Consider the following 129,808-nt stretch of genomic DNA (forward strand, 5'->3'; position numbering starts at 1 on the left):
ATGAAAAAAGTAAAAAAGAAAAAAATTAAAAAAGAAAAGAGAACTAAAAAACGAAAAACTAAAAAAAAGAAAAAACTGAAAAAAGGAAAAAATAAAAAGGAAAAAAGAAATAAACTAAGCACAATGGCAATAATGTAAAAAAAAACTAAAAAAGAGGTTTCAATTCTTTTTCATTTTCTTTACCACTCGATCTTAATCAAGTAGTCAATAATATTTTTTTCTGAATAATAAGTATTCAAAAAAATTGAGGCTCTTTCAATTTTATTAAATTGTTTAAAATGTTAAAAACTGGTAATTGCACAAATATTTTAATATATTTTGACAATGGATTAAAATAATTCGAAAACCTTAAAACAGATACCCAAAAGCTGAGGTTTATTAGAAATTGTTGAGCTTCAGAAAAAGCTAAAAACGAAAAAAGTATAAAGAAGAAAAAGACTAAAGTTTGCTAGGACTAAAAAAGTAAAGAACTAAAAGAAATTTTAGTTTTTCTTTTTTATTTTCTTTAGTTTCTTCTTTTTTTACTTTGTATTCTTTTTTAGTTTTTTCTTTTTTATTTTTTTTAGTTTCTTCTTTTTTAATTTGTATTCGTTTTTAGCTTTTTTTCTTTTCTTAGTTTTTGTCCTTTTTTCTTTTTATTTATTTTAGTTTCTTACCTTTTAAATTTTTTTCCTCTTTTTCAGTTTTCTTTTTCTTCTTTATTTTTAGTTTTTTCTACTTTCTTGGTTTTTCTTTTTTTATTTTCTTATTGTTTTAGTTTTCTTTTTTTAGTTTTTTCTTTTTTTCTTTTTTATGGCACTTGTTATTAAACGAGTGACATATAGCAATCGCAAATTCTGTCGGTCTGTCGGTCTGTCTGTCTGTCGGTCCCTGTTTTGCTACTTTAGGCACTTCCAAGTAAGCTAGGACGATGAAATGTGGCAAGCATATTTAGGACCGGGCCGAATTAAATTAGAAATATTCGTTTTCACGATTTGACTATCTGGGGGGGGGGGGAGTGGGGGGCCGGTTAATTCGAAAAAATAGAAAAATTAAAGTATTTTTAACTTATGAGCGGGTGATTGGGTCTTAATGAAATTCGATGTTTGGAATGATAATGTGTCTCTTATTTTTACTCCTGATCAGATCTGATGACATTGGGGGGAGTTGGAGGGGGTAAACCTAAAATCTTGGAAAACACTTAGAGTGGAGGGATCGGGATGAAACTTGGTGGGAAAAATAAGCACAAGTCCTAGATACATGGTTGACATGACCGGAACGGATCTGCTCTCTTTGGGGTAGTTAGGGGGGGGGGGGTTAATTTTGAAAAATTAGAAAAAATGAGGTATTTTTAACTTACGAAGAGGTGATCGGATTTCAATGAAATTTGATATTGAGAAGGATATCGTGTCTCAGAGCTCTTATTTGAAATCCCGACCGGATTTGGTGACATGGGGGGAGTTGGGAGGGGGAAACCTAAAACTTTGAAAACACTTAGAGTGGAGGGATCGGGATGAAACTTGGTGGGAAAAATAAGCAGAAGTCCTAGATACATGATTGATATAACTGGAACGGGTCCGCTCTCTCTAGGGTAGTTGGGGGGGGGGGGTGGTAGTTCTGAAAAATTAGAAAAAATGAGGTATTTTTAACTTTCGAACGGGTGATCGGATCTCAATGAAATTTGATATTTAGAAGGATATCGTGCCTCAAAGCTCATATTTTAAGTCCCGACCGGATCTGGTGACTTTGGGGGGAGTTCGGGGTGGAGGAACCTAAAATCATGGAAAACGCTTAGATTGTAGGGATCAGGATGAAACTTGGTGGGAAAAATAAGCAGAAGTGTTAGATACGTGATTTACATAATTGGAACGGATCTGCTCTATTGGAGGGGGGGGAGTTAACTCTGAAAAATTAGAAAAATGACGTATTTTTAACTTACGAAGGAGTGATCGGATCTTCATGAAACTTCATATTTAGAAGGACCTCATGACTCAGATCTCTTATTTTAAATCTCAACCGGATCCAGAGTAATTGGGAGGGGCAGTTGAGGGGAACCGGAAATCTTAGAAAATACTTAAAGCGGTGAGATCAGGATGAAGCTGGATGGAAAGAATAAAAACCTGTCTAAGACACGTGAATGACATAATCAGACCGGATCTGCTCTCTTTGGCGGAGTTGGGAGGGGGGTAATTTTGAAAATTGAGGTATTTGTAACTTACGAAAGGGTGACAAGATCTTAATGAAATTTGATATTTAGATAGGTCTTGCGCCTTAAAGCTCTTATTTTAAATTCCGACCAGATCCCGTGACATTGGGGTGAGTTGGAGAAGGGGAAACCGAAATTCTTGGAAAACGAGAAAATTGGGGTATTTTTACTTTACGAATAGGTGACCGTATCTTACGGTCATGAAATTTGTTATTTAGAAGAAATTCATGTCTCAGACCTCTTATTTCAAATCCCGACCAGATCTTTTGACATTGGGGGGAGTTCGAAGGGGAAATCTTGGGAAAAATCGGAGTGGAGGAATCAGGATGAAGCTTGGTGGATAGAATAAGCAAATGTCCTTGATACGTGATTGACGGAACCGTACTAGGTTCGCTCTCTTTGGGGGAGTTTGGGGGAGGGGTTCAGTGAAGTGGCGAATTTGGTGCTTCTGGACGTGCTAGGACGATGAAAATTGGTAGGCGTGTCAGGGAGCTATACAAATTGACTTCACAAAGTCGTTTTCCCAGATTCGACCATCTGGGGGGCTAAAGGGGGAGGAAAAATTGGAAAAATTAGGTATTTATATCATGCGAGTGGGTGATCGGATCTTAATGAATTTTGATATTTAAAGGACATCATGACTCAGAGCTCTTATTTTAAATCCTGACCGACATTAAGCCTCTTATTTTCCTTTTAAATCAATCTATTGATTCATAGAATTTTGCTAGAGCTCATACCATATGATCTCTTGGCTCTTAGCTCTAATTGCCTCGTCACAAGTTTCATAAGAGCTCTTAGCCCTTGTTATGGCACTTGGTATTAACCAAGTGACATATAGCAATCGCCAATTCTGTCGGTCTGTCTGTCGGTCTGTCTGTCTGTCGGTCTGTCTGTCGGTCCCGGTTTTGCTACTTTAGGCACTTCCAGGTAAGCTAGGACGATGAAATTTGGCAAGCGTATCAGGGACCGGACCAGATTAAATCAGAAATAGATTAAATCGTTTTCCCGATTTGACCATTTGGGGGGAGTAGGGGCCCGGTTAATTCGCAAGAAATAAAAAAAATGAAGTATTTTTAACTTATAAGCGGGTGATTGGATCTTAATGAAATTTGATGTTTGGAATGATATTGTGTATCAGAGCTATTATTTTAAATCCCGACAGGATCTGATGACATTGGGGGGAGTTGGAGGGGGAAAACCTAAAGTCCCAGTTTTGCTACTTTAGGCACTTCTAGGTAAGCTAGGACGATGAAATTTGGCAAGCGTATCAGGGACCGGACCTGATTAAATTAGAAATAGTCGTTTTCCCGATTTGACCATCTGGGGGGGGGGCGGTTAATTCGGAAAAAAATAGAAAAAATGAAGTATTTTTAACTTATGAGCGGGTGATTAGATCTTAATGAAATTTAATGTTTGGAATGATATTGTGTCTCAGAGCTCTTATTTAAAATCCCGACCGAGTCTGATGACAGTGGGGGGAGTTGGAGGGGGAAAACCTAAAATCTTGGGAAACACTTAGAGTGGAGGGATCGGGATGAAACTTGATGGGAAAAATAAGCGCAAGTCCCAGATACATGATTGACATAATCAGAACTGATTCATTCTCTTTGGGGTAGTTTTGGGGGGGGGGGAGTAATTCTTAAAAATTAGAAAAATGAGGTATTTTCAACTTACGAACGGGTGATCGGATCTCAATGAAATTTGATGTTTAGAAGGACATCGTGTCTTAGAGCTCTTATTTTAAATCCCGACCGGATCTGGTGATGGGGGAGGGGAGTTGGGAGGGGGAAACCTAAAACTTGGAAAACACTTAGAGTGGAGGGATCGGGATGAAATATGGTGGGAAAATTAAACACAAGTCCTAGATAGATGATTGACATAAACGGATCGGATCCGCTCTCTTTGGGGTAGTTGGGGGGGGGGAGTATTTCTGAAAAATTAAAAAAAAATGAGGTGTTTTTAACTAACGAACGGGTGATCGGATCTCAATGAAATTTGATATTTAGAAGGATATCGTGGCTCAGAGCTCTTATTTTAAAACCGACCGGATCTGGTGACATTGGGGGAGGGAGTTGGGAGGGGGAAACCTAAAACTTGGAAAACAATTAGAGTGGAGGGATCGGGATGAAACTTGGTGGGAAAAAAACACGATTCCTAGATACTTGATTGACATAACCAGAACGGATCCGCTCTCTTTGGGGTAGTTGGGGGAGGGGGTTAATTCTGAAAAATTAGAAAAAAGGAGGTATTTTTAACTTACGAACGGGTGATTGGATCTCCATGAAATTTGATATTAGAAGGATATCGTGTCTCAAAGCTCTTTTTTTAAATCCTGACCGGATCTGGTGACATTTGGGGAAGTTTGGGGTGGGGAAACCTAAAATGATGGAAAACGCTTAGATTGGAGGGATTGGGATGAAACTTGGTTGGAAAAATAAGCAGAAGTCTTCCATACGTGATTTACATAATTGGAACGGATTCGCTCAATTGCGGGGGGGGGGGGGGGTAATTCTGAAAAATAAGAAAAAATTACGTATTTTTAACTTACGAAGGAGTGATCGGATCTTCATGAAACTTCATATTTAGAAGGATCTCGTAACTCAGATCTCTTATTTTAAATCTCAACTTGATCCACGTAATTGGAAGGGGGGCAGTTGAGGGGAACCAGAAATCTTAGAAAATACTTAAGAGGTGAGATCAGGATGAAACTGGATGGGAAGAATCAAAACCTCTCTAAGATACGTGACTGACATAACTGGACCGGATCTGCTCTCTTTGGTGGAGTTGGGGGGGGGGTAATTTTGAAAATTGAGGCATTTGTAACTTACGAAAGGTTGACCAGATCTTAATCAAATTTGATATTTAGAAGGATCTTGCGCTTTAAAGCTCTAATTTTAAATACCGATCAGATCCTGTGACATTCGGGGGAGTTGGAGGGGGAAACCGGAATTCTTGGAAAACGTAAAAATTGGGGTATTCTTATTTTACGAGCAGGTGATCGGATCGTAATGAAATTTGATTTTCAGAAGGAATTCATGTCTCAGAGCTCATATTTCAAATCCCGACCAGATCTTTTGACATTGGGGGAGTTGGAGGGGGAAATCTTGGAAAAACACTTGGAGTGTAGGAATCGGGATGAAGCTTGGTGGATAGAATAGACAAATGTCCTTGATACGTGATTGACTGAACATTACTGGATACGCTTTTTTTGGGGGGGAGTTGAGGGGAGGGGTTCAGTGATTTGGCGAGTTTGGTGCTTCTGGACGTGCTAAAACGATGAAAATTGGTAGGCGTGTCAGGGAGCTTCACAATTTGACTTGATAAAGTCGTTTTCCCAGATTCGACCATCTGCGGGGCAAAAGGGAGAGGAAAAATTAGAAAAAATTAGGTATTTATAACTTACGAGTGGGTGATCGGATCTTAATGAATTTTGATATTTAGAAGGACTTTGTGACTCAGAGCTCTTATTTTAAATCTTGACCGGCATTAAGCCTCTTATTTTCCTTTTTAAATCAATCTATTGATTTATAGAATTTTGCTAGAGCTCATACCATATGATCTCTTGGCTCTTAGCTCTTCTTGCCTCGTCACAAGTGCCATATGAGCTCTTAGATCTTGTTTTTCTTTTGTAGTTATTTTTTCTTTTTTAGTCTTTCTTCTTTATACTTTTTTAGCAAAATAATTTTTTTTTTTTTTTCTTTTTAGTTTTTTATCTTCTTTTAGTTTTTTTTTAGTTTTTCTTTTTTTTTGTCTTTTTTTTCAGTTTTTTATTTTCTTTTTCTTTTTTAGTGTTTGCTTTTTTTTAGTTTTTTAGCTTTTTTAGTTTTTTTTTAGCTTTTATAGTTTATTTTAGCTTTTTTCTTTTTAGTTTTTTATCTTTTTATTATTTTTTTTAGTTTTTTTCCTTTTAGGTTTAAGAAGAAAAAGACTAAAGTTTGTTAAACTAAAAACATAAAAGTTTGATGTTTTCATGCAACAATGCAACTTGAGCTGCATTCTGGTAGGCATTGATGACCTTATCCAAGTCTATGTCCCAAACCCAATGATCATCGCTATCATTTTCAGTTTTGATACGTTTTGATTCTCGCTTCTCGTTTCAACCTGTCCAGGTTGATTTTCTTCTAACTGCACGGTCTTGCGTTGCTCCAGTGTTTCGTCCTGGTTTTAAATTTTTGGTAACATTTGACATTTGGTAACATTTGAAACTAATTGAAACTTGGACAAAATTTCTTTGTGTACCTGGCACTCTAAAGCTCAAGAATTTCTAATAAACCTCAAAGTTTTGGGTTTCTGTTTTAAGGTTTTCGAATTACTTTAATCCATTGTCAAAATTTATTGAAATATTTGTGCAATTACCAGTTTTTTTACATTTTAAACAATTTAATAAAATTAGAAGAGCCTCAATTTTTTTGAATACTTATTATTAAAAAAAAAGTATTATTGAATACTTGATTAAGACAGAGTGGTAGAGAAAATGAAAAAGAACTGAAACCTCTTTTTTTTGTTTCATCCGCATGTGTAGATCTAGGAATAACAGGTAATGTTTGCCTGAAATCTTCCGCAAGCAATATTATTGTGCTGCCAAAGGGATTGAAATTTCCTCGCAAATCTTGCAATGATCGGTCAAGAGCCTCGAGCGATTTTTTGTGTACTCGTCCCAAACAATAAGTTTGCATTGCTGCACTACTCTACCCATCCCAGATGATTTGGAAATGTTTCACGTGGGAGTTTCTGTAGATTGCAATCCAGAGGCAATTTCAAAGCGGAATGAGCAGTTTTCCCACCAGGCACCAACGTTGCGGCTATTCCGGACGATGCAAGGGCGAACGCTATGTCATTTTTGGATCGAATTGATGCCAGAATCAATCATATTAGAAAAGTTTTGCCAGTTCCTCCTGGCGCATCCAAGAAGAAAATTTCTCATTTTTGTTTGTTTTTATATATTTTTAGTCTTTTATTAGTTTTTTTTTGGATCATCACTATCACTTTCAATTTGCTGTTTTTTTAGTTTCTTTTTTTTAATTTGTATTCTTTTTAGTTTTTTTCCTCTTTTTTTAGTTTTTTAGTTTTTATCTTTTTTTTATTTTAGTTTTTTTAGTTTTTTTTAGTTTTAGTTTTTTAGATTTACCTTTTTAATTTTTTTTCCTCTTCTTTTTTAGTTTTTAGTTTTTACTTTTTTTAGTTTCTTATATTTTTAGTTCTGTTTTCTTTTTTAGTTTTTCTTTTTTCTTTTTTTTTCTTTTTAGTTATTTTTTCTTTTTTAGTTTTTTTCTTATTTACACTTTTTTCTTTTTTAGCTTTTTCGTTTTTTTTTGTTTTTTTCTTTGTTTCTTTTTAGTTTTTTACCTTTTTTTAGTTTTTTTTTCTTTTATAGCGGTAATAACGTATAACGGTGAAACGGTAAAGATAGTGTAACAGATGGACATACATACAACTTATTTACAAACAATATATGTTCGTAATATGTTATTACAAACAAAATGATATTACATTATGTTTGTAATATTTTACAAACTATATATTACAAACAATATATATTAAAAATAAATAAAAAAAAGAAAACACCAGAAAAACTGAAAAAAAACGAAAAAAAAAGATACTCCACATGTTGCTCATTTTTGGATGCTCAGTTTTGGTTGTAAACCTATTTTAGTTTAGAAACCTATTAGTTGACCCTATTTTAGCAGAATATGGATCTTCAGACAAATAGAAAAAATTATCATGGGCTATTTGCCCTGCACATATTCTTAAAATTTGTGCCACACAGGGTTATTTCAAAACACGAATTAAAATTTGCCTGGATAATTTTATGGTTTTCAAAGTTCGTAATGCTTATAACAATCCTTGCGACACGTGGGACCGAACCGCTCAATCTTTAATCAAGAGACGCAGCTTTACCCATTACGTTATCGCAAGGTACAACAAAAAATAATTCTTATATAACTTCATTAACTTACTTTGGTAGATGTACCTTGTTGTATTATTCACTGGCTTGCATGGCGTTTTCTAATGCTTCAAATATCGATCAATCTATCTATCTATCTATCTATCTATCTATCTATCTATCTATATATATATATATATATATAAACGCACTGTCTGTATGTTATCTGTTACAATATGACGTCAAAATACATATAAGAAAGCTTTCACTTTAGTAAACCTGACAATCTATTTATATGCACAGACAATGGGACAGCGAAGAATGTTGTATATCCGCAAGGTTTACACAGTTAAAAATTACCACCTTGCATACGTGTTTCTGGGGGTTGGGGTCGGGGGGGGGGGAGGGTATAGCTGACACTCCAACGCATTGCAGGAGTCACCTAGTATATATCTTATCTTCTTCTTCTTTTTTATCTATATCTATCTATATATAAATAAGTAGTTTGTCTGTGTGTCTGTCGACTGACGTCATGTTTGTCAACTGACGTCATTATAAGGATTGAGCTGTATGTCGTCATGAAGTTGTTTGTCGTCTGACGTCATGTTTGTCGACTGACGAAATTACAGACCGGGACACCGGGACACAAATGACGACCGGGACACAGGGAATATAAATGACGACCGGGACACATCATATACCAATTCAAAAAAAAAAACTAATAAAAAGAAACTAAAAAAACTAAAAACTGAAAAAGAAAAATAACTAAAAAAAGGAAAAAAACTGAAAAATAAAGGAGAAAAAGAAAACTAAAAACCGGGACAGAGGGAATATAAATGACGACCGAGACACTCAAAGAGAAATTACAGACTGGGACACTCAAAGATAAATTACAGACCGGGACACAAAGGACAATCGGGACACAGGGAATATAAATGACGACTGGGACGCTCAAAGAGAAATTACAGACTGGGAGACTGGGACACAAATGACAACCGGGATACTGGGAATATAAATGACGACCGGGACACACGGAAAGGGGGATGCCAGGGGCACAGGGGGATATATAAATGACGACGGGGACACAGGGAATGTTCGATTAGCAATCGCCATCAACAAAGCTCAAGGGCAATCATTAGAATAATCAGGTATAGATCTGAACACGGATTGTTTTTCCCATGGACAATTTTATGTTGCATGTTCAAGAGTCGGTAAACCTGACAATCTATTTATATACACAGACAATGGGACATCAAAGAATGTTGTATATTCGCAAGTTTTACGTAGTTAAAAACATATATATATATATATATATATATATATATATATATATATATATATATATATATATATATATATATATATATATATATATAACTTTCTATATTCACAGGTGGGACACAGGGACACAACTACAATGGCGCGTAACGACTTACGCGTACGGAGGGGGGGGCTTAGGGGGGGGGGGGCGAAGTGCCCCCCTGAATTACCTTTAGATGAATTACCTCTGAATTATCTTTAGATGAAAGGTAATTCATCTAAAATGAATTAGTTTTATTTTAAATATCAGTTCAAAATCTCTTAATTTATTATATGAAATTCAAATTTACTTACAGTGTTTTAGCAACAATTCTAATTTTGAATTTAAACATTTAACATACCTGCAAATTTTATAATAAATCTTAGTGTATTTTTGTTCTCTGTTAAGAATCTAAAATTATCATGTAAACTACAAAAATATTTCTGGTGTCTAAGCAAAAATTTTAATTTTTAAATTGAAAACGACATTTTAAGGAGAAATGATTTAATAAGAAAAATGTTTAAAACAACATATGTCAAAAAGAAAATTTTGTCAATTTTGTTTCAGTTCAGAAGCTGAAGAGAATTTGATTAGTCCTTGCAATTGCAGAGGAAGATATGCCCACAGAAGCTGCTGGATCAAGTGGTTGCAACTAAAGGAACAGGGGCAGTGTAATTTATGTCAGCCTAAAACTTTGACTGGCCCACATTCAAGGAGAGTAGCACTTGCTACAGTAAAAGATCGCACAGAGGTTAAATATACCTACAGTAAGTATTCTGAAACACTGACAAACGTTGCAAAAGCCTTTTTGAAGTTTGGATTAAAGCCTCTCCACAGTGTCTGTATTTTACCTCCAATTGTCCCGAATGGTGTTTTTTCGTATTTTAGTACAATTGAGGCAGGTCGAATAGCCGTATGAATCTACTCCAAATCCAAGCCCAAACTTATCTAACGGTCTGTGCAAAATTACAGGGCGAGTATTCTAGTCTTAGAAAATATGGAGCTGCTGAACAAAATCCTAAACATTAAGCACGAAGTACCAGAATTAGAAGCAATTATTCATTGTGACAGAGAACTACTCCCAAAAGATAGCAAAATTTATTCCTAGTAAAGGTTTTTAGAAACTGGTGAAGCTGAAAACCAGATAAATTTAATAGACGCGCAAAAAGGAATAAAGCCCGACGCATGTTGTTCGATTGTTTACACTGAGGGATCTGAAAATAATCCCCAAACTGTTATGCTAAGTCACTTTAATCTAGCTGTGAATGCTCAATCATTTTGGAAGGAAATACGTTTGAATTCAAAGAGCTAAACTTGGCATATTCTCAGTTTGATGCCACTCAGTCTTGTAAATGGTCTAATGATCGATATTTATGTCTCAATTATTAATGGTTCTACTGTTGATTTTAGCGATATAACTAACAATGAGTTTAAAGTCATTGACGCCTTGAAACAGGTCAGGCCTAAATGTCTTTTTGCTGCTCCATACATCTGGGAAAAAATTTGAGATGAGATTACTGGCATTAAGGCACGTTGCTCGTATTATACGGATATCTTTACTAAACGGTTCGACTTAGGTCTTGCTTCTATTGAAAGGAACGTTGCTTAGATTGAAAGGAACCTAAGACATATCGTTGGTTTGAATAAATGTTATTCTAGCGGGGAACCTATTTCTAATCCCGTTATTGCGAACTTAAGGAAGCTGGATCTTCACATCTGGAAAAACTATGGATCTAGTGAGACGAGTGGACCCTATTTGTTGGCCAACGAAAAAGGATGGTTTGCTTGTAACAAAAATCCTAAGGTTTCTGTTCTGCCAACAGGTGAACTTAAATTAAGCGGAAAAAACATTTTTATGGGATATCTTTGTGATGAAAAAAAAAAACCTCTGAAGCTATTGATAAGGATAGTTGTTTTCATTCTGGTGACTTTATATTGAAAGATGAAAATGGTTTTAGGTATGTAATGAGTAGCAAAACAGAGATAGTTTCTGCCGATGGTAAGCCTGTTTCGCCATTAGAAGTTGAAAAGGATATCAAATCTCTTTTATCGTTTGTACGATATGCCATGGTAGTTAAAGACAATGAAGGATTCTATTGCGCAATTCTCTTTTTGAGACAATAGAAGAGCAGATCAAATCTGGTATAAGAGCAAAGTTTAGGAATTTGTCTTTGCGAAATTTCGACAAAGAAAAAGCAGCTGAAGTAACAAGAGTTGACTTCAGTCTTTAGTAATTGTTTAAGAAAAATACCATCAAAACACATAGAATTGCTTACACCAACAGCTTATCATTGGTTCAAAACCTACGCTTCAGTGAAAGTTGATGAAGTTTCAGATGTAATAAGGCTTAATCAACCTTTACGCAGCATATTAAACAAAGTAGTCATGAAGCAAATTGACAAAATAGAAAAAAAAATTAAGATCAATTTAGGGAATTTTATATAATGCCTAAAAACCTTTCTATTGAGGAGCTGCGCCCTACTCTAAAACTAAAACGCTGTCAATTGCTCAAAAATTATAAAGAGAACATTTCGGATTTGGACAAGCTAAATCATAAATAAGAATCAACCTCTGTTAAAACCCATAATATTGACTCATACGCTGTATTAAGACAGGGCAGCCGCCAGGCAGCATTTGAAGCTATAAATAATAAATAAGAATCGACTCCTGGTAAGAACCCATAATATTGACTCATACGCTGTATTAAGACAGAGCAGCCGCCAGGCAGCATTTGAAGCCATAAATAATAAATAAGAATCGACTCCTGGTAAAAACCGATAATATTGACTCATACGCTGTGTTAAGACAGAGCAGCCGCCAGGCAGCATTTGAAGCTATAAATAATAAATAAGAATCGACTCCTGGTAAAAACCCATAATACTGACTCATACGCTGTATTAAGACAGGGCAGCCGCCAGGCAGCATTTGAAGCCATAAATAATAAATAAGAATCGACTCCTGGTAAAAACCCATAATATTGACTCATACGCTGTGTTAAGACAGAGCAGCCGCCAGGCAGCATTTGAAGCTATAAATAATAAATAAGAATCGACTCCTGGTAAAAACCCATAATACTGACTCATACGCTGTATTAAGACAGGGCAGCCGCCAGGCAGCATTTGAAGCTATAAATAATAAATAAGAATCGACTCCTGGTAAAAACCCATAATATTGACTCATACGCTGTGTTAAGACAGAGCAGCCGCCAGGCAGCATTTGAAGCTATAAATAATAAATAAGAATCGACTCCTGGTAAAAACCCATAATATTGACTCATACGCTGTGTTAAGACAGAGCAGCCGCCAGGCAGCATTTGAAGCTATAAATAATAAATAAGAATCGACTCCTGGTAAAAACCCATAATACTGACTCATACGCTGTATTAAGACAGGGCAGCCGCCAGGCAGCATTTGAAGCCATAAATAAGAATCGACTCCTGGTAAAAACCCATAGTATTGACTCATACGCTGTGTTAAGACAGAGCAGCCGCCAGGCAGCATTTGAAGCTATAAATAATAAATAAGAATCGACTCCTGGTAAAAAACCCATAATATTGACTCATACGCTGTGTTAAGACAGAGCAGCCGCCAGGCAGCATTTGAAGCTATAAATAAGAATCGACTCCTGGTAAAAACCCATAATACTGACTCATACGCTGTATTAAGACAGGGCAGCCGCCAGGCAGCATTTGAAGCCATAAATAATAAATAAGAATCGACTCCTGGTAAAAACCCATAATATTGACTCATACGCTGTGTTAAGACAGAGCAGCCGCCAGGCAGCATTTGAAGCTATAAATAAGAATCGACTCCTGGTAAAAACCCATAATACTGACTCATACGCTGTATTAAGACAGGGCAGCCGCCAGGCAGCATTTGAAGCCATAAATAATAAATAAGAATCGACTCCTGGTAAAAACCCATAATACTGACTCATACGCTGTATTAAGACAGGGCAGCCGCCAGGCAGCATTTGAAGCCATAAATAAGAATCGACTCCAGGTAAAAAACCCATAGTATTGACTCATACGCTGTGTTAAGACAGAGCAGCCGCCAGGCAGCATTTGAAGCTATAAATAATAAATAAGAATCGACTCCTGGTAAAAAACCCATAATATTGACTCATACGCTGTGTTAAGACAGAGCAGCCGCCAGGCAGCATTTGAAGCTATAAATAAGAATCGACTCCTGGTAAAAACCCATAATACTGACTCATACGCTGTATTAAGACAGGGCAGCCGCCAGGCAGCATTTGAAGCCATAAATAATAAATAAGAATCGACTCCTGGTAAAAACCCATAATATTGACTCATACGCTGTGTTAAGACAGAGCAGCCGCCAGGCAGCATTTGAAGCTATAAATAATAAATAAGAATCGACTCCTGGTAAAAACCCATAATACTGACTCATACGCTGTATTAAGACAGGGCAGCCGCCAGGCAGCATTTGAAGCTATAAATAATAAATAAGAATCGACTCCTGATAAAAACCCATAATATTGACTCATACGCTGTATTAAGACAGAGCAGCCAACATGCAGCATTTGAAGCAGTGATGCCAGATATAGCACGTTTGCAAAAATTTGGTTGCGCGTTGAATTCTCAAATTTACTCATTTTTTTTCAAACTGGACCGTCCAAGCATTTTCGATCTTAGCTGCATAATCGTATATGAGTTATCTGACAACACTGATTTATAGCTAAACCTAAAGACTTGTGACAAATGGAACGAAAATTATTTTGTATTAATCCCTCAGATAGTAACAACAGAGAGAAAACAAATACTGGGAACAATATACAATATCAAACAGTTCTCAGTTTGAATAGAAATCGGCTTGCCTAAAATGATCTAGATTAGAGTTCATCCAAAAAGGGCGTGGTCTTCAAGTTTCCGTAAGCACCCATTGACATTTTTCCGTTGACTACTTGACTCAGTGCCTAAAAAACGACAAGGGTTTAATCAACATAGAATAATAAGTCAAAACAGTCGGACAAAAAATTCTATTGAAAAATCTAAACTATATTTCCACTTCTACTTTTGTAGTGCATCAGCAGCTGGGACATACCATATTAGACTGAGATGAGATGGGCGAAGAATAATGCTATTTGAGGGTTTATTACGATACAGCCAAACCTGAAAATACGAAGGACAGTGAAAATAAAATCTGACTGTTTAGATTGGCTAAGTGAAAACTGGCACAACCATGCGTATTTTAGAAAAACAGAAAAAATTAGATATTTCCTGATAAAACCTCTATGTGCAGTTATGAAGTTTTTGGTAATAGCAGACTAAATGGGTAAAATCAGCAATAATGGGCTTAAATAATTTCCCAGACCACACTGGCTAATCAAACAGTTCGTGGTAACGAACTGTAGTAAGGAGCGACCCGGCTCAATAGTAACCAAAACTCTAAAAAATAGAATTTTGATGCCAATACATACATCAAAAGAATCGCATTTTAATGCTGATTTTAAATATATAAGTTTCATCAAGTTTAGTCTTACCCATCAAAAGTTACGAGCCTGAGAAAATTTGCGTTATTTTAGAAAATAGGGGGAAACGCCCCCTAGAAGTCATAGAATCACACCATCAGATTCACCGTATCAGAGAACCCTACTGTAGAAGTTTCAAGCTCCTATCTACAAAAATGTGGAATTTTGTATTTTTTGCCAGAAGGCAGATCACGGATGCGTGTTTATTTGTTTTTTTGTTTTTTTTTTTTTTTTTTTTCCCAGGGGTGATCGTATCGACCCAGGTGTCCTAGAATATTGCAAGAGGGCTCATTTTAACGGAAATGAAAAGTTCTAGTGCCCTTTTTAAGTGACCAAAAAAATTGGAGGGCACCTAGGCCCCCTCCCAAGCTAATTATTTTACCAAAGTCAACAAATCAAAATTCTGAGATAGCCATTTTATTCAGCGTAGTCGAAAAACCTTATAACTATGTCTTTGGGGACGACTTACTCCCCCACAGTCCCCGTGGGAGGGGCAACAAGTTACAAACTTTGACCAGTGCTTACATATAGTAATGGTTATTGGGAAGTGTACAGGCGTTTTCAGGAGGATTTTTCTGGTTGGGGGAGGGGTTGAGAAGAGGGGGATATGCTGGGGGAACTTTCCATCGATAGTTTGTCATGGCGGAAGAAAATCTCCATGAAGGGAGCGCAGGATTTACTAGCATTATTTAAAAAAAAATGAAAAAATAAATATGAAAAAGTTCTTTCAGCTGGAAGTAAGGAGCAGCATTAAAACTTAAAACAAACAGAAATTATTACCCATTTGAGGGGCTCACCTCCTCCTAATACCTCGCTCTTTACGCTAAAGTATTTTTAGTAATTTCAACTATTTATTCTACAGCTTTTGTGATTCTGGGGTCATTCTTAATGAATTGGGACAAAATTTAAGCTTTAATGTAAAGAGCGAGGATCTGACAAGGGGGGAACCCCCTCATATATGTAATAGAAATATGAGAATACAAAAGTTCTTTACTTAAGCTAATTTATAAGTTACGTAAATCTTTTACTAATAAAAATATTCGTAAAAAATAAAAAATTCTAGTTGCCTTTTTAATTAACCAAAAAACCAGAGGGCAACTAGGCTTCCTCCCCCGCTCTTTTTTTCTCAAAATCATTCGATCAAAATTATGAGAAAGCCATTTAGCCAAAAAAAAAAAATGCAAATTTTGTTTTAATTATTCCTCTGCGGAGAGCCAAAATCAAAACATGCATTGATTCAAAAACGTCCAGAAATTAAATAAAAAAAAAACATGTTTTTTTAACTGAAAGTAAGGAGCGACATTAAAACTTAAAACGACCAGAAATTACTTCGTATATGAAAGAGGCTGCTTCCTCATCAACGCCCCGCTCTTTGCGCTAAAGTTTTTTACTGTTTTAAAAAGAAGAATTGAGAGAAAGAGTCAAACTTTAGCGTAAAGAGCGAGGCGTTGATGAGGGAGCAGCCTCTTTCATATACGAAGTAATTTCTGGTCGTTTTAAGTTTTAATGTCGCTCCTTACTTTCAGTTAAAAAAACTTGTTTTTTTTATTTAATCATAAAAAAGAACGATAAAAACTGTAAAGAAGAGAGAAACGAGGAGCAAAACAGCCATTGAAAAAAAACACAGATTATAATTAAGATTTATTAAACACAGGTATTTCGGTCAAGATTTACAAGATTTGGTCAAGATTACAGTTTGCGCTGCAATCTGCGTTTTTTACTGGCTGTTTTTATCCTCGTTTTTCTCTTATTAACATTTTTTTTTATCATTTTGCCAAAAAATAGAGTAAAAACCTTTAGAACCAAACAGTTTCAGAAGAAGTATCAGTTTCTTTTGAAAGTGTAATTGTCTTTAGGAATCAATAGATTACTAATATTTAAATTTTTACGGAGAACCTGAAGTTCAACTAATGAAGTTCTGAAGTTCAACTAATTAGTTTTGCTCATTCATTTTACCGGTTTAACATGAAACACAGACAAAAAGGTGATACCAACCAAAAACTTCATAATTTTGAAACAAACACAAGAATAAAGGTAGAAAATCAAAAGAAAATAAGAGTAAAAAAAGAAATAATAAAATGATAAGGAAAAGAATAAAATGGTAGAATAATGGTATAACATTAAATTTTACTCGGTTTGAGTTGTACTTAGGTGTACTTGTAGTTTTAGGTGTAGTTTAGGTTTGAGTTTTCGGAGATAAATATTTTTCACAAAAAGGAACCATTTCCGTTAGTTTCATTATGGATTTGTTTTTCAAATAACGTAATTTTTCAAATACTTATGTGGGTATGAACCAAATGATTGTTAAAAAAATAATTTAATATTAGATTTACCTTGTTGACATCATCCGTGGTGACCGAGTCCAACATTTGGATGAAATCCTGTGAACTGAGGAAATTATTGCCTCTTATTACAGCCTGTTGAGCCAACTCTTCAATCAAACGAGCATCTGAAGGGGAAATATTAGAGGTATTGAAACCAACGGCATTTAACAGTTTAGACATACGAATTTTAAAGCCATACACAGAAAAATATACAACAGCAAAATTTTCCTTTTCTTTTTTTCCCTAACCTAAAGATTATTCCCAGTTTTATAAATACCGACTCGAAGAATTCCTTTGAAGAAAAAAATTCCACGACTTTAATTTCATTTTATTCGCTATAGAAAGTAAAACCACTGAGCCTGTGGTATTGGGAGCCTTATTAAGGGCATTGAGCCTGTGGTATTGTGAGCCTTATGAAGGATATTGAGCCTGTGGTGTTGTGAGCCTTATTAAGGGTATTGAGCCTGTGGTATTGTGAGCCTGATTAAGGGCATTGAGCTTGTGGTATTGTTAGCCTTATTAAGGGTATTGAGCCTGTGGTACTGTGAGCCTTATTAAGGGTGTTGAGCCAGTGGTATTGTGAGCCTTATTAAGGGTATTGGGCCTGTGGTATTATGAGCCTTATTAAGGGTATTGAGCCTGTGGTATTATGAGCCTGATTAAGGGCATTGAGCCTGTGGTATTGTGAGCCTTATTAAAGGTAAGAGCCTCTGGTATTGTGAGGCTTATTAAGGGTATTGAGCCTCTGGGTTTTCGTGACTTCATTCATCTCAAATGTATTATTCTATACATTTTTACTCATGCTAATAAGAATCTGTAAACAAAAAAGACCATCAGAATTCCACCCAACACATATATTCTTCCCACCTCTGTGTGACTGCTGGAACTCATACTTAGTGTTAATTTGTAATTAATAGTGTTAATTTCTTCTAATTCCAAGTTCGTGGGCGACTTGTGATCAACTAAGGTTTTAATTTGGCTTTATTCATTGGCTGAAAGAATTTGTCTAATTTTACAGAATATGTACTCCCTTTGTACAAAGCTTTTAGGTTACATAGATCATGATAAAATATTATATTTCTAAAAGGGATACATGGGTAAGACTCAATCTCACAGGTTTGCAGGCATCACTAATCAGAAAGTGTCAGTGGATACATATTCAGTGGATACAAGGGTGGCCAGCAATTACCCCCCCCCCCCTGGCAAATACCCACCGCAGAAAATACCCGTCGCGGAAAATACCCCCGTGGAAAATAAGGCTTTACGAATTTGATTTGAAACACTCAGAGGACACATTAGGATATTTTATAACTCCATGGGAAATCACTTTGGTATTATATATGCTCATCACTGAAGTATTTTGTTTATTATATTTTGACAGTTCCTAAGAATAATTTTGAGGGATACTTTGTTTGTTAATTCAGAGTAGTGTTATTAATGATGTCAGATCTGAAGTGTGTTAAATCTGATCAGGGGCAGAAAAGGTCAGTTTATAAGGGTTTATTTATGTGAAACAGTAAAACTTGGAGTAGTGAGCTATGAGTGTGTTAGGCGTCGCCTAGCGCAATGGATGTGACCAGGGCCATTGCAGAGCAAAAGTCAAAGTGCTTGATAAAAGTTGTATGACCCCACTCACCCCCAAAACCCAGCAGCTGAAGAAGTTCTTATTGCTCGTCAAAAAATTAAAAACGAGCAAAAGAAACTTCTGACCCTACCTCCCAAACTGTTCGAACTGTTATGGGAGACTTGACTGACCTTGCTGTCGCCACGCTTCCTGGGGTCAGGTCCCTTGGGTCTTAGGGCAGTTAGGCAATTCATTAGCGCTCAAACTGCCCTTCCAGGCCTTAGAGCCGATATCAACATTCCGAACCATCTTCTAAAACTTGATAACGGTGAGAATTTTCTGCTTTTTCACAGTGGTGTAGGAGATTCTCAGCGATTAGTCATTTTTTGGAACCCGAACAAACTTGGGAATCCTCCGCAGGTATGATAATTGGTCTGTATGTGGCACCTTTAAGATGACCCTCAGACTTCCCCAATCAGTCTGAGGCCACAGTCGTCTAAAAGGAATTTTGAGATAGTCATTTCTGACAACATAAATGAAAAGCCTAGTAACTATGCCTTTGGAGACACCATGACCCTCCACAGCCTCAGGAAAAAGAGCTGTAAGTTTTTAAATTTGCCCATTGTATGCATATTACAATTTATTGGGAAGTATACTAACATTTTTATGTGTGGGAGGGGTACTTTTCCATGGGGAGAACTTTCCGTTGGGTGGGAAGTTTCCGAGGGTGAGCTTTCCTTGGGAAATCTTGCGTAAGGGAAGTTTGGCAGAATTTCTATGCGAAACCTTTTTATTTGTCATGTCTCTCTATGCCGTTTCAATTTTGCATGTGGAGTTGTTCTTGGAAAATTTTTCGGGAGAAATTCTCAATTGAGTTTGCATTTTCTATGGGATTTTTTCACGGTGCGGAGGATTTCCACGAGAGAAATTTTTCATGGAATAATTTTCTAGGCAGAAATTATCCATGGAAGAACTTTTAACACGATCAGCTTCCCGCGGAAGGGGGAGGGGATTCTCGGGAAAATTTCCACGAAAAGAGATTTCCATTTTGTTTTGAAAAACGATTTGAAATTAATATCTTTTTCAAAGAAAAGTATGCTAAGGAGGACATTTCAGACGGATTCGTCCGCAAGAATTTTTATGGGGGAATTTTCAGAGAGAATATAAACATTTGGAGGGAATTTTTTGGCGGGGTGAGTATTTTGCATGGAAAAATATCTCAAATGAGGATTTTTTGTTTGGCGTGGAGTTTCATGGAGGGAGCCAGGTTTCCTGGCATTATTTTAAAAACCATTAGAAATTAAAAAAAAAATTATTTTCAGCTGAAAGTAAGGAGTAACTAGAACAAGGAGCTTTTTCAACAGTGCAAAAAACTTTACTTACTTTAACCTATGTCTTTCAGTGTAAAAGAGTTGTTTTTTCTATGCTTAATGATGTTTAAAAGATAAAAAAATTGACGCTAGTACTCAGGTACGTACGCAGGAATTTTTTTTTCGAGGGGGCCCAAAACCTTCTAAACAGGAGAAATAAAGTAGCGCTTTTTTATTTAGTAACTAGATAAATGCAAAAAGCACGTATATCGGAAAATACAGATTAACTTTAATTGTAGTATTGTAGCGGATGGGGGGGGGGGAGAAGACTGAAGCTTCAAAAGTAACTTTTCACTAGTCACAAATGTACATAGAAAGCTTTCTATGTACTATGTATTTTCTATGTATAGCTTTCTATTTCCCATTTTACATAAAAAGCTGTTGTACTATTTGCTTCGGTAGCATATTTCAAAACACATTCTCTATAATGTGTTGTTCTCTACAATATAACACGTTTCAATAATGTAACGGTACTGGCCATAAATAATTTCTATCAGTAGCCTGAATTTACATTAGAAGTTGGCCTCATTCTCACGAACTCACAGTTGTCGTTTACACAGCTATTCATTAGTCATAAATGCCACAAGAAAAAGGGAGAAAGGTTTGGGGGGCCCAAACCCTTCGAAACAGCAGATATAAGGTAGCAGTTTTTTATTTAGTAACTAAATAAATGCAAAAAGCCGTACATCGGAAAATACAGATTAGCTTTAATCTGTAGCATTGTGGCGGATGGGGGGGGGGAAGAAGACTGAAGCTTCAAAAGTACGTTTTAGCCTCAGGTTATGTTCATAGCGATTTAGAACTAGTGATTAATCTTTTATATCCCACTGAAAGGGAGATTTTAGGGTTAACAGTGCAATATGGGTGCCGTGGGGGGGTAGTTCTTCTATTGCGAAAACGTAGATTTTAATGAAAAATGATAGTTTCCAAAATTGATCCATTAAAAGCTGTAGTTTATCCTGAAAGGGGGGGGGGGACACACGCCCTAATATCAAGGATAGTTCTATTTTGCTGCGGAAAGCAAGCTCTCTTTACAAAAAAAAAATAACAGTACAATCGCTAATTACTTCAAAGGGGGTAAAAATTTAGACAGAAAATGGGTTAATAATTGGGCAGTGATTTGACCGGATAATTGCATGCTGTAAAATCCCCAAAAAAAGGCTTCACACATGTATCTAGATTCTTAATAAATGTCCTACTTTTGCCAGAAATCCCAAGAAACCATGGGGAAATTAAACATTTCACAAAATTTCGGGGGGGGGGGGGGGCATGGGTCCGAAACCCCCCCCCCCCCGGCGTACGTGCCAGCTAGTACTGTTATTACGCAGATATTACCTTCGTCTATTGCAAACAATTAGGCAGCAAAGCTTAAGGATCTTTCATTTTAAGCTTTGAAGGCTGGTTGTTTGAGCCTTCAAAGCTTCATTTTAAGCTTTGAAGGCTGGTTGTTTGAGCCTTCAAAGCTTCATTTTAAGCTTTGAAGGCTGGTTAATGTGAAGCTTTATAATGAAAATACAGGAAGAATGATATTAACTACTATTGACATTATTCCTAGGGAATCCAGGCCCTTCATTTTTATTTCTGAGGGGAATGCTAGGAAGCTTATAGCAATCTTAAAATGAAAATAAACTGAGAAGCAAGAAGACAGAACAAGGGCCAAGGCAACAAGATAGGGGAAGAAATCATTTTCTAAAGTTATCCGTTTAATAAGAAATCCCAAGAAAGGGGGAGAGGAGGGAGCAGAGAAAGATGGCCGAATTAGATCAAAGCCTTATAAACTAATCTCGGTTTTGCTCATTTGAGTAATGGAAAATAGCCCCTTCTGCTATAGCAGAGCTACCCAAAAATGACTAACTAATGAAGGGTTCTAGGTGTTTATTTCCCGGAAAATACCCCCCAGAAAATAGCTCCCCGCAAAAAACAGCCCCCCCCCCTGTGGAAAATGTTTTCCAAATTGGAAAATTTTATTTTTGTTTTTTTAGTTTCGTTGAAAAGTACTAAGGAACGGGAAAAAGAGGAATTTACATCCCAAAAGATTTTAAAACTTAGAGAAAAAAAAAACGCACATCCATTTTTATTGGAAAGGCTTTCGTATGAACTTCTTCCATTTTTGGCAGTAGTGGGCGCCAAAATTTCCACGGGGGGGGGGGTATTTTTCGCGGGGAGGGTATTTTCCTCAGAGGTTATTTTTCAGGGTGAAGTTTTCCACGGGGGTATTTTTCGGAGGGGGGGGGGATCAAAGGGGGGTAAACGCCTAGAACTCTTTAACAATGTATTTGAACTTTGGACAGACACATTATTTTCTGTTTATGTTAGAAAACAGCTTATATAAAAACAGAGTTGGCAAAAAAACTTACTAGAGTCTTCGATTTCAAGTAAATCAGCTTTCATCAGAGCTTTACCACGGGTCAATTCTGCTTGGTTTATTTTGCAGGATTTAAGCGTTTTCATTGATGTTCCAAGGACCTGAAAATCAAAAAATGCTTCGAATTAGAATCAAATCCATTAAATTTTACACGAGAATATCAGGTCATACGAATCATCTATTTCAATTAAATATAAATAAATCCACAAAAAAAGGTCAAAAGATTCTTATTTTAGAAAAAGTGGTGTAAGGATAGGGTAAAGGGTCAGCTGAAATTGATGGAAAACAATAAACAATGAAAAAAAATACTTCGCAAAAATAGTCTAAAAATTTCTAATGGAAATATCAATATAATATCATCAGATGTTTCTTGAATATTTAATAGTACGTACTAGACGTCGTAAACTGCGTTAAAAAGTGTACTAAGCTGGACATATATTTCCAGCCATCATCACTATGGACCCATAAGGGTTAATTATAAAAAAGAAGTAGATTGGTTGAAAATGACTGCACCAAGACATTGATGTGTAGATAAGTATGCATACGAATTGGATTTAAAAAGATTTATTCAGTGTAAAGAATGGCTTGCTTTGCATAAGCCAACATCACTGTACCACTGGAATATTTAGAGGAAAGAAATAGCTCTATTCTCCTTTTTAACACCACTCTGATGGCGAACACCCTGGCCGTAAAAAGGAAAATGTCCCACGTATGTCGCTAAAAAATAATATCGCACAAAGGCAAGATCCTAACTCTTAAATGTTAAGAAAGAAAAATCAAAAAATATATAGATCACTAGCGAAATGGAATTTCAGGTCTTAAAAAGTGTTTTTAAGCGGGGAACGTTGCCCTGAAAAATTCCTCGAGGATTTTGATGAAATTATTGTAGGCCTTCGAGGACATATTCGAACACTAATTAGCACCAGTTAGTAGTCTTCCAATAATGATGCTAATTAGTGCCAAAATTGGAGAACAACTTTTATCATCACCGAAATTATATATAAAACGCAGAAATCGCATTGACCAGCTTCCTATATCGTTAACTGCCTGGTCATTAGCTTTGTAATAAGTAATGACAAACGATAAAACACTTTAAAGAAAAGGGAATAAATAGAAGAACAAATCACGATTTTTCTATTTTTTAGTGCATTTATTGTGCCATGCTGGTATAATTTTTTAATATTCTACATTTACTCTTGCTTATTTACATCATTTTTTTTTCATAGCATAGATTTCTATATGACGTCATTTTTAAAAAGTTCCAGGCTCTTTTTCAAAAGCCTCAAAAATTTCTCCTCACAAATTTATGCTCAGTAGTTTCGATGAAAATTATTATTTTCTAAAGGGTGTTACATAGGAAATATTTATCATTAGACGGTTCCTTTAAAGATTAGAGATTTAAAATTCCGGCTGCCCATGGTTCTCCTTTTACTATATTGCAGTTACCGCCAAAGAGCATGGGAAACTATAAGAGTGGAAACTACTAGCGCCAGACGCAGCGTAGTGGCTGGCGAAATCACCAAAAAGGTCTTTAAATAAGTAGCTAACCAAAGAGTATTGGTAACTCACAGTTTCCCATGCTCTTTGGGCCTGATCTGTACATATATTAAATAAAAAAAACTAGTTTTTTTTAACTGAAAGTAAGGAGCGACATTAAAACTTAAAACGAACAGAAATTACTCCGTATATGAAATGGGTTGTCCCCTCCGCAGTCCCTCGCTCTTTACGCTAAAGTTTGACTCTTTGCCACAATTCTACTTTTTAAAACAATTAAAAACTTTAGCGTAAAGAGCGTGGGACTGCGGAGGGGACAACCCATTTCATATACGGAGTAATTTCTGTTCGTTTTAAGTTTTAATGTCGCTCCTTACTTTCAGTTAAAAAAAACTAGTTTTTTTTATTTAATTTCTGAACGTTTTTGAATTAATGCATGTTTGATTTTGGCTCTCCGCACATAAATTATTGAAATGAAATTAGTATATTAATTTTTTTTGGCTAAATGGCTTTCTCTTAGTTTTGATCAGACGATTTTGAGAAATAAGGGGTGGGGAAGGAGGCCTAGCTGCCCTCCAATTTTTCGGTTACTTTAAAAGGCTACTAGAACTTTTAATATTCAACGAACGTTTTTATTAGTAAAAAATATACGTAACTTAAGAATTAACTTACGTAACAAACTTTTATATTCTTATATTTTTATTATGTGTACGAGGGGGTTTGTACCCTCGTTAATACCTCGCTCTTTACACTAAATCGTAAGTTTTGTCCCAATTCTTTAAGAATGACCCCTGAATCAAAAAGGCCGTAGAATAAATAGTTGAAATCACTAAAAATATTTTAGCATAAAGAGCGAGGTATTTATCTCCTCCTAAATACCTCGCTCTTTATGCTAAAGTATTTTTAGAACCCCTCATATGCGTAATAATCTCTGTTCGTTTTAAATTTCAATGCTATTCCTTACTTTCATTTGAAAAAACGTTTTCATGTTTATTTTTTCATTGTTTTTTTTTATAGTAATGCTAGAAAATCCTGCGCCCTTTTCATTGAATTTTTCTTCCCCCGTGACATATTCCTCAAAGGAAAGATCCTCCCACAAAGCCCTCTCCCATCAACCCCACCCCCAAACCAAAAAATCCCCATGAAAACGTCTGTACACTTCCCAATAACCATTACTATATGTAAACACTGGTCAAAGTTTGTAACTTGCAGCCCCTCCCTCAGGGATTGTGGGGGAGTAAGTCATTCCCAAAGACATGGTTATTATGGTTTTCGACTATGTTGAACAAAATGGCTATCTTAAAATTTTAATCTGTTGACTTTTGGAAAAAAATGAGCATGGGAGGGGGCCTATTTGCCCTCCAATTTTTTGGTCACTTAGAAAGGGCACTAGAACTTCTCATTTCCGTTAGAATGAGCCCTCTCGCGACATCCTAGGACCACTTGGTCGATAAGATGACCCCTGGGAAAAAAAAAAAAAAAAAAAAAACAAATAAATAAACACGCACCCGTGATTTGTCTTCTGGCAAAAAATACAAAATTCCACATTTTTTAGATAGGAGCTTGAAATTTTTGCTATAGAGTTCTCTGATATACCGAATGCGATAGTGTGATTTTCGTTAAGATTCTGTGACTTTTAATGGATGTTTCCCCCTTTTTTCCAAAATAGGGCAAATTTTCTCAGGCTCGTAACTTTTGATGACAAAGACTAAATTAATTGAAACTTAATATTTAGAATCAGCGTAAAAATTTGAATCTTTTGATGTATCTTTTAGCATCAAAATTCCGTTTTTTAGAGTTTCGTTTACTATTGAGCCGGGTCGCCCCTTACTACAGTTCCTTACCACGAAGTGTTTGAAAAGAAAATAATTCGGTATTTCGGGGCTTCTGACATTATTACTCCTTTGCGGAAGTTAGGCTCAAAATTGAAAAAGGATTATATTTTTTCTCTGGGCCCCTTCCACCTCTTAGTTCGTTTATTTTCCCGTTAGTTTTCACCTGTTTTCGCTTTATAGTTGTGTTATCTCTTAGCAGTTCTTTCGTTAGTTGAGTTATGGTTGTGGTATACATGTTTTATCGCTCGTATAGTTGTGTTATTTTCAAATTATACTCCATAATAGAGAGGCTCCGAACAACCAGCATTGTATATTAAGCTCTTAATTTGACATTTTTTTCTAACGTGACCAGATTCGTCCTGCGCCCTTTTCATTGAATTTTTTTTTCCCATGGCATATTTCTCCAAGGAAAGATCCTCCCACATAGCCCCCTCCCTCAACCCTACCCCCAAAACCAAAAAAATCCCCCTGAAAACGTCTGTACACTTTCCAATAACCATTATTATATGTAAACACTGGTTGAAGCTTGTAACTTGTAACCCCTCCCCCAGGGGCTGTGGGGGAGCAAGTCATCCCCAAAAATCATAGTTATTATGATTTTCGACTATGCTAAACAAAATGGCTATCTCAAAATTTTGATCCGTTGACTTTGGGAAAAAATGAGCGTGGGAGGGGGCCTAGATGCCCTCCAATTTTTTTGGTCACTTAAAAAGGGCACTAGAACTTTTCATTTCCGTTAGAATGAGCCCTCTTGCGACATTCTAGGACCACTTGGTCGATCCGATGACCCCTGGAAAAAAAAGAAAAAAAAGAAAAAAAAAAAAAAAAAAAAAAAAAAAAAAACAAATAAACACGCACCCGTGATTTGTCTTCGGGCAAAAAATGCAAAATTCCACATTTTTGTAGATAGGAGCTTGAAACTTCTATAGTAGGGTTCTCTGATACGCTGAATCTGATGGTGTCATTTTCGTTAAGATCCTTCGACTTTTAGGGGGTGTTTCCCCCTATTTTCCTAAATGAGGCAAATTTTCTCAGGCTCGTAACTTTTGATGGCAAAGACTAAACTTGATGAAACTTATATATTTAAAATCAGCATTAAAATGCGATTCTTTTGATGTAGCTATTGATATCAAAATTCAATTTTTTAGAGTTTTGGTTACTATTGAGCCGGATCGCTCCTTACTACAGTTCGTTACCACGAACTGTTTGATATCACTTACAGGTGAGGTCTTTGTGTGAGTATTAAATAAACCGTACTGATTTCTTTCAAGAGCTATTTTGGCTCAGTAGGCCTACGTTTAATGGCTGATTAGCTAATATTAAATATTGAGCTAAGTAACTTTAAACAGATATGTCAACTAGTTAAATATTTTTGGGCTCTTAACCCTCACCTGCGTCTTAAGCTGCCTTAAAAGGCAAGTAATTGGCTGTTCAGGGTAGGCTAATCTACTGTTTAAAAGATATATACAAGGCCTAGCCTATTTGCCTATGACGGCAAAGGGTTAAGCCTAATTGCCTTGTTGGCATAATTAGGCCTAGTACATAGTAATAGGCCTAATTAAGTAGGCATACCTAATTAGTAGTAGGCCTAGGTTCGATGAGGGCTGGTCATGGCGAATTAATCAGGCTAAGTAGCTTTAAACTGATAGCCCAACTAGTTATACAGTTTTGGGCTCTTTACCCTCACCTGCATCTCAAGCTTCCTAAAAAAGCAAGCATTTGGCTGTTCAGGGGAGGCTAATCTACTGTTTGCAAAACATACTAGGTCTAGCGTATTTGTCTATCACGGCAAAGTGTTACTTTTAATTGCCTTGTTGATATAATTTCTTTGATTCTTTTAAAAGTAGGGCTAAGGCTCAGTTCAAGATGACAGGCTTTTTGCTAACTTGAAAATATGTTTGAGGGCAGCCTAACCTATGTAATTTTCTAAGCCTTATAAATAGGGAAGGGGTAGAGAAGCAGCTTAAAAACGCCTTTCTAGGGATGAACTTGTGCTCCATAATCATTCCTGACGGTTTTATTATCCTAACACAGCTGCTTTTCTTGATAACAAAGAGGTTATAGGTCTACATAAGATACCCAGTAGTTGGGCTGCTAATCACCACTTCAACAGTTAAACCACTGTATGCGCTTTAATGTGATAGGCCTTGCTAGAAATTGGATTTTAGCACCATTGAATTTGTCTAAATCTTGCCTGTAGACTAAGTGTGTGATCAGCTTGAATATTTCAGCCTTATACAATGATGAATATTTTAAAAATACTGATAGGCAATGATGGACCCTAGTCATTGATACATATTTTAAGCTTGAATTGGATCTAATTTCTGACAATTTTATTTGCCTAATTCAACTACTTTCCAAGGTAGTCAAAATCCCTTCATCTAGAATTCTACCCAATCTTGGACGCTGTATCAAGGTGTATAAAACATAGAGGGAGTCAATCTAGCACAGATTTAATATATGTATAATATATGTATATGTAATATTTAATAATATATAATATATAATGTATATATAATATATAATATATGTTTAATATATGTATTAATATATGTATATATGTAATAATATATAAGATTGTGAAGCAGAATTGTTGTTAAATAACTGACAGGCAATAACAGGCCCTAATCATGGATAAACATTTAAAATTTAAGCTTTATCTAATTTCTGAAAGATTTATTTGTCAAATTCAACTACTTTCCAAGATAGTCAAAATCTACTACCTACAATTCTACCAAACCTTGCATAATGTATCAAAGTTAAAACAAAGCATCTAAAACATAGACAGACTCAATATTGCACAGATTTAATATAAGACAAGTGTTGTGAAGCAAAATCATTGCTAAATAGACTAGGCTAACGTTAAAGGCTGAAAAAAAAGTTTTACAGGAAACAGTTATGAGATAGGCCAGAAAGTGTTTTTTCTTGTTTGTTTGTTTATGGACCTGAACTTTACCATAAATGAAGTTGAAGAAGATGGCTCCAAGCATGTCTTGACATCTTTTGGTTGTGTTTTTCCATTAGTTTAACTTAAAAATTACCTTAAATCACACTTGCCAGTGATAAGGACAAGTCCTGTGAATACCAGTCACTGATTATGATATTTCAGCTCATTAGGTGCATCCCATACTGTGAGCCAAGGTTTCTTGCACCAGTCCTTGTCACCTTCGGACTTGAAGGCTTAAACACTGGCAACGTAATTGCATTCTAGCAAAGGGAGTTCCATAAGCTGACTATCCAGTTGGAATAGAACTTGTTTTGCAGCCTGGTGTAAGCACGTTTTCAAAAAAGCTTCAAGGGGTGGGCTCTAGTACTTGGTGAACTGACTATCTAGAACAGGTTGGGGATCACACTCCAGCCATGTAATAACTTCCATGTCATTATTACATCTCCTTGCCTCCGTCTAAATGTGAGAGATGGTAGATGGTGAACTGACTATCTGGGACAGGTTGGGGATCACACTCCAGCCATGTAATAACTTCCATGTCATTATTACATCTCCTTGCCTCCGTCTAAATGTGAGAGATGGTAGATGGTGAACTGACTATCTGGGACAGGTTGGGGATCACACTCCAGCCATGTAATAACTTCCATGTCATTATTACATCTCCTTGCCTCCGTCTAAATGTGAGAGATGGTAGTTGGAGCTTACGGAATTGGGTAGGATGTGTAAGATGTTGAAATCCTATGCATTTAGTTGCAGGTTGCTGCACTGATTCTAGAATTGATAAATTACTCTTATTTACTGGATTAGCAAAAAACATCCCAAATTCCAATTTCAGTCTAATTAGGCCCTTTATAAGCTTGGGGATCATAGCTGGAAATCTACTGCAGAATATTGTTTTCATTAAACCAAAGTGTTTGGTTAGCACTGGCTACTATACACTGTGCAAGAAAATTAAACTTGAGCTTATAGTCAACCAAGACTCCCAGATTTTTTTTCACCATGACTACATATGACTGGCTGTTTTGAACCATTAGTGGATTCCATAAAATACTGGCACAAAGGGTTATTTACTCGAAAATGAATGACTCTACATTTCTGGATATTAAATTCTAGCTGCCAAGATTTTGCCCACTTTGATAATGCATCAGGATCAGCCTGAATGGCTATGGCACTTTGAGGGTCATGAACAGGACTTTTTGAATCATCTGCATACAATAAGATGTTACCTCTATGATTGAAGGTGCACCGTTAGTGGAAATATTCAATAAAGTTGAACCCAACACCGTTCCTTGGGGTACTCCAATTTTTACATCTGCTGATTTTAAGAAGAAGATTGATCCATTGTCTCCAAATACCCGTACCACCTGCTTTCTACTGGTAAGAAATTGCATCACCCAGTTGATAACGTCATCATGGATGCCCATTGCATAGTTTAGAGTTTAGTCTCCTGTTGCAGACTTCGTCAAATGCTTTGGCTAGATCGAGCAAGAGCATCTCAACAGGAGACTCCACATCCATAAGTTTTGAGACATGCTTGTATGTGTTGATGGGGTTAGTGTCAACTGATCGATTAGGAGGAAAGCCATATTGATTAAATGATAGTAGATTATTAGCATTTAAATGAACCATAATGACTGAATTGACTATACCTTCAAGGAGTTTTCCAATTGCTGAGGTAAGACTCATGGGCTGATAATTGTTAGCTTCATTTGCTATATGAAGACTATTAATAAACTTTGAGTTGGATTTTAAAATTAGATATTTCAGAAGGTATCTTGCAAAATGGATCCAAGTTGTAACCCTCCCTTGTATTGAGGTATTTTGAAACATACACTGCTAGTGCTACTGAATTACTGCTCTAAAACATTTGAGCACTAGCAGCATCGCTGAGGACAGCTGCTACTAGTGCATTTGCTTGAAGGCTAAAGCCTTGAATGATAGGGGTGCTGCTGGCTACTAGCAGCACTACAAGCAAATCTTGAATACTGCTATGAAAAACACTTACATGGTCCCCCAATATGTGTTGAAATTATCGGGTTTTCTTGCAAATAAGTTTTGGTTCCATAACTCCCAAAAAACCTTACTAAAATCATTATTTCCCCCCCCCCATCAACATATTCTGAAAAATCAAGTTTGTGTCTCTCTTAAAAGAAAAACATGAAGTAGGCTACTGTTGTGTTGCACGGTCTAAAAATTCTTAGGAAAAATCTGGCCTCTCATCACAGATTTGATTAAAAAAAAAACTTAAGTACCTTATATTGAGTTACTTGCAATACAATTCAATGTATTTTTTGGATATGACCTAGAGCAATATTAAACCTATGCACTTGATTCACTGAAAATCTTCCTTAAGAAAGTACCAAGTTTCGAAAAATATGTTAATATTTGTGCGGCTAATCAGCGTATTTGCTTTGAAAATTCCTGTTGTCTTTGAAGCATTTATGAGAGTGACTAAACCACACATGGGTATAACGGTGTTGCAAATCATTTTGCTCAATTTAGCTGGTAAAAATGTTTTCCACCAGTTTTCAAGAGTTGGTTATAAATTATACCTTGCTCATGGGCCCTGATAAAACAAATAGAAAATAGAAAATTTAGTTTGGATATTTTTCTGGGACTAGATATTGGAAAGCTAAGTATTCAAATTGCTTGTTTGTTGCTTTTATGCAAATACAAATCCTGCTGGAGCTTTCCTGATGCCTCTCACAATTAATATGTGTAAATAAGATGGTTTGTTTGTGGTACAGTAGAGACAAAACATGACTTAGATTCTATAAAAGTTTGAGAGCAACAGGGAAAAATTTTACAAGTCCTCCCTCCCCCAAACCAAAATATTTTTTTTTTACATATTAACATTTTTACATGTACATTGCATTCTACATTGTAACATGTACATATTAAGATGTTGAGAAATGGGTGGTCAACCTTATATACAGAATAATTTCTGTTTCATTGTGTTGCGAGAGCAACACTTTGGTTTTGTCCCGGTTTTTTTTTTTTTTTTTTATGCCGCCGATCTCAGCTTATTCCTGGAAACTGGTAAGGGTCTAACTTGTGCGGTTTTTACTGAAAGTGTGGACCTCAGGCCGGATTGATGAATATGACATTACATTTTGGAAAGCTCCGTAGAACTCTTGCCTGGGGCCAAAAAGGATGGTTTTTGCTTGTCCTCAAGCCAGAGCCTATGGTGTGCGAAGTGAAGTGGAGTTATATAGCCTATGTCAGAGAGGAGTATCTGAAGTTGTGCAGCCAAGCTTTCGTTTCATCAAACCATGTTTCTGCTTTCGAGTGGAAAGCTCCGTTCTAGCAGGCAAGCAGGCAGGCACCAGTTTCAAATTGAAGATGGACTAAAATCTATAAGTGTTAAATATATGCGGTAGTTCCCCGGCCTCACAGCCAATATATCTTCTTTGAGTGATAAATAGAAAAATTTACAGAGACAAAAAAGTGCGATTTTCCCACGGGTCCGAAAGTGCTGCCATCTATTGTTTCTAGCCATTTCTGTTCGTGATTTCAGCTGACTTTACCATTGTTTTTTTTCTACTTGGGATTGCAATAGAGAAATGGTATCAGATATACCTCTTAAACTTTAAAAGTTCTCTCATTGCTAAAGAAATTAGAGCTTATCCTTTGCTCCTTTCTAAGTGGTGGTGTTAGAAAGTTGGCCTCCGGCAAAAAAGTCAACTTTTGAACTAAGACAGATAGAATTTTTTTTTCAATGACAATCGATAGACCTTGATGAGCTGATCAAAGTATATGTCATCCATTTTTTGTTACAAAAATTCCTTCATGACATACACCAGTTTGAAAGTTTCAAGGGGTTGACAACTTCAGTGGTAAGGTACACACTTGAACCAAAAATAGGCCGATACCAATTGTGAGATATGTAGGGGACTTCCAAGCAACAGTCGATTATTAGCTTATAATCATCTTTGGCAATGAGGGGTTTGCAACTTTTGCTGATTGGTGTATCTATTATCTGTTTCTGGTGTAATTGATGGTAAGAACAACTTGGTTCCCGATTGTAAGACATGTAGGGGAGTTGTAAGTAATAATCGGCTGTTAGGCTACAATGACTTCAGCGACAAGGGGTTTGGAACTTTTGCTAGTTGGTGTACCCATTATTTGTTTCCGGTGAACTTGGATGTATATCCCGGGAGAGGGACTTGTAAGTAAGAATCGGTTGCTAGAGGAGGCTCACGAGGGGCTACAAATTTGTGCAAATTGGTACACATCTATGGAATCAGGGACCCATAAATTTCCTGTAATGACTCGCCATCCAATAATAAGCGATCCTGGATGGCGAGTCATTACAGGAAATTTATGGGTCCCTGATGGTATTTTGATCCTGAAAAGTTACAGATAGCTTTATAATACCAACTAGATTACATAAGATAATGTTCCAAGTTTCCATCCGTCACGATGTCTACGATTGAAAAGGATAAAGTTCAACCGGCTGCAAAGTGACATTTAGGGGCCTAGTAAGTAATAATCGGCTGTTAGTGTGGACCTCGGGCCGGATTGATGAATATGACATTATATTTTGGAAAGCTCCGTACGACACTTGCCTGGGGCCAAAAAGGATGGTTTTTGCTTGTCCTCGAGCCAGAGCCTATGGTGTGCAAAGGATAAAGTTCAACTGGCTGCAAAGTCAATTTAGTCCCTTCTTGCAATATTTTTTTTTTTTTTTTCAACCCTGAGGAATAGCCTTTGATCATCTGATTACTGATTGTGTTATTCTTTGTCTCTCACGGAAGAGGGACTTGTAAGCAAGAATGGGTTGCTAGAGGAGGTTCATGAGGGGCTACAAATTTGTGCAAATTGGTGCACATCTATGGTATTTGATCCTGAAAAGTTACGGATAGCTTTATAATACAAACTAGATTATATAAGATAATGTTCCAAGTTTCCATCCGTCACGATGTCTACGATTGAAAAGGATAAAGTTCAACTGGCTGCAAACTCAATTTAGTCCCTTTTTCCGATATTCTTTTGCTGTTGTTTTTTCAACGCTGAAGAATTTGATCATGTGATTACTGATTGTGTTCTTCTTTGAATATGCCGTTTTGAAAGCTTTGCTAGTTTTGACAACTTCAGCATTTGACCGATAGCGAAGAAACAAAACCAAAGTGTTGCTCTCGCAACACTTTAATCGGCAAAGCCGGACAAAGGTTGCCGCAACACTTCACGTTGCCCAGGCAACGTAGGTCTAGTTTAATGCCAAACAAAGCCACCCCCACCATCTCTAGCAAATTTCCCTCCACCCCCTGTAGAAAAATTTCCTCCACACCAATAAAAGATCTCTCCATGTATATCTCCTAAACGTAGATAACCCTTTCCCCAAAAAATTCTCCATATTTCTATTTGAAAAAGGCCTAGTTTTATTTAATTTTTTATTCTTTCTCAAGTCATACCAGAATCATGACCCCCTCCGAAAAAAAAATAATATTCGGATATCTCCCTTCCCCTGTAATAGAAAGTTCCAATACGGAGAATTTTTCCCGTTAAAAATTCTCCAAACAATTCAGACCAAGACTATTTCCAGGGGGTTTTAGGGGATTAGACCCCCCCCCCTAATGTTCGCCTGACTCATAAAAACGTAACAAAAACGAATATAAAAAAAATTTGGTGTTTTTTTTTTGTAAAAACAAGACCCATATATTGAGCTGTATCTTGCTGTTCTAGGACCAGTGGTTTAATCACCAGGATTGAATTATCTAGAAAATCTTTCTGTTGAATGGCAGCCGGAATTCCCAGCAATATTTAAAAACTGATTCGAAATTCAATTAAATTTTTTTTTCTAATGAAAGTAAGCAGCATTAACATTTAAACAAATAGAAACTATTACGTATATGAGAGGATTTGCTTCCATCGTAATGCCTCGCTCTTTACACTAAAGTTACATTTTAGCAGGATGTTGAGGAATGGGTGGTCAACCTCATATACAGAATAATTTCATAAGATTCCCAATACTCTTTGGTTACCGCCACAACTATGGTAACAATTAGAAATGGTTAAACATACATACCTTATCCATAGCGTCAGATTTAGCAACAACAAACAGCCCAAAAAGACCGGCGTCACTATAGCTCGCATTTAAAGCAAATACTGAGGCAAGTTCATTCGTTTCAGCAATAGTCCTGAAATAAATGATGATTTGGTTTTAACTTGCACAAAATTATGATATGAAACACAAACACTAAATTAAAACTCACTGACATCTATGCCCTTGTAGCATCGTTGCTGTCCCGCCAAAGAGCATAACTAATATTTTTAAACTTCTGAAATAATTGCAAATACCGTTGTTAAGCTGTTCTCAGAAGAAGAATTAGCCGCAACAATGTTCAATCACTTTTTTATTACTTCTGATCTACGTTATCCTGCTGATACCCCCTTTAAGCACGGCTTAGCAAACTGTTTTGGCAAATATTTCAGAATTTTTTAAAAATGAGGTACGATAGGTTTGACATCGATGATACAATAGCAACTATGAGATATGGAAGTCATCCATCATGTAAAACAAATTACCACGATTCGGTCAGCAAAGCCAGCTAGTTTAGACACCACTCCTAGCGCTCACGGATACACTACCGATTTACAGAGCATGCCAACACTGATAACAGAGGAAAACTCAAATATCGTCTCAAATAAAATTCATATCGTGAGAAATAAAAACAATAGACGCCATCTAGCGTTATCCCACAAAATTAATACCTTAACATAAGTCTGGGCTAAAAAAAAATAAGTAATCTATGTACTTTTTCTCCCTTTTTATCTTTGCTTTTTTTTATAGGATTGAAGATGAAAGAGCCACTTTTGCTCAAAGGGGCAGGTATATTTTTGTACATTCTGTTTACACGTCTATGTTCTACAGGATAAAATACCGCTAATTATACCGCGATAATAAAACCTCTAATTGATCTGAACAAGTCTAAAAAACAAATCGATCTACACATTCTTTAAAGAATATCAGGTTTGATAGAAAGAAACTTGGGCTTGTAATTGGAACCCGAGATTTTACAAAATAAAACTAAATTTATTTTAAACTTATATCGTTTTGCCATGTAACAATTCGATGTCCGTTGAGCTAATATTTCTTAATTTTTATTTCTATAAGAATATAATATTATTATCTTCTAAGAAATACATTAAATCTTACATTATAAGAATATAAGAATAAAGAATATTATAAATCTATTCTTATAAGAATATATTCATAATTCTTATCAAGGAAAATACCAACAACTGTTTAACTGGAAAAGATCCAAACGATCAGAATTCATTTTGCTATATTCCATACTCTAAGCAACAAATACGCGATGCAGACTTATATTTGGTTTGTGCCTGTTTAATGGCTAATTGATTAGATAGGCACTACTTACTTACTTAAATACTATCCTCGTGGGGTGTCTTGGATTAACTCTTTTACATGATATGACTGACCGCTCCATATGGTGACCTGTCATGCAGAAATCATGGTGGTTGAAACAATGTGCTACCAGTCGAATTTTTTAACCCATCTATTATGTGGTCTTTCTTGTGGTTGGAATCCAATGCTGATTTCTTACATAGGAGGATCACATGATCACGTATGTGATCCTCACATACACTACAGTATGTAAGAAGGAGAATCACGGTCCATCCTTCCTTCATACTCGAGTAACTGTAACTGTAGTTTTTTCATATTGAGCATTGTACTTGACAAATTCAACCAACTTCACATCATGTCCTCGGTCACGTGTTCTATGCATTCAATCCTTGCAATGGGACAGATACACCTGATTCCGGAAGCAGTATCTCTATACTCGTTTTCAGTCTCTGGGGTCCAAGTTTCCAACTCATAAAGAGTAATTGGCACAATCAAGCTGTTACATAAGTGGTTCAAAAGTTCACACTTCACACAAATGGGTGCAAATTTCACATATTATCAATTCTAATGAAATAGAAAAAAAGAACACAGTAATAGTTTCTAGCCAGTGTTGTCTCAAGGTTTATTTATTAGCGAGTCTCTAAAAGTATGAGTTGACAAAACCTATGTGGCACTGAATGTAGAAGGTACGGCTATTGTCAGTAGTGAGAAAACCATCAGGGGGTAAAACTGGAAGATGTGTCGACCACCTGGCCATCAAGGGTTATAGAGGAAAGGGTGGCTTTATCTTGACAAGATGCTACCCTAGCTTAGGTTTTATTGACGTTAATTTGTGTGCTAAACGGTTTCAGTGATTAGCCGAGGCAAATCAGTCTATCTTTGTAATTTACAACTTTTGACAGATGGTCGGTCAATGTCGTCGGTATAGGCAAGCTTATTGTTTAGAACTCCATCAGAACCAGCTCATTTTAGCAACAGTATGGCATTAACGAATTACTTGAAAAACCACAAGATCCACCCAATCTGTGGTCCAGCTTTTAAACGGGCTGTAAAAGTTCTCTATGGTTGTGAGTTTTTCTTCAAGAATACCGTAGTGTCTGGATACATAAAATAACTAAAGGCACTGCAAATTTTGTAAAAAATTTTACATTTAGGGTGTATACCTAAGGTTTCCAATACTAACACTCACTCTCTCAACCTCTGTGTGGGCCTCGGATTTCCCTTATTTCATGAGAAAACACTCATCTCTTCCCCAAAAAGCAAGATATTTTTATGAATGAAGTAAAGAGCAACGCTTGGTCTTTGTCCTGTGGTTTTAATATATTTACTCTCCCCCTCCCATCCACACAAACTACTGATTTCTATCGTTGCAGTACTGTATCATTCTTCGTGATTATACAATCTAACACTAATAGAATAACTGAGTTCTCCTCGTTTTTTAACTTTTATTTCTGTAGGTTTTCACCAAAATTTATTAATTATACAGGGCGCCATTCAATTTTCAGAGTTATCAGTTCAGTAATTAGTCTCAAAACCTCTTATTTGATTCCCTAGTATACAAGCAATAAACAGACTACATCAACTTGCCAATCAACATCGTTATTTATCAATTGCAAGAAATAAATTTGATTGTTTGATTGTTACGATCCTTATTTCAAATAACTTTTTTATTTCTTCTTCTTTTTCTAAGAAGTGCGCATTTTTATGTATAAGATAGAAGACACATCGCTCTTTGTCTACCTTTGCTAAAAAGTTGATGTTCAATGTACTTTATTTATTCGAGAAAGTTCGAGTTCAATCAAACAGCTACTGAAGCAATTCATTTCTCAGAAACTAATTGAGTCCCAAGTGACAACCCTGGAACCCATTTATCAATGCAATATAATGACAATAATAAACAAACCTTGTTAAGATGCCACACCCTATTCCTCTTTTTGTCGAAGGTCCGCTTCCCAAGATATGCTGCAACACACCGTAAACTAGAGCGGATTTCGGATCAGCCAAGCTAAAATAAAACACAGATTATGCAAATAGGAGTAAGTCACAATACAAGGGAGAGACAAATTAAAGTAAGTTCTCATCATTTCATTTGTTGTACATATTTCCAAGGCTCTATTTCAGAGACTCTCATATATTGTCCATCTTCATTTTATTTTTGGAGAAGCTTGAAATTCATATTAGTTTAATGGAAAACTATGAAATATAAACATTAAATGAATAACACATCATTATTACTTCTGCAAGAGCTAAATTTTATAATGCCAATTAATTAGTATTAAACGTTCCACGTGTATGGACATATCTATCCTTTAGCCAGATTATTCTAATGTTTACCACATTTTTATTTAAGCGCGATAACAGAGTTCGAGACTCAACTGGGCTAAAACAATTCAAAGACATTATGGTACAAGGCGTTATTTTGGACAAGGACGTTATTTTGGAGAAGGGCTTAAAAACCATTAAAACACCTTCAGATTATATGACTGTTGATACATAATGACTTTTTTTTACACGGCAAAATTCTTTCAGAATAAATCTTGCTCTTGAGAAGCCAAACAAAAATCTCAATGAACGAAGTGGTTCGATTCAACTCGGCATATGTGTGATGAAAAACCAGCTTAGGTGGCTTAGGATGTCCTTTAGATTGATGAAGATCGTATATACAGAATAACATTACTAAACATCCTGTATGATGGCACAACATAGGCTAGATATCCTCAGATTAAGCGAGAAAAAAATTTAAATTAAACTGAATATAGTTTAAGGATCCTTTCTGGGGGGGGGGGGGGGTCAGCAAAGACGCTGGGACGAATGAATCAGGTGGGACAGAGGAATATCGGTCAATGTGTGTTGGTCGTAAGACTGCCAAGAGCTTGTTGCAGTTACAGTTTATTTCAGGCTTTCATTACACGGAAAAACTTACAAAATGTTGACGTTGAAAACTTCTATTTTCACCTAACAAGAACAAGACAGGAACCTTTCGGAACTCCAGAGACAATTATGTACCTCGAAGACCAGACAGAGATACTAAGATTTATCTACAAGCAAGAAAAGTCTCCGAGATTCCTAACAACATTTGTGTGTCTAAAAGATCAAACAGAAATAATAGAACCTATCTACGGAGAAATTTATCCATCAAATCTACAAGTTATGTAGAAAACAAAAAAAATGATACGAGCTCTTTTTAGGATTCCATTAGCACTTAGCTGGAAAACTAAAAAAATATTTTTATTCTTTGGTACTTTAAATACGGTATTGAAAAATCCGAATTGAGCAAATCAGTTTTCTATAATCTAATTTGGAAAGATATTGACAATAAATGTAACTGGAAATTTAAGAAAAGACAGTGGGTGATTTTTGTTGTCGGATATATTTGAGGATTTTCTTGTTTTTTATCTTAACCTAATTAGTGCAAAATCTACTAGATTTCTACAATTTGGCCAAACGAGGGAGGCGGGAGTAGAAGTTAAAGATTTTCAAAGGAGTAAAAACAATGTTTGGTTTACATGCACAGCATTCCTATTACATTTTCCTTGGAGGACGAAAGAATTACCCAATCATTTTTTTAGCGAAAGCTTTTAAAAATAAAAACTTTTTAAGATAAACTTAATAGGAACTCGGTACGTCTGAAACAATGTAATGATTAGAAGCATGTGCGAACAGGGTTTCCAATCGCTTCCTGTCAAATTTAATGTTGTATGACATTTTTTGTCGAAAAATGACATTTTCCCAAAAAACTAAAATTGTTCAGTAACATTTGCTTTTGAGAACATATAAACGATAATTCAGACAAACTCAAGCATATTTTTCTCTCTCATTGAAGAAAACTAGACCATAAATCATTCCAGAATACGACCAGGAATATGCCTCGCCAGTCCTGAATAATGACGTTAGTCTCCAAAAAAATAAATACGAACTTTTATTGCAAAATAGGCAAAATTTTCACTACATTCTCAATCGTACGTCATGGTCATGAAATACTCATCTGAATATATCTAAAATTATACAGGGTAAGTTGGATGATTTTTTGGTACTTCCGTATTATACCGACTACACTCAAGAAGTGAAGTTCGGTTAGTCATAATGAAATATACCAAAATATGATTAAAATAAAAGACTTTAGTAGAAAAAATCATGGAAGCTACAAAAGAGAATTATGGAAAGCAGTCCGCCCAGGACACATTATATTAAATTCCTAACCTAATCAACTTTATATATTAAATATTAAACCAAGATATACGCGTATAGTAGTTTATCTCACTCAGTCTAAGCTGATTATTTCCGAGCGCAGACAGAGAAACCAGTTTTAAACAGATCAAGAATAAATATGTGGTCGGTATAATAAACAAGTGCCAATTTTTCAAAGAGCACGGGTCTAATACTTACAAGACGGGTCTTTTCTTCAAAATATCAAAATTCTTTCCATTTTAAAACATTGAAAAATAGTAATGAGTGCTTTGAAGGTTCTTAAGAGAAAATGTCTTTTCTGTAATTGCAAAGAAACCCGTTTTCTTAGGTTTTATTCAGAACATATCTCACCTTGCACCTCTGCCTGCGATAGCAACATAAGCAAGTCCTCCTTTGGTATCGACACGTCGTTCACCAGAACAGAATTTGCTGGCAGAGCCATCAGTACTTCCAGTTGGCAGATTAAAAGAGTTGGCGAAGTCAACTAACAGGGTATGATTGACTCCAATACCAATTACAGCAGCTCTTCCAGATACATAGTTATCAGCAACAAAATCGCGGAGCTGAAATAAGAGGCAAGTAATAGTTAAAATATGAATAGCACAAGTATAAATTTTCGTGATCCTATTAAAAGCAAATTACCATTATATTGCCGTCTTTTCATTTATTGTAAAGGCATTCCCCATTCTCAAAGACAAGGAAAAGCCAGATATGAACACAAAAGAAATACTTCTTCCAGCAAATTCGTAGCTCTAGTGGAGTTTTGATCACAAAAACTTCCGCTCAACCTCGCCGTCTTTTCATTATTGTTAAGGTATTCCCCATCCTCAAAGACAAGGAAAAGCCAGATATGAACACAAAAGAAATACTTCTACCAGCAAATTCGTAGCTCTAGTGGAGTTTTGATCACAAAAACTTCCACTCAACCTCAGACCAAGCATATATATAAAGCGAAGGGGAGGGGGTCAAAACCGGATCTAAAACAGTTTCGTTACAGTACTTAAACAACTATTGCAATTGCAGCTGCAAACAACTGATCACAATAAGAAACAGCCTGAGACCAACACAGCTCTTGATGCTATTTCGTCATGGTAAACTACCCGAAACTTCACTCTTTACTCCCTTCCACGTAGTTCCTGCACATTTCAAGTGATTTTTGCTTATTTCTTCCAACTCCATTCGAGGGCGTCCTACTTTTCATTCCTAGCCAAATTAAAAAAAAATTCTTTTTTTGGCAGCTAATCCCTCTGCATCCTCGAAATTTCACCTAACAGCCTTAGCCTTTCGTCCAGTACACCTAGACAAAAGATTTGAACCAAATTTGCATATAATTTATTGTTTGATACACAAATCACACAAAAGAGTTGAAAACCTCTCGTGTATCCTTCTCAAATTTTGAAAGCACCCGCGTGTCAGGGCCATACTTGACACTTCCCATTATCAGAGCTTTTAGTATCCTCATCTTAGTTAAAAGAAAACTAACAAAAGAAAAACTAGAATATAAAACTAAAATAATATAAACAAAACATAAATAAAACTAAGAACAGATTAACTAAAAATATATAGTATACAATTATTCATATATACAAATGCCTTCATGAAACCAGAAAAGTAATTGATTAGAAGTTTATGTTTATATTATTTTACTTTTAGATTCTTGTTGTTTTTTTGGATTTTTTCTTCTCTACGCTGAAGACGCCTTGTTTTATATGGGGGAAATATTTGCTGGATTTTTTGTTCTTTTCGTTTTCTTTTACTGGCCATAGACTGTTTTGTCATTTTCATATACATTTCTTTGTTTTGTCATGGCTGGCCAGTTTGCTTTAGATCTTTTAGCAATAGCTCTATCAGAACATATTTTGAAATATAACCGAAAAATCAGTTTCATCCATAGTATCCCTTCTTATGCGACGATGTTAAAAGTTGTATGTATGTAACAGTTGTTCATAGTTTTATAAATATGAATTTTTATAAATTTTATTAATAATAATATGAATTAAATTTTATTTTTAATATAAATTTATTTATTTCATATATTTATTTAAATATAAATTTGTAATAATTGTTCTGATAAATCTTGCGATATCTTTCTCTTTTTCTTGTTCCCTTTTTTTGTTTTCTCTATTTATGTGCTCCGTCTCTGTGTACATTTTTTGTATTTTCTGACGAGTTACAGACAAATAAATAATAGGAAATGTGAATAGAAGAGTCCAGCATTAAAGTGGACAAAAGTAACTTCCAAACATTAGGCTTACAAAGCTCTCTCTCTCTCTCTCAAGAACATGTGACTCACAAAATCACTTAGTGTTCTCGCTTGCTAAAACTATGTCCCTTATTTTCAGTTATTGTTATACAATACCAGTAACCAATTTAGAATCAGTTTTAAATGAGAAGCATGATAAGTTATTGGTAAAAACCGAGGAAAATAGACCTAAGCAAAACCAATGAATCTGGCATGATTTGCTATGAATTTAAACCGTATATTTTAAATTTGGCAACTTTATGCTACTGAAATGTTCAGAATTATGCAGGATTAGAGCTTAACTCATGACTGTACAAAAAAAATATTATATTTCAGCAATCTGAAACATTGGTATTTCAAAATGTTTTGTGTCAGTTCCATTTAATAATCACCCCTCCCCCAATTCTTCTTTGGTACTTATGTATTCTTTCAATAGAACTAATACACCAATGCTCACAATAATCTAAAAAGGGTACAAAATTGGTCAAATAGAAAACCATTGTTTTAAGATATTTTTCCCTTTTAGTACTTACATTTTTTTCACTGATTCTGCCAACCATTTCGGGGGGACAGATGACAGAGTTACCAAGACCTGCACGAAACGCCACTTGATGAAGAAGATCCAAAGTTTTGGCCTAAATCATAGAAAGAAAGTCAAGATTGAAGAAAGAAAACATATAAATTTTAGCTATTATGGCATGTGCAATTTATATTTGAATCACCATAGAACAATAAATTGAAATACATAAAATCGTGTTGGAGCAATTTCGAAAAATGAGGACTTTTTCAAAGGTAAACAAATATATACAAATAGTGATTCGGCTTTATAGCCGATATCCTTCAAAAGCAAAACCACAATAATAACTCACATTCTAAAACCTCTCAAAAAACATCAAGTTTCAACTTTAATTTAGTATTAAGGTTTAAATTCTCTGTCCAAGTCTTTGGTATGTCTTTCTCTAAAGTACTACGGCTTTCATAGTTCAACATAAGACAATAGTTTTTTTTTTTTAGTTATTTATTGAAAAGGTTTCAGAAACAGGCAAAAAGGCAGAAAATTTCCTATTAGTAAAGCAAGTTTTGATCGTTCTCTAGGGGAGAATCTACATAACAACATAAGTCTGGCTCGGTGACTGAATAGACCTAAAAAGACGAACTAATAAAAAAACTAAAATAAAAGATGAATACAAACGTGACAAAAAACAAACCAATAAAATCCAATAAAAAAAACTAAATTAAAAACAAAAATCCGAAAACTTTTGAACCACTCTCAAAAGATACTGGTAAATGACTACCGCCAAACACTTATGACACTTATGTCATTTACTAGTATCCTTCAAGAGCGGTTCAAACGTTTTTGGAGTTTTTGCTAATCGTAGGTATTGGTGAGTGACTCGCCTCTGGTTGTTAGGTATTTGGTTTTAATTCTTCAAATTTTGGCTTTTATTGAATTTTATTCATCTTGTAATTGTTTTTTTTATTGGTTTGGGTTGACTCTCCGCTTAGTTTGGTTTTCTTCGTCTTTTCCCCTTTTTTTGGCGTTTTCCTTGAAAATTTTTTGTTCATGCTGAAGAAGAGAGGTGGTTGTCCTCCTGAAATATTCACTTTGTTTTTTCGTATTTTCCTTTGCCTTAAAGACTCCATTTTTGATCATTTTTTTATATATTATGGCAGGCCAATGTGGTTTAACAGGTTATCTTTCAAGTTTTACAGGATTAGTCAAGTTTTTCAATGCAGTGCGTTTGAAGGATTAGCTATTAACTTGAATCCTAAGCACGTTCTCTCTCGCATGCACTGAAAAATTTCAGTAAAAACAATATCGCGCTTTCCGCAAGAATGGTGGTTAAAAAAATCGTCTTCAATCCACAAAATTGCCGCTGATTTCCGTGAACGTAAAATGTGGGAACTAAGTGTGACTCTGATCTGACACAACTGTCACCTGTCTATACACGGCCTAAAAAAAATGAGCCCATACAATGGAGGATGCAATGCTTTTGGTTGGGCTCTGACTCACTGGATTACCAAAAAGTAGCTTTTGCCAAACCATCATCCTTCATAAAGAAAATTTGATATAACCATCCACATCTTTCTTTCATTACAGCCCTAGCCGACCATATCTATACCTCAAATAAAAGGAGCCCTACAATTATAGAGTTACCACAAGCAGTCCTATAAATGTTGCCTGTGTGCCAGAGGGTGAACCAGCATATTCTAGTATTTAGCTAAGCGTTATAGGCCAAAACATCCAGGTGTTATTACGTTTCCCAAAATTTACAGGAATTAAGGACCTTTATTTTAATACAAAGGGGAAGTCCTTGTCCTGTTTACAGATATATCGGTATCGATGTAGTAAAACCTCAACAAACTTACTTCAGGAGTCGCTCGGGCAATTTCCAGCTTCAAGCGGGATAGACAATCGTCGACTTCCCAAGGCTTAAATGCAGGGCGCAAAGAAACTTCAGCGAGCAAAGGAAGTAGTTCGGTGCTACAAAAACATATACACATCAAAGAGATTATCGGGAAAACAATAGAGGAGTTCATTTAGAAAGCAGAATGAAAGAATTAGAAGGCGAAATAGGAAATTTTTGAAAATATTCTTGAAAATCTTTGCATTATTTTTTAATGCGTCCTCACCTTTTCTCGAATAGGCGTGCTGTTAATAACTCTTTAAGATTATGCAATGACAATTTGCTTTCAGAGATCTGGCTTGATCGTACCTTCATTAATTAATTAGCCCTGTATTTTAAGATTTAGAAGAGCTCTGAGCCTTATATTCATAACTTGAATATGAAATTTTCTATTTTTTTCTGCAGCAGATTCATTTGAGGTATTAGCCATGGTTTTATTTATTCTCAAAACTACAACATTGTTACAAGATTAAATATGGTTTTCTCAAGGTTTTTTTTTGTCTTTTATTGGAATTAAAATTTATTCATAAACAATTTTGGCTTTTCTAAAAAAAAAAAATGGTATATAAAATTAGTTACCGGTCGTAGGGGGTTGTAGAAGAACAATTGGGCTTTTTGTTGCTTTCGCTCCATGACGGTGATTTTGCAATCTTTATTACTAGTTCTTTTTACTGTAGATTGTTGTCACAAATTTTAAACTAAAGGCTCCACAAGGTTACAAAAACAACCAAGTCTTAATAAATGGTGGTAATGGTTATGAGGAGTTTCAGAAAGGTATATGCAATTGTCAAGGCATGTGAACAATCCATCAATTGTTGCCTAAAAATAAAATGACTTGCCTCTGTGCAAGGAGTTAACCCAAGGTTAGGAGCCATAAATCTAGAAGGATTTCCCTAAAATTGCTAATAACTCATTGCAATGTTGAGCCACCTGACATACACATAGCTGTATAAGGTTCCTTTCCTCCTAAGTTTTCTCAGAACTCCCCTTTTTGCTCACTGCCACGAACTTTCCATTTCTTTAAATTTGATCATATGACCTCCGCCTACTTAATTTGAAAATGTCCTACTTTGAGTTTAACCCAAGCTGAATTCCCAGATTTTGACAACTTACTATCCTTCAAACCTTCTGACCTCAAATGATGTTATGTTGAGCTTGTAGGATCAAATCCAACAAAACGGGAATTTCATGGGAATGAGGAAAAAGTGAAGCTCAGATCCTTAATCTGAACCTATAACCTCAACCAACTTCATTTGAAAACGTGCTGCCCTGCGCTTAGCCCTAGATGTCCACCCTATTTTTAGCAGATTATCATCCTTCAAACCTTCTGACAGTGCAGTGGATAAAACTGCACCTGAAACTCTGGTAATACGGTTTAAACCTCCCAGTCACAAGGCGTTCAAGGAGTGGCGACCCTTAAGGTAAATATAGCGAAGAAACTAAAAAAGCTTTGCATTCATTTGTTGGCCTCGGGTATCTTTGTACTGTCACGAGTAATTTCTATTATCATCCATAAAACGTTGCACAATTAGTGTATACTTTCTTTTATTATAGCCAAGATAGTTGGGCTGAATCACGTCTTTCGTGCAGCTTATTTTTTTAGCGCGATACATAAATCTATCAATTATTTAAAGAATTATCTTGAGTTAACTTTTTTCATACGCAGTTTAACGTGCTTATTTCACAGATGTTCAAAGACCAATGGTAATTTTCATTATGACTCTTGAGCGGTGTTATGACAAATGCTCAGGAGCCTAATTGTCAGGATTGTCAGGAGCCTAATGCTCCTATTTATAAAAATGTGGAATATTACATATAAAACCCAGAAGAAATATTACAGTCAATTGTTAATTAGTTTTCTCCAGGGATGGTTGTTTTGAACCAATGGTCTTAGAAGATTGGGAGAGGTTTTATCTGGACGGAAATTAAAAGTCCTTATGCCCTCTTCAAGTGACAGAAAAAATTGTGCAAAAGGGGAGTGGCATTTTCTTCTATTTTCCGAAATTAATAGTAATTTTTTTAATGACACTTAAGTGGTGTCTTGACAAATAGTTTGTGCTTTTTGAAAGATTGTCTTGTTTTAATAAGTACAGGTTTCTATCATACAATGTAAAATCCAAAGCCATGTGGATACCCGCAGCCCATTGCTGCTTAGATTGAGGAGTTCCATATCCAAGGACAATATTATCCCATTGGTAAGACCTTTCAGAAGATTTTAGACTATCGTAAACGATAGAAATGAAGTAAAACCAGAGATAACGCAACTTCACCTAAACAAAGAAACAATCTATTATTCAGACCATTCAAAAACTCACAGAAAATAGGGTTTTGGAATAGCGATATAGGAAAATGTCCCTAGTGGGAAAGAAGAGATAAAAAGCTATCACCAAGAAGATTTTCCTATGGTCTTCTAAATTGAAATGTTGGGAATGAAACAGGTAACAAAGAGACTGACGCAAATATAAATTACAGGATGGGATATATGTATCTTAATGATAACCAGCGATGCTTCAAGGCTCTTTAGAATTTTAAGAGCAGGCAAAAATGTGAGTTGAAAAGCCATGAAGCATTAATTGGACTAGCATCGAATAGAAATCGAAGTACCCAAGGTCAAGGTCACTCTGTGTGGACTCAAGGTCACTCTGGTGTAACGAATTGGCGCCTGAAGCGGCCAAGGCTGGGGCATTACTGATATGTTATAGACCAGAAACTTTCACTTCCAACTCTCAAAGCTGCTGAAGAGCGCCAATACGAGACAGAGCACAGAAAGACATTTGCAAAGAGATGTTGGATGTAAAAAAACAAAAGAAGGGATTCCAAAGCTTATCCCCAGGCTTTCTAAACATCTTTTAAAACTTAATAGGTATGAAAAAACGAATGTTAGTTAGGTCATTGTAGGTTTTAGAATTTTCAGTCATCTCACCCAAACACGAAGAGCTGATTCCCCAGCTTGTCAAAAATGAGAGTTGACTGTGGGATCAAGAAGGCATCTCATTAAAGAATGTCTGGTCAGGATTAGATGCCAGTTGGAAAAATATCATAAACTGTATGTTAAGTTGGAAGATATATTTAGGGAAAGTGATGTCGAAAAGCAGGGAAAGTATACAGTAAGGATAAACAAATCTAACACTAGTCCGCATCACTAATTAGTTCTTTTTGGGGTTAAAGCAATGGGCATTTGTGGCCTGAGTTTAGGCTCAATTTGGTGAGCCCACTTATCAGTGTAATAACAATTATAATAAAACCATCATGTTAATTTATCTTTGCTTTCCAGGTGCAAATTTTTATTCTGAAATACAAATGTAATCAAAATTTATTAATTGCCACAACATACGCTTCGATTACCCCATAGGTCCTTGTAACTTTGCAAGGATGTTCACACACAATCAAAACCGTATTCAAGGGAGAAAGGTACAGAGTTTCACCAACCCCCCTGAATTTTGTCTGACTCGTAAAAACATTACAAAAATGCCTATAAACGAAAATTAGATGCGTTTTTAGCGTTTTTATACCCCTAAGTCCCCCCAACCATTCCCAACCCCGCAACCCAAAAATCCTGGATACGGCCTTACACACAATACTTACATATTTGGCTGAAGACAATCAAGGACATAGACAGTCGATTCTCTGCCTCCTATGCAATTCAAAGAAGATCCCGATTGATTGAGACGCCTTGTTATTCCAAAAGCCGAGAAGTTCTCAGTTGCTGTACCAACGAGGGTTCTCATCATATGCGAAATACCACGGTTATCGTAGGTCTCATCTCGTGATCCAACCCTTAAAATTACCATCTTATCAATTTACTAGACCAACGAAAAAATATATACATACCTCAAAACTAAATCAGCAGCGTTCCTACAATTAGATTGTCACCATCTCAAACTGAGATTTTAAATTATAATCTGTACAAATTTTTTATTTTGAATGCATTCCAGACACTTAGGGACAGAAAGCAATATCGTTGGACAACATAGTTCCGAAAGTTTGAGATAACATTCTAAAGATTTTAACTGTTGAATGAATCAAAAGTTTTGTTCAAAATTCCACTCTCATTCAGCCAAAAATGTCGTTTACAGGCACCAATGGGAGAAAGTGACTTCAGACTCGTTTAGGGATTTTTTTTCTTCTTCTTCTTTTTTTTTTTTTTTTTTTAACCGACTTTGTTTTCAAAGAACGGACATATTTTATACAAAACTTCAACAATCGAAATTGAATTACAATTTAAAATTTTGAATCTTTACTGAAATAAATTTTTTTTAAACTTTAACAAAAAAAAAATTATCAAGGCTATGTAGAGCTACAGAGCAACATCCTCGTAGGGATTTTATTGCACACTTTCATTTCTTATTTCAGCTTATAGTAATGTATGGTACGTATAATATTTTTTTATTCCTGGAAAAATTACTGGAGACTGGGAAAATTAGGCAAAGTTGGGTGAACTATCAAGCTCATCTTAAAGAACTTTTGAATCTATCCCTAGTTAAAACTTAAATAAGAATACTTAAAGGGAGGCGTGGAGGGAGGTAGAATTTACGGGTATGGCTTGTTTTTACTAAATTGACAAAAGAAAAATTCGTTACAATACAACTACTAAAGACAAAATTAAAATATAGCCAAAAATCCCATCATAACTTCCATAACCCTTTTTAGCACAATATTTTTTGCCAAAAATATTACTCAAGCACGTTTTCATTTAATGTTCAAATCTATAAAGACAAGTTTACTTCACAGCTTTGCAGAGGAGACCTCTCAAAGCTAAGACAAACAACAGCACGTGTAGCTCATATATTACTTGACATAACTTTATATTGGCCTGCATCACATCTTTATGAAGCTTGCATTATTCAGGCCACGCACAATATTTTACTTATTTTTTACATACTTGAATCTTCAAAATAAACTCTTCCTACAAAGAGACTAAAAATCTATTGTTCCTCTCCTCGACCTTATTTTCTACAAAAGTAGAAAATGGAAGTAACAAGAAATTGGTAGGCAAATCTTGTATTAGCACTCCATGAATCGCTAATGCCATCAAATACTTCTTATTTTAACAATTTTTGTCTTACAGAGAGGACAACTGCAGTCCTAGGTTAGCACCTGTTCTAATTCTAAAAAAAAATCCGCCTAAAATCCTTACTTAGAATGGTAAACAATAAATTCTATATTCGTAAGGTGAACACTGCTCAATGTGATAAATTATGAACAGGACATATAAGTGGTACTGTCGTCTTGCTCAATTCGGATTATATCCGCAAGTGTGACTATAATGTAACCTTGGCATTAATGCTACTAAGCAGAATATTGAGTTGAATTTTTAGCTCACAAAGAGCGTACTTAAAACAATCTGCAGGCAATTTCTGTGAAAAACACCTAGCAAATCTTCCTCCACTTTTTAGAGCGCCCATACTTCAGAATCATATTTGACCACTGTCATCACCGTAGCTTCCAACATTCTAATCCTAGTTTGCAGACGTATCTTCCTATTCTTCCAAAAAAATTTTAAATGTGAAAAAAATACCTTGGGCCTTCCCTATTCTACTTTTAACATCTTCACTGAACACGCCATCTATACTAATGATACTACCAAGGTAAATGAAGCAGTTCACTTGATTGATCTTTCCATTACCAAACATCACATTTTCACCCTCACTTATTCCTAGCCTTAGCAACCTAGTTTTCTTAAAATTGATTTTCAAACCTATTCCAGCACCCTAAACTTGCAGAATCTCTAAATTTCATTGATTTGGCTCACATATTCATCTAGGATGCTTAAATCATCAGGACAATAAAGGTCCAGGAAAGTTTTCTTTTCCATTTGATTCACCGTTTTTTCATTGCCTTTCCTGTGCTTCTTAAGACAAAGTTCATCAAAACGATCCATATAAATGGCGATAAACACTACCCTGCTTCACTCCTATTCGGCCAGCCGCCCTGGCCGAATGGGTTGGTGCACTGGATTCGGGATCCCTTGTCTGAGAGGATGCGGGTTCGAATCCCAGCGTACCCAATTCTTCAGTTTGGGATGGGGGTCAGTGGCGTGACTCTGTAAGCTTAGCCAGAGTCGACCCAGCTCTAAATGGGTACCTGGAGAAATCTGGGGAAGGTAAACAGGAAGGGTGTGCGAAATCACAGGATGGCTGGCCCCCATCCCCCCATTGCACTTCCTAGCTGAAGGGCCAAGAAACGGAGATCAACACCGCCGGTACGGACTGTAAAGTCTAATGCCGTATCCTTTACCTTTTTTTCTGCTTCACTCCTAATTTAATATAAAACCAGCAACTAACCTCATTTCCTACCTTAACCACAGTAGCGTTTTTCTTGTATATAGCACTAATCACTTTAATGTATTTGTCTGGTATATGATATCAAGATAAGAAATTCACTAAAGCTCTTCTATCAGCTGAATCGAATGCTTGCCCATAATCTATGAACAAGCATCAAATATGGTTTTTTGTGATTCAGGCACTTCTCAATTATTAACCTAACAGAGAAATTTTGGTCAACATATCCTCTACTCTTCTTAAAACTGCATGGTTCTCCTCTTATAACTTTGTCTACAGCATTTCTAAATCTAAAAGCATCATCATACCAAGTAATTTGCTACCTACAGAATCTAGGCTAATGTCTCTATAATTACCACACTCACTCTTATCACCTTTCTTATACAGGGGTTTAATTAGGGTTTTCCTAAAATCACTAGGTACTTCCCCTTTTTCAAAATCATATTCATGATTCAACGTCATAACCGCTTGAACGTAAAACTCTTGAACATTGAATGATGCAAATGTAAACAATAGCAGATTGACAATGACAGCAATAATTTTGTTAAAAAAAATCAAATAATGAAAAAAAAAGACAAGGCAGGGAGAAAAGAATAAAAGCATACTACGTTCAGAATATATTCAGTGCGGAACATTTTAAATTACTCGAGACATTATATTACACAAGTTTTGAATAGAATTTAAAGATATAGGTACTTTAAATTTTTATTTTTAAAATGGAAAAGGAATTTTAACACACAAATAAGCATAATCTTGGTAAAAAAAAAAAAAAAAAAGAAGAATATTAGAGCAAAAATCGCAATTCAGAACACCAAATTTAGGAAAAGCAAAAATGGCCAAAAATTTATATAAAGAAAAGAGAAATCACCAATGCAGCAGCACAAACACATTAAGAAAAAAAAGGAAGACAGAAGGAGAAAAGAAAGACTGTTTTCCAAAATTAGCGATTAATAAAGACCAGCACTTGAATGAGGCCTTAACCCTACTCATCCATACAATCACATAGGTCAAACAGCATAGCCATACTCAATCAACCATAAAGAATAATTAATAACAGTTGCAAAAAAGAGTAGTTTTTTCTGTAGGGTAACTAATAATGACAAATATTTGTTGTAACAAAAAATTTTCATGTCAAGTTAATAGATTTGAAAAAACACAATAGCGGAACAAATACCTCAATGCCAGAGCTACTCTGGATACTGGAACTTCAGAGGGAACAGTGGCCACAACAATTCCATTTGGTAATGTAGTTGTCTTAAACCCTTCAAAAGCTGCTGGGGCTGCTTTCTGAGCTGCTTGTGCAGCAAAACTTCTCTGAAATGACAATTTTGATAACTAGATTTACTTGTTGTAAATTTGATAATTTGTTGACTTGAAGCATGACAAAGGGACTTCAAATTCATTGATTTAAGGGGCGAAAGCTGCCCAAGTCATTTGGCTATCTCTTCAATGTTAAAAAAATTTGTTTATTTAGAAAAACAGGTACATTAGATAACTTAAGTTGTGGTTCAGCTGATTCGGGATACTAATGGCTATCATTTAGTAAAATTTACTGGTTTTTTTTCTGTGCTCCCTTTATTCTTTAAATATTTTCTTATGCAAAAATTCTGTCGGCTTTGTTCAAGAAAAATATAGTAACAAGTTAAAAAAAAAATATGACCTTGTAAATGTTTTTAAGCTGAGCTATTTGTTTAAACAGCTTATGTTGATTTTATTCAATTAACAAGAGCTAAGAGCTCATATGACATTTGTGACGAGGCAAGAAGAGCTAAGAGCCAACAGATCATATGGTATGAGCTCTAACAAAATTCTATGAATCAATAGATTGATTTAAAAGGAAAATCAGAGGCTTAATGCCGGTCAGGATTTAAAATAAGAGCTCTGAGTCACGATGTCCTTCTAAATATCAAAATTCATTAAGATTCGATCACCCACTTGTAAATTACAAATACCTAATTTTTTCTAATTTTTCCTCTCCCTTTAGCCCCCCAGAAGGTCGAATCTGGGAAAACGACTTTATCAAGTCAATTTGTACAGCTCCATGACACGCCTACCAATTTTCATCGTCCTAGCACGTTCAGAAGCACCAAACTAGCCAAATCACTGAACCCCTCCCCCCAACTCCCCCACAGAGAGTGAATCCAGTACGGTTCCGTCAATCACGTATCAAGGACATTTGCTTATTCTATCCACCAAGCTTCATCCCGATTCCTCCACTCCAAGTGTTTTCCAAGATTTCCCCCTCCAACTCCCCCCAATGTTAAAAGATCTGGTCGGGATTTGAAATAAGAGCTCTGAGACATGAATTCCTTCCAAATATCAAATTTCATCAAGATCCGATCACTTATTCGTAAGATAATAACACCCCAATTTTCACGTTTTCCAAGAATTCCGGTTTCCCCCTCCAACTCTCCCCAATGTCAAATGATCTGGTCGGAATTTAAAATTAGAGCTTTAAAGCACAAGATCCTTCTAAATATCAAATTTCATTAAGATCTGGTCACCCTTTCGTAAGTTACAAATACCTCAATTTTCAAAATTACCCCCCCCCCCCCCGAACTCCACCAAAGAGAGCAGATCCGGTCCGGTTATGTCAGTCACCTATCTTAGACAGGTTTTTATTCTTCCCATCCAGTTTCATCCTGATCTCACCGCTTTAAGTATTTTTTAAGATTTCCAGCCCCCCCCCCCCAATTACGCTGGAGCCGGTTGAGATTTAAAATAAGAACTGATTTACGAGGTCCTTCTAAACATGAAGTTTCATGAAGATCCGATCACTCCTTCGTAAGTTAAAAATACGTCACTTTTTCTAATTTTTCAGAATTACCCCCCCCCCCCATAGAGTGGATCCGTTCCAATTATATAAATCACGTATCTAATACATCTGCTTATTTTTCCCACCAAGTTTCATCCCGATCCCTCCAATCTAAGCGTTTTCCATGATTTTGGGTTCCCCCACCCCAAACTCCCCCCAATATCACCAGATCCGGTCGGGATTTAAAATAAGAGCTTTGAGACACGATATCATTCTAAAAAACATATTTCATTGAGATCCGATCACCCGTTCTTATGTTAAAAATACCTCATTTTTTCTCATTTTACAGAATTAACACCACCCCCCCCCCCCCCAACTACCCCAAAGAGAGCAGATTCGTTCCGGTTATGTCCATAATGTATCTAGGACTTGTGCTTGTTTTTCCCACCAAGTTTCATCCCGATCCCTCCACTCTAAGCGTTTTCCAAGATTTCAGGTTCCCCCCTCCCAACTCCCCTCCCCCAATGTCACCAGATCCGGTCGGGATTTAAAATAAGAGCTCTGAGACACGATATCCTTCTAAATATCAAATTTCATTGAGATCCGATCACCCGTTGGTAAGTTAAAAATACCTCATTTTTTCTAATTTTTCAGAATTAACCCCCCCCCCCAACTACTCCAAAGAGAGATGATCCGTTCCAGTTATGTCAATCATGTATCTAGGACTTGTGCTTATTTTTCCCACAAAGTTTCATCCCGATCCCTCCACATTAAGTTTTTTCCAAGATTTTAGGTTTCCCCCTCCCAACTCCCCCCCCAATGTCACCAGATCCGGTCGCGATTTAAAATAACAGCTCTGAGACACGATATCCTTCCAAACATCAAATTTTATTAAGATCTAATCAACCGTTCGTAAGTTAAAAATACTTCAATTTATCTCTTTTTTTCCAAATTACCCCCCCCCCCCCACTCTCCCCCAGATGATCAAATCGGAAAACGACTATTTCTAAGTTAATCTAGTCCGGTCCCTGATACGCCTGGCACATTTCATCGTCCTAGCTTACCTGGAAGTCCCTTAAGTAGCAAAACCGGGACCGACAGACCGACAGAATTTGCGATTGCTATATGTCACTTGGTTAATGCCAAGTGCCATAAAAACCTTTTTTATCCTTTGTTTTTATTGCCGCAATCGATTTGGAGTTATGGAAACCTCAAGTTGAACATGAGCTATTTATTTTTTGGGTCAGTGTTTCAATTAACAATATATACAAATATAAAATAGACAAAATAAGAAGCCAAAGAACTTTTAATAATAGAACTTTTAATAAAGAAGCCAAAGAACTTTTAATATTTTTTTTTTTAACAAGCCAAATGAGTGGCACCTTCGAGCTGATTCGGACAACTTATTCCATACAATATAACTCGCAATTAAAGGACTAAAATCTGACCTTACATAAGGAGTAAAAGGAACTTGAATATGATTTTTGTTATTGTGAAGATTGTAATTATTCTGATCAGAGGCGAACGATGGCGGAACACTTAGGAGATGGGGGAGGTCACCATGAAGCTGAGAAAAAGTAAAACATGCACACGAATGAATATACAGTGACTCGAGATCAAGTAATGGGATAAGTCTTGAACGGTTACTTCCCTTAATGAGGTTTCTAGCTTTATTGTAAACCCTAGAAAGTGGTTTTAACAATAAAAAAAAAGGTTGACATTCATACTATTGGACAGTAGGAAACGTAAGATCGGATCAAGGAGTGGAAAAGGATTTCCAAAATTGATCCATGGAAAATATGTTTAGGTTTCCTTAAAATACCGGGACTCATGCATATCTTCATTTTAATCAAATCAATGTGACGTTTGAAAGACAAGTTTTCATCAACAAGAATGCCCAAAAAACGAACATATCGATCTTTAGATCTATGAATTATCCCATCTGGCAGATGAATTTCTGATAACTGGGGGTAAATCTGAGAAACACACTAAAATATCAAAAAACTAGACTTGGAATAATTTAGGGTAAGATAATTAGCATCAAGCCATAAAATTACTCTCTCAAAAAAATTTTCCAAATTTAATCAAAGCTCAGATTCACAATTTCAAGTGTTTCACAATTTCAAGTGTTCAATTCCAAAGTGTGGTATCATCAGCAAAACAAACAAGGACATCAGAAGACGGCAAACTATAGCTGGCACTATGGGCAAGAGAAGGTTTAAGATGACAGAGTCTACAGCAATTAATAGGTTTCTGCTTTTTTACTGCGTAAAAAGATCATTTACATAAATAAAAAATAGCACTGGCCCTAAAACTGATCCCTGAGGGAGGCCAAAATTCACTTGTGAGGAAAGTTGATCGACAGATATTAACCTATCATTCAAATAAGATTGAAACCAAGAAAATAAATTACCCCTAATGCCAAAATGAGACATCTTCGATGGAAGTTTCATGGGTTAAGGAATCGAATGCCTTGCGAAATTTAGCAGCCGGAATTAATCCCGAATCCAATGCAGAATGTATTAAATTCAAAAGGGTCATACAGGCATACTCAGTGGAGTGCTTCATTCGGAAACCAAATTGAAAATCATGAAGAAACTTTAGATTTTAGAAATTTAAGGAGACGAGAAAGCATAGCCTTTTCGAAGATTTTACTAAGAACTGATAAAAATTGAAATTGGTCGATAACTTGCTGGACCATTTCTTGGTCCACCTTTATACAGAACAATAATCCGAGCACGCTTGGAGCATCTGGAAAAACACCATATTTAAATGAAAGATTAACAAGTTTTGTTAGAGGCACAACTATTGAAGGAAGAATAGATTCAACTACCTTAGTAGGAATAGAATCTGGCCCAGATGAGGACGAGTTTTTTAAGCCATTAACAATTTTAGTAATTTTACTTTCTGTTACAGGCTCTAGAAACATAGACTTAATACAAGACGGCCCGAGGTAAGGTCTAAAGTCCGGCTTAGGCCGAAATACAGTAGCTGTGGAAGCAATTTTCTTACCAATACTAGCGAAGAATGAAGTGAATGCTTCTTGGACATTAAGTTCACCCTCTACAGCTTCATCACCAATGACCAGACTCATAGGTAAAGAGCTAGATTGAGAACCAGGTTTAAGCACAGAATTTATTACCTTAGTTTTATGGATATCATTAGTTTTATGAATATCATTGTCAAATGCAGCAAAATTATTTAGATAATAGAGAGATTTGGCTTTCCTACACAAGGAATTATATATATTTCGGTAAATCTTGAATTGACAAAGACGAATAGAACTCGCTGAAAGTGTAGCGCATTTATAAGACATCCAGAGATCATTTTTCCTTCTCCAGGTTTTGAGAAGTCCGGATGCCATAAAAGGGCTTAGAGGAACAATCCTTTTAGACCTGCGACTAGAAGGTGGTACTTTACAAATGCTAAGAATAGCCTCTTTTATGGTTCCATAAAACGACTCAAATAAACAAGAAAAATCCTTATCATTATCAAATGAGCTCCACGAATTTTTCGCCAATTTAGAACCAAGAAGAGATAACTCATTCTCACCAAACCTAATAGAATAGAATCAAACACTTGATCCCAGTTATTCTTTGCCTGATTAAAGCTGAACCGAGAATATATTGGAAAATGATCAGATATATCAGTAACTAAGATTGAGTTTCCCTTCAAGCTAAGCGTAGAGAAGATATTATCAACTAAATAAGCTGTAATATTAGTTACTCGTGTGGGGATGGATATAATTGGTAGAGTTCCTGCGGCAAGCATGGTTGAAAAAAAAATCACCTGAAGCCGAAGAATTTGTTGTGTCTTTGTCCATGATACCACTAAACTTGGATAAACTTGCCATATGTCATTGTTCAAAACCAATCGAAATATATTAAGGAATTAAGCAAGTTGTATCCAAGAGCTTGAAAAACTTTTTGAATTATGGGAAAAAAGGCCAATAAAAGAGGACTTGGTTTGATTAATGTGCAAAAGGGCAGGAAAACGTTAAAACAAATGTCAATCATGTAACCATTAGCCTCAAATTTTGGCGAAAAATCTATCCAGACAACTGGCATAAAAAAGAAAATTTAGGGTATATTCTCTTGTGGCAATTGGGAAGCTACTGGCTAATGACTGATAGTATATATGCACGATGAAAGACACTTGCTTGTGGTAGTAGTGCATTTCTTGCAGCGAAATACAATCCACTATCTATTATACTACTCACTGTATAACATCACATGATAGTTTCCAGAGCTAGACTAGTAGTTGGCTGACAATTAAAGAAACCAATTATGTAGGCAGATACTTGAAACAGGCAGTCTTATTTTTCACCCAGACTAATCCATAAAAAAGGGAGATAACTTAATTATTTTTCAGAGCAAAACAAAATTGGTTATCCATCTTCCGGGATACAAAAAAAGCTCTTGGCAGCAAAACCAAAACTGAATAAGTTACAAATAACTTTATATGGCTGCTTATATTCTTAGGTATATGCAGCTCAGATATTGAGTGGGGAGGGGCGAGGGAAGTTTTTTCGAGAGTTCACATCAAATCCTCTCCCCCTTGTGTGCATGAATGCTTACATCTATCAAAGTAGATAGTCAAAGCAAGTTCCATCAAAACGTCAGATCATTAGTGTCATCCAATACAACATCTTGGAAAAGACATTTTAACATGCAGGTTTCAGGTTTTACAAAAGTATGAACACTTATTCCTTTTATATAAAGGGTGTCTCAGAAAGATCATCAGATTTGAAAAGCCTGTTATTTTTATTTCCTGTTACTGGCAACGTTGTTTTTGTTTCTTTTGTTATCATTGAGGTTATGTTTTGATACAGGGCTTTTTCCAGGTTAATGTTCGTGGTTTCTAGTCATGGAAAGATAAGAGTACAGAACAGCAAGTGTTGACTGTGAAACCTCACTACAAAAATGGTGAACGTCTCATGGAGACTGTCTGAAAATCACGCACAATTATGGGACACAACAATACACCAAATGAATCCAATTTTGCAGGTTGATCAAGAAATTTGAAAAAAAAACTGGTTCATCAGGCCAACAGACATCAAAAGCAAAGGACATCCTCAAAGTGGCCAGAGTGAGGCAAATGTTGCTGCTATGCTTGATTTGGTCACTGTGAGTCCAAATCATGTGGCCATCATTTTCAAGAAATGAACATATATCAAGCAACAATGCATAAAATCTTAACAAAAGAGCTTCATTTACACCCAAACAAAGTTCAATTAACACTAGAATGTAACTAGCAGATCATAAAAACAACAACAATCTGTACAATAGGCAGTTTCCTGAAAAAAAGAACAAGAGACACGCAGCTTCACAAAGCACAACCTTTTCTCAGATAAAGTTCAATTTCATTTAAATGGTTTTGTGAATAAACACAAACTGCAGAAAATGGGGATCAGAGAATCCAAGAATAATTGAAAAAAAACATGTATCCTCAGCAAGTTAGGGCCTGGTGTGCAATTTGAATTGAGGTTTAATCAATCCTTATGTTTTGAAGATAACCGAAAAGAGGATTGTAATGGGGGATTGAGTTTGTTATAATGTGATGATCACTAATTTGCTTTAGCCCCAGTTGGATCAAATGCAACTTTGAAATTTCTGGTTCAAGCTGGACGATGCAACTTACCACACTTCAGGAGACACAATTGCTCTGCACCAAGATACTTTACCAGACTGACTAATCTTGTTACAAGGAAACCAAACTTATCCACCTCAATCTTTGGTCTGAGCCCTTGCAACTTATTCCTACAGTGGTGCACTAAGTCACAAGTTCACAAAAACAAACCCCATAATCTGTTGAAACTCTAACCGGAAATACAATGGATTCTCAAATTAAGTTGATAGTGAAATATGTGAGCAAGTGACGGTTAATTTCATCGACAGAGCAACTGCTTTTAGGGCTAGCAAGGGGAGGGGGGGTAATATGAACACTACGTTATTCCATTTATAATCTCAACAACTCCTGAAGAGAATGGTCTGTTTTATTTACATCTTTCAAATAAGAAAAAAAAATTTGTAGACTCAAATCTGGCTTTATTTTTTAGTGCTTATTTAAGCCTTTTAAAATTTGTTTTTGTAGCCATTCAATAATTTTAGTCCTTCTGAATCATATTAGACAAATAATAAACTTTTGCCTTTTTACAAAATAATTTGTATTATTCTTTACAGATTATGATGTATCATTTTAGTTGGCTACTTGTAAGTCTTTTTGTATTTACTGGGAGGGCGCAAATATCAAATCCATGGGTGGAGGTCAGATAATCAAACAGGAAAACAGCATCACTAGTCTGGAGGATTCCATATGTAATAACATTCAAAGTGCTGATGCTTAGAACAAGCAATCTGACAAGCATCATTCTCATACTAGTATATTTGAAGATAATGTTGACTAGAGAAACAAATGGTACTACTCTTGTATTATTGTAGTGTTTCTTTGACGACAGAATAGACTAGCAGATTACCAAATTTAACATATCTTATTTACATATTTTCCGCATATTTAAAAATAAGAATTCTATCATTGTGATTTTTTTCAGAGTTTTGTATACAGTATAGGGGTATTGTCTATTTGGCCCTAATTGGAGAGGGGGATATACAATTGTTAAAGTAGGGAATAATATGCTTAGAAAGAGTGATGAATGGTTCTAAAGTAAGATATGCAGTAGTAAAACATTTAACACTATCTTAACAGTTGAATCACTAAGAAAACTTCATTTTACCACCTAGAAACTGCTTCTTTTTATTTGTTAGCCACATTGGATTTGTTTAAATTTCCAAGTAAGTAGGCTATGTCAGTACGCTAATTTGAAGATTTTAGTCAAAGACCATATAATGCTAATTATTTGAAATGCATTGATAGTTATTAGTGTGGTATAATCACAGACATTTTCAGCTTAAGCCTAATCTTATAAAATAGCCTACTCCCCAATTTAAGACAGATTCATTCATATACAGGTGTTGCTAAGAAGGATTACTAGTTGATATTTAGTAGTTGGCCGCTTCTGAAGCAAACATGCTAAAAAAAATAGAAGTAGTACTACTGGAATCCTTATTTTATGCTAGTTTCAAATATTATGGTCAGTTTTCTGACAATGTACCCCCCTTCCCTAAGGGTCATAGATATGGCCCTCAAAATCTACAAAAAAAAACAGTTACTCTATAATATACAATGAGTTCTATTTTTTATATTTTTTCTTCAACTTCACTACTGTTTATTTTTTTTTTAAATCATTTTAAATCATATATTCCATTCAGTACCTACCCTTGTCATTAAATTTATACGTTTTCACATAATTGAGCAAGGAAAAAAATGAATACGTAGCTTGATACCTTTTTATGCTCTTCCCAATTTCAACAATTGCTTCAGGGACAAATTCCATTCTGAATCCTTATTAGAGCCAAAAAGATAAACCATATTTATAGTTATCATTATGATTTAAAGTCTAAAAATTAGTTAAAGACTAATTACATATAAGAATTAGCTTTTAAACAAGACCTTAAGAGGATTCAATACCTTAAACATCATTTTGTGAGCCTAAACATTGGCTGGTTATCTCAAAAGCAATTATCATTGAAATCTATTGAGAAATTATGATTTTTTTTTATTGCAAAGACAATAGAATTGTGTCAGCAAAATTTTCAATCAAAGTGGGTTGCAACACAGAAAATTCAAAATGCTGTCAAATTAATCAAATGACATTTCCTTTGAGGTGATTTTTGGCATTTTCCTATCAGGTATACTAGAGCTTTTTTAGAGAAAACTTTTTACTGAATTTTAAAAAGCAAATTCTGCTCTGTTTGGTAAAAAAAAATATACACTTCCCGATGATATAAGTATCTCTAAAATCTAACATCTCTATCTCCACCACAAAACAAGAGAAATTCCAAGGTTTTCTAAGATTTCAGGACCACCCAATCGATTCTAAGTAGTTTGGCCATACAAACTAAAAAAGCTTATAATGGACAAGATAGGCTGATTCTTTATGGTATCAAATCTTCTTAGACGATTCTCATTGATATTTCAATGCCTTGTTAGCAACAAAAAAAGAGGATAGATCAGTCTTACCTATGCAAAAATGTGGATTTTTTGTTGTTGTTCAAGGTGGGGGCTGTAAGTTTCCTTCTTAGGATTTCCGACAATGGTGGACTTTTGTTTTGCTGTGATGCCTTTTTTGAGGGGTTTCATGCTCTTTTTAATAGTACCTGCAAATCTGTCTTGAAAATAAGATTTTATTATCAAAACTAATGAAAATAATAATTGCCATTTCTGAATCAGCTAAAAATTGCGTTTTGTTCTCACCAGTGTTTTTTTTAGAAGCATATTTTTAAGCTTTTGGTTACTATGGACTCTTTTGATCCCCTCTTAGAACTCAAAATGAAACTTGCTGCAGAAACAATTATTAAATTTGGGAAAAGCATAAAAAAGGCATCACATTATGTACTAGCCTAAGCAAAAGGCATTTTCTTAAAAACTTAATTATGCAAATATGTGTTAATTTACCTTCCACTCATTCATAGCCTAGATGAGTCTTAATTTCTCGAAGTAAAATCTGCAGGGATTGGTTTCAACAAAATCAATAATGTATCACACGATTCAATTAGGCTAATGGAGAAATATATAATTAGAATTACATATTGAGCCATCAGGTGGGAGGACATGCATTGTCAAAAAAGTAACCAGCAAAATTCTAGTTCAGGAGCTTTTCGCTATCTTGGAAAGTATTTGAGTTGGGTGAAAGAAAATTTCAGAATGCATCACATCTTAAATAATCTCCTGGAAAGGTATTTTGAAGTACCTTCCTCTACTCCTTTTCCTTCTAAAGAGGCCTAAGCTTTGATGATCTTCAAAATATTTGTGTTATAAAAGCCAAACCTTGGAAAATAGATATTCTGTTAAAATAAAGCAGAAGAAAAGTATTTTTGGAGTCACAACCTTGCTTAATCTCAGTTTATGAGGTTTCAAAGATCTGCAAACATACCTCTTATATTTGTAAAAGAAAAAAAAAACATTGGTATGGCTCAAAATTCTACTTAAATAGGAATTGTGTTGTCGAAACTAAAACCAGAAAAAAAAAGACACTGAAAACTGAAAATTAAGATAACCTATTGAACAAGAGCTAAGAGCTCATATGGCACTTGTGACAAGGTTGGAAGAGCCAAGAGCTCATATGGTATGAGCTCTAGCAAAATTCTAAGAATAAATAGATTGATTTAAAAGGAAAATCAGAGGCTTAATGCTGGTCGGGACTTAAAATAAGAGCTCTGAGTGATGAGGTCCTTCTAAATATCAAAATTCATTTAGGTCCAATCACCCAATTGTAAGTTAGAAATAGCTAAATTTTTCTAATTTTTCCTGTCCCTCCAGCCCCCCAGATGGTCGGATCGGGGAAAACGACTTTATCAAGTAAATTTGTGCAGCTCCCTGACAAGCCTACCAATTTTCATCGTCCTAGCACGTTCAGAAGCACCAAACTCGCCAAAGCACTGAATCACCCCCCTAACTCCCCCAAAAAAGAGCGTCTGATTACGTCAATCACGTATCTACGGTATTTGCTTATTCTATGCACAAAGTTTCATCCTGATCTCTCCACTCTAAGCATTTTCCAAGATTTCCGGTTTGCCCCTCCGACTCCCCCCCAATGTCAACAGATCTGGTCGTGATTTGAAATAAGAGCTCTGAGGCATGAGTTCCTTTTAATTATCAAATTTCATTAAGATCCAGTCACCCATTTTTAAGTTAAAAATACTGCAATTTCTCTTATTTTTCCAAATTAACAACCCCCAGCTCCCCCAAAGAGAACGGATCCGTTCCAATTATATCAATCACGTATGTATAACTTGTGCTTATTCTTCACATCAAGTTTTATCCCAATTTCTCCACTCTAAGCATTTTCAAGATTTCTGTTTGCCCCCTCGAACCCTCCATGTCCCCAGATCCAATTCGAATTGAAGATGGAGCATCTCAGACATAAGATTCTTCTATGGATCAAGTTTCATTAAGATCCAATCACCCATTCGATAGATACCTTGATTTTCACGTTTTCCAAGAATTCCAATTCCCCCTCCAACTCCCCCCAATGTCACTGGATCTGGTCGGGATTTAAAATGAGAGTTCTAAAGTACAAGATCTTTCTGAATATTAAATTTTATTAAAATCTGAGCACACATTTGTAAGTTACAAATACCACATTTTTTCAACATTTTCCGAATTACTCCCCCCCCCCCTAACTCCACCAAAGAGAGTGGATCTGATCCGGTTATGTCAGTTACGTATCTTGGACTTGTTCTTATTCTTCCCACCAATTTTCATCATGATCTCTGTGCTTAAGTGTTTTCCAAGAATTCTGGTTCCCCCTCCCCCCAATGACACTGGATCCAGTCAAGATTAAAATAAGATATCTCAGTTATGAGGTCCTTCTAAATATGGGATTTCATTAAGATCCAATAACTCCTTTGTAAGTTAAAAATACCTCATTTTTTTCTAATTTTTCAGAATTTACCCTCCCCCCAAAGAGAGCAGATTCGTTCCGGTTATGTCAATCACTTATCTAGGGCTTATGCTTATTTTTCCGACCAAGTTTCATCCCAATCCCTCCACTCTAAGCGTTTTCCAAGATTTTAGGTCCCCCCCCCCAACTCCTTTCAATGTCACTTGATCTGGTCAGGATTTAAAATAAGAGCTCCGAGACACAATATCCTTCCAAACATCAAATTTTATTAAGATCCAATCACTACTTTGTAAGTTAAAAAAACCTCATTTTTTCTAATTTTTCAGAATGAACCTTCCTCCACCCCCAACTCCCCCAAAGAGAGCGGATCCGTTTTGGTTATGACAATCACACATCTAGACTTGTGATTATTTTTCCCACCAAGTTTCATCCCAATCCCTCCACTCTAAGCGTTTTCCAAGATTTTAGGTCCCCCAACTCCCCACAATGTCACTGGATCCGGTCAGGATTTAATATGAGAGCTCTGAGACACGTTATCATTCAAAACATCAAATTTTTATTAAGATCTGATCACTCCTTCACAAGTTCAAAATACCTCATTTTTTTCTAATTTTTCAGAGTTCAACCCTGAAAATCCCCCAAAGAGAGCGGATCCGTTCCGGTAATATCAATCACGTACGCAACCCCTCCACTCTAAGTGTTTTCCAAGATTTTAGGTTCCCCCCAATCTCCCCCCAGTGTCACCTGATCTGGTCAGGATTTAAAATAAGAGCTCTGATGGCATTTGGAAACAAAATAAGGAGTAACTTAGACCTACTTTTATTTTATTGGCATGTTTCCCTTGGCAGTGGTCAACCACTAAGTACATACTGAATGATTGGGTAAAGTTCTATTTGAATTTAGCAGGAGCTTCTTGCTAGACTATCTTGGAAAATGATTGGGTTAGGAGAATGAAACTCTTCATTGTGGGTTACCTACACATGACAATAGAGAATTTTGTCTTTATATCTGAACAATAGAATGTTGTCATTTAGACTATTTAGAATGCAGTATAAAGTCAAACAGAAGACATTAGCATATCGTGCTTTTTTCTATTATCCAGGATGATAAAGTCATAGATGACTTTCTATGCCTCATTCTTTTATAGAGCAAACATAAATAAAATCATGTAAATTACTTTTTATACCTCATGCTATTATAAAGCAAACATAAATAAAGTTGTACAGATGACTTTTTATACATTACCCTTTAATAGAGCAAATGCAAATAAAGTCATACAGAGGACTTTTTGTACCTTACATGTTTGTAATTATATATTTCTATCAAACAGTTTGTGGTAATGAACTATAACTAAGGAGCAACTCAGCACAATAGTAACCAAAAACTCTAAAAAACTGGGTTTTGATACAAATAGATATATCAAAAGAATTGGCTTTTTATGCTAATTTCAAATATATATGGTTCATTAAGTTTAGTGGTACCCATCAAAGGTTACATGTCTGAGAAAATTGGCCTGGTTTCGAAAATGGGGAGAGATCCCCTAAAAGACATAGAATTTTATTGAAAATCACACCATCAGATTCAGCATAGCAAAGAACTCTACTGTAGAGGTTTCAAGCTCCTACCTCCAAAAATGTGGAATTCTGTAATTTTTGCCAGAAGAAAGATCACTGATCCTTGTTAGTTTGTTTGTTCTTTCCCCCAGGGGTGAAAGTATTGACCCAGTGGGCCTAGAATGTTGGGAGAGGGTTTACTTTAATGGGAATGAAAAGCTATAGTGCCCTTTTTAAGTGAGTGTTACTCATCAAAGGTTACAAGCCTGAAAAAATTGGCCTGATTTTGAAAATGGGGAAAGACCTCTAAAAGTCATATAATTTTATTGAAAATCACACCATCAGATTCAACATAGCAAAGAATCCTACTGTAGAAGTTTCAGGCCAGAATAAAGATCACTGATGCATGTTTATTTGTTTGTTTTCGTTTTTCCCCAGGGTGAATGTATTGACCCAGTGGGCCTAGAATGTTGGGAGAGGGTTAAAATTATGGGAACGAAAAGTTATAGTGCCCTCTTTAAGTGACAAAAAATTGTAGAGTAACTAGACCCCTCATATGCAACTTTTTATTTTAAATTGTCTAGTAAAAATTTTGAGACAGCTATTTGTTCAGCATAGATAAAATGCCAAATAATTATGACTTTGGAGATAATATGACCCCCTCCCAACAAACCCTGGGGAAAGGTCTTTAAGTTACAAATTTGTCCATTGTTCATATGTAGTGTTTACTACTGGGAAGTATGGATAAGTTTTTAAGGTGGGGAGGTAAAGACACATGTTCTGCTGGGGAGTTTTTGCTTAGGGAGAATTTTCCACGGAGAGTGAAGTTTTTAGGGAAAATTTTATAATGGGGGAATTCGCCAGAATTCCTATACAAAATTTCTTTATGTCTTGCTTTCTCTTTACTGATAATATTTTATACATGGAGATGTTAAGGCTAATTGTCTGTGGTAGGTTTTCACCAGGATTGAATTATCTAAGGAATATTTCCATGTGGAGTGGGATTTTTCCATAGAGGAGCCAGATATCCTGGCATTATTTTAAAAACAATCAAAATTAAATAAAAAAACAGGTTTCCCAACTGAAAGTAAAGAGTAACATTAAAACTTAAAAAAAGCAGAAATTACTCCATGTATGAAAGGGGCTGTTCCCTCCTTAATGCCCTGCTTATTACACTAGAGTTTGACTCTTACTCTCAATTCTACTTTTTAAAACAGTAAAAAACTTTAACATAAAGGGCAGGGCATTGAGGAGGGAACAGCCCCTTTCATACATGGAGTAGGCTAATTTCTGTTCATTTTAAGTTTTAATGTTGCTCCTTAGTTTCAGTTAAAAAACTTGTTTTTTCATTAAATTTCTGAATGTTTTTGAATTAATGCATGTTTGGGTAAAATTCTAGTTGAGTGAATTCTTGCTATCTCAGAAAGGGATTAGGTTAGGAAAATGAAACTTTCAGGGATGGGCCTACAGGCCAAAGTATATCCCAGGAAGGTATTTTAAAATACACACCTCCACTCCTCCTCCCTCTAGAGAGCCCTGAAATTCGCCTACATGACAGGTCTATACCTATTGAAATTTTGACAAAACAACATTTTACCTTAATTTTCAGTTACCAGTTACTTTTTCTCTGCCTTTAGTTCTGAAAATCCAATTCCTGTTATTTGAGTAGAATTCTGAACCAGGTTAATTTTTTTTTTCAAAATTTAGGAGATGTATTTGCAGATCTTTAAAACCTTATAAATTGTGATTGAGCAAAGTTGTGAAAACAATTCTGTTGAACTTTATTCAAGAAGAAGATTTATTTTGCAAGATTTCATATTTATAACACACATATTTTTGAAGGTCATCAAAGGTCAGGGCCCTCTAGAGAGAGAAGGAGTAGAGGTAGGTACTTCAAAATACCTTCCCAGGACACACTTTAGCCTGTAGACCCATCCCTGAAAGTTTCATTTTCCTAACTTAACCCCTTTCTGAGATAGCAAGAAGTCAATCAACTAGAATTTTACCCATGTTTGATTTTGGCTCTCTACACATGAATAATTGAAACTAAATTTGCATATTAATTTATCATCTGAATGACTTTTCACTATTATAAATAATGGGGAAAAGCATGATATTAATATTAATAATAATAATAATTTTACTTTTGACCCACTACAAAAAATCAAAGCAGAGTATCAATAAAAGAAACAAACAAACACTACACAAAACAGAAAGAACAAGAAAACTAAAGCAAACAAGTAAGGCCACTGTGGGTGGGTAGATACTTATCAGTAGACTGAGGTGTTTTGCCACCAAAGCTCTGTGAGTTTTGACCTGATATCTGGGTTACTGTAAACAGATATGAGGTTCCTATTTCTGTACCATGGAGGCAGATACAATAGAAAATGGGAAAACTGGTAATAATAAGAACAAATTGAACTGATATCTTTTTTTTATGAAAAATAGGGTATAAACAAAACTGAATGATCTATAAAAACCAAATATAATTTAGCAAGGGACTTTCTATTGTATCTACCTTGGTTAGCAACAATTTTAGAGTAACTTAATTGGATTTTCTTCTTGTAATCAGCAACAACAAGAGTCTGTAAGGATTTTAGTGTTTTACTAACATTAATTCCCAGTCACCAAAATGAAGAAACCAACAGGATAGAAAAAGATCCACAGATTAGAGGAGTAGTGATATTACTATTAAATGAAAGATATTCACACTTTGAAAGATTAAGAGAAAGTCCAATTGCATGAAATTTAGATGCTACTGTTGAAACAGACAAAGAAAGCCCTTTTTTAGTCCTACTGATCAAAAGTATACCCTCCACATAGGCAAGATAAGAAATATTTACACAATTAAGGATGTAAGTAGATGGGATAGAGGAAAGGACAGATGATATACAAAGTTTGAAAATAGAGGGGGAGAGGACAGCACCTTGTCAGACCCCACATCTTACTGGAATTTTACTTTCTGAAACCCTCATATCTGTTTTGATCTGCAAAAAGGAATTTGAATACCAACATCTAAGAAGAAAATTACCAATATGTTGATACCATGACTAAAAAGGGAAAATATAGCTTGGGAATGCATAATGGTGTCAAAGGCTTTGGAGAGATCCAAAGCACATAAATGCAACTTGAATCCCTTTTTAGTAGCCTCAGTAAGAACATTAGCCCAAATTTGATGGGCCTGCTGGCAAATTACCCAGGCTGAAAACCCTATCTGATTTTCACCAAAATATGCCAAATTAGCAAATAAAGAATTAACTGATAGGAGGAGAAGATACTCAAAAATTTTGCTTAAATTGCAGGAAACCATTATTGGCCTGTAAGATGCACACTCAGTCAGAATCTTTCCTTTTTTCAGGATTGAAGTAACTGTTCTACACAAAAAGCTTTCAGGCACAACTGAGGTGCATAAGCACATCTGAAACAAAAGTTGTAAATGTTGGACTAGAGCTGGACAATCAACATTTAGGTAGGTCTATTGTCTTTTGCTTGACTTTATACTGCTTTCTAAATGATAATAAGTGACAATATTTGATCCTTAGGCTATAAAGAATCCATGAACATTATAGGCTTAGTAAAATGTTGCAAGCCTATTCATTGTTTAGAAAGGCTAGATTTTAATCAAAATATTTGGTCATGATCAGGAAATGTAAGAGTAAAAATAGTTTTACCCTAATTTTTGGTTTTCATTGGCTGACTCAAACAAATCTGTGAGATAACAAAAAAAAACTGATTTAGAATAGGCCTAGCTTATCACTTGAAGTTTTATTTCCTTTAGAATGAACAGTTGAATAATTCACTTTAAACCCTAGTTAATAGAATAATTTTTGTTTATATTACAATACAAACACATACAATTAGCTCCTATAAATCATAATAACTTACAGCACATAAACTAGCAGCTTTGGAATTCATAATTTTCCAAGAAAATTTTAAAACAGTGGAAAATCTGCGCTTTCTTCACAAAAAGATGGCAGCAAAATACTTAGGGCTGGTCGCTATTTTCAAAACTCTGCCCACCGTCAAGAAATACTGAATATAGACAATTAAACTGGAACATACATAAACAGTTTAATTTTAATTAGACAAGATCAATATAATACTCTATATTCAAAAGAAAAATACATTCAGTTTCAGTTTAAATCCATACACATTAATTCTTTCTTTAGATAACTTATAATGACTTATAGTCAAACATTTTTTTTCATAGTGGCAGCTGACACCAGAGGGGTCATTTGGGCCAAATCTTGAAATGAACAAGAGCCCCGTCTGCTCTCCCTCCTTTTCAATTTAATTTATGCTCTTTAAGTAAGAAATGAAGGTCTTGGTACCGTATCAAACGAATATTCTAAGTAAAACGCATTTTTAGAACCGGGGTTCTACTTGCAAGTGCATTGTAGCAAAAATGGAATTCATCTACTATGGCATGTAAGATTCTTTATTACAATGAATATAAAGTCAAGAAGGCTAAGCAAAATTTGAATTAAGGTAAGAATATTAACCTAAGTACAAACAAGCATTCCTCAACGAGAAATTTTTTTTCTTAAGTAACAAATACGTCGTCGAATGTAATATTTATTATCATGATTTGGGTTGTAAGCAAAATTCTTGTTCTAGTTGTGCAGAAGCCTTCTAGATAATATATATTGGAAAATGGAAACATACAACGAAAGCAAAAATAGAGGAACACTTAAAGTAACAAGGGGAACTGCCAAAGTTTAATAAATGTAATGTCGCCATCAAGCTCGGCGTAAATCCAAATTTTCTACCAACTTTTTTCTGTAAATATCAATAGAAGATGATTTAGACAATCACAATCTCTTTTAAACTCCAGATAGTTTTTTTTATGAATTTTTGAAACAAACACTCATCGCTCGCTGTTGTCACAAGAAATGTGGCAACAACACGAAGCGCTTTTATTATTTTTGAAAAAGACGTTGGAAATGCTTGAAGATGGTCAACAGCGTTTGTGAAGCTCATCAGATTTTTTTTTTTGCCTCGTCAAGCAATAAACACTTTGCAACAAACTTCAGATTCCAAATGATTTCAGATTATAACCTGGAATATCCAGTAATTGAGAATTATGGTCATTCAACCTCGTTTCAGTTAGAGCAATTACATGAAAAACCTTAGTATGTAATAGTTCCGACAAAAATTATGCGTGGAGTTCAGTCCCTGACAATTCAAATGAAAAATGTTAAGGCTAGGAGGGCCACATCCCGACCCAGAGATATAGTATCATCTTTAAAAATATATCTTGATGGCTCATTTGTGAAAATTTCCGTAGCATTAATGTCTAAATTTCTATTAATTATTTCATTAAACTGTCTTGAAAAATCAACCCCTAGGCCTTCAAGTTGAAAAATATAACTAGTCCCCGGAGGTAAAATAATATCTCTAACTATTATCAATAAAAGTTAATGCGTGTGATGATACAGGGTGATGGCAGCAAAAAAGACCAACATCAACTAAGTATATATATAGGCCTAGACAAACAAACAAAAAAAACATATAAACCATTCTTTCATAATCATTATAATAATATCACCCAAACATATCAGACCACATAGGACCCGATACAATAGCTTATTCAACTTAAATACATATCAAACACTAATACTATCAAATAAACTAGTCATACATATAAACACAGCGCTATCAAACAAACTGATCTATTATCATATAAGCATAATTAATTTTATGAGATCATATACTCATTTTCGCGATTTCACCGGCATGTTTCATTTCAAGATTAGTAATTAAACTGAATGCCTCACTGATTGTTAGTTTTTAATTTGAACCATCTTGCCACTTGATGATTAGGATGGGGGGTAGACCTTTGGACAGCCAAGAGTCAATTCCGAAATCGCGCAATTTAAATTTAACATTAAGCAATTTGTTGTGAACGTCACAAATAGACTTAGGCTGCATCGTCTGTCAAAAATATTTTCTCAAATCCTCCAATTTTTTTGTTTTTCAGTTTCTTAGCATTCATCAAAATCTTGTTCCTGATTAACTTTGACTGCAATTCAAATCGTTGCTTTCTAATCTTATCAGAGTAAGTGACATATTGTTCATATAGGACTTGAGCGCTACATTTTCCTCCACCACCACAGAAATTTGGTTTTTGACGCTTTTGATCTCTATTTCAACATTCTGAACACGAGGTTGCAATTGCGCAACTTTTTTGCATGATTCAGAAATAATTTCCTCTAATCTTTTTACATTATTTTCAATTACTTTGATATTAGATTTTAGTACTTCCAAAGTGGCAGTATTTCCTGTAACTTTGTCCAAAATCAAAATAATATTTTCTGCTAAAGACCTTACAGAAAGTTCATCACCTTGACTCGTTGCCGTAGATGCAGACAACCTTAGAGATTCTTCCATTTGTTTCCTTCTTTGTCTTCCCCATACTTATGAAACTTATGAAAATAAGATATCAAAGTTTGACTCACGACAATAAAATTAACCACGGCTAGTCTTAACAGATCAACTTGACCAATTCATTCCACTTGTAATAGGTCCTGGTGCAAAAAGATTTTATTTGGCTGAATGCTTTCAGTTGTTTAGCATTTTCTGGAAACTAATAACACATTGATTACCAGTTTACTAATTGATTTGCTATATGGGGACAATTATATTTATGCCTATATATTACAACTTGACGACAGGCTTTTATTATTTATAGGTTATCCCAGTCAACTTAGATCCAAAAGTTAATTATCCAAAACTTAGTGAACAGGTTGGTTAAAGAGTTCAAAAATTGTAACTCAAATAAACAATATTCTGTTGCAATATCTAGATGGAATAAAAACCAGTAAAATCAGCCCAATTACTTTTATCCTTTCAGACTAAATGGTCTTCAAACCACGACCGCAAATGAAGACCAATGTTTCTGACCCCCTCTATGATTATTTGAATATAACAAGAAATTTTTGGACAGAACTCTCCCCCCACATCAAATTCGAGGGAAGGTATGAAGTTGCTCTTGTTGATTGTGTTCTTAAAAACACTTATGATATCCCAAAAAAGGATTGTACATATGATATAATAGTCAGACACTCGTCACCGAGGAATAGATAGAATCGATTAACTCAGGTGAATATCCATTCATCACACTACCAGACAAAGAATATGGAAGTATGACTCAATTGTGTTGTGCTAACAATAGAAAAATCTCTGCTCGTAAAAATGGTACCTTCCACTTTAACCATTGCAAGGAACAGGGCGATATCTATATTAGTTCCACCATTGACAATGTAAAGGTTATTCTTAACGATAACCTGAGAAATGTTCTTGGTTTTAAACAAAATATGATCAACGGCAGAAGTGCCGGATACACCAGCGGGACAGAACGTGTTTTTTTCACCGACTATCCACCCGGCTTCTGGTCTGACAACTGTATGTTTCCTTATGCATCTTTTGTCAAGACATCTAGAGTTGGTAATACCATTGTCCCCCTCCTACGCATTCTTGAACGAAAAACTGCTCATGAAAACATTCACCACTATAATATAAAGCAACTTCAATATATTCCAGTCAACATTTTGTATTTGGAGCTTAGTCAGCTAACCTTAAGAAGTGAATTGGGGAATCCTCTAGAAATAACAAATATTTGGCTGTGATTACATGTGATTTTCGACCCATTCAGCTAGATGACTAATAGAAAAAAAACTTTTGTTTGTCCTGATATCGATTGTTATGTTGCTACTCTTAGACCGTGACAATCGGGTCATGGAATTGACTGTTGCAGGGGTCATTCCTCCATGTTGGGTTACGGTCTCGGCAATCGGCTTGCTAAGCTGATTCACTATGCTCTACCCTTTTGCTAAAAATTATATTGCACCGGTTGCTGCGGATTTTGCGTCCTCTAAACTACACAATTGGCGCTCAGGGAAGGATTTTAAACAAAGTGTTTCACAGAATCTCAGGTTCAGCGCCCGATCCCCCGGTGAGCGAGTGAGATCACGACAAAGCAGGAAAGGTTTAAAAAGGGCTAGAAACACCTCATCAGTCATTAGTCACAATTCAGGCCAGAAGTGTAAAACATCATTATTATCAAAGAAGAAAAAGAAACCTAAAGTAAAAATTGTTAGATTGAAAAAGGATTTCTTTTCCTAGAAATGGCGTATTTGCCACATAAAGCTACCCATCCTTCAGTCAACTCATCTCTAAATCTTTTCAATGCAGAAAATGTCGATGTGAGTGTAAAACATGGTTACTATGAACAATTCTACCCACAACAACCACTCTCTGAAAACATACATTTTCAAATTTATTCCAGTGAAGATTATTTCATGGATTTGACTTTTACATTTATAGATTTACATGTCATTGTAAAAAGTCTAACAATGCAAAACCAAGTGTAGACAAGGGGTTATCCTAAGAAAATTATGTACTACACAATTTGTTTAGACAAGTAAGGGTCTACATAAATGAAATGGTGGTGAGCACAAGCAATAATCTTTCAAATTATACAAGTTATATACAGTTGATGTTGAAGAGCCCAATATCCCATAAGTTATTAAAAGGTATGGCTATTGGATATGAATATAAAATGGACACTGACACTACCAGTATACTTAGAGATGTGACGAGTAAAGATTTACACTTGGTTGGGAAAATAAAGCACGAGATATTTAAAATACTTTAATGGTTGCCTCTCAATGTTAAAATTGATATAAAGCTACAGCTTGCTTTGTCCAAGTTTGTTTTGGGAAAAGTATTTGGCATGGCACTGCACCTGATGTAACAGTCTCTCTCGACTCGGCAATACTTTATGTACGAAGACAACAAGTTATGAGTTCTGTTGCTTTGGCAATTGAGAAATTAAGAACTAGTGGAAATAATATCAAACTGCTTGGTCCGCATAACATCACGAACCTACGAAATATTGCTACGGGTACACGTACCTATACCGATTCGTCATTTATCAATGATGAAATTCCGTCAAAACTACCTTTGGCTTTTGTAAAAAGTGCTAGTGCCATAGGATCTTGCAAAAATTCTCTAAATAAATTTGAAATGTTTAGATTTTCATCTCTTGCATGTAAAGTAAATGGGATTCCACTCTACAATTTATCCTTTTATAAACCCTTCAGGACCGTATACGAATTGACAACACAATTCCTAGATCGATATTCGCAATTATTTGAAAATGGTATAACCGAAGATTTATTTGCAAAAACTCACGGTCCAACAGAACTAATTTAAAACAAATAGAGTTTTAATTGTTGCTAATCCATAATTTACCCATTATCGTCAGAAAAAAATGTTCTTTAAATTAAAAAATCTGTATTGTTCATTTTGATAGTAACGTGGGGCCCTTTCAAATGTGGGACCTTCAGGACCGTATACGAATTGACAATGTAATCCCTAGATCGATATTCGCAATTATTTGAAAAAGGTATAACCGAAGATTTATTTGCAAAAACTCACGGTCCAACAGAACTAATTTAAAACAAATATATTTTTAATTGTTGCTAATCCATAATTTACCCATTATCGTCAGAAAAAAATTTGCTTTAAATTAAAAAATCTGTATTGTTCATTTTGATAGTAACGTGGGGCCCTTTCAAATGTGGGACCTTCAGGGCCGTATACGAATTGACAATGCAATCCCTAGATCGATATTCGCAATTATTTGAATTATTTGAAAAATTCACGGTCCAACAGAACTAATTTAAAACAAATATATTTTTAATTGTTGCTAATCCATAATTTACCCATTATCGTCAGAAAAAAATTTGCTTTAAATTAAAAAATCTTTATTGTTCATTTTTATAGTAACCTGGGACCTTTCAAATGTGGGACCTTAAGGAACGTATACGAATTGACAATGCAAACCCTAGATCGATATTTGCAATTATTGGAAAATGGTATAGCCGAAGAAATATTTGCAAAAACTCACGGTCCAACAGAACTAATTTAAAAAAAATAGAGTTTTAATTGTTGCTAATCCATAGTTTACCTATCATTGTAAGAAAAAACTTTGCTGTAAATTAAAAAATCTTTTTTGTTCATTTTTATAGTAACGTGGGACCCTGTCAAATGTGGGACCTGATTGAGCCCAATCACTCAAATCACCTTTTATCAAACCCTTGCTTCTCCTTTTTCTGAAAATCGGGGAATTGTTCTCAGGCTCATAGTTTTTGACGGATAACAGTAAACTTTATGTATTGTATATATTTGAAATCAGTATACAAAACCAGTTCTTTCAATGTATCAATTGTTATCAAAATTCTAATTTGTAGGCTTTTGGTTGATATTGGGCCGAGTCGCTCGTTACTTACAGTCCATTCTCACAAACTGTATAGAATATTTTATCAAAAGCACGCCCACGGAATTTTAGAAAAAAAGCCCCAATGTCCTCAAGTATTTTCTTTTGGCGCCAAGCGGTGAAAAATTCCCTCTTAATAAAATTACCCCCTTAATATCCAATCTTCCTAGCTCACTTTTGAATATAATTCCTTCCCTAATACTTATTTGACCTTCTTCTATTATTTCAGCGACGGTGAGCCACCTTTCTCATTTCGCTACTTCTGAGTTTCTTAACTACCTAATCTATCTTATACAAACAAAGCTACTATTCCTACTTCCTTATTCCTAACTTCTCCTTCATTTCAACGCTCACTTAATCCGTAAAAATCCATAATTGATTTAACTTGTGTAATCTGTATATTTTTAATTATTTTACGAAGCAGATCCCTACAGGCCAAATTTAGTATCCGACAATTTTACGATTTTTTCCAGTATTTCCCCATCCTAACCAACTCAAAAGTTCTTTTAATGATCATAGCTCTAAATCCCTTAATAAAAAATGATAAAATTTTGAAATAAGCCCTAATAACCTCTTAAGAAGGTTAAATAAATAAAAAATTCTACTGAAAGAAATGAGCAGCACTAGAACTTAAAAAGAACAAAATTATTTCGTATATGAGGGGGATGACCCCTCCCCAATATCGCTCTTTCGCGCTATAGTCTTGTAACAACTTTTATAAAAGATTCACGTTCTAATTACACGGCGTTTGTGTTTCAGGAATCGTTCTTAAAAAATTGAGAGAAAAGATCGATCTTTAGAGCGAAGAGTGGGGTATTGAGGAGGTGGCAGCCCCCCTCATATTTGAAGTAATTTCTGCTTGTTTTAAGTTTTAACATTGCTCCTTATTTTCAGTAGAAAAAACTTATTTTTTATTTAATTTCTGATTGTTTTTCAAATAATCCCTGGAAATCGGCCCCCCTTCGTGGGAATTCTCCCCCACGATAAATTCCTTCATATAAATGTTCCTCCCACGTAAAATTCTTCCGCTGGGATATAACTACTAGATAATTACATCTTCGTCGTTAATTCATCCTGGAAAACATTTTGCTTACAATTCCGCCTAAAAATACTCCTTAGCATACTTTCATTTCAAGAACTTGTTATATTTAATCTCTTATCCTTTTTTAAATCGTTGAAGAATCGCCCCTGCGTGGAGAGATTTCCTGGAAATACCCCTCGATGGAAAATTTCTCCCGCAAAAAATTCCCCATGGAAAATTTCTCCTCGGCATAATTTCCCCGTAGAGGATTTCTCCCGTGAGATATCTCCCACGTAAAAATCCCTAAGAAAATTCTAACTCTGCTGTAAATATCTCCGAGCAATTTCTCCACATGTAAAATTGGATCGCCAATGAGAAAGTAAGACAAATAAAACAAATTTAGTGAACGAATTCTGGCAAATTCCCTTCACGCAAATTTTCCAATGGAAATTTCATCCCCTGAAACTTCCATCCCAATGGGATATTTATTCCGCAAAAAGCTATCCCATAAAATGTCCCCTGAAAAAATATCAGTATGCTCCTGGATAACAAACACTATCTGTGAATAATGGGCAAATCCCCTAACTTGTGGCCCTTCTTCTGATGGTTCTGGGGGGGAAGGGGTTTATGTCATCTCCAAACCTTTGAAATATTCTGAATAAAATGGCTATCACAAAATCTTGATCAGACTACTTTTGGGGAAAAAGGGGCGTGGGTGGGGGCTAGCTGCCCTCCAGTTTTTCTGATCTCTTAAAAAGGTCATTAGAAATTTTAATTTCGTTCGAATGAACCCTCTCGTAATATTCTAGGACCACTGGTTCGATACAATCACCCCTGGAAAAAATAAACGAAAAAACAAAACAAAAAAAGACAAACAAATAAACACGCATCCGTGATCTCTCTTCTAGCGAAAAATTCTGAATAAAATGGCTATAACAAAATTTTGATGAGACGACTTTTGGGGAAAAATGGGCGTGGGTGGGGGGCTAGCTGCCCTCCAGTTTTTCTGAAAGATCATTATAAATTTTAATTTCATTCGAATGAACCCTCTCGTAATATTCTAGGACCACTGGTTCGACAGGATCACCCCTTGGAAAATAAACGAAAAAAGAAAACAAAAGAAGACAAACAAATAAACACACCTCCGTTATCTCTCTTCTAGCGAAAAATACGAAATTCTACAGTTTTGCAGTATCCACTACAATTCTACACCATAAATCCACTACAATTGGATTTTCTTGATACGCTGAATCTGAAGGTGTAATTTTCATTAAGATTAGAGGGGTGTTTCCCTTCTTTTTCGAAAACAATAAACTTAACTAACATTATATATTTAGGATCAGCATAGTAAGCTGATTCTTGTTATGATTTATTTATTGATATTAAAAGTCCTTTTTTTTAGCGTCACTCCTTACAGTTCGTTACAACCAACTGTTTGATTCATTTTTTATCCGGTGGTATGTTTTAGCCCTGGGCAGGGGGCAGCTCCCTCTACCCAGTTTTCCTGAAATTTGTCATTAAATTCCATTTATTTGATATTTTATGCTCCTGCGGAATACATAGCATCCCTCTCCAAGATTATGAGGCATGAAACCACTGCTGTTTCTATCCTTTTGAACTTAATAGCCTTTTTCGTTTCAATGCCAATTCAATGCCATAATGAAGAACTACAATCTTAGAATCAGAACTTATTTTTAGCCGAATATTTTCTATACCTATTGACCTTAACAAACTTTTTGATACTAAACACGACACTTTTCGACTTTTATTAGTCATAAAACCTACCCGTGGTTCCCAACACTCCTCGCTGATGACAATTCACTCCCCAAATAAAGAAAATCATCATTAAAATCGAACCTTTTTCCCTAAATCATAAGAATTTCATCTTTTAAATATCCCATTTCTTTCCAAATACCATTTATATTGACTTAATAACATTTAATTAAAACTTCTTGATTTTCAAACATTCCGACATTATGTGTAACAATTCTGCTTAATTCCTTCACGAATCTCCTCATCAGCGAATAGAAGGGGAAGGAAAGTATAATTCTCAATTAGCACAACCTGAATCTCTTTACTATTATAAACTCTTCCAAATCATAAGTATTAACTCGGTAGGTAGAATATCAGACAATCAATCTCATGATTGTGTCTTCGAACTCAACATTAGTCTATTTTTTTCTCCGTCGGTAAATAGTTCAAATACCGAGAATATCTTCTTCTTGGATAAAACTTGCACTTGTGGAGTACAAAATTAATATTAGACTAAAATTCAAGTGCGGTTAGATAAATAATTCAATTAAGGGGGAGGGGGAGGGACTCTTCTTTGTAAATGAGCCTTTCTCAATTTGTCTAATTCTACGTGTGACTTGGTGACGCCAGTTGAATGAACAAATTCAACTTAATAACTAAATTTAATTCAGAGCAATCTAATGAGGAAAACAATAAAAGCGGTTGTATTTGTACATGGCATAGTTTAAACAACGCTATGTTTAATATTCAAATTTGGGAATATATATATCAAACAGTTTGTGGTAACGAACTGTAGTAAGGAGCGACCCGGCTCAATAGTAACCAAAACTCTAAAAAACGGAATTTTGATACCAATAGTTACATCAAAAGAATCGCATTTTAATGCTGATTTTAAATATATAAGTTTCATTAAGTTTAGACTTACCCATCAAAAGTTACAAGCCTGAGAAAATCTGCCCTATTTTACAAAATAGGGTGAAACACCCCCTAAAAGTCATAGAATCTTAATGAAAATCACACCATCAGATTCAGCGTATCAGAGAACCCTGTTGTACAAGTTCCAAGATCCTATCTACAAAAATGTGGGATTTTTTTTTTCTTTTTCCCAGGGGTGATCGTATCGACCCAGTGGTCCTAGAACTTTGCGAGAGGGCTCATTCGAACGGAAATGAAAAGTTCTAGTGCCCTTTTTAAGTGACCAAAAAAATCGGAGGGCACCTAGGCCCCTCCCACCCTCATTTTTTCCCAAAGTAGTCGGATCAAAATTCTGAGATAGCCATTTTATTCAGCATAGTCGAAAATCCTTATAACTCTGTCTTCGGGGACGTCTTACTCCCCCACAGTCCCCGTGGGAGGGGCTGCAAGTTGCAAATTTTGACCAGTGTTTGCATATACTAATGGTTATTGGGAAATGTAGAGACGTTTTCAGAAGGATTTTTTGGTTGGGAGGGGGGGGGGAGAAGAGGAGGCTATGTGGGGGAAATTTTCCATGGAGGAATTTGTTATGGGGGAAGAAGTTTTCCATAAAGGGGGCGCAGCATTTTTTAGTATTATTTAAAAAAAACAATGAGAAAATAAATATGAAAAAGTTTTTTTCAACTGGAAGTATGGAGTAGCATTAAAACTTAAAACGAAAAGAAAATATTACGCATATGAGGGGTTCACCTCCTCCTAATACCTCACTCTTTACGCTAAAGGATTTTTAGTAATTTACAACTATTTATTCTACGGCCTTTGTGATTCAGGGGACAAAATTTAAGCTTTAATGCAAAGAGTTATTGACGAGGTATTGACGAGTGGGCGAACCTTCTCATATACGTAATAAAAACATACGAACATAGAAGATTGTTACGTAAGCTAATTTGTAAGCTACGTATATATTTTACTAATGAAAACGTTCGTAAAAACTAAAAGTTCTAGTTGCCTTTTTAAGTACCCAAAAAATTGGAGAGCAACTGGGCCTCCTTCCCCTCCTTTTTTCGCAAAATCATTCTATCAAAACTATGGGAAAGCCATTTAGCCAAATAAATAAATATGCAAATTTCGCTTTAATTATTCATCTGCGGAGAGCCGAAATCAAAACATGGATTAACTAAAAAACGTTCAGAAATTAAAAAAAAAAGTTTTTTTTAACTGAAAGTAAGGAGCGACATTAAAACTTAAAACGAACAGAAATTACCCCGTAAATGAAAGGGGCTGCTCCTTCTTCAACGATCTGCTCTTTACGCTAAAGTTTTTACTGTTTTCAAAAAGTAGAGTTGAGAGAAAGAGTCAAACTTTAGCGTAAAGAGCAGGGTGTTGAAGAAGGAGCAGCCCCTTTCATATACGGGGTAATTTCTGTTCGTTTTAAGTTTTAATGTCGCTCCTTACTTTCAGTTAAAAAAACTTGTTTTTTTTTTTATTTGTTTTTTTTTTTAGACTCGGACTATATAGAGCACTTTCCAAGCAAGTATTCATCAATTACGAGGGTCTAAGTCCGCTCCAAACAAAGGGGCTGTATATAATGGCCAAAAGACTAATTGAGCTAAGGGGGGGAATTCGCTAAATTTGTTTTTTTTTTTCTTGCCAAAAGATTGAAAATAGATAGTATATATTTCAAACAAATAACAAAAGTCAAACACGAAATAAAATCACTAATACCAACAAAGGCTCCATGGCCTGTAAAGGAGGTTGATGATGAAACAAAATATTTAAACATCTAAACACCTACTATTTGAGAACAATTACTCAGGAATATTAAAATTTTGCTCGTGAAAGAAGGCTTACTCATAAAGAAGGACAGAGGGAGACGAAGAGGCAGTTCATTTAAATTTGAAAAACCTCCAGTCCATAAGCCCCGCAAAAAGGCTAATTTTGGCTAATTTTAATTGTTTTAATTCTTTATTATTAATCATTATTAATTTTAATAGTAATTTTGTCAATTTTATTTTATTAAAATAATTTTAATTATTATTCAATAATTTGATAAATTAAAATAATCTTAATTTTATTATTAATTATCTTTTAATTTTAATTATTGGCTAATTTAATTATTCTAGTCACCAAAAGTGGGGGAAGGAGGATTTTGGTCTGTGTCCGTTGGTCAATCTGTGACCTTTCAATTGCTTTTATCGTCTTTTTTCTAATCATGCTTTCTAATTTCGTGAATTTTATTTGTCAGAACTTTTCACAAGACTTTCTTCTAGGACGCCATTGATATGCACTTTGCAAAGAAATTTTCTTATGTTGAAGTCTCTCCCCGTCATGTGTATAAGTTTGACAAGATTTTCTTCGAAAATAAAATGCTCTTCGAATCGTTTTCGTCAATTCTTTTTCCGAAAACTCATGAAAACTCTGTTTCCCCTTTATACATATTATTGGTTATCTAAGAGGAGATGCAGGGGGGGGGGGTGTCTGATCTGTGTCTGTCAGTCAGTCCATGTCCTTCGAATTGTTTTTGTCATTTCTTTTTCTGTAACGATGCTGGCACTGAAATGGTTGGATATTGTTAGTACTCAACAAATAAGATGAAAGTGACAAACTTGAACGATCTATTCTAAGCTCAAGCGAAAGTATGAATCATTTGAAAGGCTTGGTTAAACCCACACACTTTTTGTGATTGGTTCTTTTAACAGAAACTTTAAACTTTCTAGAGAGTAGATTACAAAACAAAAGCACCAGAGTGTGTACCTCTTCATCCACATAGTCGTTGACTTTCAAGGTGAGTGGAATATTGATAACTAAGGAGTAATACACAGACAGTGTTGCCATCCCTATCACAGTGAAACCTAATAATATTACGCTTGTTGGTAAGAGTGCAGTGAAAACAATTAAAACTAGACTTCAGCAAATTAAGGATGGAGCTAGAAATTTATTAGGGGAATAATTTTATCTATTTTAGCAAGAAGTAAACAAATTAGATAACTTTATTGAAAGTAGCCCCTTGACACCTCTATCTAAAGCTTTGCAAGAATTATGTAAAAAATGTTGTTAGGATTTTGTTTAGGAAGGAGTCTACTTTATGAAGGGGGTAAGACTAAACTATTTATTACACGTTAGAAAATTTAACTACACACCACAAAACTAAATTTAATAGGCTTAACTATACATTATGTGTTAGAAAAATTTATTACGCACCACAAATTTCAACTTTCGAATAGAAAATTGACAAAATAGCAAAATAATAGCGCATTGGAGACTTGCCTGTCTCGACTATATCAACGTTGTTGTTTTAACTGTAATGATCACTGCTTAACTTTATTTTATTTTGGACTCTACGATTACATACTGTGCACATAATTACGATCGTCAGTCCGGTGACTGTGGACTTGTGTTCCAAAAAGTTATCGGTGGTCTTGGACTTTGAAAAGCCCACGCGTAAAGGAGGGGGAAAGGTAGAAATTCCTAAAAACAGCATACAAAAGTAGTATTATGCAGAAATAGAAAAAAGACTATAATTCAAGAAATCATTTGTTTTGTTGGGTATGTCCAACTCCTACTAAGTATGTGCCTGAGCAAAATCAATAATTGCATAGCCAAAGGAATCATATAATTACGGACAGTATATTTTTCTAACTACGACACTGTTGTATTCTCTAAAGTTACGATTCGTACCATTTTCAGAAATATAATGTGATAAAAGTTAAATATAAATTAAAAAAGTTATTGTTTTCCTTAATATTTTTTTTATTTTACTATATACCGACTTGTACTATCCAGGCTCAAAGCCCACTCATATCCCTGTATGATTAGTTTTAATTTAATTCAATTCGTTAATTTCATGTGTTCATTTAATCTTGACTGTTTTTTCGGAAACACATTGCCTGCAGAAGCGTTAGAGGTTCCACTAACTGTCAGAAATAAGGTTACTGTGTCAAAAAGCTATAAAAATTATTCATTCGTAATCAAATGAGGCTTGTAATCAAATACACATTGTTCTGTTTTACCTGTTCAAGCTTTTATAAAGATTGATCTTTTTAGCCTTCCCGTGCTCCATCTTTTTAGCCCTCCCTTTAGCCTCTCGATGCTGAGTACTAGGTGGTTCAGAAGGTAAGAGATTAGTAAAGTTTTAAGGCAGTATCAGAATCAGCTTTTTTGTGACATTTTTAAAAGATCTTAATGTAATGTTTGAATCAATTAGTGAAGACAGTTTCTAGTTGTTGTTGTATTTGTAGAGGTATATACACTTGGTTTTCACCATGTGCGTCACAACACAAACTTAGTTAAAACTAAACTTAATAAAACCTCTGCCACGTTATAGAAAACGCTGCTCAGATTGGTACTGAACTTATCGTTTGACTGGTGAAAATCATATTCAGTCAACAGGCAAATTACAAACCAATGGCCGATATTTGTCAAAGACAAAAATTCACCCAATGTATCTAGACTTTTAAGTTTTTTTATATTACTAAGACGCATGAAACCCAAAACTAAAGGTGTAGAAATCCTCAGGCCTGACAATAATATTTTCCTAATTGACCATTTCTCTCAATGGGAAACGACAAATTTTTCCAAATTTTTAAGTTTTTTAGCTAAAACCCCAATAATGGTGGTGCTAATGGTGTTATTCGTATGTTTAGTTTATGAGATATCGCGAACCAGCACAGGAAGTTCCTTTGGCAAAGAAACCATGTTACATGGACAGATTTTGTGTGATGTGACCATAGAGACAACAGATCGCCGTGAAATTTGAAATAAATTTCTCATTAAAATGTCATGAGACAAATCACAAGCTAATAAATTTAATCTCAGGACCGAAGTACAGTTATTTTTTAAAGATCCATACAGCTAATTATATCCTGAACCAGAATTCAGACCAAAAATTAAACATAAAATTAGGCCATTTATGTTAAAAATGTGGGAAGAGAAAAACCGAGACAAAATGAAAAATTTAATTTATATTTATTTCAATCAGTTGTAACATTATAGAATATAGTATGTTTAGCTGTCACAATAATGAATAAATATAGCTGTCACTACTTACATATAGCTAATTATAGAGTCAAATCCTGAATTAGAATAAAATCTAGAACCACATAAAGAATTGAGTATGAAGGAAAGAAGGGAATTATATTTATATTTACATACAAATGAAGGGAAGACAAAGTATGAGACAAAATGAAAGATTAAATTTACTTTTATTTCATAGTTGCATCCTCATACCAAAATGAATGTTTTGTGTTGCTAGAAGGAGTCAATCTGATATAATTTGTGGAGTAACTTGTCTTAGCTGAAAATAACAGCAATAAAGATCCTTCGTGTTTGTGCAATAGCGTAAATAAGATGAAGAGCACTAATACCACTAAAATAGAAAGCCATACTATTCTGCTAAAATAGAAAGCCAAACCTGTTCTGAACGTCCTGCTGATTGTTTTACACATGAATCACGGCAAGAAAAAATCTCCTCTCCATAAGTTTGGGAAGTTAGTTGTCGTCATTTTTGTTATGACGAGGCTTAGTATATGACCTCATTATAAGTATATATAAAGATCGTTCCAAGAGAAATTTTTAATTGTAAAATGACTGAAAAGCCTACCGGGACACAGGGAATATAAATGACGACCGGGATACTCAAAGAGAAATTACAAACTGGGACACCGGGACACAAATAACGACCGGGACATATAAATGACGACCGGGAAACTCAGAGATAAATTACAGACCGGGACACCGGGACACAAATGACGACCGGGACACAGGGAATATAAATGACGACCGGGACGCTCAAAGAGAAATTACAGACTTGGACACTTGGACACAAATGACGACCGGGATAACTGGGATTATAAATGACGACCGGGACACAGGGACACAACTACAACGGGGACGCCGGGACACAGGGTGATATATAAATGACGACGGGGACACAGGGAATGTTCAATTAGCAATCACCATCAACAAAGCTCTAGAGGCAATCATTAGAATAATGAGGTATGGATCTGAATACAGATTGTTTTTCCCATGGACAATTTTATGTTGCATGTTCAAGAGTTGGTAAACCTGACAATCTATTTATATGCACAGACAATGGGACATCGAAGAATGTTGTATATTCGCAAGTTTTACGTAGTTAAAAACATATATATATATATATATATATATATATATATATATATATATATATATATATATATATATATATATATATATATATATATATATATATATATTCACAGGTGGGACACAGGGACACAACTACAATGGCGCGTAACTAATATGGCGCGTAACGACTTACGCGTGCGGGGGGCTTGGGGTGGGCGAAGCGCCCACACCAACTAGGTGTTGGGGTGGCGAATCGCGCCATATATATATATATATATATATATATATATATATATATATATATATATATATATATATATATAAAAATAAGTTGTCTGTCTGTCTGTGGATCTGTGGATCTGTGGATCAGGTGACGTCATGTTTCGGCTGACGTCATGAAATTAGTTGCCGTCATTTTTGTTATGACGATGCTTAGTATATTGTAAAACACATTAATTTGGTTAATAATATACCATTTAAAACACCAAAATGAACATGCTGGAGTAGTCACTCGGTGAGAGAGGGTGTCAGAACGGAGAATGAAGGTCCCAGGTTCAAATCCTGGTTAGGCTAAAAAAGGTAAAAAACTAAAAACTAAAAAAAAAACTGAAAAAACTAAAAAAAGGCAAAAACTACAAAAAAAACTAAAATCTAATAAAAAAATAAAAAAGCCGAAAAACTAAAAAAACTAAAGAAACTAAAAAAAGGAAAAAACTTAAAAATTAAAAACTAAAAAAAAACTAAAAAAAAGGAAAAATGAAAAATAGAAGAGAAAAAGAATACTAATAAAATTAAAAATAAAAATAAAAAAAAATAAAAAAGATAAAAAGCTAAAAAAAGGTAAAAACCAATAAAAAGCTAAAAAGAAAAAAAGGTAAAAAACTAAAAAAAAAAATTCATCTAAAAAACTAAAAAAAAACTAAAAAACGTAAAAACTAAAAGAACTAAAAAAGTAAAAAAAAACTAAAAAAAAGAAAAAACTGAAAAATAAGCGGGATATAAAACAGGGGGATATAAATGACGACCGGGACACCGGGACATAAGGAATATAAATGAATCAGAAAATACAACTCATGTTTCCAAATGACGTCGTTTGGAGCCCAAATTGAAAATCCAGATCAATTTATGTCTACTTTCAAAGTAAAAGGGCAAATTTATCATAGAGCAGGGTCTCTTCTACCATTCTCAGGCGAGAATCATAAATTTTTACAATTGTACTTCATCAGTGATAGAAATTCTGAATTGAATACACGTTGCGAAATTTCTCCCAACATTGAAAGGACAATCGTTTCCCAATTACAACATCTTTTCCACGAAAATAATAATTTAGTGCGTCTGTTCAAAACAGCCATCGATTTGATGCCTACTTATACGCATAAAATTGTTATTTCCGCTGACAAAACGCCTCCTGGCCAACATGTGCGTAGATACAATGCTCCAACTATCGACGAAGTGGCCATCGTTATGGTCGGTGATCAGTTTTTACCTTGAGATATTATTCTCAGGGTTTCCACCACACGTGCTACAACTAAAAATAGGCCTACCAATAATACTTTTAAGAAATATAAACCCACCAAAGCTTTGCTATGGCACTCGACCTGCCGTAAAAAAAACAATGGAAAACCTAATAGAGGCAACAATCTTGACAGGGCCTTTTGAGGGTGAGGCTGTTCTTATTCCTCGCATTCCCAAGATTCCAACGGATCTGCCTTTTCAATTTAAAAGATTGCAATTCCCAATTCGATTAGCATTTGCAATCACCATTAACAAAGCTCAAGGTCAATCATTAGAAAAATGTGGTATAGATCTTAATACTGATTGTTTTTCCCATTGACAATTGTACGTTGCATGTTCGAGGGTCGGTAAACCTGACAATCTATTTATATGCAGCGACAATTGGACAGCGAAGAATGTTGTATATTCGCAAGTTTTACGCAGTTAATTTGTATTTTATCTATCTATCTATCTATCTATCTATATAAAAACGAGTTGTATGTATGCATGTTTGTTTGTTTGTAAAAAGAGCGTTTGCATATGATGTCATTATTAGTACATACGGCTTTGTATATGCAGAGACAATGGGAAAGCCAAGAATGTTGTATATTCGCAATTTTTACGTAGTTTAACTCCTGCAGACGAAATGAATGCTTGCCTAAAAAATTCTAATTTATAGGCACACGTAAAAATATTAAAATTAACTACAAATATGCGTGTCCGATTGCAAAACGATGACTCTGGTCAAACAGTAGACTCAATTTCAGGACGTATACAACTACCTGCTGATTTCTGTAATTTAGTGACGTCCAAAAATGAATTGATTGAAAAAGTATTTCCGAATATTCTAAAAAATTATAAAAATAATAAATGGCTAAGTGAAAGAGCGATTCTCGCACCCAAAAATATAGACGTCCACGAAATCAACAATATTGTTTTGAACAAGATTCGAGACCAGGCAGTCCTTTACAAGTCAGTCGACACAGTTTTGGAACCAAATGAAGCGGTTAATTATCCATCTGAATTTTTAAATTCCATAGATCCTTCAGGGTTTCCACCACACGTGCTACAACTAAAAATAGGCGTACCAATAATACTTTTAAGAAATATCAACCCACCAAAGCTTTGCAATGGCACGCGACTTGCCGTAAAAAAAAAACAATGGAAAACCTAATAGAGGCCACAATCTTGACAGGGCCTTATGAGGGTGAGGCTGTTCTTATTCCTCGCATTCCCATGATTCCAACGGATCTGCTTTTTCAATTTAAAAGATTGCAATTCCCAATTCGATTAGTATTTGCAATCACCATTAACAAAGCTCAAGGTCAATCATTAGAAAAATGTGGTATAGATCTTAATCCTGATTGTTTTTCCCATGGACAATTGTACGTTGCATGTTTGAGGGTCGGTAAACCTGACAATGTATTTATATGCAGCGACAATTGGACAGCGAAGAATGTTGTTTATTCGCAAGTTTTACGCAGTTAATTTGTATTGTATCTATCTATATAAAAACGAGTTATGTGGATGCATGTTTGTTTGTTTGTAAAAAGAGCGTTTGTATATGACGTCATTATTAGTACATACGGCTTTGCATATGCACAGACAATGGGAAAGCCAAGAATGTTGTTTATTCGCAATTTTTGCGTAGTTTGAAACACATATATAAATCTATCTATATTCACAGGTGGGACACAGGGACACAACTACAATGGCGCATAACTAATATGGCGCGTAACGACTTACGCGCGCGGGGGGGCTTGGGGGGGCGCGAAGCGCCCCACCAATTAGGTGTTGGGGTGGCGCGAACCCCAACAGCTAGTATATATATATATATATCTATCTATCTTCTATATATATAAAAATAAGTTGTCTGTCTGTGGATCTGTGGATCAGGTGACGTCATGTTTCTGTGTCGGCTGACGTCATGAAATTAGTTGTCGTCATTTTTGTTATGATGATGCTTAGTATATTGTAAAACACATTAATTTGGTTAATAATATACCATTTAAAACACCAAAATGAACATGCTGGAGTAGTCACTCGGTGAGAGAGGGTGTCAGAACGGAGAATGAAGGTCCCAGGTTCAAATCCTGGTTAGGCTAAAAAAGGTAAAAAACTAAAAACTAAAAAAAAAAACTGAAAAAACAAAAAAAGGCAAAAACTACAAAAAAAACTAAAAACTAATAAAAAAAATAAAAAAGCCGAAAAACTAAAAAAACTAAAGAAACTAAAAAAAGGAAAAAAACTTAAAAAACTAAAAACTAAAAAAAACTAAAAAAAAGGAAAAAAACTGAAAAATAGAAGAGAAAAAGAAAACTAATAAAATTAAAAATAAAAAAATAAAAATAAAAAAGATAAAAACTAAAAAAAAGTAAAAAGAAAAAACGAAAAAAACTAAAAAAGCTAAAAAAAAAGGTAAAAACCAATAAAAAACTAAAAAGAAAAAAAAGGTAAAAAACTAAAAAAAAATTTCATCTAAAAAACTAAAAAAAACTAAAAAAGGTAAAAACTAAAAGAACTAAAAAAGAAAAAAAAACTAAAAAAGAGAAAAAAAACTGAAAAATAAAGGAGAAAAAGAAAACTAAAAAATAAGTTGTCTGTCTGTGGATCTGTGGATCAGGTGACGTCATGTTTCTGTGTCGGCTGACGTCATGAAATTAGTTGTCGTCATTTTTGTTATGACGATGCTTAGTATATTGTAAAACACATTAATTTGGTTAATAATATAAAATTTAAAACACCAAAATGAACATGCTGGAGTAGTCACTCGGTGAGAGAGGGTGTCAGAACGGAGAATGAAGGTCCCAGGTTCAAATCCTGGTTAGGCTAAAAAAGGTAAAAAACTAAAAACTAAAAAAAAACTGAAAAAACTAAAAAAAGGCAAAAACTACAAAAAAAACAAAAAACTAATAAAAAAAATAAAAAAGCCGAAAAACTAAAAAAACTAAAGAAACTAAAAAAAGAAAAAAACTTAAAAATTAAAAACTAAAAAAAACTAAAAAAAAGGAAAAAACTGAAAAATAGAAGAGAAAAAGAAAACTAATAAAATTAAAAATAAAAATAAAAAAAATAAAAAAGATAAAAACTAAAAAAAAGTAAAAAGAAAAAACGAAAAAAACTAAAAAAGCTAAAAAAAAGGTAAAAACCAATAAAAAACTAAAAAGAAAAAAGGTAAAAAACTAAAAAAAAATTTCATCTAAAAAACTAAAAAAAACTAAAAAAGGTAAAAACTAAAAGAACTAAAAAAGAAAAAAAAACTAAAAAAAGGAAAAAAACTGAAAAATAAAGGAGAAAAAGAAAACTAAAAAAATATAAATAAAAATAAAAAAAGTAAAAAAAAACTAAAAAGAAAAAAGAAAAAAACTAAAAAACCTAAAAAAAGGTCAAAACCAATAAAAAAAACTAAAAGGAAAAAAAGGGAAAAAATTAAAAAAAAGGTCAAAACCAATAAAAAAAAACTAAAAGGAAAAAAAGGGAAAAAATTAAAAATTTATTTCATCATATACCAATTCAAAAACGAATGTATACCGGGATGACGACCGGGACACAGGGAATATAAATGACACAACTACAACGGGGACGCCGGGGGCACAGGAGGATATAAATGACGACCGGGACACCGGGACACAAGGAATATAAATGACGCCCGGGACGCTCAAAGAGAAATCACAGACTGGGACACCGGGACACAAATGACGGCCGGGACACAGGGAATATAAATGACGACCGGGACACAGGGACATAACTACAAAGGGGACGCCGGGGTGCACAGGGGGATATATAAATGACGATGGCGACTCAGGGAATGGTCGATTAGCAATCACCATCAACAAAGCTCAAGGGAAATCATTAGAATCATGAGGTATAGATCTGAATACGGATTGTTTTCCCATGGACCATTATATGTTGCATGTTCAAGAGTCGGTAAACCTGAAAATATATTTATATGCACAGACAATGGGACAGCAAAGAATGTTGTATATTCGCAAGTTTTACGTAGTTAAAAACATATATATATATATATATATATATATATATATATATATATATATATATATATATATATATATATATATATATATATATATATATATATATATATATATATATATATATCTATCTATATTCACAGGTGGGACATAGGGACACAACTACAATGGTGCGTAACTAATATGGCGCGTAACGACTTACGCGCGCGGGGGGGCTTGGGGTGGGGGGGGGGTGTTGGGGTGGCGCGAAGCGCCACCCAAACAGCTAGCATATATATATATATATATATATATATATATATAAGTTGTCTGTGTGTGTCGAGTGACGTCATGTTTGTGTGACGACTGACGTCATGTTTGTCGACTGACGAAATTAGAGACTGGGACATCGGGACACAAATGACGACCGGGACACCGGGACATAGGGAATATAAATGACGACCGGAATGTTCGATTAGCAATCACCATCAACAAAGCACCGGGACACAAATGACGACCGGGACACAGGGAATATAAATGACGACCAGGACACTCAAAGAGAAATTACAGACCGGGACACCGGAACACAAATGACGACCGGGACACCGGGACACAGGGAATATAAATGAACACAAATGACGACCCGGACACAGGGAAACAACAACAACGGGGACGCCGGGGGCACAGGGGGATATATAGATGACGACGGGGACACAGGGAATGTTCGATTAGCAATCACCATCAACAAAGCTCAAGGGCAATCATTAGAATAATGAGGTATAGATCTGAATATAGATTGCTTTTCCCATGGACAATTATATGTTGCATGTTCAAGAGTCAGTAAACCTGACAATCTATTTATATGCACAGACAATGGGACAGCCAAGAATGTTGTATATTCGCAAGTTTTATGTGGTATATATATATATATATATATATATATATATATATATATATATATATATATATATATATATATATATATATATATATATATATATATATATATATATATATATTCACAGGTGGGACACAGGGACACAACTACAATGGCGCTTAACCAATATGGCGCGTAACGACTTACGTGCGCGGGGGGGCTTGGGGGGGGCGAAGTGCCCCCACCAACTATATATATATATATATATATATATATATATATATATATATATATATATATATATATATATATATATATATATATATATATATATATATATATATATATATATATACATATTCACAGGTGGGACAAAGGGACACAACTACAATGGCGCGTAACCAATATGGCGCGTAACGACTTACGCGCGCGGGGGGGCTTGGGGGGCGAAGAGCCCCCACCAACTAGGTGTTGGGGTCGCGCGAAGTGCCACCCCAACAGCGTTTGTTGTTTATTTTTATATTGGTATCGGTAAATGGTCTCATGCTCCATACTCTCTTTCTCTTTTTTCTTTTCTTTTTTATCTTTTTTATTTTAGCATATCCTCACAAGCTCCGCTTTTGTTGTGCTATTATATAAAAATTATTATTTTCAATAGAATTATTCTACTACTACTACTACATTAAGACGGCCTTGGGTATACGGAGAGGGGGTGGTGTCCCCCCCCACCCCCTAAAATCTGAAATTTTCTTGAAATTCTGGGCACTTCTAACTTCAACTATCAAATTAAATTAGTATGTTTATTGTTGTTACTCCTCTCCCTAATTCTTTTTTGAAATTATTGGTCTTATATGCCTGAAGATAGCCATTCATCCGTAGAAAATCTGCAGCCGGTCAGAGGTTTGATAATCACAGTGCAAAAGGAAAAAATTCAGGAATATCTTGTTTTAAGGAAATGCGGGTATTCTTAAATAAGCTCTGCTGAATGTCAGTCACGGCTTAGATACCAATATACAGTTATGACAACTCATATCTTGTCCATGAGAAGCTTTTGGTACAGAGCTCTGAACTTGGCACCTCCTCGAAGCCCGCGCTCTGACGCGTAGATCGTACTACAACACCATAGGCGGGAAGGCAATTTTGTTTTGTTGCATACACAGCTTAAATCCATTACCATTTTCCTGTTACCAATTAGTTACCAATACCAGTTTCCTGTTTCCAGCCGTTAGCATCGCTACCGCGCACTGTGTCCCAAAAATAAATCGAGTTTTCATAACTGTATATCGGTATCTAAGCTGTGATGTCAGTTGTAGAAATTGTTTAATTCATTTTATTTACAGTTAGTTTGGTGGACCATTTTAGCTAGTGGTGCTCAGCTGAAATAAAATGTGTGACGACGAAGTAGCTGCATTGGTTGTTGACAATGGGTCTGGAATGTGTAAGGCTGGATTTGCAGGCGATGATGCCCCACGTGCAGTGTTTCCATCTATCGTTGGTCGCCCACGTCATCAGGTATGCGTTTTTCTAGTTCAGAGCTATTAATTATTAACTAATATCTTTATTACCCAAAAGAAGACAAACGGGAAAAAAAAGGAAACTATTAATTATTAACTAATATCTTTATTACCCAAAAGAAGACAAACGGGTTCAAAATGGAGTAAAAGGGAAGAGAAAAAGAAAGAGAGAATGCATAAACGTTTAAGATAATACTATTGTGAATTAAATACAGTGTCTGTTTACTGCATATAGTCCAGGCTACTCGAAACAGCAGATAAAAATAGTCACACAAGGAAGTTATGTCAACTATTCTGGGGTAAATTTAGAGATGTCGGTGATTATACCCAGTCCTCCTCAGTACGTATCGGTGAGAAATAAACTTTTACGTGCTGTGACTAAAGCTGTTTTTCATAAAGTTTGAAGATAGTCTTGGTGAATTACTTTTGCTGCCAGACTATTTTGCATGACAATTTGTTTCTATTTGAGGCAATTTATTCTGTCCTAAGGGAAAAATAGATGGTGGAAATGAGGCTGTCATAGAAACAAGGTTAATATATGGCTAATGTCGGAGTTTGATTTTAATTTCGAGGTTAGTGACAAAGTTTTCGAGGAGATTACACATTTTGATGTTTTTCAGAAATATTTCTGGGCTAAAACAAACGGAAAATGCTTAACAAAATTGGCAACATCGGATTTGTTCGCTAGAGCATTTCTAGTTAAAAAATTTCCCGATGTTTTCTAGCTATGTAAAGGGATCCGAAAGTTTATCTTGGCAGAATTTTGGACAAAATTCTTGAAGTACTTTTATTGAAAAAAAAATTCGGCAAAGCAACAATGCGGCCAACTTTCAAAGGGCAAGTTTGTATGGAAAACCATGCTACAGAACACAATTTTTTTTCAACTAAAGATGGAACATTTATATAAAAAAGTTCAAAATATAGGGTGATGCATTCACAGCATAGTTGAACACAATTTGGACCATTTCTAGGATTTTTCACAAGCAAAAATGAGCAAAAATTTTTTATTTCATTATTAGAAAGAATTTTGGTGATTAAGTTTTTAGAAATGCACAATCCGTAGTCCCTGTGTTCCCTAAATTACCTCCCATGGTTTCCTAAATTTGGTTACAGCTCAATGTGGATATGTTAATATTTAATATGAAACGTAATTGGCATGAATTAAAGATAGTAGTACCTTTATTATTTTGTTTAAAAAAGACCTAAGGACACTTTTTGGATTAAAATAAAACAAGAAATAATAGAAGACATAATAAAATTTAAAAAACGTACGTCCAAAACCGCTTCGAAGGAGGGGGGAACTGCATTTTGAATCTTTTGGAAGCCTGAAAATATTATTCAAAGCTTTTCTTTCTTTTTTAAAAAAAAATTGTAAAGTTTATACAAAAAATATTTTTGAGGTTTTCATAGAAAATATTTTTCTAAGGCTTCTGAAAAAAATGAATAACTTGACATTGCTACGTTCGTGTTTTTTCCCTAATCCAGAAAAAAAGTCTTTTTATGACTTGCCTTGTTTTTTGTGTTAAAAATCTTTCTTTTTATGACTTGCCTAGAATTTTTGTATTAAAAATCCTGCTTTCAAATTGCATTAACCAAAAAAATGATATAAAGCCAATATATTCATCTGACTAATTTTTATGATGAACTAGAAGAAAAGGTACAGATAAGGACGCAAACGACAATACTAAAGTTTTAAAATATTTAAATCACTACTTAAGTTCACCTGTTGAATTTCTCTAGACTAGAAACTGTCAAGTACTGTCATACACCGATATTGAAATATAGACTACTATAAGCTCTGAGCTACAATTCCTCAGAAAAACGAGAGGTACATACACGCTCTTTAATGTACAGCCCATGCAGCTACGATTATTTTTTCGATTATTGTTAATTTGACTTCAAGCAAAAAACATGACTTGCCACGAGAAATCACTTTCGGGGTTCCCATCAAACACTTTTGCAGTAGATTCTGACGGCAAATCGATTTTTTTTTTTTGTTAAGTTTATTTCAATTAAAATGATTTTAAAGAATTTCTTGCTTGAGTACTTGTAATTCCTTAATACTAGATAGGCTTAGGCGATATGCAAGGCTAGCATATTCCTGCCTTACCTTTAAATCTAACTCTTCAGATATTTTTTTTGTAAATTGCTATTGATTCACATGCATCCTTTTGTTGTTTTCATTCTTCGAATAAAGTTTTGACAATTACTAGCAGTTAGCATAATTATTAACAGTCTAAGTATTTTTCGACGTTGATTTTCTACAATCTTATTTTTCAATAATTTCTTCAATGGCTTTAGTATATGATTAAATAAAAAAAAAACTAATTTTTTTTAGCTGAAAGTAAGGAGCGACATTAAAACTTAAAACGAACAGAAATTACTCCGTATATGAAATGGGTTTTCCCCTCCGCAATCCCTCGCTCTTTACGCTAAAGCTTTTAATTGTTTTAAAAAGTAGAATTGTGGCAAAGAGTCAAACTTTAGCGTAAAGAGCGAGGGATTGCGGAGGGGACAACCCATTTCATATACGGTGTAATTTCTGTTCGTTTTAAGTTTTAATGTCGCTCCTTACTTTCAGCTAAAAAAATTAGTTTTTTTTTATTTAATTTCTGAAACTTTTTTGAATAAATGCATGTTTGGTTTTGGCTCTCCGCACATAAATTATTAAAATGAAATTTGTATATTAATTCTTTTTTTGGCTAAATGGCTTTCTCTTAGTTTTGATCAGACGATTTTGAGAAATAAGGGGTGGAGAAGGAGGCCTAGTTGCCCTCCAATTTTTCGGTTACTTAAAAAGCCAACTAGAACTTTTAATTTTTAACGAACGTTTTTATTAGTAAAAAATATACGTAACTTAAGAATTAAGTTACGTAACAAACTTTCATAACCTTATATTTTTATTATGTATACGAGGGGGTTTGTACCCTCGTTAGTACCTCGCTCTTTACACTAAATCGTAAGTTTTTTCCCAATTCTTTAAGAATGACCCCTGAATCAGAAAGGCCTTAGAATAAATAGTTGAAATTACTAAAAATACTTTAACATTAAGAGCAAGGTATTTATCTCCTCCTAAATACCTCGCTCTTTATGCTAAACTATTTTTAGAACCCCTCATATGCGTAATAATCTCTGTTCGTTTTAAGTTTCAGTACTACTTCTTCCTTTCATTTGAAAAAACGTTTTCATGTTTATTTTTCATTGTTTTCTTATAGTAATGCTAGATAATCCTGCGCCCTTTTCATTGAATTTTTCTTCCCCCATGACAGATTCCTCCAAGGAAAGATCCTCCAACATAACCCCCTCTCCTCAGCCCCACCCCCAAACAAAATAAAATCCCCCTGAAAACGTCTGTACACTTCCCAATAACCATTACTATATGTAAACACTGGTCAAAGTTTGTAACTTGCAGCCCCTCCCCCAGGGATTATGGGGGAGTAAGTCATCCCCAAAGACATAGTTATTATGGCTGTCGACTATGGTGAACAAAATGGCTATCTCAAAATTTTGATCCGTTGACTTTAGGAAAAAATGAGCGTGGGAGGGGGCCTAGATGCCCTCCAATTTTTTGGTCACTTAAAAAGGGCACTAGAACTTTTCATTTCCGTTAGAATGAGCCCTCTTGCGACATTCTAGGACCATTTGGTCGATACGATGACCCCTGGAAAAAAAAATAAAAATAAAAAAATAAAATAAAATAAAATAAACACGCATCCGTGATTTGTCTTCTGGCAAGAAATACAAAATTCTACATTTTTGTAGATAGGAGCTTGAAACTTCTACAGTGGGGTTCTCTGATACGCTGAATTTGATGGTGTCATTTTCGTTAAGATCCTACGACTTTTAAGGGGCGTTTTCCCATATTTTCCTAAATAAGGCAAATTTTCTCAGGCTCGTAACTTTTGATGGGTAAGACTAAACTTGATGAAACTTATATATTTAACATCAGCATTAAAATGCGATTCTTTTGATGTAGCTATTGATATCAAAATTCATTTTTTTTTAGTTTTGGTTACTATTGAGCCGGGTCGCTCCTTACTACAGTTCGTTACCACGAACTGTTTGATTTATCTTTCAAATTGAAATTCGAACCAACTTCACCTTTTTTTAATTATCGTCGAAACCAAACAAAAACTTTAGCCGGAGTACGATAATCAACAAAAGAACAAGTAACGCTATCTCTCGCATAAAATTGTGGTTGCAGAAACTCTGAGCAACCCTTAGATGGTCAGGTGATCCATAGGCTATTAGTATACTTATTCAGTATCATTGTATTATAGGGTGTCATGGTAGGTATGGGTCAAAAGGACAGCTATGTCGGTGACGAAGCTCAAAGCAAAAGAGGCATTCTTACTTTGAAATACCCGATTGAGCACGGAATTATCACCAACTGGGATGACATGGAAAAAATTTGGCATCACACCTTTTACAATGAACTTCGTGTTGCACCTGAAGAGCATCCAATCTTGCTCACTGAAGCTCCCCTTAACCCAAAAGCTAATCGTGAGAAGATGACTCAAATCATGTTTGAGACCTTCAACAGCCCAGCGATGTATGTTGCCATCCAAGCCGTGCTCTCCCTTTACGCCTCCGGTCGTACAACTGGTGTGGTGCTTGATTCTGGAGATGGTGTCTCTCATACTGTACCTATATACGAAGGTAGGTTGAAAATATTTAAAAATATTTCCAAGCAATTTCTTAGTGGTGACGCTAAATAGGCGGTTGTTGGGTTTAACCCGCCCAAAAATCGAAAATAAAAATACAAACGTGATGATTTTTTAGTGGTATTATACCTAGAACAATGCTTTCGTGAGATTGGACCCATATCGAAAAGATATCTGATATGGTTGGGCTTAAAACTATAAGATGCAAACACTTTGACAAGCTTGGAAGCTATGTTTGTGTATTTATATTCATTCTAATTCCCTTTATCCAATTTTTGGCAAATTAGAAGTATAGGCTCCGGCAATACATTATTACGGAATTGCAACAAACAATGAAAAAGGGTTACCCGTCAATTTAACTTATTAACTCGACTGAATCCAGAAATCAATCCATTGAAGTACCAAAGCCAATAAAATAAAACATTTTTGGGTCCCTGGGCCCACCTTAGGTATACCAATTAGATAAAAAGAAAATAAGTTTCAACTGAAATTAAGGAGAAACATTAAGACTTAAACATAACACAAATTATTCTATAGATGAGGGGGGCCACCCTTTCTTCAACTATTTGCTCTTCAGGCTAATTTTTTTTAGTGCTTTGAAAAATCTTCTTATTCCAATTCATCAACCCTTATGGTTCAGCGGTTATTCTTGAAGAATTTTGACAAAAAGTTGAACGTAAAGAGTGAGCGTAAAGAGCGAGGAGCTTCAATCACATGCGTAAGAGCGTTGCCACATAAGTAAAGAGTGTAATCATGGTTTTCAGCATAGACCCAACATAGTAGAAAACAAAGTTCAGTCCACAGTAAGCGAAAACTTAAAAATGCGCTTAGAAAAAAACTACCAACGAAGAACAATTACCATTTGAAGCTGATTCAGAAATGGTAACTATTATTACCGGTATTCTTAATGTTATGAAGTTATGGGAACATATAATTTTTTTTTTGAATTTCAATAAACAGTCTGAAACCCCTCGAAAACGCTGTCGGGTCAAAATAAAACAGCATCATTAGAATTAGCATGGGTTGAGAACCCTATTAGGGAAAATTACAGCCCCTGCCTTGAACAATAACGAAAATTACTTCTTCGCGTGGGAATGACGGTTCATAATATGTTCTATTGCATGAAAATAAACCAACATTTTCTTTTTAACAAGTAAATTATAGCGCAAATCAGTGTTTTTCATCCAATTTTGGGACGTGCCCCATCTGGGCATTTCTAGAATCCTGAACCCCCTTCGTGATGTTTAAATTTTGTTCTTCGAAATTTTACGTTTATTTTCCGGAAGAAAGCTCCTTAAAGATCCATTAACTTGGTATCTTTTTGGGGTCGTCCTTGGTTTCTAAATGCACTTGAATGTCACGTCTTTAACATGAAAATATTTTTTTTTAAAATATTCTCTAAAGTACAAGTCCTCCAAAGGTTGTCCTTTCTGATCATGACCCACCAAAATATTACCACGGCCCATCAATGAGGCCTGCGGTCCACGTTGGGAATCACTGGTCTAGATACAATTAACTTTAGTTTCAAAAGTAAAAGTTAAATTTCAACTCTACAGTCGGAACAGCATAATGAACGATAGTTTTTTTCATATCTAAAGTTAAAGAAAAATAATGTCAAAAAATGAGATAAAACCCTGTTTCCCAAACATCTATGTTGTCTTTTCTCCGTGTCTTGCAACTATTCTTCTGTGGGGAGGTACCGCTGAAAAAACAGCCTTGCCAAAACTCAACCGTCTTCCATCGACAGTTGCATTAGAATTAGTACAGTTTTGAATTTAAACAGTAGGCTGAATTAAGAGTAGCAAGTTTTTAAACCATAAGTAAAGTAGAAATTATTGACTCTGAAAACAATAAAACAAACCTCTAACCCCTGGTTCCCACTGCTGCAATTTCGCGCAAAATACTGCAACATGCGACAAATGACACAAATCATGCAACAAACGACGCAAAACTATCCGTTTTTCTGCAATGTCGGATGTGTTGAATAATTTCAACTCGTACGACAAATCACATGCGTTCTTCTGATTAAAAAAAAAAATTACAAAAAAAAAAAAAAAAAATCATAACCAAAGTCATGAAGTTGATTGAAAAGTAATACAAGCAATACTTGTTTATTCTAAGGTAAAGGTTCTACAGAGGCTAATTTATATTGTTTAAAGTTTGTTCATTCTAAAGTTTGTCGCTGTGACGCAAAAATCTGCGTTTCTTTGTGAACCTCCATCCGACTCTGTCGTACGTCTGTTCCGCCTACAATTTCTTACAATTCTTTCAAATACAATTTCTTTCTTTACACTTGGTTATATCTATTATCATTTATTGTCTTAATGTTCCAGCAATTACTTTCACAAACCGAATTTAAGGCTATACTTTAACTTCTGTAAAATTTAAAGGAAATGGGAACTTCCTGGGAGGGTGTAAAGAGGGAGGCTTTAAATAGATTAGGTTGGAGGAGGAGCGTGCGTAGCTGTGTTGGCCTCAGGCGGCTTGGTGCTGCAGTGAGTTATTAGTAGTAGTAGTAGTAGTAGTAGTCTGTAAAATAATGATCTTGGATTTAATAGAGTTTGATTTCGGACAGGCATCGCAATTTTATTACTCGAGATGGATAAAAAAGATAATAGATCCAATCTCAACTGTATTTTACTTGTTTTTCGTGCTTCAGACCGAAGAGATTAAGTAAAAAAAAAAGTCTCTTATCATTGGTATGCTCTATTGCTCTAATTTTTCTTAATTTACAAGCCGATTTTAAGATTAAAAAGTCTTGGTACTTAAGTATTATACAAGAAATACTCGAGAATTTGGATCGCGAACACGAGACATTACACGCTTTTCACAGTGATAATACCAGACAATTAGCTTCGTCTCGCTCGGAAAATACATAGTAGCTGTATTTTAATTGAATATTTAGTTGATATTTTGGTTAGGTTATGTTAGGTTAGAATAGCTTTGATTAGGTTACGTATTTCATATATGCTATTCTTTACCCCCCCCCCACTAATGTGCAAATGTATAGCCTCAATTTGTTTCTAACCTTTTACATTTTTATCTTGCTTAGGTATATTTGAATATCATTAACCAAACTTCACTTTTCGAGTGTTTCTCGTATAATACTTAAGTACCAAAGTCTTAATGTTAAAACACAATTTTCGTAAGAAAGCCCTTTCAGATGAAAGTTCAGGTTAGCTAGCCATACTTACCTCATACATTGGTATATTAAAAAAAAAAACTTTTTTCTCAGTATTTTTCGGGCTCTTCTCAAGCCATTATGAGCGGATTTTTCTCAGTGTGGTATTTGGAGTGTCCATTATACCTTGGTTCATGCTTCGATCTAGGAAAAACTGTCGTTAATATTCAATGTATATAAGGTGGCGACAAAAAAGGTCTTTTCTCGACTTATTACTTTTTGTTTTAATTTGGACCTCCGATATTCATCTTTAGCCTTAAATCAAATGGAACATAAAAAAAAATAAAGTAAAAATAAATAAATAAAATGGAACATTAAACTTGTGTTAAACTATTAATTTTGGATTCTCGATGAGAAAAAAGTGAAAAGGTTCCGATTCTTTCATGCTTCGTTCAGAAAGTGAACGTGCTGGGAAGGTTTAAGACAAGCCGCACAGAATGGTGAAGGGGTAGAGTAGATGACCCTGTTTAAAGGTCATTCCGGAGATCTTCTCAGTAAGTTTCGTAATTCAAAAAATATTAATAAATTTGCCTAAAGGCGTACTCTTCTACCCATTATACCTATTAAAACCCCTCTTCTATAGTAGGAGTCCGATTACTTTTCTACCCATTCTACCCATTAAAAGCCATTATAGGGCTCGATTACTCTTCTACCTATTATACCCGTTAAAATAGCCATTATAGATTTCGATTACTCTTCTACCTATTATACCCATTAAAATAGCCATTGTAGAGTTCGATTACTCTTCTACCCATTATACCCGTTAAAATAGCCATTATAGAGTTCGATTACTCTTCTACCTATTATACCGATGAAAGAAGCCATTATAGGATTCGATTACTTTTCTACCCATTATACCCATTAAAAATTCCTTTTCCATAATAAGAGTTCGATTACTTTTGCCTTCGTTTCAATAGTTGTTTCCTGAATACCATTTTGTAAAAGTCGGTAATGATCTGACAAAATTTTTCGGATCTTCAGTCTGGATATCTGCAAGATTTTGGCATCTGTGCCGTTTTGGAGAACCTCACAAGTTCCTTTGAAATGTTTGGCTCCAATTTTCAAAGCTAGAAGTTTCCATAATTATCGTTTGTTTAGGTTTGTTTTGCCAGGAACAAATTGTCTCGTCCAATTTTCACACTTAAAAAGGTGACTGACTTAATTTAGCTCAGAGACTTTGAGACCAGACCAGTTCTTCCTGAAACTGGGCGTGGCAGGCTTTAGAATGTCACGTAGTAGTGTTAAGAGGATATACAAAGGGTGTTTAAAGCAGGGTTGGTGATAGTCAAGGCTGGATCACGAGCAGGAATTTATCCTTCCCTTCCTACGCTTTTCTAGCAGTACTGTACCTATGTAAACAAATTTTCTAGGTCAAAGGAGTGACTCTGACATACCCTAGTTATTTTCCACAACCAAATCTTTGGGTTGAATGCTAAAAAGCAAATTACCTCAAAAGTTCAGACAGCAGATCGCATTGATTTTCCTTTTCTATTACATTGAAAATAGAATTTATAAAGAAGTCAAAGAAAAAAATTTCAAAAATTTCAAAACTTGAGCTTTCAGTCTTAAGACACATCAACAGGAATTGGACTTTTGAAAATGGGTCATATTTGGAAATGAGTTTGGATTCAAACACGCAGAAAATAGGCAAGCTATGTGGAAAATAAAGAGACGTGTGGCAATTCCAGAAAATTTTGATAGAGTCGACTCTCTCTAACTCAAAATTCACAGGACTGTGATTTTTCTTTCGAGTTACATATAGTTCCACTTATGCACAGTTCGAGTTATATAGGTCATTCTGCATAAAATTCGACTTATAAATAAAGGTAAGCCAAATGAAAACTCGAGTTACAGAGGCTCAAATTCGCTAAATGGACTTCCTACAGCAACAACAAAAAAATAAGGATAACTTTATTAGTGTATTAAATAAGAAAAAACAAGTTTTTTTCGAACTGAGAGTAAGGTGCAACAGTAAAACTTCAAATGAGCAGAAATGATTATATATAAGATGGGGGCTGTCCTCTTTTCAATACCTCATTCCTTACGCTAAAGTTTTTTTAGAACATGTAAAAAAGCTTATTATTCTAATTAAACAACCCAATTGTTTCAGGACAAAGTGAATTTTTGATTCTTTTGACATATCTTTAAGCAAATCTTTGATGAAAAATCAAAAAAATCTTTAAGTAGAAATTTGTTTCCATTGATATATCCATTGTTACCAAGACTCTGTTTTTTAGAGTTTCGGCTGCTATTCAGCCGCATTGCTCTTTACTTAGAGTTTATTCTTACGAACTGTTTGAAAACACTCCATAACAAATGGGTTTTTGGTTAAATTCACTATATATATTGCTGAACAGAAATCGATTGACTTCTCTTGCTGTATCGATTGATAGTATCTGCGAAATGAGTAAATATCTTCTTTTTATTTATCCTTGTTTGGAACATATTGTGTGTCATAATATTTACGCAAACCCCTGAATTCGAACCAGGGTCACAGTTTGGGTTTTTAGTTGGGGAGGGGGTATATAAAACGTGCCGATAAAGTCGTTCAATGGGCAGAAATGCTGACACCTAAGCTAAATTTAAACTAAAAAAAAAACTTAAGCTAAATTCTAAGATTTTGGCGCTGGGTGCCAACACCTTTTAACTTTTGAGGGGGGGGGGTTCAATTTTAAATTTCCAAGACACTTTTGTTTACCGGGATTTGCATCATATACTTTTTGCATGGAATATCCTGCCACCCCACGTCCAGTCGAATGTATTGTTTTTTTTTCGCAAAACTGCTAGATATCTCCTTTCCTATTTATTTTTCATTGAAGCGCACAATGTGCTATTATTTTTATGTAACCAAATGGCTTCAAACTACAGTGCTTTGCAGAGGTTTGCACCATATAATTTTTTCCTTCCAAATATCATGGCACCCCGCGCCCTGCTGTATTGATTGGAGGATTTGAGAAATCCCTAGAAGTCTTCGTTTTTATTTAGCCTTACTTGAGACACAATATACGGTAATTTGTTTTTTCATGCAGCCAAGTGGCTTCAATATGTAATGTTTTTCAAGGGTTTGCAACACTCAATTTTGTTTTGCGCCAAATAATCTACCACGTCCTCCTGTGGCAGTCTGTTGTATCAGCATAACCACTACATGTCTCTTTTCTTATTCATCTTTGTTTGAAACATACTTTTATGCTTTTACTTTTTGTGCCACCTTGTGATTTCTAACGACAAGTTGTTCGACATTTTGGTTTGCACGGAACATCGTTTGATTTTGACAATAGATTTACGGGATGAGTAATAATGCATGTCATTGTCTTTTGATCTTCCGCCCTTGCTTCCAGGATCAAAAATAACAAATACGCAATAATAAGCAAAAGCTGTAAACATTAATGTAGTAATAAATCTTTTTAATTCATTAAGAAAAGCAATATCTAACCATTTCTCATGTCATAGCAAGGAAAATATTTCCGTGTAATTCTAATAGCTCAGAAACGTGTAATACAGTCACAGAGTAACGTGACTATTCGATGGGTTTGAGGGTATTGTAGCAGTGAAAAATCGATAAAAAAAATGTTTGGTTGATTGATGAAAAAGGCAAAAAGTGTCATTGGGAAAATTCTAATAGCCATGATTTTAGTGTGATTACACTGGAACCTACATTAAACCCTTTCTTAACTTCTTATTCCCAAACATTAGTCTAGAACCTTAAACACCTCCTCCCTCCCGAAGGCTAATTGAACTCAACGAAAGTGGATCTGTTATTTATGTTATATACTAAGTGTTCATTCTTTTTTTAGGTTACGCCCTTCCTCATGCGATTCTTCGTCTTGATCTGGCCGGTCGTGACTTGACGGACTATCTAATGAAAATCTTGACTGAGCGTGGCTACTCTTTTACAACCACTGCTGAACGTGAAATTGTCAGGGACATCAAAGAGAAACTTTGCTATGTGGCTCTCGACTTTGAACAAGAAATGGCAACCGCTGCTGCTTCCACCTCTCTTGAAAAATCGTATGAGTTACCTGACGGTCAGGTCATCACAATTGGCAATGAACGTTTCCGCTGTCCTGAAGCTCTCTTTCAACCATCATTCTTAGGTATGGAATCGTGTGGCATTCACGAAACTGTATATAACACCATTATGAAGTGTGATGTTGACATCCGTAAAGATCTCTATGCCAACACCGTTCTTTCTGGTGGTACAACTATGTATCCCGGTATTGCAGACAGAATGCAAAAGGAAATCACCGCCCTAGCTCCTTCAACCATCAAGATTAAGATCATTGCCCCACCCGAGCGTAAATACTCTGTTTGGATTGGTGGTTCTATCTTGGCCTCTTTGTCAACCTTCCAACAAATGTGGATCTCCAAACAAGAATACGATGAATCCGGACCTGGCATTGTTCATCGTAAATGCTTCTAAACTTACTAAATTTCTTCGCATATTTTTGTTTAAACTAGTTTTGCATGATTTAAAAATGCTAATGTATAATGAGACTGACGAAATCTTGTGAGATCCATAGTGAGCACCAGTCTTCTAAGATTTAGTAAGTCTCGATATACTAAGCATTCAGAACTTTATTTATAGTCAGAATGACTGGTTACTTTGGTGTGACTGAGAATAAAATATTGTGTCCGTTCTATGAATAAAATAACTCTAATAATACTAGAACGTTTCTTGTTATATTTTTTATTAGTACTTGACGATAGGAATCAACAAGACATAAATACTTTTCAACACTACTATAGAGTGGCAGGTCAACATCTTTTTAAGGTTTTTGTTTCACTTCTTTTTTGCTAATTTTGTGACCTATCCTGACTTGACCTAATTTTATAAAACTGACCTAAATTGAGTTTTCAACTATAAAAATAAATAGCTCCGAACCTGAAAGACATATCTCTCTTCTTTATATCTTATCTATTATCCTAAAAACCGTATCTTAATTACAAAGTCCAGCAAATAAGAATTAATTTAATTGGCAAGAATTCAAATTTTCTGCCAAAAATAAGGGCATCTTGAAAAATTGTTTTTAGCACTAGGAGGAAATAAAATCAAAGCATTTCTAATTAAAGAGCCTTGTACGTACGAACCTGTCTATTCGATTTCTTTGGTTATCTTGGACTTTTTGACAGGTTATCAAATTCTGTTGAATTACAATTCTGAAGTGCTGATATACAGCAAATTTTGTGTCCTAGAACGAAAAAAAAATTTTTATAACGCTTCGAAAAGAGAGAGACAAAGGTTCATTTTTCAAACAGTTCGTGGTAACGAACTGTAGTAAGGAGCGACCCCACTCAATAGTAACCGAAACTCTAAAAAATGGAAAGTTGATACCAATAGTTACATAAAAAAAATCGCATTTTAATGCTGATTTTGAATATATAAGTTTCATCAAGTTTAGTCTTATTCATCAAAAGTTACGAGCCTGAGAAAAGTTGCCGTGTTTTAGAAGATAGGGGGGAAAACCCCCAAAAAGTCATCATCTTACATCAATCTTAACGAAAATTGCACCATCAGATTCAGCGTATCAGAAAACCCTGAAGTCGAAGTTTCAAGCTCCTATCTACAGAAATGTGGAATTTTGCATTTTTTGCCAGAAGACGGATCACGGATGCGTGTTTATTTCTTCTTTTTTTTTCTTGTTTGTATTTTTTTCCCAGGGGTGATCGTATCGAATCAGTTGTGCTAGAATGTTGCGAAAGGGGTCATTCTATCGGAAATTAAAAGTTTTAGTGCCCTTTTTAACTGACCAAAAAAATGGAGGGCACCTAGGCCCCCTCCCACGCCCTTTTTTCCCAAAGTCACCGGATCAAAATTCTGAGATAGCCATTTTATTCACCATATTTGAAAAACCTATTAACTATGTCTTTGGGGCCGACTTACTCCCCCACAGTCCCCAAGGGAGGGGCTGCAAGTTACAAACTTCGACTAGTGTTTACGCATAGTAGCCTAATGGTTATTGGGAAGTGTGCAGACGTTTTCACAGGGATTTTTTTGGTTTGGGGGCGGGGAAGAAGTTGAACGAGGGTTACGTGAGAGGATTTTTCCATGGAGGAATTTGTCATGGGGGAAGAGAATTTCAATGAAAAGGTCGCAGGATTTTCTAGCATTGTAAAAAAAAAATGAAAAATAAATATGAAAAGTTTTTTTCATCTGAAAGTAAAATGCAGCATTAAAACTCAAAACATACATAAATTATTATACATTTGAGGGGTTCACCTCCTCGTAATACCTCGCTCTTTACACTAAAGTATTTTTAGTAATTTCAACTATTTATTCTACGGCCTTTGTGATTTAGGGGTCATTCTTAAGGAATCGGGACAAAATTTAAGCTTTAGTGTAAAGAGCAAGGTATTGACGAAGGGGTGAACCCCCTCATATACGTAATAAAAACATACGAATATAGAAGTTCCCTACGTAAGTCAATTCGTAAGTTACTCATGTTTTTTACTAATGAAAACGTTCGTAAAAAGTTAAAAGTTCTAGTTGCCTTTTTAAGTGACCAAAAAATGGAGGGCAACTAAGCCCCCCCCCCTACTTTTTCCTCAAAATCTTCCGATTAAAACTATGAGAAAGCCATTTAGTGAAAAAACATTAATAAGCAAATTTAGTTTTAATTATTTACGTGCGGAGAGTCAAAATCAAAACATGCATTAATTCAAAAACGTTCAGAAATTAAATAAAAAAAAAAACAAGTTTTTATAACTGAAAGTAAGGAGCGACATTAAAATTTAAACAAACAGAAATTATTCCGTATAACAAAGGGGTTGTTCCCTCCTCAACACCTCGCTCTTTACGCTAAAGTTTTTTTATGGTTTTAAAAAGTAGATTTGTGACAAATAGTCAAACTTTAGCGTTAAGAGTGAGGTGTTGAGGAGAGGACAATGCCTTTACTATATGGAATAAATTCTGTTCATTTTAAGTTACACCACAATGAATTTGCGATGTTTTTTAGGTTAAGGTATAACTTATATCTTTTTTTCTAAATTTATTCAAAATGAAAATCATATAGCTATATATGGGCACGAACTCAATAAAGAACGTAGCTGAGTAGTGCGCTACCATATATAAGAAAGTAAGAGAGTATGGCAATGGACTTTACGGACCCTACCGTTGGTGCTGATCACCGTTTCATGGCCCTTCAGATAGGAAGAGAAAATCTTGAGCCCACCCATCCTGGGGTTTCCCACGCCTTTCCTGTTTATCTTCCCCAGATTTCTCCAGGCACCCATTTAGAGCTGGGTCCACTATGGTTGAGCTTACTAAGTCACGCCACCAATCTCCATTCTAAGCCAAAAAACCAGCCGCACCAGGATTCGAGCCCCTGTCCTCACGGAAAAAGGATTTCAAGTCAATATCTTGAAACTACAGATTATTTATTAAAGCGTGATAGTCAGGAAGAACAAGGAAGAGAAACAGTCAGGGTGGTAACATTATCTCTTGGCTTTCCAAATAGAACTTTAAAATCTTAAACAAATGTAAAAGAGCATATTTTTAAAATATTTATCAATATTTTTAATGATTATTTAGTAAAATAAACATGACTTTTCAGGAAATAAACTCAGCAATGTATAGCTGAATGTTTACATTGTGTTACGTTGCGTTCTACACTAGCAATTTATATCAAATATAGAAATGCTTGATGGAATATTGATCTCACTTCATTAAAGCCTAATAACTTGTCCCAAATAAGAGTTTTTTATTCTCAAGTAAATTAAGTGAATCTTACAAAAGATTTAAATGCATATACATCGCTACATGGTTAGTCATCAAATATAAACCATTTTATACTACTACTACTACTAATAACTCACTGCAGCACCAAGCCGCCTGAGGCCAACACAGCTACGCACGCTCCTCCTCCAACCTAATCTATTTAAAGCCTCCCTCTTTACACCCTCCCAGGAAGTTCCCATTTCCTTTAAATCCTTATTTATGACATCCTCCCAACCCAGACAAGGACGACCTGCTTTCCGTGTAGCCCCAGACGGTTGGCCAAAAAGGACAACCTTCGGTAATCTGTCATCCTTCATCCGTAGAACGTGGCCTAGCCATCTCAACCTTTCTTTCATTATAGCCCCAGAAAGCGGGATTGAACCACACTTTTCGTACAACCTACTGTTTGAAATACGGTCAGTCAGTCGGGTACCCAGAACAATCCGTAGGCAATTTCTCTGGAAAACATCTAGTAAATTTTCATCTGCTTTTCGGAGTGTCCATGCTTCAGAGCCATATTTGACCACTGTCATCACTGTAGCTTCCAATATTCTAATCTTGGTTTGTAGGCTTATCTTTCTATTCTTCCAAACTTTTTTTAACTGTGAAAAAACACCCTGAGCTTTAGCTATTCTACTTTTAACATCTTCACTGCTCCCACCATCTTTACTAATAATACTACCAAGGTAACTGAAGCTCCCAACCTGATCAATCTTTTCGTTACCTAAGGTCACCTGTTCATCTTCACTTATTCCTAACCTTAGTGACTTAGTCTTCTTAACATTAATTTTCAAGCCTATTTTAGCACCCTGAACTCGTAAAACCTCTAAAAATTCATTCATTTTGCTCACACTTTCATCTAATATGCTTAAATCATCAGCATAATCTAAGTCCAGGAGCGTTCTTCCTCCCCATTTGATTCCATGGTCTCCAATTGCCTTTCCTGTGCTCCTTAAGACGAAGTCCATCAAAATGATCCATATAAAGGGGGATAGAACACAACCCTGCTTAACTCCTGATTTAATACAAAACCAGTTGCTAACCTCATTTCCTACCTTAACCGCAGCAGTATTATTCTCGTACATAGCGCAAATCACTTTAATGTATTTTTCTGGTATACCATATAACGATAAGACCTTTGTTAACGCTGTTCTATCAACAGAATCGATAGCTTGCTCATAATCGATAAAACTAAGGACCAAAGGTGTTTGACAACGAAGGGACTTCTCAATTATTAACCTAAGAGTGAAAACATGGTCGACACATCCTCTACCTTTTCTAAAACCGCATTGTTCTTCCCTTAAAACTTTGTCTACAGCATGTCTCAGTCTAAAGAGTATCATATTACTCAGTAATTTGCTACCTACAGAGACCAGACTAATGCCTCGATAATTCCGACATTCACTCTTGTCACCTTTCTTATACAGTGGTTTAATTAAGGTTTTCCTAAAATCATTGGGTACTTCCCCTTTTTCAAAAATCATGTTCATAATCTTCAGTAGCTTATTCCTAACCTCAGAGCCACCATATTTAAGGAACTCATTAATCATACTATCAGCACCTGGGGCCTTATCATTTTTTAATCCTTCTAGTACTGTCGCTAATTCTTCCTCACTAAACAAATCTTCCTTCACATCCAAGGTATCACAAACTTTTTCATTTTCATCTATATCTTTTCCTGCAACTGTATCTCGGTTTAGCACATTCTCAAAATGTTCCACCCATCTTTCTTTAACTTTTTCCTTATCACTAATTGTGGCCCCATTTCTATCTTTAACTGGGACTAGTCCGGATCGGCTACTCCCTTTCAATTTATTAACATGCCAGTATAATATTTTACTATTATGCCGTCTAGCCGCATCTTCCAGATCCTCAGCAATTTTATCCATCGCCTCCATTTCACATCTCCTTAGTTCATATTTTAATGCTTTCTCCACTTTCTTTACATTCCTTTTGTTTTCATACGACCTATCGCTCAGATAATTCTTATACAAACCCCTTCTACTCTCTATTAAACCTAAAGCTTTTTCACTAATATTCCTAGTTGCTGTCTTAGCACTCTTCCCTAGGACACCATCAGCAACTTCACAAATTGTTTTTCTGAAATTATTCCATCCATCTTCCACATTGTCAAATTTTAAACCCTCAAGTTTAGTACTCAACTGTTCCTGGAATTTTTTTCTCAAATTTTCATCCTGAAGTCTACCAACATCATAACTTTCCGGGAGGGAGTTACTCTTCCGAAATTTCAGCTTTAAATTAACCCTAGACACTAACAGATGGTGATCTCCTTTTAACATCAATAGCAGAACACCTATACACCATAGTATCTTATATTGATCTTGTCAGTCTTCAGTTTACAATAACATAATCAATAATATTTGGTGTCTTACCATTGCGTGAATACCATGTCAACTTATGGGCCATTTTGTGACCAAACACCGTATTGGTTATAACTAGGTTGTTATACCTACAAAATTGCAAAAGCCTATAGCCATTACTGTTTTCTTTTCCTACACCAAAATAGTCGAGGACTATTAACTTAGGCAGGTGGTAAGCTTAGGAGGGTTCAGGAACACAAACAACACCAATAAATTTTATAAGGAGTGTGAGAAGAGCTATCAAGGGTTCACCAAGACTTACATTTGAAGATTCCTAGTTTTACTTAATTTCCAAGGACAAATCCCCCATCCCCATCCCTGCCAATGCTCATGTTCAGAGCCACTCTTCGAATGTGAAAAATATGTAAATGAGTGCTTTGTGACTATAAAAAATAACATTTTCGGGGTTGGATATTTTACGATTCCCCCAAACGAGCTTAATCTTTTCCCCAGCTAATGTCGTATTCCATACCTTTTTAAAATTTTATTACCCACTGTGACAAAGTAGGAACACTCACCAATGCTAATGCCACAAATGGTTGATAAATAAGTGACTATAGGAGCATTTCCGGTAGAACTAATAAAAGCAAATAAATAAGTGATTTTTTAAACATTCCTAAATATTCTCATAAGGATAGCAAGGACCATGCTTGAATTAAGACTACTAATGATGCTACGTGAAAGACCCATTAACAACGATATTTTACTGATATCGAGATTTAGCAAGCGCTAGTTTGAGAAAATGATACTTTTCAGGAAATTGTTTAATTGGCTGAAAAATTTTGCAAATACTCTGATTGGGTCAAATAAGTACTAGCAAGATATCGGTATTAGTAAAATCTCATTGCGAATAAATCTCACAAGAAACTTCATTTGGAACCTAGAAAATCTAGACACAAAAAATGATCCTTCTGTCTCTCTGTAACAAGATCCTTCCATGTGAAAGATTTTGCGCCATTTGTTTATGTATTGTTGGCGATCCTATGGGGGAGGGGGTAACCACTATCTTGTCCCCCATTATTCTCTTATGGGTACTTAAGCCTATATTGCAATGATTCTTAAAAAGTAATTCCTCAATAATTAAATATAAACATGCTAATTATTATTAAAAATTCAGGGACAAGTGGAGGCCTCTTATCAGACGCGTGCCTCATTCCAAATGCCAAAAACTTCCCTATATTCCCATAGTTTTCCTAAATCTTGCCTTTTACCTTGTTTCGACCTCCCTCCCTAACCAAAGGGAAATAATGTGTTCATCCCTCCCTCATCTAAAGCAGTATTTGCTACGGTCTCTGATCCAAACAAAAGTTATACCATCATCTACTTTAAAACATATTAGCTTCCACAAAAATTATCTGCCAAATTTCAAAATGTGTTTATTCCCAGCCACCTACAACGTTTATTTATGCAAGGCTAGCGAGAAGGCCATATTTGCCTCTCTCTTAGAAACAAACTCCGTTGCTCTCCGCTGTACATATTTTTGGATTCGAGGACACACGATTCTCTTAAATTTTATGATATTTCTCGTGGAAGTTTAAGATTAGTCCAAAAGTCGGCACAGTGCAAACCAGGAGTCCATAGTTTACTTCAAGGTATGAAATTTTGTATAAGTTGTCTTTTCTACTGATAAGCCGGACTGTAAATTTGTAGTTTAGATTGTAATTATGCTGTTCCACTGAAACCTACATCATGAAAATACTGATCCATTGGAAATCAGGATTACGAGTTCATATCAAACAGTTCGTGGTAACGAACTGTAATAAGGAGCGACCCGGCTCAATAGTAACAAAAACTCTAAAAAGGGAATTTGGTAAAAAGAGATACATCACAAGAATCAAATTATAATATTGATTTTAAATACATAAGTTTCATCCAGTTTAGTCTTGCTCATCAAAATTTGCAAGTCTGAGAAAATTTGTCTTATTTTCGGAAACAGGAGAAAACACCCCCTAAAAGTCATAGAACCCTAATGAAAATCACACCATCAGATTCAGACCCTACTGTTAAGGTTTCATGCTCATATCTGAAAAAGTGTGGAATTTTGTATATTTTGCCATAAAAAAGTTCATGGATGCATGTTTTATTTGTTTTTTTCAGGGGTGATCATATCGACCCAGTGTTCCAAGAATGTCGTGATAGGGCACATACTAGCGGAAATTACAAGTTCTAGTGCCCTTTTTAAGTGACCAAAAATTGGAAGGCAACTAGGCCCCCTCCCACACTAATTTTTCTCAAAGTCACCGGATCCAAATTTTAAGATAGCATTTTTATTCTGAATAGTCAAAAATTCTAATAACCATCTCTTTGAGGACGACGTAATCCCCTATAAGTCCCAGGGGAAGGGCTTCAAGTTATGAACTATGCCCATTGTTTACATACAGTATTGATTGCTCGGCATTGATACAGACGTTTCCGGGTAGGATTTTTCTGGTGGGGGGGGGAGTCGGGGGTTAAGTTAGAGGATCTTTTCTATGGAGGAATCTATCATGGAGGAAAAGAATTTTCATGAAGGAGAATCCATGATGCATGAATTCTCCTGCATTATTAAAAAAAAACAATTATAAATGAAATAAAAACAGTTTTTTCAACTGAAAGTAAGGAACAACATTGAAACTCAAAACGAAAAAAATTATTACGTTTAAAAGGGGATTCGTCCCTTCCTCGATACCTCGATTTTTACGCTAAAGTATTTTTAGTAATTTCAAAAGAGCTATTTGTTCTAATTAAACAGCCTTTGTGATTCAGGGGTCATTCTCAAAGAATTGGAACAAAATTCGAAGTTTAGCGTAAAGAGCGATGTTTTGACCCCCTCATATAAGTAATGAAATAAACAAGTATTGAAGTTCGTTACATAAGTTAATTCGAAAGTTACGTACATTTATTACTAATAAAACGTTCGTAAATAAAATTGAAAGTTATCGTGGCCTTTTTAAGTAACAAAATTTTTTTTTGGCTAAATGGCTTTCTCATAATTTTGATCGAATGATTTTGAGAAAAAAAGAGCGGGGGAGGAAGCCTAGTTGCCCTCCGATTTTTTGGTTAATTAAAAAGGCAACTAGAACTTTTAATTTATTACGAATATTTTTATTAGTAAAAGATTTACGTAACTTATAAATTAGCTTACGTAAAGAAATTTTGTATTCTCATATTTTTATTACACAAATGAGGGGGTTCGCCCCCTTGTCAGCTCCTCGCTCTTTACACTAAAGCTTAAATTTTGTCCCAATGCATTAAGAATGACCCCAGAATCACAAAAGCCGTAGAATAAATAGTTGAAATTACTAAAAATACTCTAGCGTAAAGAGCGAGGTATTAGGAGGAGGTGAGCCCCTCAAATGGGTAATAATTTCTGTTTGTTTTAAGTTTTAATGCTGTTCCTTACTTCCAGCTGAAAGAACTTTTTCATATTTATTTTTTCATTTTTTTTTTAAACAATGCTAGTAAATCCTGCGCTCCCTTCATGGAGATTTTCTTCCCCCATGACAAATTATCGATGGAAAGTTCCCCCAGCATATCCCCCTCTTCTCAACCCCTCCCCCAACCAAAAGAATCCTCCTGAAAACACCTGTACACTTCCCAATAACCATTACTATATGTAAGCATTGGTCAAAGTTTGTAACTTGTTGCCCCTCCCATGGGGACTGTGGGGGAGTAAGTAGTCCCCAAAGACATAGTTATAAGGTTTTTCGACTACGCTGAATAAAATGGCTATCTCAGAATTTTGATCCGTTGACTTTGGTAAAATAATTAGCGTGGGAGGGGGCCTAGGTGCCCTCCAATTTTTTTGGTCACTTAAAAAGGGCACTAGAGCTTTTCATTTCCTTTAGAATGAGCCCTCTTGCAACATTCTAGGACAACTGGGTCGGTACGATCACCCCTGGGAAAAAAAAACACGCATCCGTTATCTGCCTTCTGGCAAAAAATACAAAATTCCACATTTTTGCAGATAGGAGCTTGAAACTTCTACAGTAGGGTTCTCTGATACGCTGAATCTGATGGTGTGATTTTCGTTAAGATTCTATGACTTCTGGGGGTCGTTTCCCCCTATTTTCTAAAATAACGCAAATTTTCTTCGTAACTTTTGATGGGTAAGACTAAACTTGATGAAACTTATATATTTAAAATCAGCATTAAAATGCGATTCTTTTGATGTAGGTATTGGCATCAAAATTCCATTTTTTAGAGTTTTGGTTACTCTTGAGCCGGGTCGCTCCTTACTACAGTTCGTTACCACGAACTGTTTGAAGTTCGTTACCACGAACTGTTTGACTCTAGCTGCCACTGCAATAATGATTGCATATTTTGTCACTTCCAGAAGTAATTTACCTCTAGCATCAAAAAGTTACTTATGATACTCATCTGTTGAACGGAGCGTACTCAGGGGGTGAATCTCCAGTATTTTATTGGAGGAGCAAGAGGGATCCATGTCCTGAGAGTCAAGGGACATGGAATATTTTTATCCACATTATTGGGGTGGCAATTTACCAAATGCCTTATTTTGAGTGAATTTTGAGAGAAAAACCACGATGTATGTATATTTTTATTAAATATTTAATATGGAGGTGGTTAGGGGTTAGGTTTGGCTCTGTTCGGTTAGGTATGTGTTCTGCGCGGACTGCTTTTCACAATTCTTTGTCGTAGTTCAAATAATTTTGTTTCTAAAGTATTATGTTATCATCATGTGATTAATACAATATGATTAATTTGATCAAATCAGTTCTGGCGAAATTTTAAAACCTAAATTGAAAACGGATTTTCCACTGAAAAAAAAGATTATAGAAAAAGACAAATACTAGAGGAAATAACATTCAAACACTGTTTAAGTTTACCAATCCAAGAAAAATATCAACAAATAAAAAGTGTACATATTCTTTACCAATGACACCAAAAGTCTTGGATATAGTAAAGAGTTTAAAATAGAACCCCAAAACTTGGCACATTCTGTCGTTTACATCGCTGTTACCACATTCATTAGGAGATGCGACAAGGCCAAATTTAGACACGCTCTGGGAACAAGAACGAAAATGCTATATCTGTCCCAATTTCCTCATGTTCAATAACTCACGGAAAACTTTAACCGTAGAATCGTATATTCGCATGCGTATTAGCGTAAATAATGCGTACTGGGGCTCTGTGCAACCAAAACGAAACCTTTTAACTTTTATTTGATGGGATAGGGGCCTCGAATTTTCGAATTTGCCCCGAAGTGGTGTGCACCGAATGCAGTATATATATATATATATATATATATATATATATATATATATATATATATATATATATATATATTATGATCAATGCATGGTGTCTTGAATAGAGCTTATGTCAATTTGAAGCTCTAGGATGGCTAAAAAAAAAATCACTTTTTTAATTGGTGTGTTTAGCGTATAATCTTAAACCGACCAATTTCTGTTACAGGGTCAAATATTTAAAAAGGATTAATCATGTGTGACGATGATGTAGCGGCTTTGGTTGTGGACAATGGCTCCGGTATGTGCAAGGCCGGCTTTGCCGGAGATGATGCCCCACGTGCTGTCTTTCCCTCAATAGTTGGCCGACCTCGTCATCAGGTACTGTGTTCATAATTTGGTCCTTAATTTAAGGGGTTATTTGAGACAAGCCGGATCTCGACAGCAAAGAGCGCGAGTTGGGGATATCCAATGAACACTGAAACTGGCTTGCTTATAAGTCTAAAAATTACCATAAATTTTGAGGAAAATCAAGTTATTTCAACGATTAGCCCACGCTTCCATTGTTCTGGTCAACTTATTTCAATAAATTAAAATTAGGAGCTGCATTTCAATTATGATTTTGCTATGTTTTTGAACAAACTATTCCATAAAGTATTTGATTTACGAAATAAAGAGAACACTGAAATTCATAGATTGTTTACAGACGTGGATGTAATCAACTGTATTTGGTGCTACAAAACACTATCGACTAGCAACCTGGATTCACTTTCTAAGTCTAACAATTATTCTCTCCTAGTGAATATCTCTCTAGCAGCTTTCTGCTGGCAACGAATATGGGATGGAAGCTAAGACGGCTTCGCTGGCCAACTTGTTAACAACAAAGTTAAAACAAGCTAGGTTTTAAATTCTAACATGAGATGTGAAAAGTTGCATGCAAGTAAAACATTTCAATTTTTCGCTAGTTTGTAAATAAGTCCCAGTTTGTGTTAGGTACACCGTTGACTTAGCTGTATTCGACACTGATGATCAATTCATAGTCGGAGCTACAGCTGGTGTTAAAAGTGAATAAAATGACTACAAACGATCAGTATTATGGTAAGTAAGCGAGTATATTAAAGTAATTCTTATTGTTAATGCTCCAAACTGAGAGGCATTTCAATAAACTAAATTATATTGCTTCCGCTATCCCCAAATTTCTCGAGGTTTCCCCAAATTTTCCCGAATGGAAATTGAGCTCTAAAAATGTTCGCGTAAAGTGCAGTTCGTAGATACACGAACGTCACCACGAAATACAAACCGTCAATTTTCGTTAATGTTAATCTTCTGGGAGATCTTGGATAACCCAACTTTATTTTTTCTGCGAGGAAACTTAGGGAAGCCCAAAATATTAAGGATAGTCTAATCGCTGCTATAATATTCAAAACAAAGTCGCTTAATACGTATTGAACCTGTGATTCAATGACTATATCTAAGTTTATTGACTCTACCTCTTTCGTGGGCGCACATCTTTTGCCAGGACCCGGTATCCGAATTGCGGCAGGCTTCTATATATGGATTCTCATTGTCGCTTGTCTTCTAACCGCAGACAATTTGCTGTCTTTTCATATTGCGATCCTTTCAAAGATATTTAATTATTAATGCGATTCCGACTCCTAACAACGATATCTACTACGCTCCAAACTTTAGGTTTTCCTTTTTAAGGTTTTTGAATTGTTGTTAAAAATTATACAAATGTTTTTGTATTTACCGGTTTTTTCTCTTTACGCAATTTACTGTATCTTTTCTAAGATATTTCATTATTAAAGCTAGTATGATTTCTAACAACGATATCTACTAAGCTTTAAGCTCTTAGTTTTCTTTTTTGATGTTTTTGTATTGGTGATATCCCTTGTTAAAATATATACAAATATTTTTGCAACTACCAGTTTTTTGCTCTTTACGCAGTTTAACGTCTTTTAATAATGTGTCTTCAAAGATATTCGATTGTTAAAGCAAGTCCAATTCCTAACAACGATTTCTACTAAGCTTCAAACTTTTGGTTTACTTTTTAAGGTTTTTTAATTGTTGTAGGTTAATCCCTTGTGAAAATCTACACAAAGATTTTCTTTGTCTTTAAGGAATTTAATTTTTCATTCTTAATTTTGCATTTAATTTTTCATTCTTTTCATTCTTAAGTCTGTTCAAATATATTTGATTGTTGAAGGGAGTCCAATTTCTAACAACGACATGTACTATGCTTCAAAATTTTGGTTTCCCTTTTTAGGGTTTTGAATTGTAGCAATCCCTTGTCAAACTAGAGAATAATCATTAGTAATAATTGCAAATTTTCATTTTTTAGGCCTTCCTACTGACATTATATAACTGGTTGCGTTCAAAAAGGTTTTCTTTTTTAAGGTTTTAGAATTGTTGTTGTCACTTGTTAAAATATATAAAAATATTTTTGCTATTACTAGTTTTTTGCTCTTTACACAATTCAATGTCTTTTCATACTTTAGTCTTTTTTAAAAGGATTTGGTTATTGAGACTAGTCCTATTTCTAACAACAATATGTACTAAGCTTGAAACTTTTGGTTTTCTTTTTAAAGGTTTTTGAATTGTTGTAATCCCTGGTCAAAATGTGGAATCATCATTTGCAATAATTGAAACTTTTTCTTTTTTGGGCCTTCCTACTGACATTATATAACTTGCTGCTTTCAAACCTGTAAGCTTAATCACGTTGCGAGTCGATTTTATCTAACAAAAAAAATAACTTTAAAATTTTCAGGTATTTTTACAGTTTGAATTAAAAAATTAAATTATTGCTGAGACCCGGTAAATAATTTTGTAGTTTACATAATAGCCTTAGCGATTCTGAACTGAATTTAAATTTCTTTTTAACTTTTTTTCATGTCTCAAAAAGACATTGCTTATACTTTTATGAAAAGAAATTCGATAATGATGTTTTTCTAATAACGATTTCTACTAGATTTCAAACTTTTGATTTTCTTTTTTAAGGTTTTTGAATTCTTTTAATCCCTTGTGAAAACATATATGTTTATATGTTGACTTGTTAATATATGCTTACAAGTTTGTAGCTTATAAGCTATTGTATGAATAAATAAATATAGCAATTTTTTTCCAATTACCAGTTTTTTGCTCTTTACGCAATTTTTTGTCTTTTAATGCTTTTTCTATTCAAAGATATGTGATTTTTACCGCAAGTTCGATTTCTGGCAACGATTTCTACTAAGCGTCAAACTTTTTGCTTTCTTTTTGGCTTTTGAATTGTTGCAATCCCTTGTCAAAATATATCCAAATATATTTGAAGTTACTAGTTTTTTTTTCTCTTAGAGGAATTTAATGAAAACTTTTCTATACATAAAAATCGTCCATTTTTCTACATAAGTGTTACAATTGTGACAACGTCATCGCAATACTGATGTATACAAAAATGACGTCACTCACATAAATAGTTTTTTTCAAAAATTAAGGCTTTTAATGAATTTTCTCAAACTTTTGACCAATCTAAATCGTTTTCTTAGGCCATAATATACCAGGCCGCCAATTTTCCCGAAAAACTGTAGAGTCATTTCCGAGAATATATATTCGGGTGCCAATTTTCCCGAAAAACTGTAGAGTCATTTTCGAGAAATATATATATATATATATATATATATATATATATATATATATATATATATATATATATATATATATATATATATATATATATATATATATATATATATATATATATATATATATATATATATATATATATATATAATATATATATATATATATATATATATATATATATATATATATATATATATATATATATATATATATATATATATATATATACATCGTCTTTTACCCTCATCAAAAGAGAATGATTTAGCATAATTTTGCGGAAAAAAAAAGGTCGGAAAAGGTACAAAAAGGCTTTTCATCCGAAAAAACATAGTCTTTCTCTTTCAGTATTTTCCCCCACGGTCACTCCTTATTTATCCGGAAGGGGAATCAAGCTCCCTGTACCTCCTTTACGGGCACCCATGCCTAGGTTAACTTTTCTAACTTTCATTTGGGGAGAATCTCAGTTATTCTAACCTTCTTAGTAAGCTAGGTAAGTAGGCTAAATTTTGAATTAATAAATCAGACAACATTTTATTGTGGCATAAACAGTAACTTCTATTTCATAAAGCATATTTCTAGAAGAAAATCTAACTTTTGCAGTCCTTCGAAATATTAAAGGTGAAGTTCCTTCACGATACCCCAATGCCCTTCTATGTATAGCCCCAACATTACATCCCTTCCCTGTCTGTACCCCTAGATTTGCCGCTGAATCAATTAAGAGATGTTTAGCTTGCTTAAGCGATTATACCTGTGACTAGGCTATGCAGAAAAATCTAAAACACACTTTGAACTTATACTTAAGAAGTATTTTATTTCCTAGGGTGTCATGGTCGGTATGGGTCAAAAAGATAGCTACGTCGGTGATGAAGCTCAGAGCAAAAGAGGTATCCTCACTTTAAAATATCCTATTGAACATGGTATTATCACAAACTGGGATGACATGGAAAAGATCTGGCATCACACATTTTACAATGAACTCCGTGTTGCACCAGAAGAACACCCAATATTGCTTACTGAAGCCCCCCTTAACCCAAAAGCTAACCGTGAGAAGATGACTCAGATTATGTTTGAGACCTTCAACAGCCCAGCCATGTATGTTGCCATCCAAGCCGTACTTTCACTCTACGCTTCCGGTCGTACAACTGGTATTGTCCTCGACTCTGGTGATGGTGTTTCTCACACCGTTCCCATCTATGAAGGTATGTTCTTTGAATAATAAAATTCATTTTGAATATACAATACCTTTCCAAGTGTAAAAAAAAAAGGTAAAGGATACGGCATTAGACTTTACAGTCCCTAGTAGAAGTACGGAATATAAACCCAAGGGGAGAAATCCCAAGAAAGACTGCAGGGCCTTTGAAATAATAATCTACTAATCATAGTATTCTCCTTTTATAATTTTCTTTATATATATATATATATATATATATATATATATATATATATATATATATATATATATATATATATATATATAATATACATCGTTTTATAAAGTTAGTTTTCTCAAAATCATTCTTCTTTTTGCACTTCTTATTTACAAACGACTGACGCAATAAATAGCTTTGTCAAATTGAATGTTTTGGAGATTATATTGAGTTTTATTTTTCAGGTCAACTTCGGAAGCTATAAAATTAAATTAAAAAATACTATTTGTGTCAGGATTAAAAATTGTTGAAAAAGTTTCCCCAACATACAAATAGCAACCCATACTATGAATTCTTATGGAAAAAACTGAAGAGATGCAAATATTATTTTTTCCATGAAAAAGATCATGTCACTAAAAAACGAACATAAATTAATTTTAAAAAACTTTTTCCACAAAAAAAAGTTGTTCAAAGAAAAGTAAAGAGCTCCATTGAGCCAAGAATAAGAAAAACAAACTCAAATAATCTTCCAAGCGTAAAACTACCACAAATCACTGTCAATAAATAAAAGAAACTCCAAACGAAAACTCAAAGCGGGGGTTGACATGCCTTATGTCCCTAAGGACAGAGTTGTTGGACCGTTCTACTATGCCAAACAAAATGGCTATCTCAAAGTTTTGACTGGATGTGTTTGGAAAATGAACGGGCTTGAGAGAAGGGCTGCTTGCCCTCCAATCTCTTGTTACTCTTAAAAAGGGCACTAGCCCTTTTGATTGCCTATTGAATGAGCACTTTTCGAAGTTTCTGTAACAAGGAATGGCCACCTCAAATTTTTTCAGATTTTTTTATGAGAAACCACGAGGTGTGTGGGGGGGCACTCACCTTTTTATCCCTCTGAATCTTAATAACGGCACTAGAACTTCTGATTCCCAATCCAATGAGCCCCTTCCAAAGTTCATACAATCACCTTTTCTCGAAATCGTCTTAAGCTAACTCAGCAATTCCATTCTTCAAAGGACTATTCTATTTAAAGCTACCTATATAATGTCAAGTTTCCAGGCTTACCAGTTTCTAAAAATTGAAGTTAAATTTTGTTATGTGTGCCACTTCTAAATGGAACGAGCTTAGTAAGAAAAATAATTTTAAACCTTAACCAGGAGTTGCTACAAAAAAAAAACAAATAAACAAGAAAACTTTTGTAATATGGATTGTTCATAGGGAAAATCGGTGGTTCAAGTCCCCTCCAGTGATTTTTCACATTGCAAAGATGTGTAATAATCACTTCAGATAAGTTTGGACTGTACACATAATTTACTGAATATAACTTTTATCCGTGTTACAGCCTAAAATTTCCATTTTAATTGCTGAAACTGGGTACCCCCCAATAACTGGGACCAGAAAGTCCCTGACGAGAAGGAGAACTTTAATAGATTTTACAGCAAAAATTTAAAATATGACTCAAAATTTGCTTTAAATTGACACCGGCTGAATTTAATTTAATTTAATTATGATTCTCCCCTTTTTTTTATAAATTTTGACTATTTAAAATTTTTCCAGAATTTAGACAAATATCTTCCCCCTTCTAAAATAAACTGTTTAAAGTGTGCCCGGATGTTGGGATTTAACTAGGGTAAAGTGTCTTATACTATTTAATTTTTTATATGTTTATTTTTCTAAATATTAACTCTTTTATATGCCCTAAAATTAAATACTTCGCTTAAAACACAGTCATAAAGGTAATCTGAGAGGCTCTTAGCTAGGGTACTGTTAAGAAACAATACTAAATAGAGCATTTGAATTGAAAGCCCTAAACAAAGTTTACTCCATTGAAGTTAAATAAAAATTAAAAATGAAAAGAATAATTATCATTTGTTCCACATCAAATATTAGTGACTACAAAGATAAAATAGGTTTATTTCATTTCAGGTTATGCCCTTCCTCATGCCATTCTCCGTCTTGACCTTGCTGGCCGTGACTTGACTGATTATTTGATGAAAATCTTGACTGAACGAGGTTACTCTTTCACCACCACTGCTGAGCGTGAAATTGTCCGTGACATAAAGGAAAAACTTTGCTATGTCGCCCTTGACTTCGAACAGGAAATGGCAACTGCAGCTGCTTCTACTTCTCTAGAAAAATCATATGAATTACCAGACGGTCAAGTTATTACAATCGGTAACGAGCGTTTCCGCTGTCCCGAAGCCCTCTTCCAGCCATCATTCCTGGGCATGGAATCCTGCGGTATCCACGAGACTGTCTACAACTCAATTATGAAGTGTGATGTCGACATTCGTAAAGACTTGTATGCCAACACGGTTCTTTCTGGTGGTACCACCATGTACCCAGGTATTGCTGATAGGATGCAAAAGGAAATAACTGCCCTAGCTCCATCAACAATCAAGATTAAGATCATTGCCCCACCTGAGCGTAAATACTCAGTTTGGATCGGTGGTTCCATTTTGGCTTCTCTGTCCACCTTCCAACAGATGTGGATCTCAAAACAGGAATATGATGAATCTGGACCAGGAATTGTTCACCGCAAATGCTTTTAAATTTCTTCACTCCTTCTATATTGATGTGATATTTTTGCTGGAGTCCTCAGAAAAATAAATTGGCCACATTTGAGCACCATGTTGCCTATTTATACATAGGGCTCCTGTATCTAGATCATATCTTGTTTTGTTTTAAATATGAGAAATAAAATGCTTGATGTCCTATTTCCTATTTCATCTTAGTGTAAGACTACTCAAAACATAATTATATTATAAGAAAATTTTCAAAATGACAAAGACCCAAATGCGACGTAGATTACTAACATGGTCAATAATGATGTGCGAGATAAGAAACAGTTTCTTTCTTCTACTCCTTTTGGGCATATAACGAAAACTAGTTCGACTTATTAACCTAAAGAAGTAAATTAAATTAAAACGCATTTTAGGTTATCTGGAAACTCTGTAAGAAATGATTAAAAAGGTTATAAAAGCACTTGCAGAGGTAGATATGAGCTCGGAGCTTTAATGAATAAAGATTTTCTAGTATTCTTTTGCAAAAAGTGGAAAGCAACAGTATCCTACTTCTTCAAGTCCTTTTTTAGCGAGAGTGGTTGTCAAATATGAAAAGAATTTAGCTATTAGAGTATTTGACTGTTTTATAGCATAACTGACACTATTATCACAAGCTTGCTGCGTTGTTATTTTACCTGCGGCTAAAGAATTGGTGAAAACTTTTCGTATCTGCCATCTACTCCTGCCATCTACACACCAATCATCTTCTCTGCCATCTACACACCAATAAGTCCAAACGCTCGGACTCAAACCCCGAGCAGCTGTACACTGGGCAGATATCATGTCAGGCTACTAGACTACGACAGAGCAGCCATAAGAAATGAAAACGCATCAGATCTACTGAGGCTAATGCGTATTCTATATATAGACTTGATGTAAAAACTTGATTTAATATAATTTTGCTGCTTCATAACAGCTTTGAAACAATAATAAACAAAAGTATTCAGCGAACAAGGGAATACTAGTGCAATAACCAGTTCGTGGTCATAGAACTAGTTTTTATTAGTTAGAAACAACTAAATTGTTAAAGGTTAATGTGTTGCGAGAGCAACACTTTGGTTTTGTCATATTTTTTTCTAGCATCCTGATTTCATCTTATTCCTAGAAAGTGGTCAGGGTCTAACCTCTGCGGTTCTTAAGAAAAGTTTGGACCTTAGGCCAGATTGATGAATATGACATTACATTTTGGAAAGCTTCGTAGAACTCATGCCTGGAGCCAAAAAGGATGTTTTTTACTTGTCCTTGAGCCAGAGCCTATAGTGTGTAAAGTGAAATGGAGTTTCATAGCCATGTCAGAGAGAACTATCTGAAGTTATGTAGTCAAGCTTTTGTTTCATCAAACTATGTTTCTGCTTTCGATGGGAAAGCTTAGTTCTAGCAGGCAAGTAGGCAGGCATCAGTTTCAAATTGAAGATGGACTAAATCTATAAGCGTTAAATATATGCGGCAGTTACCCACCCCCACAGCCAATATATCTTCTTCGAGTGATAAATAGAAAAATTTACAGAAACAAAAAGGTGTAAAGGGGTTGACAATTTCAATAGTAAGGTACACAAAAGAAACCAAAAATAGGCCGATACCAATTGTGAGACATATAGGAGGAGAGTTTTAAGCAACAGTCGGCTGTTAGCTCATAATCATCTTCGGCAATGAGTGGTTCGCAACACTCGCTAGTTGGTGTGCCTATTATTTGTTTCCGGTGCATTGAATGGTAATACCAATTTGGTTCCAGTGGCAAGCCATGTAGTAGACTTGTTTATTTTAAAATCCTTAGAGATTAACAACTTCAGCGTTTAATCAAAGCGAGGAAACAAAACCAAAGTGTTGCTCTCACAACACTTTCCTCTGCAAAGCCAAACAAACGTTGCCGCAACACCTCACGTTGCCCATATAACGTAGGTCTAGTTGGGTTTATCATCATCTGACCCTAACTTTACAACCACCAAGGTAGTTAAATTCATTGTTCCACTTGCAAACCTATTTTTTTTTTTTTTTGATAATATTTTTTCCAAGTTTGCTTAAGCGAGCCCAATTGAGTTATATAAAGGCGAACATCAAAGTGACCTGGAATGCATCGGCCAATATTTTTAATGCCTGTGTTTAGTGAAATTTATTAAAAGACTATTGTTTCCCATGTACTTGCCTTTTTGGAAGCAAAAGGCTTTTTTTCATGATTTTCAGTTTGGCTTCCGAGCTATGCACTTAGCAGAGCATGCCTATACAAATCTTTCCAATTTTCTATATTTGGTTCTTGTTCTGTTCTGATTATTTGCTGCTGTGTTTTTGGATGTCCAGAGACGTATAGATTCATTGACCCACCAAAATCCAATATCTAAACCGTCTACGTATGGTATAAGGGGAACGCTTGCATAATCATTCTGTAGGAATTGCAAAATTTCTAGTCCAATTCATTCTGTTTGGTTTTCAACTAAAAAATATAGGGTGGTTTAGACTACTAGGCATGTTTGATATGGTAATTTTTTATTAACTCACCTATGTAACATCTCAATTCCTAGCAAACAACCTTTCTAACTACCAAAAAATTTTCTTCTGATTCCTTATTAAGCTTAGCCTAGTAACCACTGCAAGATGGACCTAGCCCATCAAAAACCCTTTAGATTTTAAAGGATATGCATAAGGTTATTTGCAGGTCTCTGAAGAGCTAAGATTATTTTCACTATTTACAGTTTCCTTGTTTTCTCTGTAGGCTATACGACTTCCTACATTTTTCCATTATAAAAAATATACAAGACTGACGTCACTTATCCTCAGTAATTCTGCTTTTTCTGGGGTTAGCACGTGCAAGTCCTCGGATAAGTATCCTCGACCATTTCAGGTGGCTATCCAATGAACCCCTGACGTCACGTGCGTCTAATGAAACGGTTAGATTAGAAATCCTACTTGTGGGAAAATTAATCAGATAAGTGCTCGAACGCGGTCACCATGTCTTTTCTCAGAGCCATTTCTCTTTTCCTTCGTTAAAAACACTTGGACTCCTTCATTTGGTGTCCTTCTGGCTTCAAAACTGGTTGATTCTCCTCCATGGCACCGAAGTTATATTCTTCCAAGGGTGAAAAAGAACTGTTTGGGCTATTTTATATGGACCGAATAAGGGAAGCATAGGGTCCTACTACATTTCTCCCGCAATTTAAGAGTAAATACTCAGAAGGTACGCCTATGGCTCTTGCGACACCACTCTCCCTTTCTTCTGCTTGTCAACTCTTCTTCTTACCATTTTCAGGACATTTTTTATAAAACATTGAGAGTTCAGAAGAAGTCAATAATCCTCTTGAAGATTCATCTCTCTTCCTGGGCTGGGACGTCTGGTACTAGCAACAGCTTAATATCTTCCTGAAATCCCAACTTCTAGGAGGTTCTTTTAAGCTCGGAGGAGATTGCTGCTAACTTTTTGTAGTCAAAAAGTTCGTGGTAACAAACTGTAGTAAGGAGCAACGCAGCTTAATAGTGACCGAAACTCTAAAAATGGAATTTTGATACCAATAGTTACATCAAAAGAATTGCATTTTAATGCTATTTTTAAATATATAAGTTTCATTAAGACCAGTTATACCCATCAAAAGTTACGAGCCTGAGAAAATTTTCCTCATTTTAGAAAATAGGGGGAAACACCCCCTAAAAGTCATACAATCTTAACAAAAATCACACCATCAGATCCAGCGTTCAAGAAGTTTCAAGCTGCTATCTACAAAAATGTGGAATTTCGCATTTTTTGCCAGAAGACAGATCACGGATGCGTGTCTATTTGTTTTTTTGTTTTGTCTTTTTTCCCGGGGGTGATCCTATCGACTGAGCGGTCCTCGAATGTCTCGAAAGGGCTCATTCTGACGGAAATTAAAAGTTCTAGTGCCCTTTTTAAGTGACCAAAAAATTGGAGGGCACCTAGGCCCCCTCCCACGCTATTTTTTCCCAAAAGTCATCGGATCAAAATTCTGAGATAGCCATTTTATTCACCATAGTCGAAAAGCCTAATAAGTATGTCTTTAGGGACGACTTATTCCCCCGCAGTCCCAGTTCGAGGGGCTGCAAGTTACAAACTTTGACCTGTGTTTACATATAGTAATGGTTACTGGGAAGTGTACAGACGTTTTCAGGGGGATTTTTTTGGTTTAGGCGGGAGAGTTTAGGATGGGAAGGGGGGGTTACGTGAGAGGATACTTCCATGGAGAAACTTCTCATAGGAGAAGGGAATTTCAATGAAGGGGGCGCAAGATTTTCTAGCATTATTTGAAAAAGCAATGAAAAAATAAATATGAAAAGTTTTTTTTCCACTGAAAGTAAGGAGCAGCATTAAAACTTAAAACGAACAAAAATTATTACGCATATGAGGGGTTTACCTCCTCGTTATACCTCACTCTTTACGCTAAGGTATTTTTAGTAATTTCGACTATTTATTCTACGGCCTTTGTGATTAAGGACATGTGACAAAATCTAAGCTTTAGCGTAAAGAGTGAGGTATCGACGAGGGTTGAACCCCCTCATATATGCAATAAAACATACGAATATAGAAGGTCGCTAAATAAGTTAATTTGTAAGTTACGTATGTTTTTCACCAATGAAAACATTTGTAAAAAATTAAAAGTTCTAGTTGCTTTTTTAAGTAATCAAAAACTTGGAGGGCAACTAGGCCTCCTCCCTCGCTCTTTTTTCTCAAAATCGTCCGATTAATTGCAATTAATGAATATGCAAATTTTGTTTTGATTATTTATGTGCGGAGAGCCATGATCAAAATATGCATTAATTCAAAAACGTCCAGAAATTAAATAAAATAAAAACAAGTTTTCTTAAATGAAAGTAAGGAGCATCATTCAAACTTAAAACAAACAGAAATTACTCCGTATATGAAAGGGGCTTTTCTTTCTCAACGCCCCGCTATTTACGCTTAAGTTTCTTACTGTTTCGAAAATAGAGTTAAAAGAAAGAGTCAAACTTCAGCGTAAACAGCGGGGCGTTGAGGAGGAAAAGCCCCTTTCATATACGGAGTAATTTCTGTTCGTTTTAAGTTTTAATGTTGCTCCTTACTTTCACTTAAAAAAACCTGTTTTTTTATTTTATCAAACAGGGGATGCTTAACAGTTAAACCTAAATCCTGCATGGAATTCCTCTCTCCCTGAACAATCCTATACTTTCTGAGAAAATAGCTTACTTCCAGAGAATTGCTG

General features: G+C 35.1%; 3 protein-coding genes across 4 annotated transcripts; 2 read left to right on the forward strand and 1 right to left on the reverse strand.

Moving 5' to 3' along the window:
* Positions 1 to 14,090: 14,090 nt before the first annotated feature.
* On the reverse strand, positions 14,091 to 70,040 carry LOC136039463 (cytochrome b-c1 complex subunit 2, mitochondrial-like). The gene is made up of 11 exons (XM_065723228.1): positions 69,902 to 70,040; positions 52,421 to 52,560; positions 48,551 to 48,742; positions 44,928 to 45,042; positions 43,091 to 43,192; positions 40,667 to 40,878; positions 38,031 to 38,132; positions 34,787 to 34,898; positions 22,475 to 22,583; positions 17,193 to 17,308; positions 14,091 to 14,304 (listed from the first exon to the last, which is right to left on the reverse strand). Exons 1-11 carry the CDS (start codon positions 69,929 to 69,931, stop codon positions 14,221 to 14,223), a joined length of 1,314 nt encoding a protein of 437 aa, XP_065579300.1. The 5' UTR covers positions 69,932 to 70,040; the 3' UTR covers positions 14,091 to 14,220.
* A 12,591-nt stretch (positions 70,041 to 82,631) lies between these two features.
* On the forward strand, positions 82,632 to 106,455 carry LOC136039465 (actin, clone 205). 2 transcript variants are annotated; one of them, XM_065723231.1, is made up of 4 exons: positions 82,632 to 82,771; positions 93,774 to 93,945; positions 98,228 to 98,606; positions 105,587 to 106,455. In XM_065723231.1, the coding sequence occupies exons 2-4, from the start codon at positions 93,820 to 93,822 to the stop codon at positions 106,210 to 106,212; spliced, it is 1,131 nt and encodes a 376-aa protein (XP_065579303.1). In that variant the 5' UTR covers positions 82,632 to 82,771; positions 93,774 to 93,819; the 3' UTR covers positions 106,213 to 106,455. The 2 variants fall into 2 exon arrangements, with proteins under 2 accessions (XP_065579303.1, XP_065579304.1); XM_065723232.1 differs by having other exon boundaries at positions 82,747 to 82,859.
* Positions 106,456 to 113,331: 6,876 nt separating this feature from the next.
* Positions 113,332 to 124,781, forward strand: LOC136039464 (actin, muscle). Its single transcript, XM_065723230.1, has 4 exons — positions 113,332 to 113,479; positions 117,306 to 117,457; positions 121,518 to 121,896; positions 123,991 to 124,781. The coding sequence occupies exons 2-4, from the start codon at positions 117,332 to 117,334 to the stop codon at positions 124,614 to 124,616; spliced, it is 1,131 nt and encodes a 376-aa protein (XP_065579302.1). The 5' UTR covers positions 113,332 to 113,479; positions 117,306 to 117,331; the 3' UTR covers positions 124,617 to 124,781.
* The last annotated feature ends 5,027 nt before the right edge of the window (positions 124,782 to 129,808 follow it).

Source organism: Artemia franciscana, chromosome 19 (assembly GCF_032884065.1).
Source record: "Artemia franciscana chromosome 19, ASM3288406v1, whole genome shotgun sequence".
Classification (NCBI taxonomy): Eukaryota; Metazoa; Arthropoda; class Branchiopoda; order Anostraca; family Artemiidae; genus Artemia; species Artemia franciscana.

Coding starts and splice junctions, on each gene's coding strand:
- LOC136039463 (XM_065723228.1), bottom strand. CDS start 69,931: ATGAATTCCAAAGCTGCTAGTTTATGTGCT. Junction 48,743..52,420: donor AGAGTAGCTCTGGCATTGAG/GTATTTGTTCCG, acceptor GGTAATTTTAAG/GGTTGGATCACGAGATGAGA. Junction 45,043..48,550: donor GATTGTCTTCAGCCAAATAT/GTAAGTATTGTG, acceptor ATGTTTTTGTAG/CACCGAACTACTTCCTTTGC.
- LOC136039465 (XM_065723231.1), top strand. CDS start 93,820: ATGTGTGACGACGAAGTAGCTGCATTGGTTGTTGACAATGGGTCTGGA. Junction 93,946..98,227: donor TTGGTCGCCCACGTCATCAG/GTATGCGTTTTT, acceptor ATTGTATTATAG/GGTGTCATGGTAGGTATGGG. Junction 98,607..105,586: donor TACTGTACCTATATACGAAG/GTAGGTTGAAAA, acceptor TTCTTTTTTTAG/GTTACGCCCTTCCTCATGCG.
- LOC136039464 (XM_065723230.1), top strand. CDS start 117,332: ATGTGTGACGATGATGTAGCGGCTTTGGTTGTGGACAATGGCTCCGGT. Junction 117,458..121,517: donor TTGGCCGACCTCGTCATCAG/GTACTGTGTTCA, acceptor TTTATTTCCTAG/GGTGTCATGGTCGGTATGGG. Junction 121,897..123,990: donor CACCGTTCCCATCTATGAAG/GTATGTTCTTTG, acceptor ATTTCATTTCAG/GTTATGCCCTTCCTCATGCC.